This window comes from Phoca vitulina, unplaced genomic scaffold, assembly GCF_004348235.1.
Source record: "Phoca vitulina isolate PV1807 unplaced genomic scaffold, GSC_HSeal_1.0 scaffold26, whole genome shotgun sequence".
Taxonomy (NCBI): Eukaryota; Metazoa; Chordata; class Mammalia; order Carnivora; family Phocidae; genus Phoca; species Phoca vitulina.
This window is the reverse complement of record NW_022589729.1, coordinates 5,607,482-5,734,811: the sequence shown is the minus strand read 5'-3', so window position 1 is coordinate 5,734,811 and position 127,330 is coordinate 5,607,482. Positions and strand designations below refer to the sequence as shown.

The window sequence follows — 127,330 nt, the reverse complement described above, 5'->3', positions numbered from 1 at the left end:
CACAATATGTTTGCATAAATAAATACCACTTATATTCACTGGCTATGTGATATCAGGGTTTCCTTGGTTTTGTTTAAATATTATTTGACATAACATCCCTAAAATTCATTATTTTGTAGAGACGAGGATATAGTATTGAATTTGATAAATAAAAATTTGACAAATAATAAAATGAAGTATACTCAAGAATCTTGACCCAATAATATTGTCTAAGGTAGGATTTGATTTAAAACCTGAAAGACCTTGGGGCGCCCCGCTGGCTCAGTCGGTGGAGCATGTGACTCTTGATCTCAAGATCGTGAGTTTGAGCCCCACGTTGGGAGTAGAATTTACTTAAAAAAAAAAAAAAAAAGACCTTTTGTGAAGTGATTTTCACCAACAGAATCATTTCACAATGTGGGCAACAAAAATGACGTGATGAGTGAGACACCAATTTACTGTAAATAAGTGAGCCCAGTAGAATGCATACATTAACCACAGTGGTCTCTGCCTTCGTTTTTAAGTCTGTCACAGTACCCGCTGTGTCTTAAGACCTATGAAAGAATTGTAAAAGGTGGTTCCTACTTCTCCCGAGATTTTGGTGCATTTTGGAAAGACAAAATGTAAGACCCACAAAACCGTAAAAGGCACACCCGCAGAGGAACTATGAAAGTGCTCAAGCAAGCACAGACAGTAGCTGCCATAGGAATTCAAGGAAAGGTGAGTTTTGCGTAAATAGGAGAAAGAAAGACCTTTTGAGGATTTGGGGATGGATAAAATTAAGAGGCAGAATGGAAATGATCTTTTAGGAAGGAACGTGTGAGAAAAGGCTTGTAGCTAGTAGTGACTGTAAGACATATGTTAAGAAATGCACCACTTAGGGGGGCACCCAGCCGGCTCAGTTAGGGAGTGTGTGACTCTTGATCTCGGGGTCATGAGTTCAAGCCCCTCATTGGGGGTAGAATGGAGAGGTGAGTGGTATAAAATAGCACAACTCTGACATCTTGAAATGAAAACTACAATTTCTGAGAAGAAAAACGCACTGGATAGAATTAGATGAGACATTGCAGAAGGAAAGGATCGTGAGCTTGAAGACATAGTGATAGAAACTATCCAAAATGAAACAAAAAAACAGCTGAGAAAAGATGGACAGTGCATCAAATGAGCTAAAGGACAATGTCAAGCAGCCCAGTGTTTGCCCAGAGTGCCTGAGGAAGTTGAGGTGGGGAGAGACACTCAAAGATATGAGGGCTAGAATGTTTCTAAATTTGCTAGAAACCATAAATCAACAGACCCATAATGTTTAACAAATTCCAGGGTCAAGAGACATGAAGAAAAAGATATCAAGGCATATTAAATGTAATTGCTTTTAAATCAATGGTAAAAAATAAAATCAGTGATAAAACAGCAATTTAAAATAAGCCACAGAGGGGGGCCTGGGTGGCTCAGTCGTTAAGCATCTGCCTTCAGCTCAGGTCATGATCCCAGGGTCCTGGGATCGAGCCCCGCGTTGGCTCCCTGCTCCGCGGGAAGCCTGCTTCTCCCTCTCTCTCCCACTCCCCCTGCTTGTGTTCCCTCTCTCGCCATGTCTCTCTCTGTCAAATAAATAAATAAAATCTTTAAAAATAAATAAAAAATAAAATCAGCCACAGAAAAAAAGACCTATTATGGAAAGAGGAACAAAGAAGAGAAAGACAGCAGACTTCCTGTCAGACACAATGTGAAACAAAAAACCAGTACTGGAAAAAATAAAACTGTCAAACCAGAATACTCAGATACAATATTTTTCAAAAACAAACATGAAATAAAGACTTTCAGACACACAAAAGCTAAAAGAATTCATCACCAGCCGACCTGATACCGTAAGAAATGTTAAAGGAAGTCCTTCAAGCAGATGGAAAAGTATGCCAGATGGGAATCTGCATCTACACAAAGGAACAAAGAGCCAAATTAACAACTATGTTTAGACCAAAAATAGTAACAATGTTGTTATAAGATTTGTAACATGTAGAAGTAAAACTCACATGAAAATGTAGCACAAAGATCTGAAGATTTTTGCAAGGTTCTTTTTACCTTATGTATAATGGTAAAATAGCACTTCAGCATAGATTTTAATAAGTTGAAGATGTATACTATAAACCTTTTTTTAAAACCACTGAAAATATACAGTGGAGTTACAGCTAATGAAAAAAAAAGGAGATAAACTAGAATTAAAAAAACAAAAGACAGGGGCGCCTGGGTGGCTCAGTCAGTTAAGCGTCTGCCTTCGGCTCAGGTCATGATCCCAGGGTCCTGGGATCGACCCCCGCATCGGGCTCCCTGCTCAGTGGGGAGTCTGCTTCTCCCTCTCCCATTTCCCCTGCTTGTGTCCCCTCTCTCGCTGTGTCTCTCTCTGTCAAATAAATAAAATCTTAAAAAAAAAAAAGAAAAACAAATGGAACAAAAGAACAGATAAGAAAATAAAAAACAAACAACAAGTGGATGCTTTAAACCCAACCATATCAATAATTACATTAAATATAAATGACCTAGGGGCACCTGAGTGACGCAGTCAGTTGAGCATCCAATCCTGATTTTGGCTCAGGTCATGATCTCAGGGTTGTGTGGATCAAGCCCCATGTTGGGCTCCGTGCCAGGCATGGAGTCTGCTTGGGATTCTCTCTCTCCCTCTGCCCCCCCAACACTAAAAATAAATTACATATACATATATATATATATCCTAAAAGCCCCAACTAAAAGGCTGCAATTGTCAATTTTTTTTTTAAAGATTTTATTTATTAGAGAGCGAGAGAGCACAAGCAGGGGGAGCAGTGAGGGAGAGGGAGAAGCAGGCTCCCCCCCCACTGAGCAGGCTCAATCCCAGGACCCTGAGATCATGACCTGAGCCCAAGGCAGCTGCCGTACCGACTGACCACCCATGGGCCCCTGTCAAATTGTATTTTTTTAAAAAAGCTATGTTTATGAAAAACCCACTTTAAATATAAAGACACAAGTTAAAAGGATCAAAGAACGGTGAGCTACCTGGTTTAGAGGTAAAATAATGTTCGCTTTCAGGCTTAAAAATCCTAAAGTCATAGAATAAAAATCATCACGCTTAACCACTCTATTTCACAGATCAATAGATTGCACCTCAGTACAATAATTTAGATGCCCGCTGAGGTGGCAGGCTCGGAGTGGAGACGTTCTGTAGACAGGAGATATGAATTGTAACATGGGTAAGAAGCCGGTAAAGGCTTATTTGGGTGTTACCAGCAATATGTGATCAGGAAATGAAATAAAGAGTATGTAATCATAGTCTAACGATGGGTGCTTGGGGAAATAGTAAATTTGTAGATGTTTTCAAATGGGAAAATCATAAACCCTGTGTCTATGGGTTTGGAAACATGAAAAATGAATTCCTTATAGTAGATAATTCAATATTTTTCTTTCTCTAAATTAATATTCTGAATTGTTCTCAAAACTTAGATTATATAGGGGCGCCTGGGTGGCTCAGTTGGTTAAGCGACTGCCTTCGGCTCAGGTCATGATCCTGGAGTCCCGGGATCGAGTCCCGCATCGGGCTCCCTGCTCAGCAGGGAGTCTGCTTCTCCCTCTGACCCTCCCCACCTCATGCTCTCTCTATCTCATTCTGTCTCTCAAATAAATAAAATCTTAAAAAAAAAAAAAAGATTATATATTTTTATAGACACTAGTCTACATGACATAATTTTTTGTAAAGTCACCATGGATAAAAGTTAATTTTTTTTTTTAAAGATTTTATTTATTTATTTGACAGAGAGAGACACAGCGAGAGAGGGAACACAAGCAGGGCGAGTGGGAGAGGGAGAAGCAGGCTTCCCGCGGAGCAGGGAGCCCGATGTGGGGCTCGATCCCAGGACCCTGGGATCATGACCTGAGCCGAAGGCAGACGCTTAACGACTTGAGCCACCCAGGCGCCCCAAAAGTTAATTTTTTTTTAAATTCATCTCATGGGTCTCTAACATCATTTGCATTTTCTGTGTATGAAACTGAACACCACAGTACATTTTTTTTAAAGATTTATTTATAAGAGGGTAACCAGGTGATGTGTATTAAGGAGGGCACGTGTTGTGATGAGCACTGGTTGTTTTATCCTACTAATGAATCATTGAACATTACATCAAAAACTAATGATGGACTATGTGTTGGCTAACTGAACATAATAAAATTTTTAAAAAGATTTATTTATAAGAGAGAGAGCATAGGAGCAGGGGGAGGGGCAGAGGGAGAAACAGACTCCCTGCTGAGCATGGAGCCTGATGTGGGGCTTGATCCCAGGACCCTGAGATCATGACCTGAGCTAAAATCAAGAGTCAGACACTCAACTGACTGAGCCACCCAGGCTCCCCACCACAGTACATTTTTATGAGTATAAAGCAAGAGGTATGTGAAGGAGGAAGATAACATGATTAGGGTGAATTATCTGAGGAAAAAAAGTGAATTAAAAAAAATTACAGCTAGTACATCAACTTTTTCCAAGGCTCTTAGCCATACACACACACACACACACACACACACACACACCGTATAATATGATAATAAGCCCCCAAACGCATTTGTAGATATGGAATCCTATGTAAGGAACATTATCTTGTGTCTTTGTAAGAAAAATTTCTAGCTAGGTAACAAAAGCTCTACCATATGATCACGGCAAATAGACATGTTCTATAAAATTTCCTAAATAATTGCACCTCATTCGGCTTACACTCAGTAGTTGGGTGCTAACATATTTGAAATATAGACCAAATGTGGGCAAATGTCATTTCAATCTTGATATTTTTCTAAGAAAAAGTAATTTTGAAAGAAAGTTTAGCGATATTCACTTTGAAAATTGGAATATGGGGGCACCTGGATAGCTCAGTCAGTTAAGCATCTGCCTTTGGCTCAGGTCACGATGGCAGGGTCCCGGGATCGAGCCCCACCTCGGGCTCCCTGCTCAGCGGAAGCCTGCTTCTCCCTCTCCCTCTGCCCCTCCCCCTGCTTGTGCACTCTCACTCACTCTCTCGCTCTCTCTCTCTCAAATAAATAAAATCTTAAAAAAAAAAAGAAAATTGGAATATGAAGTTGAAAAAAATTGGCTTTTGAGAAACACTAGTTTCAGGTCATTTTTCGTTAAGTCATGTTTTAACTGAGATGGTGCCATGGAAATAGTAAAGCAAGTAAAACCATGGAAAATCCCACCTCTTTAATGTTTGTGAGAAATCAAATTTCCTGAAACATTTTATATAATGTCCAACTCATGGTCTTTTCATATATAAGCAAAGCCAAGTTCATTATAGGTTCTCAATGCTAATATTATTAAAGTGGAACCTGAGTTATGTTGAGTTGATTATTTTTTCTTTATGCCATCGGTAGTTAAATCATTCTTCATGAGGTATTCTGAAGTTTGATATCATTGTACCCACTTGGGACAAATTTTTCAGCTCTAATTGTAATTTGTACAATTATTGTTATCCATGCCTAGAGTAACTGATAATAAACTTAGTCCAAGAATCAAAATAGCATGGATTGAAAGGGCTCTCATGATGCTGGATCTCCTATGGGCTGGCTCCCAAAACTGGTCGTACCGCTGCTGCTTCAACAGCAACAGGGACAAGGCCAGCCCGCCCTAAATACTCACAGGGCCAGACACAAGAGCACAAAGAAGACCATTGTCCCAAAGCACTCTCTTCTCCCACCCTCACCCCCCAGCTCCAGCCTACAGCTGGAGATGCTCGAAGCACAAGTATGTGGACAGTTTATGAATCTGTCTGTATGTCCTTTAACCACTTATGAGTCTGATAAGTCTATTATCATGGAGCTCACTCTGCCATGTTTTGATTTTGCCAAATATTTAGCTTAAATCAAGTATACTTTCCATGATACTCATTAATAATAACATTAAGAAAGGAAGGAGGAGGAGGGAAGGCTTATCCACTATGTTTTTCTTAGTGAACCCATGCTTATTGTTCATAACTATCTTTCATTTTCAAACATTTTTCTAGAAATCAGTGTTTACCTGTTTTGTCTGTCTCTTGGTGCCTCCCCTATTTGGCTCAGTTTTGCAAAGGACACTTGCAGCAATTTAGAAAGTTTATCCTTTAAGCTGTTCCTGTGCCCTTGACTGTTATTTTTCCATCTGGGAGTCCTAAAATAATTCAGAGGGGCAATAAAAATAATCTTATACTTCTCTTGTTTAAAGGAATAATAAAATGTTTTCATCCTTTTCTTATAAAAGTGACCTGTTCAATGAAAATTTAGAAAATAAGGCTGGGTCTGATTCAAGATGGCAAGGTGGGAGGATGCTGAACTCACGCGCTCCCTTTGACACACTGAATCTAGAACTACACATTGAAAGTTGCCTCTGAAAGAAAACCAACAACCAGCTGAGCGACGCCTACACGTTGGGCAAAAAGCCCCGTACACCAAAAGGGATAGGAGACATTGAGACAGTCACCATAAACCCCACTCCCTGCTCTGCGTCCCACAATCAGAAGGAAACTCTACTTGTAGCTTCTCCCTAAGAGGCAAAGAGTTGGAAAACCACATCTGGCACCCCAACTTTTATGACCCGAAATCATAAAACTCATAGAAGAAAACAAGCAGTAAGCTCTTTGACATAGGTCTTGGTGAGGACTTTTTGGATTTGACAACGAAAGCAAAAATAAACAAGTGGGACCACATCAAACTAAAAAGCTTCTACTCAGCAAAGGAAACCATGCAGAGTGGGAGAAAACATTTGCAAATCATATCTAATAAGGGGCTAATATCCAAAATATATAAAGACAACTCAATAGCAAAAAAAAAAAAAAAAATCCAATTAAAAAATGGGCAAAATATCTGAATAGACATTTCTCCAAAGAAGACATACAAATGGGCAACAGGTACATGAAAAGGTGCTTAACATCACTAATCATCAGGGAAATGCAAAACCACAAGGAGATTTCACCTCACATGTGTCTGGAATGGTTATTATCAGGAAGACAACAAACGCTGGCTAGGATGTAGAGGAAAAGGAACTCTTGGGCATTGGTGGTGGGAATGCAAACTGTGCAGCCACTATGGAAAACAGTGGAGCTTCCTCAAAAAATTAAAAATAGAGCTACCATGTGATCCAGCAATTCTACTTCTGGGTATTTATCCAAAGGAAACAAAAACACTAACTCAAAAAGATATCTGCACCCCCATGTTCATTGTAGCTTTATTCACCATAGCCAAGACAAGGTGACAACTCAGTGTCCATCAGTGGATTAATGGATAAAGAAAATGTAGCATATATACTGTGAAGTAAGTCAGAAAGACAAATACCGTATGATTTCACATGTGGAATTGAAAGAAAGAAACGGAAAAAAAAATGAAACTCATAGATACAGAAAACAGATTGGTGGTTACCAGATTTGGGGGGGGGGTGCAAAATGGGTGAACGTAGTCATAGGTACAAAGTCCCAGTTATAAAATACAGAAGTAAAAAAAAATACCTCATGGAGATACAATGTACAGAATGGTGACCGTAGTTATGAATACTGTCTTGTGTATTTGAAAGTTCCTAAGGGAGCTGATCTTAAAGTTCTCATCACATGAAAACAAGTGTAACTCTGTGTGGTAATGCATGTTAACTAGATTTATTGTGGTGATCATTTCACAATATATATAAATATTGAATCATTGGGGCCCTGGGTGGCTCAGTCGGTTAAGCTTCTGCCTTGGGCTCAAGTCGTGACCTCAGGGTCCTGGGATGAAGCCCCACGTCGGGCTCCCTGCTCAGCGGAAAGTCGTCTTCTCCCTCTCCCTCTGCCCCTCCTCCCTGCTCCTTCTCTGCCCCCCCAAATAAAATCTTAAAAATATATATATTGAATCATTACGTTGTATATCTGAAAGTAATACTATGTCTATTATATCTCAATTTTTAAAAAAGAAACTATGGAGAAGCCAAAAGCAGGAAACAAACATCTCACCATCCAGAAACTACTGTTAATATTTTGCTCGATATCCTCCAGTCTCTTGCCGTGGGAACTTCTGTGTATGATTACCTTGAGCCTGACAACTGGGGACTGATCCAGGGAAGGGCATGGTTGCAAGATGGCAGTAGCCCACACCAAGCTTTACTTGGATTGTGCTTGGACCTGCAGCCTCAGAGGGGAAAGTCCAAAGCAGGAGACCTTCCAGAGACCACATCCTGGAGCCTCCACCCAGAAGGAGAAAAGGACAAGAAAACTCCCAGAGGAGAGATGACTCGGGAGGGAGGGTTTCCTGTGTAGGTGCTGTCTCTCGGCAGCATGGGGGGGAGTCTCTGAGTCAGAGAGCTCTGGAGGGTAGTGCAGCTTGGAGTCTTACAGCATGGCATCGCTGCCCTGTGAAACCTAAAAAAAAAAAGTCAAACTCAACAGCGAGTATACATATATCAAATCATCATATTGTACACTTTAAATACATTATAATTGGGGGAGCTTGGGTGGCTCAGTCAGTTAGGCTCTTTGTTTCAGCTCAGGTCATGATCTGGGGGTCCTGGGATCAAGCCCCCCCCTCGAGTCGTTTTGGGCTCCCCACTCAGCGGGGCGTCTCTTGTCCTTCTCCCTCTGCTCCTCCCCACTCTCTCTCTCTCTCTCTCTAATAAATAAAATCTTAAAAAATATATATGTTATAATTAAGTTTGTCAATTATACTTTAATAAAGCTGGTGGGGAAGAAAAAGAAGAAAAATAGAATTCCCATGTGATCCAGCAGTCCCACTCCTAGGTATGTACTTACTCAAAAGAACTGAAAGCAGGGACTAGAACAGATACTGTACACCCACGATCACAGAAGCATCATTCACAATAGCCAACAGGTGGATGTGCCCATTGGCAGGTGAATGGATAAACAAAATTTGGTGTAGACGTACGTTGGAATAGGAGCCTTAAAGAGGAAAACACTTGGATGAAGCTTGAAGGACATTATGCGAACTGAAATAAGCCAGTCACAAAAAGAAAAATACTAGAAGATTCCATTTCAGTGATGTAGCTAGGAGTCAATTTTATAGAGACAGAAAGTAGAACGAGTGGTGGCCAGGGGCTGGGGGAAGGGGAAAGTGAGAGTTGATGTTTAAATCGGTGCAGAGTGTCAGTTTTGTAAAATGAAAAGCATCTGGAGATTGGTTGCACAACAATGTGAATAGACAGATTCTTAAGAATTACTGTTGTTTTCTACAATCAGAATATGTAATTCAACACCTGCAGTTTCATTAGGTGGGCCTCTTCTGATGTTCTTCTTTCAAGATCGGTGACCCCAAATTTGTATACTTTTGGGTAGCATCTTAATGTCTCCTTTTGTCCTCGTTTAAAAGTATGATTTTTAAAAGGGATTTTACTTAACTATGGAAAGAAGTGAATCCATGAAATGAAACCATGTCTGGCACTTTGTAAGACCTTAATAAATGTTAGCTGTCTAACCACAATAGAAGTTTGCTGTTACTGTTTTTCTTATTTGTTGCCAATATTTCTCACTTGCGGGGTACCTGGGTGGCTCAGTCGGTTGGGCGTCTGCCTTCAGCTCAGGTCATGATCCCAGGGTCCTGGGATCGAGCCCAACGATGTTGTTGGGCTTCCTGCTCAGCGGGGAGTCTGCTTCTTCTTCCCCCTATGCCCCCACCCCCTGCTCGTACACACTCTCTCAAATAAATAAATAAAATCTTTAAAAAATATATTTCTCACTTGCTGTTTGTCTTTTATTGCTTTTAATGGTGGCTTCTGACTTACTGGTCTTTCCTTTATAATTTCTTCATCACTCTCAACCATAAAAAGTCTTCTTCAATCTTGAGATTTAATACATATTTTCTTGCAGTTAGAAAAAAAAAAAAGAAATGAATCCAGACTGAAAGACTGGTTCGGATTTTTAAATTCTTGTCCACTTTGTGTTCTTAACATATCAGGGACAGATGTGGCCTGAGAAATCATCTCACTTATACCCTCATTTCTCTGATGAGGGAGTCAGCTTCGAAGATGTTATAAGAGATTTGGTTCAAAGTCTGACCCTGCAAGGTTTCACACTTGGGGTTCTGGAATTCTAGCTTGCCAACATTCTCATCAACAGCAACGCCTCTCACATGTCTCCTTGTGGACACAATTTTAGAAAAGTGTGGTCTATAAAGCTGCATTTAAGTCATAATACATTTATCAATCAAAGACTCTGGTCTGTGTGAGTTAATCCCCGCTGCTGCGCTGAATGGATGTAATCCCAACCAAAAGCACAAAAATGCCATCCCATTTCTCTTAAAATTGTTGACACGTTGAAATTGTTGTTAGTTCCAGTTATTACCAGAGAGAACCACTAGAGGTCAGAGAAAACTCTGTCCAGGATGCAGTGCTCCTGTCCTACCCCCTGCCACAGGGGGGACCTCACGGATCTTTCCCTACAGCAGACATCCCTTTGCCCTGGAAAAGTGCTTTGCCTCATGGCTCACATTATCTAGATTTAACGAAGAGCAAGTCTTATTTCCTCTGCCTACTCACGGATTTGAGGCTAATGTTCGCTGCTTCAGTTGGATTTTGCACTTTTAAAAATTCTTAAGATTATTTAAATCTTTCCATCTGGCTACAAAGACACCTTAATTTCATGCCATTGGATCCTTCGTATCCAAATGCGATGCTTTCATAAATTTTCTGGAACTTTATGGAACTCTGCATCTTTAAAATATTGTCTGAATCTACCAGGGCCAAAAAAACCATAAAGATATTAAAATGACATCCAAAAATAACATAGTCTTTTATAACCAACTTTTTATGCCATATACTTTTTTGGATTAGAATACTGTGATGAACCGATGGCTTTTCACTGACTTCACTTGTTTCAATTATTGGTAGTCATTTTTGAAGTTATTTTTTGGTGATTGAAATGTCATAGGGTAGCCGAAGCAATTCTTAAACTGCCCATGTAGGCTTTGGACAAAACTGTGCGGATTTTTGTAAGTACCTTTGCTTTCTGGTAATAAGACAGGCCCATCTTACACCTGCCCTGTCCCAGAAATGCAATCAGTTAGTTTCCTAAGCCCCAAATGATATTAGAGACCAAACTGTGAAGACTTGGGGGTGTTGATCTGACATTGTGCCACTGGGATGGTGTGACTTGCTGGGTGGTTCAGGGACAGAGATGGAAATACACACACACACAAATAAGTTCATAGTCATTTGCGGGGGCACCTGGCTGGCTCAGTTGGTGGAGCATGCCACTCCTGATCTTGGGGTTGTGAGTTTAAGTCCCACATTGGATGTAGAGATTATTTTAAAAATAAAATCTTTTAAAAAATAAGTTCGGGGGCACCTGGGTGGCTCAGTCTGTTAAGCGTCTGCCTTCAGCTCAGGTCATGATCTCAGGGTCCTCGGATGGATCCCCGCATCTGGCTCCCTGCTCAGTGGGGAGTCGTCTTCTCCCTCTCCCTCTGCCCCTCCTCTCTGCTCATTCTCTCTCTCTTTCTCAAATAAATAAATAAATAAATAAAATCTTTTGAAAAAAATAAGTTCATAGCCATTTTCAATTTAGTTCTAATAGAACTTCCCAACCGTGATATTTAAATTCTGTTTTATACCCCACCTCCAGGCCCAATATTTAAATTCTTAATCCTATAGTCAACCTACAATTTTGCCTCGTTTTCTTTGGTCATAGATGACTCATGTCACCATGTCACATAATTGTCACTCTTAAGCTCTTGATATATAACAAAGCTAACAGAATGACTGATTTATTGACTTGCCAGTAAAAGAAACAGATCCAAAATAGTGATGGCAGTATTAACATTTATGATAAAACTGCTAAATAAAAATCAAATTTGTACCTGCCTTTGTTCTTAGAGTATCCCATGGGATATGGAGTGAAATTACTCTGGTCTAGAGGACTCTGAAATAATTCCTCACTCTGTGGGCTATGGAAGTTCTGTCCAAATGTTTCAGTGCATTTTTAGTTTGAAGGGGTCAGAGTTTGACAGTTCTGAGCTCTTACTATTTTAGCTTCTACTTTCTACTTGGAGCTATATTCAGCCACTGGCAAAAAGGTTCATTTTATTAATTCGCATCATGAAAATAAATAGAAATACGTCAGCAGTTCCATCTCCAATGTACTAAATGAGAATTTCACACTGTCTGGCTCCCCTACAATGACTCATTGCATAGTTAGATGTGCAAGATTTAAATATGCACATTCTGCACAAGGCTGGACAAACCTAGTCAGACTTCTGCTATTCAGTTTCTCTTAATATACGTAGAATCTACAGTTTCATGTCTCCAGTTAGATTCTCATCGTACTAAATTCTCCCCTAATATGAAAACTTTTTGGTTATCTGCCTCCTCCCACCACCCCAGCCAGCTTTTCTTCTCTCAGTCATATATGATAGCTTTCCCTTCTAATCAATATATCATGTGCACGAAGCATTGTCATATCAAGCTACAGGTCTAAATAATGCTTTATTTAGTTTTATAATATATATAAGCCAAGATGGTTTTCCATGTTGCTGTTTTCTAAATACAGTACCAGTTATTTAGATATCTTAATCTACCTCCAGGAAAACTACATACACACACACACACACACACACACACACACACACACAGAGGTATTGGAATATATGTATGTATTAGAATGGCATACTACTGGCAAGGGAGAATATATACTGATGCAGGTTTTTCAGGTTTTGTCAGAAATATTCTTTTGGGGTGCCTGGGTGGCTCAGTTGGTTAAGCATTCAACTCTTGATTTCGGCTTGGGTCAGGATCTCAGGGTGGTGGGATCGAGCCGTGCGTTGGGCTCCGTGCTCAGCATGGAGTCTGCTTGTCTCCCTTCCCCTCTGCTCCTCCCACTGCTCATTCTCTCATAAGTAAATAAATAAAATCCTTTAAAAAAAGAAATATTCTTTTAATTCATAAGGTCTTATTTTTCTACACATATATTTTTCTTTTTTTTAATTTTAATTCCAGCTAACATACAGTACGTATACATTTTTCTATTAATATTATGAAGTGCAAATAGCTCAGTAGTTCTCTAAATCTTCAGTGGCTTTTGGAGAAAAAACAACCAAGTTAGATATGATTCCATTAGTGCATTGAAGAATTATTTCACATGTTATATATGCCACTTTAAAGCTTTATCCACAGGAGACTTCTGACTCTGCTCCTATTGTAGAACGATTCAATAGACTCTCAATCCGGTGATCATACAGATATAAATCTGTGCACACACAAATAAAAATCATATTCTCTGGTGACATCAAGGAGTGGTGGGTGCAGGGCAGCCTTGATGAATGGCATTCCAGAGAGGGACAAGCCTCTTGTAGGTGGGCAGCCACCGAAGCTTCCATTCCTGGACTAGTCACTGAGCTGAGTGTGGGCTCGCCTGGCACAGAATGGTGACTCCCGGGGAGGGGGGGCGCGGAGGAGAGAAGAGCCAAGTTCTCAGTTATAGCATGAGTTGGCAGGCTGGATTGGAATCTGGACATGCCCCAAATAAAAATAAACCAATCACTCAGCCCTGTGATGGCCCCCTCTTCCCCAGAGTCGTGCACTAGACCGCAGAGAGCACTCGGGCTTTCTGGAGCATCCTGCACAGTGGTCCACACCAGAGCCGTGCTGGAGTTGAAGCCAAAGATGCACCCACGTGCTGATGCTGGGCTCCCAGCCCCTCCCAGTCCAGGTACTGACAAGATCAAAGCCTTCGGCCCCTTGACAGTTGTGACCCAGAAGTTGGAGTCTGGGACTAACCAAAGGCAAACTCACTGGAGCTGTGGTCCAGCCCAGCCCAGCCCAGCCGGGCTAACTCCTGGTGGGCTCCTGATGGTCAGCCTGGACAGGAAAAACTTGCTCTCTCTGGGAAAGAGAAAACAAAATTTTGGAAAAGACTTCAGAATTCAAGAGAAACAATTTTTGGGAGACCCTTGTTTTATGATTGTACCAAGTTTTAGCTGTAACATCCTCCAAGTGCAATCTCGTTGTTTACACTGTATTTGCCTGAAGTCTTTGCTCTTTATCATTGGTGCAGAAACCCAGCCCCTTAAGGGAAATAAAAGTGTCATATGCCTTAAAATTCCCAATTTAGCATTCAGTGGGATCTGCACAATAACCATGATATATATTTTAAAGAAAATATTTTAAAACATGAATGTAGGTGTTAAATTTCTCCTTTCTATGATGCCATCCATTTTATCACCTTTTGAACTACAAGATATTTAATATAGAAGACTTCAAATTAAAAAATAATCTTTAAAACATATTTTTTTAACCTGAGAAGAGGTGGGGGTTGAGCACCCTCCCTTTTTGGGCTGCACAAAAACTGAGACTTCGCTGAAATTCAGCACCACTCCCCTCTAACTTCAAGTTCAGTCCTTGGAAAGTTAAACTGGTTACATTTGTCCTATGGTTTCTAACTGGTTCTTATCAGCTCCAGAGATATATTTCTTTTCGAGCCTAAGCTTCTCCTGTAAAGATAAACCAAGAGTTTTCAACAACTCAAATTCGTAAAATTTCAGGTCTATACAGATCCCCCCCCTTCTTTTTTTCTATCTTTCTAAATTCACACATTTATTACAAAACAAAAGATTAAAACAAAGTTTTTATATGTTGACAAATGGAAACCTTGTTTTCAATTAAGTATCTGTAACTGTTTCTATGTAATTTATTCTATTCCAAATACGCAAGTATTTTTAAGACTGTAAGGTCTCGAAGCATTTTTTTCAACTCAAGAACTGATGATATATTTTCATGAACCTTCAATTCCAGTGTTTTTGCTTCTCCGGAGGTCAGTTTCCTAATTTTATCAGTAAGGAAAGATTCCCATGGATTGGCACTCAGCATCCATTCACCCCCTTTCCTGTGCAGAGGCTGGGAGCTGAGAACATGTTCCAGAGAGCTTTGAGTGTGAGAGGGAATTTGGCAAGTTATAATCAGGTGCATGCCGGGAAGCTTTGGAAGGTAGGGGGTGGTGAAAGCTGTTTCTGCTATTTTTGCTGTTCTGATAGTAAGCACAGTTCTGCAGGTGTCAGATTTTTCTGTGCCAGATACAGGTGTCTGGTCAAGAGGGGGCTGAGGGGCTGGGGGGCGGGGGGCGGTGTCCATGTTCTGTCGGCATAGACCCGGCAGGCGTGGTTGGAGCTGGGGCTAACCGCGAGGGTTGGGGTGTCTTTGCAGCCAACAGCTCTCAGGTGTCTTTCTGGTGCCGCAGCTTCTTGACTGCACAAGCGACAGCTCTTTCGTTCTAGTAACGCTGGAGGTGGCCTTCGGTCATTTGGAAGCTCTGAATTCCCTATACTAAATCCTGTCCCATGTGGCCATCCAGAAGGGCACACAGGCACAGAATAGGAAAGGCAGAGATGAACCACAGGACCTCTGGGGTCCTGAGGAGGGAGTAGGCAGTGGGGGATGAAAGGGCATTTGCTGGGCCACAACAAGTAGAAGAGAATGTTCCCAGCGGGGGCTCCTGAAGAACCAGAGGAAGAGCTTCAAACACCTGCCAGGTCCAGAGGGCAGAGACAACTGCTTGGGCAGGTACCAGTGAAGGACTGTTTCTGCTCTCTTCTATTTTGGCCTAGGAAGGGTCAGGAACTAGTCTGCAAGCCTGGGGAGCTCAGAAACATCAGGTGGGGGAAACAGAAGAGAAACTTATTGCTTCCTCACACCCTTTTATGTGCACGCAAACACACAAACACACTCACACAGAGCCTCTCTATCAGGTGCTGTCTGGGGGAGGAGAGAAGATTAACTTTAAATCAAGTTCAAGGTGGGGCGCCTGGTGGCTCAGTTGGTTAAGCATCTCACTCTTGATTTTGGTTCAGGTTCTGATCTCAGGGTGGGGGGGCTCCTAAGATCGAGCTCTGTGCTCAGCGGGGAGCCTGCTTGAGGTTCTCTCTCTTCCTCTGCCCCTCCCTCTCTCTCTCTAAATAAATGGATAAAATCTTAAAAAAAAAAAAAATCAAGTTCAAGGCTCTGAGTATTACATGGAGTTGAGCATTGTAAGATTTAAAATTATTTTAAATCAAGGGGCACCTGGCTGACTCAGTCTGTGAAGCATGCAATTCTTGATCTCAGGGTCATGAGTTCAAGCCCCATGCAGGGCATGAACCCTACTTAATAAATAAATAAAATTATATAAATCAAGACCATGTTTGCAACTTTGGAACTTTTTATTACCACTGTGTGATTAAAAAAATTATAAGGCTGCCTAAGTTTTCACCCAGCAGCAAGGGAAGCACTTTCCACACTGAATAACTTCTTTTTTCTTTTTTTTAAAGATTTTATTTATTTGAGAGAGAGAGAAAGAGCATGAGCAGGGGATAGGCAGAGGGAGAGGGAGAAGGAGACTCCCCACTGAGCAGGGAGGCCAACATGGGGCTCGATCTCAGGACCCCGAGACCGTGACCTGAGCCAAAATCAAGAGTCGGCTGTTTAACTGACTGAGCCACCCAGGAGCCCCCAAACCGTAAGAGACTCTTAAGGATAGAGAACAAACTGAGGGTTGATGGAGGGAGGTGGGTGGGGGATGGGCTAGATGAGTGATGACGATTAAGGAGGGCACTTGATGTGAGGAGCACTGGGTGTTGTATATAAGTGATGAACCACTGAATTCTCCTCCTGAAACGAATATTGCGCTGTATGTTAACTAACTAGAATTTATTTATTTTTTTTAAGATTTTATTTATTTATTTGACAGAGAGAGACACAGCGAGAGAGGGAACACAGCAGGGGAGTGGGAGAGGGAGAAGCAGGCTTCCGGCTGAGCAGAATCCTGGGATCATGACCTGAGCCGAAGGCAGATGCTTAACGACTGAGCCACCCAGGCACCCCTAACTAGAATTTAAATAAAAATTTGAAGAAAAAAAATGTGGTGATATTTGAATAGTATTTTATATGGACAAAAACCACATTTTTGGTCCCTTTGCACATTGTTTCTATTTGATATGCAGTCTGTGGGGGGAGGGGACTTTCTGAAGTTAGGTTTTTTTTTTTTTTAAGTAATCTCTAAACACCCGATGTGGGGCTAGAACTCACCACCCCAAGATCAAGAGCTGTGTGCTTCACCGACTGAGCCAGCCAGGCACCTCTGAAGCCAGTTTTATACACAGAAAAAGGACCGTTAAGACCTCTTTCATATATATATATAAATTAATACTTACTTTAGTTACAAATCCACAAATCTAGCTTCCCTTAACCTTTGTTTTATTTTATTTACAAACCTAATTACTTTTATTTACAAATCTAATAAAATTTAACTATTACTGTAAGGGGGAATTTCACCATTCACTTAATTTCATTATCTTAAACATTTTAGATGACTTTTACAAACTTAATATATTTAATTTTCTTTTCAGGTATTTCAACTATGTACAAGGCTATGTAATTCTTAATGTAGTAAATTAAGTTTATTTTTATATTCCTTTCAATCTAAACTTATAATTCTAAATCAGTTACTTGATCATACATTTTAAGTTGGAATCCTAAAACTAATATTTGTATATTCAAATAAGCTAAATTGTAAATATTTTATGTACTCATAGCAACATAGCCAAAGCATCTTAAATGTATCATGCACTTTAATAGTATTAAAATATTAATGAAATTAATAACCCATATTATTTTATACCTAACTCTTAGTTTCCAAGAATTAAAAGATATTTACTGGCATAGAGAGAGCCTCGGTGGCTTAGTCGGTTAAGCCTGGGATTCATGATCTCAGCTCAGGTCTTGATCTCAGGGTGGAGAGTTCAAGGCCCCTCTTGGGCTCCACGCTGTGCGTAGAACCTACCTAAAAAAAGAGAGAGATTTACCCGCATAAGACAATAAGGCATTCCCTAGAAGGTTAAGATTCACCATGAACCAAGAGATGCATGTCTACCAGTGATATTGCTGAAAACCTGACTGTAATGATCACATCACATGCGCTACGCTTGGGCCAGAACTTAGCTTGCCCAGCCCCGTTGGTTTGCTCCACTTTCTCACTGTGAGTCAGACTGAGATTAGCACCGCGGACTCAGTAAGCTTTGTGTTTTTCTTTAAGATTTTATTTACTTATTTTCTAGAGAAGGAGAGCACGCGCAAGCAGGGGGAGGAGCAGAGGCAGAGGGACAAGCCAACTCCGGGCTGAGCGCTGACTTGGGGCCGGATCTCAAGACCCTGAGATAGTGACCTCAGCCAAAACCAGGAGTCCTTCCCTCAACCGACTGAGCCACCCAAGCGCCCCAGAGCTTTGTGTCTCTGACTATATCCTTAGGATAGCTGTCTAGAAACGTATGGCCCTTTTTCAGGACTCTTGATGACTATTTTCTGACTGCCTTCCCAAAAGTGTGTCACTGGCGTGCATCCCATGAAGGTTGCATTATCACCACCGTCCCACCACATCCTCCGCGGCACCGAGTATAATCTTTACTGTTATTATCATCATCATCATCGCCTCTGCCAATTTGAGCGTGGCAAATGACGCCTCGTTATTTGGGGTTCATTTATTCCGTTGCAAGTGCGGTTGAACGCGTTTCGTACGTTCACTGGGCACCCAGCTTTCGGGGTGTCCCCCGCTTTGGCCGCCAGGTAGGATGCGGGCAGGTGGGGCTGAGCGCGCAATTCCGGGCCCCGCGGCCAGGGGGCGCTGCCACCCAAGTTCCCCACCCCCACCCCTCTACCCACGCCCCGTCCGGGCTGGGGCGGGCAGGGGGGCGGGCAGGCGGGGGCGCAGGCGCAGGCGCGGGCGGGGCGCTAAGGTTGGCGTCTTCTCGCCCCGACCTTCGCTAGCGGGGCCGTAGCATCATGACGGTGGGAGCCAGGCTCCGAAGCAAGGCGGCGAGTGGTTTCCTGCGCCGCGGGCCCCGGGCGCGAGCGCGAGCGCGGGCGGAGGGGGACGAGGAGGCGGCCGCCCTCCTGGAGCAGCCGGAGCGCGGGGACGAGGCGGCGAGCGGGGCGAGCGCGGGGCGCCCGGGGGCCCGCAGCGCGCGCAAGGTGCACCTGGCCGTCCTCCCCGAGCGCTACGAGCCGCTGGACGAGCCGGCCGCCGGCGAGAAGCCCAAGAGGAGGTACCGGCAGAAGCTGAAGAAGTACGGCAAGGTAGGGCCCCACGCCTGCCACCGCCCGCGGGCTCGGGGTGCGGGCGGCCCGACCCCCCGCTTCCTGCCCGATCGCCCGGAGGGTGGCGGTCGGGTCCCCACCGGCCGGCTGCGCGCGGCTTCTCTGGGCTGCCCCTGCGTCCCCTGGACAGCAGTCGTTAACAGACACGGAAGAGGGTTCCGTCTGTCGACTGGGAGGTGAAGGAAAACTAAATCGCAAGTAATGAGAGGAGCCAAACCGGAGCTTTGCGGGAGGGCGGGGGGGGGGGCACCAATCCACCCGCTCCTCCGGGGCTGGCCGCTTGGTCACATTCCCAGCAAGTCCCAACGTTCCCCGTGGTTCTCATCCTGGTGTGTCTTACACTCCCTTGCACAGTTGGTAGGACAGAAATCCGTGTCCCTGTTTTACAGATGGGAATACTGAGGCATTTGAGTGGTTAGGTGACTTACAGAAGGTGACCCAGTTGGAAAGTAGGGAGTTGCAGGCCAGTTCATCTGTTCTCTGGCAACATCCTCGCCAGGATATCCCACCAGCTGAGAATTGTTTGGGTTATTCTCCTCAAGTATTCCCAAGGTTATTTCCAGGGCCTGGGAGCTCAACAATACATAAATAGGCACTTGTTGAATCTGCTTTTCTCTTCCCCCAGCTGGCTATCCGTGTACTCTGGGACCTGCAGACATACGACTGCCTTTTGCCTTGGGGGCTGGGGGGCAGAGGAAGGAGGGGAGACAGAGAGGAGGAGAGAGAGAGAGAATATGAATATGGGATAAAATGACAGTGTCCTTCTCAGAGATCAAAGCCCAAGGCAGTGCCCACGTGCCTCTGCCTGGAATCACTTGAAGCTACTTCTGCCCCTGCCCCTTGGGGCTGGACAAGGCCACCCAGAAGATCATCGTAAAACTCATTGTGTCCTGGCCAAAGGCCCCATCTGATTCACGGTCTCATTATCTGTGTCCTCCAATGGCCTCTTAGCCTATCTAAAACCATCTGGTCTCTGCTCCTAGAAACTTCGGTGTATCATCCCCTGTAAAAGCCCGTCAGCAGCTTTGGGCCCAGTGTACGGGCAGGCAGTGAGTGGTACAGGATAGTACTAAAAACTCTGAGGTCGGGACTCTCAGGCTCAGAGTCCTGCTAGAACTGATCACCCGCTTCCTGGTCTCAGTTGAGCACGAAGAAACCACCAGTGGTCTTTCAGCAGGCGAACGGATACTGTACCTCTCAGGTCGGGCAGGCACCTGAAGATGGTTTTTGGGTGCTCATTTCGTGCAGGGATTGTGCTAACCACTAGAGATCAGAAACCAGATACAGTGCGGTCCTGCCCTAGTGAAGTCCGTGCCTCCCAGGGAAATCCTGGCAGAGTCGGGGCGCCACCATGGAGCCTCATGGTATGGAGTCCTCAGAGATGAGGCTGGAAAGTCAGGGACAGTTTGAAATCAATGGTGACCTGAGAACTTGGCAGAGAAGATTGAGGTCTCCCAGGTTAACGACGAGTTACTACCTCACACTCACTAGGATGGCTATTATTTAAAAAACAAAGAACCAAGAAAAAAAAAACCAAACAAAAAATAGCAAATGTTGGCAAGGATGTGGAGAAATTGGAATTCTGCAAATTGCTAATGGAAATGTAAAATGCTGCAACTGCTGTGGTACACAGTTTGGAGGTTCTTCCAAAAATTAAGCATAGAACTGCCATATGATTCAGCAATTCAGCTCCTAGGTATATACCCCAAATAATTGAAAATAAGTACTGAAATATACATATATATATATTTGAGCGAGAGAACATATTCACATGTTCGTTGCAGCATTATTCAAAATAGCCAAAAGGTGGAAACAACTGATAAATGATAAACAAAATGTGGTGTATACATATGGTGAAATATTAGTCAGTCATAAAAAGGAATGAAGTACCATTATGGGCCACAACGTGGATATGATGGAGGCTGGCTGGGTCCGAGGAGGGTCCTTGGCTCTGTGCAGGATGGCACTCAAAACTTGAGCCAAGAGGGAGTGAGAGCAGAGTTTATTGAAGACACAGAGAATATAGATACAGAGTGTCTTGGAGACTTGGAAAGAAAAGTGAGTCTCATCTGGGCATGGGGTTTTTACTGAGACTTGGTGTTTTTACTGAGGATAATGGGCTGGTGCAAGTGTCTTCTCGGGCATCTAGGAACAAAGACGAATGTTGAGGTGTCCGTAAGTCATTTAGGCCCAGGAGCCAAGGATCTTGATGAGTCCGTCAGCGGTCTTGGAACCACCCTGCCTGGTCACTCCTTAGATGTTACCTGTTGTGCTGGGAGACTCCAAAGCAATTATTAAATCCTTGACCTTTACATGGAGAACATACATTATCCGTTCTATAGGGTGTGTGAAGGGCGACAGTGTAGGTCCTGGCCAAAATAGAAGCAGGAAAAAGAAGGAAAAAAGCAGTTTTTCGTGAGGTCCCTTTAGTTTCCCTGTCTCAGATGAACCTCGAAAACATTATGCAAAGTGGAAAAAACCAGACACACAGGATCACATACTGTATGCGTGTATGATTCCGTTTCTATAGAATGTCCAAAATAGGTAAATGCAGAGAGAGGGAAGCAGATGGGTGGTTGCCAGGGACTGGGGAGAAGGAAAAATGGGGGGGGGCAAGTGTGTAACAGGTGCAGCTCTTCTTTTGGTGATGGTAAAGATGTTTTGGAAGTAGGTAGACGTGCTGGTCGCACGACACCACCAATGTACTAGATGCTACCAAATTTTTCACTTTAAAATGGTTAATTTTTATGGCAGCAGAAGCTCGGTCATGTCTCACCCTAGTTCAGTAGACACTGGAAGCCATATGAGAGGACACTGTCCAATTAGGGTTGGATGCACCCTCTCTGCCTTCAACTTCCCACCTCCTTGGAGGTGTCTGGGAAGGTAACCAGTTAGGTCCCAAGATGGAGGAAGAGAAGAGCCCACCCCTCTTTGCTGAAAATCCACGGCAACAGCCAAGCCTCCGCCAGAGGTGTGGGGAGGTAAGTCTCCAGGCTTTAGCCACCATGTGAGTCTTTCCCTTTCCCGGGCCCAGTGGAATAAGGAGGGACCTGCGGACACACCACATTGTTGTTGTTGTTGTTGTTTTTTAAAGATTTTAATTTTTTATTTATTTGACAGAGAGAGACACAGCAAGAGAGGGAACACAAGCAGGGGCAGAGGGAGAGGGAGAGGCAGGCCCCCCACCAAGCAGGGAGCCCGATGCGGGGCTCGATCCCAGGACCCTGGGATCATGACCTGAGCTGAAGGCAGACGCTTAATGACTGAGCCACCCGGGCGCCCCCGGACGCGCCACATTGTTAATGGATGGCTTTTCCTTCAAGGAAGGGGGCTTGGCAGTTCCTAATCATCTGTTCACCGCTCCAGCCCTGTGCCCGACTCCCTTCCTGCTTCTGTTTAAAGAGAAGCATTGGGCCTTTGTGACATGCGAAAGGGTTTCTTCTCTCCTGCTGCCCTGGGGTCCCAGCCAGGCGCGGACCCCAGTGTCCAGCTGGTCCAGCCTCTCAAAGGAGGCTCGGGGCTCAGGGGCTGCGTGCCTGGACTCTTGCCCAGCAGCGTTCCCTGGTCATTTGTAAGTAATGATGCTCGTGCTCACGTGGTGCTTTCATTGTTCGGAAAGGGCCATGTTCTGGGTCCAGGGGAGGGGAAGGAACAGACGTTTGTCGTTCTGCTGCAGCATGCCAAGGGCTCTGCTGCGCATTTCACGGGTGAGACCCCTGAGTCACGCCCAGAACCTTGGAAAGTGGGCCCCCCTGCCCCCCAGTTTGCAGCGATGGAAGCTGGAGTTTAAGGAAGGTGCGCTGTTCGAGGCCACACAGCTGGAGGGTAGCCAGGCTGGGAGGCAGGAGTCTCACCTGGCAGTTGGGTTGAGGGGACTAACCCCCAAAACTTAAGATGAGAGGTTGCCTTTCCCAGGCACCCCTGAGAGCCGCAGGAGGGGTGTGGATGAGGAACGTACGTACGTGTTGTCCATCAGGCAGCTGGGAGAGGGTCGGAGGGGGAAATACAATGTGTGGCGGAGCCTTTAGCTCAAGAGGGAGAAAAACTGTCCTCCTGCTGGAAGTGGCAGCAGGTAAGGACACGGGCACTGGAGCCCGGCTGCCAGGCTCAAGCCCCGCCCTGTGCCCTGTTGGTTTGGTGACCTTGGGCTGGGCCCACCGCTCCGCCTCAGTTTCCTTATGAGTGACAAGGGGTAAGTCGAGGGTTATGGGCAAGAGTAAATGCCCTCCCCGCAGAGCTCTCCGAGCTCACCTGGCAGGTGGCAAGGCTTTTGTGACTGTTGGCTGCTGGCTCGGGCTGAAGGAGAGACCCCGTAGGACTGTTGACTGTCTGATTCGTTTTTTTTTTTTTTTTTTAAGATTTTATTTATTTGACAGAGAGAGACACAGCGAGAGAGGGAACACAAGCAGGGGGAGTGGGAGAGGGAGAAGCAGGCCTCCCGCGGAGCAGGGAGCCCGATGCGGGGCTCGATGCGGGGCTCGATCCCAGGACCCTGGGATCACGACCCGAGCCGAAGGCAGACGCTTAACGACTGAGCCACCCAGGCGCCCCTGTCTGATTCGTTTTTAATCAGAACTCAGTAACCTCCTGTAGCTGATCGCCCGGCTCAGCGTTGTGCCTCGGTCCTCACCACATTTCAAAACTGAAGACTTGATCTTCACATTCAGGGGAAAGTGATCTTTGTTGGCAGCTGGGTTTTTGTTTTTGTTTTTGTTTGTTTGGGTTTTTTTTTTTTTTTTTTTTGAAACTGGAGGGGGCAGGGAATCCCTGACTTCCCTGGGGGTTGGTTGAATCCAGAGAACCCCCAGAAAGTGGCATCCTTGGACAGCTGTAATAGATCACCACCAACGTGGTGGTTTAGGACCAACACCAGCTGTACGGGTCTGGAGGCCAGAAATCCGAAATCTGAAATCAGTGTCACTGTGCTAAGGTCCGCAGGCTGGTTCCCCTGGAGGCCCCAGGGAAAAACCAGTTTCGATGCTCTTTTCAGCTTCCAGAGGTCCCCATCCTCCCGCATCCCAGCCAGCAGCACAGGTCCACAGATCTCTCTGTCATGACTTGCCTTCTGTATGACCCCTGTGTCCCTCTTAACAAGGACAGTTGTCCTCTTTTGGGTCCTTATACATAGATAGCGGCCCTTATAGTGATTGGCCCCACCTGGATAATCCAGGACCATCTCCCCCATCTTAAGACCCTTAATTTAAGCACATCTGCAAAATCCCTTTGACCCTATAAAGCCACGTATTTACAGGTTCTTGGGACTGGGGGGCATTCTGCAGCCTACCCGCTCCCCTGGGTCCCCCATGCCTCATTGCTTCTCTGAGAGATTATTTGGGTTGAAAACTTGACCCACATCAAAGAATACAAAACCTCCCTCAAATGACACCGAAATGGTCATCGATAGATATTTTACATTTCTTTGTATCGCTTCTCTCGAACCTGTGTTTTGACAGTATTCCAGCTAATGAGCTATTTTAGTAGCTTTCTTCTAAATGGCAAAGATGAAGCGACGAGCAGTTTTTGCAAATAGCACGCTGAGCAAAGTGGATGTCCAAGGGCCAGAAATGTCAAGTTTAATGCAGGCATCCGTGATTCTGGTTGGCATTACTTATAAAGGACCGTAAAGGACTGTTACACTTGCTCCCAGAGAACAGTCTTTTGTTACTGTTATTTCAGGGAGGGAAGTAAAATTCTCCCACTGAATCTTATTATACATTTAAGGAGATGTCTCTCTTAGCAACCTCATGCCACCCTCCACCCCACGCATGTACCCTAATGTCTCACGGAGAAGTCAATGGGCGCAATGCCAGGAGTCTGTGTCTAGGGAAGCCATAGATGTTACCTGGCTCTTTCCCGGGGCTCCTTATGGAGCTTTCGAGGTTCCAAAGGAAAGATCCGGGCCCTTTCTGGGTGCTGGGGGTACAGCAAGGAGCTCAAGAAAGCCCCTTCATCTGGGAGAGAGATATCCCAAGAACCTGTAAATATGTGGCTTTATAGGGTCAAAGGGATTTTGCAGATGTGATTAAATTCAGGGTCTTAAGTGGGGGAGATGGTCCTGGATTATCTGTCTGCTAGACAGACAGACCAGGTTTGCCAGGCAGCGCTGGCCCTGAGCTTTGTGATTGTGATCAGGGGTTTTGAGCGAAACCAGGAATTTTAGGTGCTTATTGGAGTTGGGAAGGTCAGGGGGCTGGGAGACAAGGTGGGTGGTAGGGTCCAAGTCACCCACATGGATGTTGACATCATTGAGAGTGATGACGAAAGTTGGGGGTGGGAAGCAGAAGGAGGGGTGGGGTGGGCAGCAGCACCATCGATATGAGTGGGGAGGGGGTCTCTCTGCTTCCTGTTGCCATTCCATTTGAATCCCTGGGATGTCCCCTGTCCAGCACCAGGCCCTGCGGAAAAGGAGTGGATAGCGAGAAAGCAGGGCGTAGTCGTTACCCTCAAGGAGTTAATCATTGTACTGGAGGATGCAGCAGTCTGAGAATAGCGGGAGACTCTGGAGACGGATGTGCGGGTTGGACAGGAATCTGCCCTGGAGATAAAGGGACGGCAGGGTGGGCTTTCAGATAAAGGTGAAGGAAGGAACCCTTGGCCCAGCTTCCAGATGATGCTGTGACTGGGCTGGAACAGAGAAGAGTAGGCTTTGGCTTAACAGTAAAACCAGGGGCGCCTGGCTGGTTCAGTCAGTAGAGCATGTACGGGACTCTTGATCTCAGGGCCGTGAGTTCAAGCCCCTGGTGGGCATGGAGCCTACTTTGACAACAAAACCAGTTTGGTTTCAGAGCTAGCAGCCTCACTACTGTTGGCTTTCACCTCCCTGGCCAGTGGCCCAGTGGCGGCCCCTGGGTCATGCTGGGGGAGCATCCAGCACGGGACCCATGGGGCGCTGAGCTCTGAATCAGGATGTCCGAGTTATCTGGAAATGTGCAGCGCTTGAAAGTACTTTGCAAGATGATTTGCCCTGAGAGAAGGCGGCAGAATGGTCCTTTACGTAGGTCACCGTGGCGTGTGAGGGACTACGGAGTTGCCTAACCCGCCCCTTTGCTTTTCTCTTCTCTCCTGAAAAACAGAATGTTGGGAAGGTGGTCACCAAGGGATGCCGCTACGTGGTCATTGGCCTGCAGGGCTTCGCTGCGGCCTACTCGGCCCCGTTCGGAGTAGCCACCAGCGTGGTCTCGTTCGTCCGCTAGCGGGAGCTGCGGGGCAGACGCACCAGCACGGATGGAAGCTCCGCTCTGGGACCATCTCAGACCTGAACCCACAGAATCCTTGGAGGAAGTCAATGTCTTTCCTTGTTGCATTGGATGAATGTTATGAATGGAACGTGCCTGCCCATCCGCTGAGCTTTTCAGGACTCTAGGACACCCGTGGCTCCGATGGACAATCCCGCAGGGAATCCGGGCCGTGTTAGGTTTGGGGTTTCAGTGTGCGAACGCCGAAGGCTTCCCGCGCAGGTGGCGGGGGGCTGGCCCGGAGGCAGACACCTGGCAGACGCTCTGGGTGGGTAGCGGAGGGGTGATTACGAGGCGGGACAGGGGTTTTGACGATTTGTTACATTCTGGAAGGGTCGCAGGCTGACACGGGGCTCGCAGCCCTTGGCTGCCTCGGTTCTGGGGCCAGCAGACGAGCTGTTTGTCATGCGCCCCAGCTCCTTCCTCCACCCATTAGTCACCATGGGTGGAATTACGGGCTTGAGAAGAAGGAAGGAAGGAAAATCTCTTTGAAGGTGGGATGCTTTGAAAACTGTTGATGACGTGTGTGACTGTTGAAAGCAGAAAAAGCTGGGGACCCCCCCCCCCGCCCCCCGCCCAGGGACAGGAATGTGTTGCTGGCCTGGTGGGAGGGAGGGGTGCAGAGGCAGGCCGGTGGGCTGGAGAGGTGCCGGAGGGAGCCGTGCCGTGGGGCCCGGGCCGGGCCTCCTGACTCAGCTGCCAGGCACCATCGCCCGACTGCGCCAGGCCACCCAGAGGCACTTTGTCTTGGGAGAGAGGGAAACACGGCGCCTGGCAAGGAAAGTGTGTGATTTAGAGAAGGAACCAGTAAGTAGGAGACAGGTGTGCTGGAAGTAGAACGATGGTGGACAGGAGGAGCGGAAGCTGGGGAGCCAGGGCTGGTTTATCAGCCCTGGGAAACCTTAGGTGGGCTGGGCTTGCAGCTCCGGGTAGGGACGAGGGATGCTGGGGGCTAGGGGTGCCATGGCTGGTGCTGAAAATCCCCCTGGGGCCCATGAGCTCTCACTGGCTGCCTTTGTAGCATGCTTTCCTCTTCAGGGCTGCCAAGCTGGTCCGCATCTCACCTGGATTCAGAGCTCAGCGCCGCATGGGTCCTGGGCTGGACACTCCGCCCAGGATGACCCAGGGACTGCCATTGGATCATTGGCCAGGGAGGTGAAAGAAAGAGGAGGCTCCTCTTAGCGTACCCCTCCGCCAGCCCCCAGATAGGCCACCGTTCCGACTGTTGCCAGAATATCCAGAAGCCCAAGTAGTTATTGCTGATCGGTCTGTAGGGTGGGTGGCAGCACCGGCGTGTGCCCTGAGCGGTTCCCCAGGCCCAGCACAGGAGGCCTCCGTGCTCGGGCCTCACCATCAAGCCAACCAGGTGGCACCAGAACGTGGAGAAGGTGGCTGGGGAAGACAGGGACAGACAGATGGACAGAAAAAGGAACCGGTGTAGGAGAAAGTTGTAGCTAGACATTCTGGAGGCTCATGTTGAAGATGAACTTAGATCCAGTTCTGCATCATTAATATTTGTGAGGAAAAGAGAAAACAAACGGTCTTGTTTTCACTCAAATGATGAAAGAGGTTGACAGCTTGCCTGGGCACACTGGGACTCCGGGAAAAGAGACCGAAGTGGAAGAAAAAGCCAAGCAGAGTTTAGTGGGAGAGCCAGGCCTCCGCGGCCCACAGGTGACGGGAGGAGGCAGCCTGTGATGGGCTTGGAGGATGCCGCTCCCCGGCGGGCCCAGGGATGCTGACCCGCCCCGGAGAAGTCGCTTGAGTCCCCTCGGAGGAATGGAAGCGTGACCCTGGAAGGGACCAGAGCTGCCCAGGCCTGTCCGATGAAGACCTTCCCCATCCCATCCCCAGATTGGAGATACTATCAGGCCAAGTATATTTGGCCCTGAAATTCGAATCGTCTGATTAAGAATCAGCCTAGAAATGTCATCAGTCAGAACCTCGCAGGGATTGTCCCGGGAGCCAGATTCCTGTGTACAGAAGATGACCTTGTCCAAACTGCCTGAGGGCACATTTTCCCCGGGGACAGGGCATCCGTGTTGCAGATTACCTTTTTGCCTGTTTCTCTGTCTTCAGGTTTTTTTTTTTTTTTTTTTTAAATATCCGGGTCCACACCCTACTGAGAATTGAGTTTTAGAGCTTTGGCTTTACACGCTTGACCAAGAGGCTTCTTTTGTATCCTTTTCCTGCCCTATAATGTAAATAAAACCCTCAATTTGTGTAAGGTGTCTGCGTGTGAAGTTTTTCTCCCCCTAACTTTCCAGCCTTGCTTCAGGTTCCTGCAGCGTCCAGCCAAGGCTGACTTCACATGGGGACCTCCCTGGGGCACCCAAGCCACTACGAGGAGCCCAGTGCCGCCCCAAGGCCCAAGGGGAGGGAAGGGTCCCCGATTCATCTGGAACTCTGCTTAGGTCTTAAGGAGGGGAAGGGGGGGCTGGTTCTCAGGAAACCCAGCAGAATAGGGTTCAGCTGAGACTCCTGTCTCAGCTCATGCATTTGTTGGAAGTGAACATTTCCAGAACCTCCAATAGTTGAAAACTGACCGCTGTGCCCCGTGCCGAAATAGGTAGCTTGAAGACAGAGTCTGGGTATAAGAAGGAAGATAGTTTATTACTTTGCCAGGCAAAGGAGATTGCAGCCGGCTAGTGCTTCGAAGACTGCAAGCCCACCCAGGGTAAAAAGGCTGAGGAGTCTTAGAGAAAAACGCAGGATCGGGGCAGATTTGATAGGAATCTGGTCCAAGCTGTGTTCACCCTGTCTTCAAGCTGGCTCTGGCCATCGGAGTGTTGTTACTACGTATCAGCTTCGATACCGAGCTCCTGGAATGAAGGATTTTACAGAAAAACAAGCGAAGGGGGGAGAGGGAGAGGCTTGTTTTAAAGTCACGCCTTGCTGAAGCATGAGTGTGTCCATCTTAATTTCCGTCCATCTTTACGTTTCTATAGGGGTTTCACGATTTTGATTGAGAGGCTCGGGTGGGACCAGGAAGCTGCGTTTTTCACTAGTGGCTTAGAAGATGGGGAAATGCTGGCCCCCGGGGGCTGCTGCAGGTTGCAACTGCCAGTGGACTCCCCAGGTGGGAGCCTGGGGTCTGACCTGAGCTGAGGTGGGGGGACCTGGCAGGTGCCAGCCCCAGGCAAGGCATATGTAACATGCCCTTTGACTGAGTCTCCACAGAAGCGGTGGAAAGGGCTTGGTGGGAGGGAAGTGTACCCAGTGCACCCAGTGGGGATGTGTGAGTTTTCCGACACCACCAAGCAGCTATCTGACACCAGTTGGGTGTTCTACAGTTTAATTCCATTCTAGCACTGTTCCCTGGAGAGAGCATCAGATCCCACAGATGGAAGGGCTTAGTCCTCCTACAAGACTGGTCCAAGTTGCCACCTGTGCTTTTGATGGACCAGCTAAAGATCGGAAGTTCCAACAACACCCTCCTTGGGTTCTGTTAATTTGCTAGAGCGGTGCACAGAACTGGGAGGAACATTTTACTCCCTGTTACCTGTTTATTATAAAAGGATCTAACTCAGGAGCAGCTGGATGGAAGAGATGCACAGGGCAAGGTCTGAGGAGAGGGTACAGAGCTTCCGTGCCTCTCCAAACACACCCGTCTCCCCAGATCTCCAGTGTGTTCACCAATCTGGAAGGTCCCCCGAAGCCTGTTTTTAGGGAGACATCATTATGTAGGGTGATTGATTAAACCAGTGGCAATTGGTAATAGAATTCAATGTCCATCCCCTCTCCTCTCGCGGGAGTTCTGGAGGGAGGTGGAAATTTCCAAATCTTTAATCACAGGGTTGGTTCTTTGGGCAACCTGGAGGCTTGTCTCATTAGCATAACAAAAGACACCTTGCCTGCTCTCCCGACTTAGAAATTCCAAAAGGGTTTTAGGAGCTTGTGCCAGGAACAAGGACTAAGACCAACTCTATTTCTTTCTTCCCTTTTTTCTTTTTTTAAATTTTACTTATTTGAGACAAAGCATAAACGGGGGGAAGGGACAGAGGGAGAGGGAGAAGCAGGCTCCCTGCTGAGCAGGGAGCCAGACGCGGGACTCGATCCCAGGACCCTGAGATCATGACCTGAGCCGAAGGCAGAAGCTTCACAGACTGAGCCACGCAGGCGTCCCACCAACTATGTATTTCTGATTATAAATCACAATAACACAAGCAGGTCAAGAGAAGCAGAGTGGTCCTGGGTAGCCTCAGATTATACTCCCTGGCAGGGCGGGGGTCACGTGTGTCCACCAGCTGTTAGGCTTAGAGCAAAGCAGGAAGGGGGGGACCTTGGTGTCTTCAGCCACTTTGGAATCGCCCCTGCTGTCCCTCTCTGCCCCGCATCTGCACTTTATCAGAAAACCCCCGACCGGCGTCTGTGACCAAGAAGCAGGACCTGAGCTCAGGCTTCCTGCACCTTCCAGTAGTCCTCCAGGGCATGGCGGCGCCCTCGCAGACAGTGGTCCTGGGGCTGGAAAACCCTCCCAGCAGGCTCAGATTCAGGGAGCTGCTGCTGTGGGGTTTGCCCCCACGATGTCCTCCCCCCACCCCCCGACTCTGCAGGAGGACCAATAAACTGAATTTAACTTTGTGATGCCATCATCCCCAAACTGTTTTTTTTTTTTTTAAGATTATTTATTTATTTGGCAGAGAGAGACACAGCGAGAGAGGGAACACAAGCATGGGGAGTGGGAGAGGGAGAAGCAGGCTTCCCGCCGAGCAGGGAGCCAGATGTGGGGCTCGATCCCAGGACCCTGGGACCATGACCCCAGCCAAAGGCAGACACCCAACCGACTGAGCCACCTGGGTGCCCCCCCAAACTGTTTTGAAAACTTTATAGCTCTCTCTGTAAATGTATTTTATAATACAAATTATATACAGAGTTAAAGGGGAAAAATAATGCCCTCAGCATCCTTGTAAAGGCCGTATTTGAGAGATTCTGTGGTTTGGCCAAAAGCCTGAGAAAAAACAAAATCTCAAGCTCCCTTGACCATTCACGGGGAAATGTGGGGAAAAATAATACGTGGGATCTTCTTTTTTTTTTTAAGAGGCAAGGGTTTTGAGCCAAACCACTCCACTGAACTTCACCAGGAAAAGGAGGTCTCTTCAGATTTTCTAGAAGGCTCAGTGCCAGAGCCTGGAGGGTGTGAAAGCCACAAAGGGGCAGGTCTGGGAGGGCTTGGGAGGGGGGCAGAACAAAAGTTTGGTTGCTGGATGGCCAGGCCTAATCTCCCCCCCAGGAGTGCTCAGCACCTCGCACCCTGCAGCTCCATCCAGGACACAAATTAGGGTCGGAATTCAACATCTCCAGCTGGCTTGGCTGTTTTGTTTTGTTTTGTTTTTTTAACAGGCGTTTCTCAGGTGATTCGCTTGCATAACCTGTTGACAAGGCTCTAAACAAGTGTGTCTGGTTCAAAGCTGATACAGAAATGAGGACCAAAGTACAGACGGAGCAAAGAGCGAGCCCTTCCTTTTACTGGGTCTTTAAATCCAGAGCAAACCCCTTCCAACCAGACCCGCTTTCTCCATTCAAAATGCGGGGGGGCTCTGACAGTTAAGCCTCTGCCTTCCGCTCAGGTCATTGTCCTGAGGTCCTGGGATGGAGCCCCACATCGCGTTGGGCTCCTTGCTCAGCAGGGAGTCTGCTTCTCCCTCTCCCTCTGCTGCTCCCCCTTGCTTGTGCTCTCTGGCTCTGTGTGTGTGTCAAATAAATACATAAAAATCTATAAAAACATTCAAATTGGGGGGAAATAATTCGTGTGTATTTCCCTTCCTAGGAGAGATGTTCAGAATCGCTGCAGAAGTAGAAAGTGGTGGCATAACACCTTTTGCGTTCATTTGCGAGGGACTTATCTGCTGGAAAAAACCCTTTACCTGTTTATCTTCTTTCATCGTGGAAAGAACCCCGAGTTAGGTGTTATTATCATGCCCCCACTCTGTTGTGGACTATGGTTTGTGTATTTTGAGATCTGTAGCGTTAAGGAGAAAAAGGCATATAACTTATTTACAAATGTCCTTTATTACCTTTACTTTTCCATGCAAAATTAAGCTTGGATTTGCGTTTTGGAGCTTCCGTTTCAGTAAGTCAGTGAGCCATGCCCGTGGTGCCACAGGCCTGAGATTCCACCTGCACCCCCCGCCCCCCGATTCCGCATGCCCCGCCCCCCCCGGGTCTCGCTGGGCATCAGAGAGGAGGACCAGGAGCACGCAGTCTCTTAGCTGGGAGGCGCTGTGCTGGCTGGGCTTAACCACATCCTTAGATGTGATTCTGTGGCCAGGAAGCCCTGAAACCGGGACTCAGCTACACACAACCCACCCCCCCCCCCCCGTTCCTCTCTGGCTCTGCTACCCCTAAGGGACCGCAAGGAAGAGGGAACTTTCATCCTAATCACATCCAATTTGCCTTCCTGGGCCCAACAACGTGATCCAGCTAGGTAGCTAGAAACCCTGCAGCCAAAGACTCGCGGCGCTTACCAGCCCCTCATACCATGAATTTCTGAGATGCTGAGATTCCTTAGCTGCTGCTTTACCTCAGGTGAGGCGCAGGATGTCCAGGCTGCTTTGAGGTAACGGGCTTGAGAAATGGAAGCTTGAGCGAGGCAGAAAGGGGCCACAGCGACCAGAGAGCTGAATGCAAATAGGTTCATTAAGCGACCCACCTTGCAGTAGCCATAGGCCCTAACTGACCAATTACATCCAAGCACAGTTCCCGAGATTACCCAAAAAGGGGAAATTCCCTACGTCCCCATACTCCCTCACTCCACCCTATACCTGTGACCCCTCACCCCCCGCGTTGCAGTCTCTCCTTTGCTCTTTTGCCCGAGGATCCCTTGTGCTGTATTCAATAAACTTCTCTTTGATTCTGCGATGGGTGAAGTATCTCACTACCTGGGCCAGTAGCCCCCACCCAATTGGGACGCCCCACATTTGGTGAACCCCCCATCTGATCGCCGCACCCCGCACGGAGGGCGGGACATGGGGGCTGGGCCAGGGAGGAGATCCGTGCCCCCAGGTCGGGGTGGTTGAAGTTACTGTATTTTGCCACACATCCTTGGTGTGATTTGGGCAACCACAGTTACTGTTCCCACTGCCTGGGGACTGTGTTCCCCTGGGGCCAGACCTCCCCATTTCCTCGCAGCGCCCTGGAGGGCCACGTGCCCGAGCCCCAGGCTAGCAGGAAGCTGCCCTGCACCCCAGGAACACCACTTGACATCAGACCACCTGGCTTCCCAGAACTGCCCACGACTATTTTCTGTATTTTGGAGGCAGTCTTTGAAATGCCAGTCCACTGTCCTCCCAGTGGTGGCCTCACTGAAATAAATTCCTTCCTTGTTTCACCACCTCTGGATTTGGTCAGCGGCAAGTGGCCGGACCTGGTCTGTTTGGATGCTCCCCTGTCCCAGCCCAGTGCTGTTTGTTGCACCCCAACCTGCTACAGGGGAGAGGGGGAGGGAGGGACCTGGGGGGGTGGGGAGACACACAGCCTGCTCCCCCTCCACTGTTAGTGTTTTTCTCTCTTCCCCCTAAACTCATCCTTTATCTACACGGGGAATGGCTTCCAGGTTCCTGTTGGGAGCAGAGCCCCACCTTTTCCTTTGCTTAAAGCAAACCCAGCTAGAGCTGCTGCAGAGCTGGTGTGGGGGCAGGGGCTCGAGAGCTGCTGATCGGAAGCAGGTGGCTGGAGGTTCCAGGAAAAGGTTTATTTGTAGCTTTCTGTCTTTTCCAGCCATTCCAGATGAGGAAGGACTCTGCACTTTCACCCTGAGCTGGGTTAGGCTTGCCGCTGGCCTTATTTGCCAACACCCAGGCTGGTCCTATTTGTGACATGGGGGTGCAGACAAAGTCCTGTCAACTCCTTTGGGCACAGTGTTCAAAGGACAAACAGGCTGCCTGAGGATCAGCAGGAAAGCTCGGGGCTCTCAGGAGGTCAGGGGGTGGGAGGTCACGGTCATGGCTCATGGCAGACACGCAGGGGCCCTACAAGCTCAGTCATAACAGCTATGAGGACCGGGAGAGCAAATACACACTTTTATTAATCACCGAAAGAGCCTCTTCATTTGTGTCCGCTCATGTATTCAGCAAAGAAGCCTCGTGCACCCGCTGTGTCCCCGCACCACGCTGGACGGCCGGGCGGCTCCACTGGGAGGCCACAGGCTGGGTGGTTGTGGGTGTGAGCCCCGCTGTCCCACCGCCCCGGGGTGCAGCGTCACGTGCAGGAGGTTGTTAGGGGGCTGTAGAGAGCAAGAGGGCGTCACTCATGTCAAGCAGGGGCCTGTGTCAAGCAAAGACGCAAGGAGTAGAGGGAAGGGTACTGGAGCCCAGCACCAGCTGTGGACGCCCCAGAACCGACGACGAGCACAAGCAGAGGGGTCTGCGGGGGCCCGAGCCTGCTTCAGTCCCCCCGAAAAGGGAGGACCCTTGCAGTAAACTGTCAGACTCTTCCGACCGGAGCCCTCTATCCGATCGCTTCAAAAAGCTAACTGCTGCCCAAGGCTCTGCATGAGGATGTCCGAGCAGAAGGGAGATCCTTCCCTGCTGAACACAACGGGCAGTCCGTGCCCAGAGCCGACCCGGACCAGGCGGAGGCCTTATCGCAACTTCGTGCCCACAGACTGACTTCGAGTTTGCTTCGTTAACTTCCGATAACCGCTCTGTTATCTGGTTTGTTCTGCTCAGTGGGCTGTCTACGAAGCCAAGTCAGTCACGTGGTGAAATGTCATTGAGTTTGGAATCCTGAACCCACTTTATAATTATGTTAACCTTGCTTTATGGCCGAATACAGCTGATGTTGTGGAAAGCCCCAGCTCGGGTGTGGCCTTCAGAACACGCTCATGACAGGGGAGCCGTGGGCTCAACCCCCAGTAGCAGGAAGCGGGACTGGGCAGAAGACACCCAGCCATGGCCTCGGGCCACCCCCCCGGGGAACGCTGAAGCCAGCATGGCCTGACAGGGTTGACCGACTTGCTCCGGGACGGCCAGGCGCTTCTACCCCATGCTGATCAGTCCGTGGATGTGGGCTGCCCTCTGGGCAAGGTGGCTCTCCAGAGCTGAGGCAGTCTGAAAAGTGCTCGTAGCTGAAAAGCTGTCTGCAGACATTCCCAGCAGCTGGGGCCGAGTCTTTTCTGGAAGGTGGATCTGGGTAGCACGTCTGGGTGTCCCCTGCGCTGGCTCTGAAATCTGACTCCACAGCTCACTCCCTGGGTGACCGTGGGCAAGAGGCTCAACCTCTCTGCATCACAGTTTGCCCATCTGACAAGAGGGGGTTTGATAACTGTATCCACTTTGTAGAATTATCAGGAGGCTATTCATTCTCGCAATAGTGAAACTCACAGAAAGAGCTCAGGATGTCCTTGTTTCTGGAAATAATAAAAAAGTAAGGTCTGGCCTTGAGAGAACTTTTATTCAGTCATATAGCTGCAGACAATGATAATCTAGTGTGAAGAGTGCGTGCATGAGGCGATCAAGGGGCCCCTTAGGGGTGGCCCAGACCCTATTTTGGGAAGGCTCCCCACAAGGCGAGGGATGTCAAAGCTGGGACCTGCGTGATGAGCAGGAGCTTTCCGGTGGGGGTGGGGTGGGCGAAGGGGTGGGGAAGAGGGTTTCAGGCAATGGGCGTAACATGTGCAAAGGTCCAAAGGGGAGAGAAAAGTGAGTGACGGTGTGCCTGGAGAGGGGCGTCCGGGGCGTGGTGGGGAGTGGGCTGCCTGAGTCATGAACACTGACCTTGGCGAAGGGAGACCTTTAACAGAGGAGGTGGCTTCCACCGTAAGCACGGCCTGCCCTGCTCTCCCGGTTGGCTGGGGCTGGAACCAGGCAGTGGGGGTGGTCTTGACCTCCAAGGCCAGGAGGCCCTGGGTCCTGAGGTCTTCCTGAGCACCTGGGCAGGGGACGTCCTGCCTGGTTGGGAACTGGGGACCATCCTCTGCTAACACCGAACTTTGGAGGGGGAAGGGATCTGGGTCTTCCTTTGCACTTGCTCTCAGCCGCAGAAGTAATCTGAGCACTGCACAGGGAGTCAGGAAAGCAATCGGCTGTGTGGCTTTGAACCAGTCCCTTTACTTCTCTGGACCCGGGTACGGTTGAAGCGGATGGCGCCTTATTAGGATCCCGTGGCCCTGGTGCCCTGAGTCGGAGGGATCTTCTTGCAGCTTCCCACTGACAAAAATCCCATCTCTTTGTACTTTGATCTTGCTTATCTTTTCTTTCTTCAAGGGGGCCATTTCCTATTCTTCCTCCCTCTTGACCTCTTAAGGAGCTCTCAAGGCCACTCTGACCATCGGCAGGCCTGCCGCCTCCTCTCCGCGGGCCCCTGAGAAGGAAACAGAAACAATAGGAATCACTTCCCCAGCAGCCTCGATCCCATGTCCAGAAGAGGGATCAGGTTGTTTTCTGGCTGCCGATGTTTTCCCCAGTCCCACCCCACCCTCCGGCCTGCCCTCCCTCGTGACCAGGGGTCCCCCTGGCAGGCCAGCAGAGGCCAAGCCCTGACCTTTGCCCCAGCCCTTCTGTCAGCGGCCTCCCAGCCCTGTACTTGGAACTCTGCTTCTCTCAGCAGGAAGGCTCAGCTTGAGGCCTCCTCCTCCGTGCAACCTTCCCTGATCTCAGCTGCTGGAATGAATCGGTTCTTCTGGACACGGCAGCCTCCTGCCTGTCCTGAGTCTTAGCCTCCGTTTTAATCTGCTCTGTATCTGCTCTATATTAGAATTAGTTGTTAACACGTGCGATTCCCCATGCTGCCCCCAGCCTGATGTTTGCATATAGTAGGTGCTGGGGAGGGGGACACAAAAAGGAGGAAAAGAAAGGAGACGGCACAAAAATTTATAGGAAGCTCTGTGGTGCCTTTAGAGCAAAACTGGTTCCTGTTTATTGCTTTGTGTCCAACAAAAATCACAAAACAAAAATCTTCGGAGCGTGCATGAGCCCAGACAATTCTACCAGACAGCCCTGCTCAGGAACAAGGAAGAAAGCTATTAACAAGGTCTCCGTGTGTTACTTGGTGACAGCACGAGAAAGCTCACTGGGAACGAACCTGCTGCAGCGCTCAGCTGCCCCTTGTCCTGAGTGTATAGAAAGTGTGTGTGGGCACAGGGAGGGTGGGACGCTGACCAGGCGGGTCAGGGGACTGGCCATGGGGCTACCCTAGGTCTGATCTCGAAGTGAATGGAGTTTGGCCCATGTGCTGCCTGGCCTGATGAGGAGCAGCCGGGGGGCCAGAGGGAGTTGGGGGCATGGAGCTGGGGACAGGCCATCCTGCAGGCCTTTGGGGCCGTGGGGATGACGTGGCCCTCCTTCAGAGTGAGGCGAGGACTACTGCAGCCTTTGAGCAGACAAGGGCAGGACCTGACTTCTGTGTTAACGGTGCCCTGCGGGGAGGGACTATCCTCAGCCCATTCCACAGACGAGGAGGCTGAGGCAGAGAAGGTGAGAAGCCCAACCCCCACTCACACCACTGGAGGATGTGACTCTCCATCCTAGTGCCCCGCTCCAGGCCATCCCACTCTGCAGGTACGTGTCCATCTACGGGCTGCTTGCTTGTGTGAGGTGTCACTCCCACCCCTGGACCGTAGGCTCCACGATGGCAGGGACCGTGCAGTTCCCTGCCGTATCCTTAGTGCCTGTACAACGCCTATGACCTAGCAGGAGTTCAGTGGACCTTTGCGGATGAGCGGACAAAGACAGACATCCCAGAGGGCGCGAGCCGGGGTGCTGGGTGCTCATCTCCGGAAGGCTCAGCACGCGAGGTTTCCTGGGCAATTCCTGGGACTCCAGGCCGGCCTGAGGTCACATACATGGATTTCTGCTCGGGACCTCTCCCTACCCCACCGTGGCACGTGTCTTAGAGAGTCAGAGAAGGGTGCTTGGCTATGTGGTGTCCTTCATTTATCAATTTCCTGGTTCTTTTACAGGCTCAGTCACTCACAGCTGTCCAACAGGTGTTCCCTGAGCATCACTCCGGGCCTGACACTGGGCTGGGATGGCCTGCTAGTGACCGACAGTGCGGTGCCTGTCCCCATGGACTTGGGCAGTGAGGGTGACAGAAGGGGACACTTTGGATGGGTTCTTCGTACAGGGTGAGGGAGTAGTGTTGGGGTCTGTTCCATGGTGAAAAGTCTCCCTGAGCTGCAGTGGGGACAGGGTGGGCCTGGGCTGGGCAAGGCTGAAGTGAGGAGGGGAGGCAGAGCCTGGGCCATGAGAGGGCTCCCTCCTGAGAAAGCAGAAGGGACTGGACTTGCCTAGGTGGGCATAGGGGTGAGGGAAAGCGAGAAATCAAAGAATTCTCTCGGATTCTGGCCTGAGCAACTGGGAAGGCACGGGGTGGGGTGAGGGGGAGCGAGAAGCATGAGAATGCCAAAAGTCTTTGGAGTTCAAGGCCAAGACTGCTGTTTATTTGTTTAATTGTTACAATGCCTCTTTGCTGAGCCAGAAAATACAATGTGCAAGGCCAGGCCCTAGGGTTTTCTGCTGTAGCCCGGGCATTTCCTGCAAAGTTGTTGTCATTTCTACCCTGGAGCCCGGGGAGTCACGTGACCGCCCCAGTCCCTGACCTTGGCCTCCTGGGGCCAGCGGGACTCATGTGCACACTCTCCCTGCTGGTGTCTCCTGGCACTGGGGTCTGCTGAAGGGCACGTCCCACAGGGGAAAGGGGGGTGCCTCACGTGCATGCATGTGAGGCAGGGCTGTGCAGAGAAAAGTTACGTGCATGCCTCAGTAAAATGCATGCCCTGCTAGGTGTTTATTTATTTTTATTATTATTATTTAAGATTTTTATTTATTTATTTCAGAGAGAGAGAGAGAGAGAATGAGCAGGGGGAGGGGCAGAGGGAGAAGAAGACTCCCCGCTAAGCAGGGAGCCCAACTCGAGGCTCCATCCTGCGACCCCAGGATCATGACCTGAGCCAAAGGCAGATAGATGCTTAACCAACTGAGCCACCCAGGCACCCTTAGAATTTTCTCATTAATAGTCCTAATGATGTGGGATTGTTGAGCACAAGGGTCAAGAAAGAATTCTTGAGACGTTTTATGGTGCAAAAAGGTGCTTTTATTATAGCACGGGGACAGAACCCTTGGGCAGAAAGAGATGCACTGTGATTGTGAGGTTGACTGATTACATACCTTTAAGTTGGGGGAGTAGAGAGAACAGAAATCTCTAAAGGGATTTCTGTATGTTAAAGAAGATTACAGGATCCTGGAGGTCTGGCTATTGTCAAGCTAAGGTTGCTTTTAGTTTCTAGCAAAGGATTAACATTAAGGCATCTCTGAGTTCCTTGAGGAATGTTAACACTGCAGGTCTCAGGTATTTATTTATCCACCGGCTGCAAGTTGTAAGAAATTTAATTTTATCTACATTTCTCTTGCCTTAGTTCTCCTTATCACTAATAATTGGCTAGAAAAGTCCCAGTCTCTAGACTTAGGGGCTCCCAGTAGGACACCTGAAATCCATAAGGCTTTCCCCACAGAATATTAAAATCCTGAGGTACATACATCACTATAAATGTGAATGGGGAAGGGGGTCCTTTTCTTATTGTTCTTAAACATTAAAACAAATTTCAAGAACTTTGAACTGGAATGAAATACCTAGAAGCAGTGTATTTAGATTAGGAGAAAAGCAGGATGTGAGAGAAAGTGTTTATCATCGTGATGGCTTTTAATTAGGGGAACTAACTGGTCAGAAGATGGGCTTTCAGGCCTTAAAAAATCATTATTCATCCACAAAGGAAGGTAACAAGATCTAGATGTGGCATAGGTAAAAACTCTCTCTTCCTCTAACTGGGTATCTAACATAGATCACTCCAAATCTGATGGGGCATTTCCTTCTTTTTTTTTTTTAAATGAAATCTTTTTTTTATTTGAGAGAGAGAGAGAGAAAGAGCACAAGCAGGGGGAGTGGCAGGTAGAGGGAGAGGGAGAAGCAGGCTCCCCTCAGAACAGGGGGAGCCCGATGTGGGACTCGATTCCAGGACCCCGGGATCATGACCTGAGCTGAAGGCAGTTGCTTAACCGACTGAGCCACCCAGGTGCCCAGGGGCATTTCCTTCTTACACTGCTCTCAATAGCTCTCCTGGTACCATGGGGAGCTCCCCATTCAGAAGTATGCTTTTGGGGGCCTTTCTCAACAAGGAAGGAATCTTTCTCTTGACTCCAGGCAAAAGTTATTTCTCCTTTTTTTGAATCTCCATATCACTAGACTACTCCAACTTCCCACAGGGTCTTATTCACTTTTCGCCTTATATTTATTTCCTTGTAGATTTATTTATACTATAATAAAAACCAAACAACTCCATAGGCCCAAGTCACTTATGCCAGGCCACATCACCAAACGGAGTCTTTGTACCTAATCTAATTTCAGTTTTAACCTCTTCCAGAAATGTAGTCTTTTAGTCAGTCATGAATTTTCTGGTCAGCACCCATCTGTTATCAGTCATGCGGATTCTCTCCATCCCCACCCCTACCCCAGGAAGATAAGGTAATCCACCTAATAAACCCCCTGCTCTTCCCCTAAGGGAAGGTGACTGCCTGAAACCATCCTTTCTTTTGCTAATTGTCCAGTCCCGCTTCTGCCTATAAAGTCCTTCCGTTTTGTACAGCTGCTAGATTGAGATGCTGCCCCATTCATGAATCACCTAATTAAGCCAATTAGATCTTCAAATTTACTAGGTTAAACTTTGGTTTTTAACCATATGTATATTCTACAAACCGGATTGTAAGTTTCTGTGTGCGGGGCGTGGGGGGGGGGGCAGGGAGTGCCTGCTGGTTTGTTTTGTCAACCCAGGAGTCTTGCAGGTAATAAATGCTCGATCGTAATTCTATACGTGTCAGGATTATGGTTTGTGGGGAGCAGACAACACTAGAAGAGCTAAGTGCAGGGAAGATCATGAGGCGTAGGGCAGGGCCGGGTGTTACTAAATCTGCTTGTTCCCCATTCTGGTTATTGAAGGAGAGACAGAGAAAGGAAAACGTTTTTCACACTGTCAAAGGCCCCAGTGGTTTATTCAAAACAAGAGGGTTTAGGGATGCCTGGGTGGCTCAGTCAGTTAGGCATCTGCCTTCAGCTCAGCTCATGATCCCATTGAGTCCTGGGATCAAGTCCGCGTGGGGCTCCTTGCTCAGCGGCGACCCTGCTTCTCCCTCTGCCTGCCGCTCCCCCCGCTTATGCTCTCTCTCTCTCTCAAATGAATAAATAACTAAATAACAAAACAAAGCGAGAGAGTATATTTGGTTTTCCATTTGTCGTGAAGAACTGTAAATGGTAGCAATTGTGGAGTTTGGCTGTAAAGAATGTTTTCCACCCAAGAGCATTCCTTCCCCAAAGCTTCTTTGTTAGAAGTCTTCATCTAAAATCAGCCAGGATTCCTTCTGTTTATGTCATCGTCCAGATGAATTTGCTTCCTGTTGTGTTTCGCGGGAAGATCAAGGATGGACCGAGAAGGTCTCGGGCTGACGCCGCCCTCAGGGCTCCTGCTCTGTGCGTGTAAAGGTCTGAGTCCCGTGTTCCTCCGCGGGGTCCGAGGAAGCAGCTCTGGCTGCATTTCCACAGACGACCTGTGCTGTGTGCGAGTTCTCTGTTACGTGGGTGGGATTTCTATAGCAGGGTGTAGTGACCCCATTTTTTTTTATATAAATTAGTTGATGTTATCAGTGTTGTGCTTCATTGTCTACTTTGACAGGAACATGAAATAAGGAAAGTTCTAGAGAAAGATGCCCCCACATTTCCTCATTCTCTCTGAGCAAACTGCCCCCAGGTTCCTCTGACTTGACCAGCCTCAACCTTGGCCCATAAAGACTCGAACAAGCACCAGCATAGTTTGCAACAGCTCAGAGCTACATCTCTAGGATGAACCTCGCTCCCCTTAAAGTGCTTGCCTGAGGAAACTCAAGGCTGCCAGAAGAACTTGCTGTTTGTTCCAGTCAACACCTAAAGACAGGGCCCCTGGCACGCTGCTACGTTTGTGGGCCCACGGGAGCCTAACTTGATAAGCTCCAGGTAGTGAACTCAGTGGGTTTCCTAGGGAGCAAGCCCCGTTCCCACTTTGTTGTGATTTTTCACTTCCCTGACCAGCACTCTAGCATTCTCCCCTTAAAATGCCCACTCACCTCTGTGCAAACTGAAGTTGAGGTCAGTCATGCCAGACTCCTTTCCTTGTTACAATAGTTGTTACTGATTAAAATCTGGCCTTAGCAGTGTCCTTCAGTGTCTGATTTTGTCTAACATCTTTAACAACGTAAGTTCAGCTAAGACCATCCAAACAATCCCTTGGTTGCTTGAGTTAAGAATGGAGGGGGGTCCAAGGGTAGAAACCTCCAGTTTGAAGGTAAGTATGTTGTGGGGATGTCGTGGACAGCACGGCCACCATAGTTAACAATACTGATGGTGTATTTGAAAGTTGCTAAGAGAGTGTATCTTAAAGTGTTCGTCACAAGAAAGAAAAAAATTCTGTGTGAGGTGATTTTTTTTTTATCTGAGGTGATTGATGTTAACTTATTGTGATCTTTTCACAATACATACATAAGTCATTATGTTGTCTACCTTAAATGAGTACAATGTTGTATGTCAGCTGTATCTTAATAGAACTGGGGACAAATGGGAGGGAGCGTACACATTGCTGGTGGGAAATGTAAAACGGGGCAGCCATTGTGGGAGACACCTTGGTGGTTCCTCAGAACAGTTAAATGTAGAGGGACCATAGGATCCACCAAATTCCACTCCAGCATATACGCAAGAGAATCGAAAACATATGTTTTCACACAACTTATACACAAATGTTTATGGCAAATGACTTATAGCAGCATGATTTATAATGCCCCAAAGTGGAAACTGATGAACGGACAGACAAAATGTGGTCTATCCTTACAATGGAATATTATTGCTCCACAGGAAGGAATGAAGTACTAATACACACGACAATGGACATGGACCCTGAAAACCTGCTAAACAAAGAAAACCAAACATAGAAGCCACGTGTTGTATGATTCCATTAATATGGATGTCAAAAAAAAAAAACAAACCCAAAAAACAAAAAAACCCAGAATGTCCAGAATAGCCAAATCCATGAAGACAGAAAGCAGACTAGGGGTTGCCAGGGACTGGGGCGGGGGAGAGGGGTGCGGGGAGGAGTATGGGGCTTCTTTTTGTGGTGATGGAAATGTTCTGGAATGAGCTAGAGGTAATGATTGCACAATACAGTGAAGATACTAAAACCCACTGGATTGCACACTTCGAGATGGCAAACTTTATGTTATGTGAATTGCATCTTAATTAAAAAAAGAACACGACTGTGCTTGCAACCCAAGTGTTGCAGAGTAGATCACACTGTGCCACTATTTTCTGGTCATATTTACCAAAGATGTTCAAGATTTTTGCAGTCTTGCAATAATAAATACACAGAATGAAAGGCAGCCTGGGAAAGAGGTTATTTTGAGGCTAGCCATGGGTGATGAGGCACTTTGCTTAATCTTTTCCTGGGGCAGTGAGTGGAGAGAGGGATGCTGGAAGGCAATGTCTTTCTAGGGGCTGGGACTGCTTTTGGAAAGGAAGCCCAAGCAAGGAGATTCTCTTCCCTTCCCAGATGGCTATATCCTGTTGGAGGCTTCATCCTTCGCTCTGACCAGGGAACATGCTGCTCAGATGAAAAGCAAATCTTCCTACAGCAGCCAAAGAAAACAAACACAGAGAAAAAGCAACCAAAAGCAGAGGGGAAGTAGGATTCTGCATCCTGGCTGATAACATCCACAAAATCCAAGCCCCAAAGACACGCGGCCGTGGCCTGGCCACTGGGGGACCTGGGGGTGTTGGGGGGACACTCAAGACCAGACTGGCCAGATGTGAGGAGGGCCCTGGTCCTCAGTGTCATCGGCCCGACACCACAGCTTTGCTCTTGACATCAAAGGGACATCAGTGTCCTTCCTGTATACAGGTAAAGGCCAATGAACTCCTTGGGTCATCTCTCTGTGTATAAAATATACACTGAGATTCCACTGGGTCCAAGATACACAGGGGGACACACAAGTCGCAGCTAGGTGGAAGGCCACCCTACTAGGAGTGATGTGGGAAACAAAGGCAGAAGGAAATGTAGATACAATTAAGTGTCCATATAACCTGCAGTCCATTGACAAATACTGGAGGCCGCAGAGTATGATGTTCCCCCAGGAAGCTCCTGTCTTTTTTTTTTTTTTTTTTTAATTTTTTTTATTGTTATGTTAATCCCCATACATTACATCATTAGTTTTAGATATAGTGTTCCATGATTCATTGTTTGTGCATAACACCCAGTGCTCCATGCAGAACGTGCCCTCCTCAATACCCATCACCAGGCTAACCCATCCTCCCACCCCCCTCCCCTCTAGAACCCTCAGTTTGTTTTTCAGAGTCCATCGTCTCTCATGGTTAGGAAGCTCCTGTCTTAATGCTGATGCCTTGCCAGAGGGAAAAGCAACCTTATTTTGATAATAGCAAGGCCTCCCGTATCAGTGAGTCTTCTTTAGCAGATGAAACTCCTTTTGGAACGTCCCTTATCTTTACTTCCCTCCACCCCAAAGTGTATAGTCAGTTGCCCCCCACAATCCTGGGGCTGCAGGGGGCAGCAGGCAGCCGTGGCTCTTTCTGCCCACAGGTCCTGTCCCTGTGCCTTCATAAAACCACCATCTTGCACCGAAGACGTCTCAAGAATTCTTTCTTGGCCGTGGGCTCCGGACCCCCCCACCAAACCTCAGCTATGTTCCAAAACTGCATCAGGAGGACGTTTGCTGTGACAGACACATCTCAGCTTCTTTCCTGTGGCCCCACCAGTCCTTGCTCCCTTTTTCTAGCCACGTGTTCTTGGCACCCCATCCTCACGCGGGGCTTTTGTCTCTCATCCTCTTCCTCTCCATGAAGGAAAGCGAGAGGAAACCAGCACCGTGGGGACCTGCCTCTTTTGCTGGGCGGGTGCTCTTAGGGGAAGGAGACAAGGGACTCTGAGTGTCTTGGCTAACGCAGGAATAGACACCTTGTCCTACTTTTGACCCACGATCGCTGTGAGGACCAGATACCATTCTGTCTCTGACAAAGGTTTATTGCTGCAAAGCATTATTCCAATGTCAGGGGTAATACAGAGTGTGCGTTTCCTTCTCCCCTTCTATTTCAAAATACTTGGCTTGCAACTGGCTCTTAGTCCCGACCCTTCACTGTGTTGGGCCAAGGGAAGTTGTGCCTCCAGACTTACTCTCCAGGAAGCAAAAGAGGGCCTCCTTCCACTGCCTGGAGAAACAGCCCCAAGCACTTCCTCCCGGCCCTGCTCTCCAAAACGCTGATCACAGCGCCCCCTGGTGGAACCTCGGGCAGACCCAGGGCAACCCCAAAGACCCAGAGGGGTCAGGATGGAGGCGGGAGGGCAGGGACCTGGGGGTTGGTGCCTAAATGGACAGGCTCCAGTCAGGTGCCGCTGACTGCTGTCATGCAGAACGTAGACTTCGCATTACCTGACATTTTGATATTTCAGGACAAGCTAGAAACTGCCCTATTGAAAAACCAAAACCAAAACTGAAAACCAACTGTATAAGCCAAAGAAAACAAGCAGTGGGAGAGCTTGGGCTGTGTTAAACCAACAGGAAAACTTGATTTTTCTGGAAGCGACCAACATTGATAACAGTTAATTCCTACACATAAACGAAGAACAATCTTGGTGATGGAAATATTTTCAATAAAATATAAAAATCACCACTATGAGCATATTTGACAAGGAGAAAAAAAAACAAGCTTATTCACTTGCTTCTGATTTTTCTCATATATTTGCTCATTACACCGATTTTCTTTTTTTACTTCTTATGTTAACCAGCAGGAACTAGGAGGTTTCAGTAAAAATTATGGGAGGAAAAATACAAAATAGAAAAAATTATTTTCATAAGTTATTTTTTTCCTGCTATTTGGAGGGAAAAACCAATTCATCCTAAAGGTACATATTCACCAGCTTCCAGAAGACCAAGGTCCATGTGGGTTTCTTTGAACTTTTTAGGAAAGAAATTCATACAACGTGCAAAGCCTGCACAATTTGGCCTCATCCCACCTGATAGCTTCATCTCCTACTGTTTCCCATGCTGCCCTGATCATCATACCAAACTATTTTCCTCCAAAACCATTTCAGGGCTTTTGGGGAAGTTCTATTTCTCTTTGAGCTCTTCCTCTCTTTTCTATTTTTTAAAGCTCCTATGCATTCTATAAAACCCAGTTTACATGTTGCCTCCCACCAAAACCCAGATTACAGGATGTCTCTGCAAGTCTTCAGATGCAGAGATGGATAAACACATCCTACATCTTTTGACATTGGGAATCTACCCAAAGGTGGGCTGAGTCTCTGATGAGGCTTAAAGCTTTGAAAATACCTCGTAGGTTAGAAGCTGGTAGGGTAGGTTTGCGTTCTGTTTTGCTCCCCTACAGCTTGGTACACAGCCAGACTCATGTAAGTAGGACAACTTAAAAATATACCATCAAAATACTTTTATTTTTGAATTTTTGGAATTTTTTTGAATAAGTATTGATTTTCATGGTTCAGAATGTGAAAGGTATAAATGTACATACACGTGAAGTTTCCATCTCTCCCTTGTTTCCAGCCACTCAGTTTCTCTTCTTATCAGTAAATACTCATTTTTAAATATCCTCTGGTTGAAGTTCACGTCCTTTTACACAGTGAAATTCTTTCTGCCACCTGGACTTGTTTATCTTTCCAGCCCTCTCCCCACACTTAGCCTTTGCCCTTTACTTTCCAGCCTATACTAAATTTAGCTCCTCAGAATGCCGTGTTCTCTGTGACCCTCTCTCGCTACCCTTTGATCAGGTTGCAGAATGTTTCTGGTCAGCCCGGCCTCAGCTTCTCTGTCGCAGGACCCGCTGTCCGGAGGCTCCAGGAGCCCCCATCCCTCCCCACCCCCGGTTCTCCTGATTGCCCCGTTGCTGATGTGTATTCCTAGCAGGCCGCTGGCTCCCGGAGATCTGAGGCTCCTTAGTCATTATCAGAGACTAAAGACCAGAGGCTAACACACAGCAGGGCTGGAATGAAAGTTGCTGTCTCTTGGACAACAATCGGCCATTGTCCTTGTTCTCGAAACCTCCTGAGCTCTCAGCCTTGGGAAGTTCTGGGACTGGTGTTTGGCAATTGAGGCATCACCTCCCTGGTGTCTGTCCCCAACCCCACCTCTAACAATCTGGACGTGTCTCCTCCTGGCAGCCTGAGGAGGTGCCCGGCTCACACACAAGTTACCCCGGGAGCAGGTTCTCCCTGTTCCGCCCTCCCTGGGCACTACTGGTCCGACTGGTGTGCACGCTTGTGGGTGTGAGGCGATATTTCTTACTATGAATGAGTAAAACAGCATGGATGTTTTCAGTATCAGTCTCCTGTGAATCTTAATAGTGGAGGTTAGTGTCCTTGAGTCCAGTCAACCCGCGGACACTGAAAAGCTAGACTTTCTACTTTAAAAGGCTAAAAGGCAGATTCTGAACCATGGTGAATTTGCCTTGATCGATCCTCTCAGCAGGGGCTTTATAGATGGACACCCCACTATGTCTAGCGTCTTCGTCACTCCCCCAGACTTGCCAGGGCAACGTGCAGCTTTCTCTCAAACTTCAGCCCCTACCTCACTGATTGCCAAATCATTCTGTAAATTGTGAAGTCCTATGAAATGCAAGGTATTATGAACATTACCATTATTATTATTATTATTATTATTACTCAGATTCTTACTGACACAAAATTCACATAGAGTAACTCTAGGGTGTCACAAAAGACCACTATGTATATATTTTGAACAAAAACCCAAAGGCCCTAAAAAGAGGCTACTTTTTTTTTTAAAGATTTTATTTATTTGACACAGAGGGAGAGTCCAAGTAGGGGGGAGGGGCAGAGAGAGAGGGAGAAGCAGGCTCCCCGCTGAGCAGGGAACCCGATGCAGGGTTCAATCTCAGTTTTCCGCCTGTTACCACCTCTTGCTAAGTGTCTCCCCACTATCTCTCCTGTCCGCATCCCCATCTCATCCCCACTGGTTATTTCCCCTGATTTCGGCCCAAACTACAGTGTCTGCTTCTCATCGACCCACCTTTGGGGTTACCCCTTCTCGGAGTGGTCAGTGTAGCCTTCCAACACCCAAGTCTGACCATGTCTCCTGCTGTTTAGAATTCTGATGTGTCTCCACATGAAGTTGAGACAAGGAGCATCTTGATTTGGCCCCCGCCCAGCTGTCCTGCCTCAACTCCTTCCACCTGCTGCATTGGCAGGTACCTGCTCGTAAAGCTCAACAGCTGCTGGTCACCACATCCTCAGGTCCCTTCCATTTCTCCGAGCGTTGTGTGTGCCCTCCTCTGGCCCAGCATCCCCTCTTCTGCACCCTCGCCCAACCCTCCATGTGTTCCAGGCTCAGCTCAAAAGCTCCCTCCTCTGAGGACACCACTGTCCTGAGATACAGCTGCTCTTCCATCTCTATTTCCACTGCATCTTGTCCATGCCTCCGCTCCGATGTCATTCTCCCGATCTCCCTAAGCTCCTGGATGGCGGGGCAGCTTCTTCGAAACTTTAAATGCCCCGAGCCAGTCTAGGGCAAAGCCTGGTGAATGATCAATAAATGTGTGTTGAAGGAACAAATATTTTAATAAGGAACATTTTCCCTGTCTGGCAGCTCCCATCTACGGAGGAGGATGGACTTACAGACAACCTCCATCTGACAGCTGGCTCTTGCGGAGGGAGGGCTCTGACCCTCTTCAAGAGTCTGGGGAGGAAAAGGAGTCAGGTGCACTCCTCATTCACAACACCATGCTAGGAAAAGAAATTGAAGTCTTGGCGGCTGAGCATGATGAGAATGTGTGGTTACTGAAGAGGCGAATTCCACTGGTCTGGGCTTTCAAGCAGGGGCACTTTGGGGTAAGGGGGGTTTCAGGTGGGTTTTGACTTTCACTTTTCACAGGAGCTACTGGAAGGGAGCTTGCCTCTCTGGCTCTTTCCTCCAGCCTCTTCCCACCCTGAATGGTGGCCCTCCAGAGGGTGACTGATTCCGATTTGGGAGGAGGCCCACTGGTTGCCTTCTTAAACGTTCCCAGAACAGTGCCCCAATTTAAGGAACGGTTTTTTGGGAAATAAACAAACTCAAACCTGAACTTGTCTAAGAAAATCCCCTGCTCACCCAAGAACCGGCGGGAATGGAGCTGGTAAAGATCAACAAAGCCGCACATTAGTTAAAGCAGTGAAAACAAATTTTATTCAGCAATTAGTGAATTAGGGGAAAGAGCTGAGCTCCAGTCCCATTTGTGCAGAGGTGACCGGGCCCTTTAAAGGGACAATGGCGGGCGGGTGGGGACCAAAACCTTGGTCGGTAGGAACGTGATCAGGCCCGCTGCGCCTGCTAGCTGGCCCCGACTGAAGCTAGGATTCCGCCCTCCCGCAGAGAGGGGAGACAAGCCCTGTCCCTCTTCGAAGGAATGGCTCTCAGGTCCTTGAGAAAGACAATTCTGAGTTGCAGAAGATACATACACATCTCAGAGGGCCAGAGGAAGGATTTGTAATTGTGAGCCCTTCTGAGAGAGCATGCTCTAGGCGGAGGTCAGGGCTCCCTCCCCAGATGTTGGCCCGAGCAAGCCGTGCAGTGTCCGGCAGCAGCGAGCTCTCCCAGGCAGGTGTTTTACTGGAGGTGTGTGTGGGGTGGGGATGGGGGGGGGGATAGGGGACGGGGCTGGGGTCATCCCGGGCACCTGGCCAGAAGCCACGCTGGCCTCGGCTCTTCTCTCAGTGCAGACGTTTCCACCGAGCGGCTTATGGGCCCCAAATGCTGCAAGTCTCAGAGGGATCGGCCAGGGCAAGTAGTTCCTAAACGTTACAACGCCTCCCGTCCTGCCGCCCAGGAGCCGCTTCCCGGTTCGGCTCGGAGCGTGCGATCCGGCAGCGGAGGGGCCGCGTCGGGGACCGTGGCGGCGCAGGAGGAGGGCGCTAGCGCGGGGCCGACGACCAACCCGGAGAAAGCGGGCGGCGAGCGGGCGGCGAGGGTGCGGCGGGCCCGGGCCCTCTCCGCCCCACATCCGGTTACGGCGCGGCCGTGGGCCAGCCGCGCTCGGGCCGCAGGGAGGGCAGGACCCGCCCCGAGCCGCCGCGCCTCCTCCAGCGCGCCGCCAGGCTTAAGCGCCCCCGCGCCCCCCGCGCCCCCGCCGCGCCGGAGCTGCCCCCGCCCGCTCGGCCATGGGCGCCGCCGGCTCGTCGGCTCTGGGCAGCCTCGGCCTCCCCGCGCCGCGCCTCCCCGCGCCGTCCCGGCCCGTCTGGCTCGGGGCGGCCGCGCTGGGACTGGCCGCCGTGGCGCTGGGGACGGTGGCCTGGCGCCGCGCGCGCTCCAGGCGGCGCCGGCGGCTGCAGCAGGTGGGCACCGTGGCGCAGCTCTGGATCTACCCGGTCAAGTCGTGCAAGGGGGTGCCGGTGAGCGCGGCGGAGTGCACGGCCTTGGGGCTGCGCTGCGACCACCTGCGGGACAGGTAGGGCCGGGCCGGGGCTGCGCGGGACCTGCCCGGGACGGGGTGGGGCGGGGGCCGCTCGCGGGAAGGGGTCTAGAGGTTTGCCTCTTGCGTTTCCTGGGTTGTTGGTTGGACGCTTTGCCTTTGATCCTTTAGCTGGGGAGGTCAGTTCATGTCTGGTTCAGGTTTGGAAAGTTAGGTAGGGGTAGACCCTTGCCCCTCCCTAGATGAGAGGTTCCTCCTCTGTAGAAGGACGGGGTCTGACCTGGTTATCTTCAAGTCTCCTGCTAGTTCTAAACTTTCTGATTCTATCTTAGTCTGCGGCACAATAGTAGAAAATAAAATGCTGTGAGCACACGTGGGCAGACAGCGGCAACGCGGAAAGCAAGTCTCGTTCAAGGACACTGGCTTTGGTCTTGCTGGAGTTTGCTCCTCCCACGTCTGTCTCCAGTCCTGGAGCAGGTGCCTAGGAGACCCGGGGTGGTGGGGGCGGGGGGGAGACTTGATCCACTTCCATAAGTAGTGAGCGGGGTGAAGTCTTGTGTTGGGAAGAGGGGATACCTGGGGCACTGCAAATGTAATATTTGCCATTAAGAGAATAGTGTGTCCCCTCTCCCCAGAAGCAGAGTGGCCCTTAATGAAGAACTCTGGGGAAAGTCTCTACCCACGTAAGGCCCGGCATATGGAAATAACATTCACCTCCCTCAGAAAAGAAAAGGTGTCCTGTCCTTTAACTCATCCCAAAGGTCAGGCTACAGATACATACTCACTGACAGAATTATGCAGCTGGATATCTGGAAGGCTCACTTGATGGTGAAGAATGCAACATTCTAGAAAGAGTGAACAAGGAAGAACAGAATCCCCTTCTTTGGTTCATTAGGGTTAAGATGCCTTCCTATCTGGCTGGGGTGGTTTTGTTGTGGTTCTCTGTATACAGAGGGAGGGGACGTTTGCCAGGTGGTCATTCAGAGAATCTTCTAGCAGAGACTGCTGCCTTGAGTTCACCCCAGGACACATGTATTCACTCTTCTCAGCTGTCTTCTTTAGAAAATGTGGACTCTCACAGCTTTGAAAAACTTCAACTTGTTTTAGAGAAATGTTGTGTATGCAGACCATGTAACTCTTGGGGATTTTCCATCCTCCTCCGCTCCAGATATCTAATCCTGGACGGATTTTTGTGTTTTGTTTTTGCTTTTAGTAATCTCTACCCCCAACGTGGGGCTAGACCTCAGGACCCTGACATCAAGGTCACATGCTCTACCAGTTGAGCCAGCCAGGCGCCCCTAATCCCGGAGAGGTTTTTATTTTTATTTTATTTTATTTTTTTTATTTATTTATTTATTTATTTATTTATTTAAATCTATACTTTATTCAGATTTTCTTGGTTTTCCCCTGATGTCCTTCTTTTTTTTTTTTTTTTTTTTAAGATTTTATTTATTTATTTGACAGAGAGAGACACAGCGAGAGAGGGAACACAAGCAGGGGGAGTGGGAGAGAGAGAGAAGCAGGCTTCCCGCGGAGCAGGGAGCCCGATGCGGGGCTCGATCCCAGGACCCTGGGATCATGACCTGAGCCGAAGGCAGACGCTTAACGACTGAGCCACCCAGGCGCCCCTGTCCTTCTTTTTCTATCCTAAGATCCCAACCAGGATACATTTATAATTATATTTGGATGTTGTGACCCCTTGGGCTTCTCTAGACTATAATAGTTTCTCAAGCTTTTATTGTTTTTTGATGATCTTGAGAGTGTTGAGGAATCCTGAGTGGACATTTTGTAGAGTGTCCTTCAGTTTGGGTTTGTCTGATGTCTTCCTTATGGTTGACAGGCATTATGGATTTTTAGGAAGAAGAGCACAGAAGTAAAGTTCCATTCTTCTTATATCATATCAGGAATACACAACTTACCAACTAAAAAAAAAACTTTTTTAAGTTTTTATTTAAATTCCAGTTAGTAACATACAGTGCAATATTAGTTTCAGGCATACAATATAGTGATTCAACACTGCCATACAACACCCGGTGCTCATCATGACAAGTGCCCTCCTTAATCCCCATCACCTATTTAACCCATCCCCTCACACCCTCCCCCTGGTGACTGTCAGGTCTCTGTAGTTAAGAGTCATTGTTTCTGAGAAACAAACTGAGGGTTCTAGAGGGGAGGGGGGTGGGGGGATGGGTTAGCCTGGTGATGGGTATTAAAGAGGGCACGTACTGCATGGAGCACTGGGTGTTATACACAAACAATGAATCATGGAACACTACATCAAAAAATAAATAGGAAAAAAATAAAATATTAGGATTTTTAGGGAAAAAAAGAATTTAGAAAACAGATACTATGTATATAGAAAATTAAGATGTCATTTCAAATTAGATGTCATTAAAAAAAAGGGGGTATAGTGATATGTTACCCATTTCTTAAAATATCAAGTTAGATCTCTATTTCAAAACTTCAGATGGATTAAAAGCCTAAATGTAAAAATAAAGCTATAAAATTAAAAAAAAAAAGAGCCATTGTTTCTTGGGACGCCCGGGTGGCTCAGTCGGTTAGGTGTCTGCCTTCGGCTCAGGTCATGATCCCAGGGTCCTGGGATTGAGCCCCACATCGGGGTCCCTGCTCTGTGGGGAGCCTGCTTCTCCCTCTCCCTCTGCCTGCCACTCCCCCTTCCTTTGCTCTCTCTCTCTGTGTCAAATGAATAAATAAATTCTTAAAAAAAAAGTCTGTTTCTTGATTTGTCTCTTTTTCCCTTTGCTATTTGTTTTGTTTCTTAAATCCCACCTATGAGTGAAATCATGTGGAATGTGTCTTTCTCTGAATGACTTATTTCAGGAGAGAAGTGAGTGACCAGGAGGAACCGTAACATTTAATGAGCCACTGGAGAGATTTTTAAAACTTTAATTTCCTGAGAGTCCTATCCCAGACCTGTGGAATCAGAATCACCCAGAGTGAAGCCACCCTGTGTAGTGTTAAAATCTCCCCAGGTGAATCTGCTGCTCTAATTAAAGGGTGGTATCTGGGGCCATTAACGAGAAGAGCATGTTTAGAGCTTATTCAAGTATGAAGGATTAGAAAAGCCTTCCTACTGCTGGGAAAACTTTAGGCACAGGGGTACTGCTTGGGATGGGGTGGTGGGGCATGGAGATTGGGAGGAGGCAGGGCAAGGCAGTGGGATGAACACGGATTCAGTGCCTCATGTGCCTCGGACACTGAGCTGAATCCTGTCACATGCATGACCTTACACAAGCCTCAGCACCGTCCTGTGGGCTAGATGTTATCTCCACTCTGCAAGTAAAAAACAGCAGGATCAGAAAGGGTGAGTGTCTCACCCAAAGCAGTTATGTGCTGGAGGGGTGTGAACTCAGATCTCTGTGGGTACAGCAGTCATGCACTTTTTATGAAGCCAGGGTGATTTAGAAGAGCGAGGATTGCACGGAGGATCAGGAGACCCGAGCACAGTCATCTAAACTTTCTGAGCCTCATTTTTTATCATTTACAAAAGAAAGGGCTTGGACTTGATGGTCTCAAAGACCCTATTTCATCTAGGTTTTATTTATTAAAGGATAATTGAAACTCGGAAGCAAGCTAGAAAGAACTCTGCTAAATGACTGCTATTCTCTCAACTTAATAATAATGAAACTACAAACAGCCTGGAATGCAGGAAAAGGCCCCTTGGATTTAATTCCATGTTGAACCATTCTTTGGAACCATTCTAAGAAGCTGGGCTCTTCCTCCATAAGGGCTCTGTCCTCAGATTTCTAGAACTATTTTGTTCAAAGCTCTTAACAAATTTGTGAATGTTTGACTTGGGCACCCTGGACTTTGAGCTGGTTCAGAGTCCGCCTAGCAGAACACTGCATGGCCTGATTGGCCAGAAGGTGGGAGGGTTGGCTGCCCTCCTTGACCTTGTAAATCCTGCTCTCCTTAACCTTGTAAATCCTGCTCTCCTTAGTGGGTATATATTTGACTCCTAAATCTGCCCTAGCCCTTCCAGAGGCAGCCCTTGATGTTTTCCGCACAGACTATGACCTCCTGGAGAAATGAGTTCTCTAAGTTTATCATCCTGAGCACATTACCCTCTGGCTGGCTGTGGCGGGGTCCCTGCTCCCCTCTCCCCTTTTCAGGCTCAGGCACTTCTGCTTCCCAGACCAATTTCTAAGTTTAAACATGAGGTTTTCCAGCTGTCCTGGGCTCTGCTCCCCCACCCCCGTGATCACTCGGGGCACTGTTGTTCTTTTGGAGGATCTGAGCCCTGGCCTCTGTACTGATTCTCACACCGCACACTCCTGCTTTAGGAGTGAGAGAAGGTGTTAGTTTGGGGACAACTTGGTCGCGAAAAATCCACGCTCCAGACTTACTTTCTTTCAGATCTGGCAGAACAGAGATAATTATTCATTCACTGGGCATCATTTGTATGCAAGAGATGACATATGCCATGACCCCATTGGGCAGGGTAATGAGAGTGGTCGGGGTCTGTTATAGGCAGCAACTTTTTACCTTTTATTGGTGTCTCTGTCCTATCCCGGTGTTAGACCGCCTGCAAGCTGCCACTTGACTTTCCACTTGCAGCAGCGAGCACACAACGTCCAGCCCGCCCCCCCCCTCCGCCCTTCTCACCGTTAAGGCCCAGGGGTTAACCCCTACGCTATTAAACAGCAGACTGGAGCCCAGGGCGGGGTGCGTGAGCCCCAGCGAAGCGCTGAGGTGGAGGTGGATGGGGACGAGGAGACTCAGCCCAGAGAGGGACTCACGGTCAGAAATAACATGCAGATTCCTCTTGGGACATGTGTCTGGCTGGGTGCAGATCTCCGAGGGAGTCCCGTTGGGTGCTAGGGCATGTTGGAAGTTTAGGGGGCAGGCTTTGGGAGGATGAAGCAGAGCAGGGTCATCCGGAACTCTGTACCCAGGGATGAGGCTGAAAATAGGAACAGGGCCCAGCCCCGAGGGAATGGGGCGGGAACAAAGTTACAGGAATGCCCTTGGTCACAGAACCCCGTAGGCGAGCAGGCCAGACAACCCTGGGAGCCAAAGGTGGCTTTTCAGAGAGATGGGGGCCTGCCACTGCCCAGCATCACCGGCTCTGGGGTGGGAAAAACCAAGACGATTCCCGAGACGCCTTTGTACTGCCATGCCTCCGCCCCATACCCTGACACCAACACACCTGCTGGTTAGCGGGCCCGGGTGCCAGCCAGAGTGCCGCTGGGTGGCAGGGACGGGACACCTCCCAGGGTCCGGTGAGGGCCGAGACGGAGCTGCCTGTCCTCTGGAATCAGACAGCCTCATCAGCTTAGGACAGGCGTTCCCACTTGGTTCCAGTCGTAGTTGGCAACGTCTCCCCTAGAGGAGGTGCCCCTCCTTCTGGAAGGGTCTGCGGTCCATCCCTTCCATCCGCTCCCGTTTGGGAAGCCCGGGCTTTCGGCAGCTTCTCATAAGCCAATGCCTGCAGCCTTTGCATGCGCTGCTCTTGTGTCCTGTCTCCGATGGTGGCATCGAAACTTACTTTCTCCAGGGGGAGCAGCGCTTTTTAAATATCTTTTAGTCGTCAAATCATCAAAAGCTACGCTCCGCTGTAGATAAAAGCGTAACCGACCTACCCCGGCCAGGCTCCTTCCCCTTCCCGGGAAAGCTCAGCCCTTCTCCCCCGAGATACGATGCAGCGTGACAGCTGAGCCTGGAACGGCGGGCTCTCTAGAAGTAAGCGGAGTTCTGATCTAACTCACGGTGTGTGGGCATCTTCGTTCTCTGAGTCAGAGCATGCGCACGAAGAGGGGAGGCTGTGTGGGGGTCTCCTGATGTCAGACCTGCGAGCCCCAGCAGGTTAGACGGAGCGGAGGCCTGTTCGTATCCTCCGGCCTCCTGAACATCACAAGACCCTGTCCAGGGTTCTAGTGCACTTGGGCCGGGAGTTCGGGCCCCATCTTGTTCCACAGCAAAAAGACCTGGACGACGTTTTGCTATGAGTTTAACAGGGGCGGGGAAATTTCTGACCACAACAAAGCCCCAGACTAAGCATCAGGATTCCCTAAGCAGCGAGGGAAGGTCCTTTAAACCAGCCTCATTTTCTGCATTTTCGGAACTGGGGATTTTCATACATTGGCCAGATGTTTTCTCCGAGGGCTGTTTCTTCCAAAGAAGCTGCTTTTAGGGGCACCAACTTTTGGATCCAAAGAATTTGACCAGATCTGGGTAATTGTCTAGAAAAATATTGTTGGATCCCGAGTCTGGGCAGGGGAGAGGGTTTGATGAAATAGGAAGAAGCTAGAGGGAAGCCTTTGAGAGGGTGGAAGAGGATTTTCTGAGCATGTTCGTGTTTGTTCCTCGGCAGGTTTTGGCTGGTGATTAAGGAAGATGGACACATGGTCACTGCCCGGCAGGAGCCTCGCCTGGTGCTGGTGTCCATCACCTGTGAGGGAGACCGCCTGATCCTCAGGGCTCCGGGCATGGACCAGCTGGCTTTGCCAAGCAAGCTGCCTTTCTCAAACAAGCTCTGTGATTGCAGGTGCTCTGCTTGGGGCCCCTGGGGACCTGACGTGATTTTCCTGTAGGCTCCTCCCTGCACCTGTCTTGCTCCAGTGTGTATAGTAGGTGATGCATTTGGTAAAGGAAATATTTCAGAGAAGTCTGGCCAGGGCTGGGATCGATCCAGTGCTCGGGGGTGAGTGGGTGAGGCAGAGTACTGTTTTAAGGGTCCCTGGGATTTGTTTTACTCAGGTATGGTAAGGCATGCGGAGGGGCAAATGACTGTGATGAAGAAAGACGGACGTTTTCCATATGCATGGGTCCCTGGGAGTGGGAGGCTTGGCGTGTCATGCGGGACCACACAGAGGAGCAGCAGGGGTGGGCTGGGGTAGGGTGCGGGGTTGGGGAGACGTGGAGGGGGGGAGCGAAAGCCTTTTTTTTTTTTTTTTTAAGATTTTATTTGTTTGAGAGAGAGAGAGAGCACATGAGCAGTGGGGAGGGGCAGAGGGAAAGGGAGAAGCAGACTCCCTGCTGAGCCAAGCAGGGAGCCCATGGAGGCTCAATCCCAGGACCCCAAGATGATGACCTGAGCCGAAGGCAAATGCTTAACTGACTGAACCACCCAGGTGCCCCTACAAGAGCCTTTATTGTGGTTTCCACAGGAAGTCCCAGGCAGGGCGGGGTAAACAGCTTCAGGGTTGGCTAGTTTGAGTAATTTCAGTGGGCTCTGGGGCGTAGAGGCTGTCTCTGGGTGCCTGGTACCTGGCCCTGGGCGATTAGGCCTGGCGTGACAGAGCCCAGAGAGGAGGTGGTGGGGGGTGGGGGCTCTGGATGGGTGGTCGTGCTGTCGAAAGGTGAGTGGTTTCCTACCTGTAGGAATTGATTAGCCCTGGGCGGGGCAGTTCCTTCCACATCAGCAAGGCCCCAGGATGCCAAAGCATCAAGAATACAGGAAACGCAAAAGCATGATTAATACCTACAGAGAGAGGGGATGCCAAGGGCCAATCTTTAGAGTTTGTCTCTGTTTATTCAGGTTGGATGGACTTCTATTCAGCATTGGCAGCCCCCGAGCCAGGCAGACAAGGCAGTTAGTGGAGACTACCAGCCATATCTCAGGGTTGGGTGAGAAGGCCCTAGAACTTTTCAAGGTGACTGCAGCCTCTCAGGTCTCTGGCCCGAGGCAGATGTAGGAGATTCCCACCCCTGGCCTGGATATGCCTCAGTCCTGGGCTTCCTTTCAGTCTGTAGGACCCCTGCAGGGCCGTCAAATTCCGTGGCTCCCCGGGGGTCTTGTCCTGTGCTACGGGGAAGTCCTAGAGGCCTGGGTACCTGTCTTCGGGTGGTCTGGGTCCCTCTGTAACACGTGAGTGTTTTCAGCGTGTGGAGATTGGAGTTGTCCACCGGTCCCAAGGCTCAGAGGAAGGCCACAGAGTGCTCCCTGTGCCATGATTGTATGCTTTTTCAAGCAGAGTGTCTGAGCTGAAAACCGTCATTCAAGGTTCTGAAATTTCAAAAGCCTGAAATAATAATTCATCGAATATAATATTTTAGCTAATTATCTCCCCAAGCTCATGAGGTGGATATCATTAATTCTACTTCACACGAGGAAAACAGGACTCGTATCATGTCACGCAAGGCAGAGCTGGGATTTGAACCCTCCCGCCTCCCAGTGTTCGCTCTTAATGCCTATGCGCAGGGAGAGGAAGAGCTTTGCTGTATATAATATTTATTCTTTGAGAACTTTCCAGCAAAACTGGATTTTCGTTGTAAAAATCCATTCAAAGGGGCGCCTGGGGGGCTCAGTCGGTTAAGTGTGGGACTCTTGGTTGCAGCTTGGGTCGTGGTCTCAGGGTGGCGTTGGGCTCTGCGCTCAGCGGGAGTTTGCTTCTCTCCCTCTCCCTCTGCCCCCCTCTCTCTCTCAAAATAAATCAATAGGTCTTTAAAAAAAAAATCCATTCAAGGCTTTATGTCTTAAGTATTTTAAATTTTAAACAAAATTTTACTTTTTATGCTTAGTAATTATCGAAATTTATAACTCATTTTGTGGTGACCCGTTGTACACAAATAAAAATTGTCATGATAACTCAGTCCTGAGAAAATTTCTTCTCCTTTAGAGCCTTAAGAAACAGAAAATTTAATTGGTTAAAAAGTGATCAATAACCATAAAATTATGTAAGAGAAATAACGTGTACATCTGTATTCGAGAATAAAAAGAGGAATGATATAAAAATGTGGGCTATTAAAGTAGACCTTAACCATATGTTTTATTTATTTTTATTTTTTTATTTTCTAAAGATTTTATTTATTTATTTGAGTGAGAGAGAGACCATGAGTAGGGGGAAGAGCAGAGGGAGAAGGAGAAGCAGACGCCCTGATGAGCAGGGAGCCTGATGTGGGGCTTGATCCCAGGACCCTGAGATCGTGACCTGAGCTGAAGTCAGATGCTTAACCCACTGAGTCATCCAGGCACCTCTTAACCATATACTTTATTTTATTTTTATTTATTTTTTTAAAGATTTTATTTATTTGAGAGAGTGAGTGAGAGAGAGAGCATGAGCATGGGGAGGAACAGAGGGAGAGGGAGAAGCAGACTCCCTGCGGGCAGGGAGCCCGATGTGGGGCTCGATCCCAGGACCCCGGGATCATGACCTGAGCCGAAGGCAGACGCTTAACCGACTGAGCCACCCAGGCGCCCCTCAACCATATATTTTAAGAAATGAAGAGGAGTGGGTGTCAAACCACCATGGCATTTAGATTCCATTGCATACTTTAAAAAGTATAATTTTATATATTTGTATATTAACATACATAATATGCTTTATAATTATATTTTAAATGTTAATATTTATAATTCAATGGAAATTATATCTTTTACAATAAATTAAACTTATGATAAAAATAGTTTACATGTCAACTTGCCATTCTGTGAGGGGTACATAGCTTTTAAACATTTTTTTAGCGGTATTCCAGCAGAAAGACTGCTGTGTTATCTAACTGAGTCTGTGCCCACCTTGTGGGTAGCTACCGTGTTACACTGTCCAGTTTCAACTGGAGACACAAGGTCAGGGGAGTTCGGTGGTTTGTATAAGGTCACAGTCTTTATAGAGAATGGTGGAGTTCCACTTTGAACCAGTTCTGCCAGACTCCAAGCTTAGGCTGCATCGACCACACCACAGTCCCTGTCCCCTTTGAAAAGTATCGTGAATCCTTGCTACTCTAAGTGTGGTCTGCAGACCAGCAGCTTAGGCATCCTGAAGCTTGTCAGGCAGGCAGAATCTCAGGCTCCAAGCAGACCTTCTGAAGCAGAGTCTGCATTCGCAGGCATGTTCGGGTTTGAGAGGCTCTTCCCTGGAACGTTCTACTGCCTCCCCTTCTGTTTCTGTCCAGCTTTGGCCCTTGGCCCAAAGACCACTTCCTGGCGCTCTGGGATAGTCAGGTGCCAGCGGTCTAGTTGTCCCATCTTTGTCCCGTCTCTCAGCGTGTTGAGGCAGGACAGTAACTTGGCGCTCTCTTGTGACCCTTCCAGGCTCTTTGGTATGGACATCAAGGGCAGGGACTGTGGCGACCAGGCAGCTCAGTGGTTCACCAGCTTCTTGAAAACAGACGCTTTCAGGCTGGTTCAGTTTGAGAAGCACATGAAGGGAAGACCATCGAGGGAAATTTTCTCTACTTCAGTACCGAATTACCAGGTGCGCTTCCAGAGAGCTGCCCTTCGCTTCTGCCAATCACCCCTCTGTGTCCAGCTTCCTTCTTGACCCACAAAGGGGGTCCCCAGTTAGGAGAGTGTAGGAACGGCCCAGGTGAGGGGGTCTGAGGGCGCGTCCTGGGCAGGTGTCGGGGCTGGAGAGGGAAGTGGCTCCGAGCAGAGCAGGCTCTCCAGCATGCGTGGAGGATAGATCATGTCTGGACTGTGGAGGGAGAGGCCGGGGGTGACCCCCAGTGAGATGGGGACTCAGGAGACACTCATGTTGGGAAGTGAGAAGTTCATTTGGGACTGAACCAAGGGTCTTAAAATTACGGAAGCCGACTTTCTCCTGGGGCTCCCTTGGCCATCAGTCTGATTTGGCTGTCAGGTACCTTCTCAGGAAGACCGCCCCATGGGGCAGCTGCAGCCCAAAGCCCAAAGCCCTCGATTCTGCAGCGAGCTGGGGTTTAAAATGCCAGCACGTCCTTGAACCACAAGCTGTTTGAATGCAGGGATTTTTACACTGCTGTTTGCCCACCTAGAATGGTGCCTGGTACAGAGTAGGTGCTTCATACATAGAGTGAATGGGTGCCACGTGGGGAAATTGGGACCAGAGCATAGCTGATCAGCCGCAGGTCCTTCCCCTGTGTGACGATGATGTGGTGGGAAGGGGGTCAGGGCTGGGCGCTGGAGTGAGGACCAGGGAGAGTCCTGGAAGGTGATGTTGGCCCTCAGCCCTTGCCGCTCGCTGTCTTTTCCGAGTGGCGGGGGAGCCCCTGCGAGGCCCAGCGGCAGGAACTGGTCCGGCCCTGACTCGGCCGGATGCAAGACCACCGTGTCCCCTCCCCTCCCCGAACACCACTGGCCCTCCCTGCACAACCCCTCTGGCCTTCGCTTCGCTTTCAGCTGGGCTAGGGCATTTCACGGGGCAGGGAGGCCTGAGGGTGCCATGTCCCTGCACAGGTGGCCTACCCAGACTGCTGCCCGATCATGATCCTCTCGGAAGCCTCCCTGGCGGATCTGAATACCAGGCTGGAGAAGAAAGTGAAAATGGACCAGTTCAGACCCAATATCGTGGTGACAGGCTGCGATGCTTTCGAGGAGGTAAGAGGCTCACTGCTTTTGTGCATGAAGCTCAGATATGCTGTTCAAGACGCCCACAGGATGGTTGTCCCTTTACCCAGCCCCAGCTCAGACCCTCCACGGTCAGCTGTGAGGGAGACTGTCCTCCCCCAAGAGTCACCTGAACCTGGGAGAGCCGGCCACTTACTGCTGCCCCTGTCACCCTGGCCTCAGGAGGGCGCCGCTCACCCATTCATGCGTGGGCCCCAAAGCAAGCAGTTAGAACTCCAAACTAGATCGAGTCAGGAACTAGGTGAGAATGTATCCTTATGGCTCAGAGGTAACTAAAGGGAAATGAAGATGAAGAGGACAGCCAGGAGTGCTCAAGGATTTGAGGCTCCTGGAAGGTCCAGACCCTAAAGTGGAGGCCAAGAGGATACAGGAGATCTGCCTGTGAACAGGGCCCTGGAGAGGGTCCACGCTGTGGCCGAGTTCGGTCCCAGAGGACCCACATGCTGTCCTGTGTGGCTGATGGGAGGAATTTCTACCCTCTCCAGCCACAGCCCCTCGTAGCCCTAACAGGACCCCCACATCAAAACCCAGTTGTCCTGAGATCTGTACAGAAATACGTAACTGGGTGTTGCTTTGTGCTAAGAAACATCGAGAATCCTGTTAAACATTGGGGGTGGGCTAAACTTTATGAGCCTGGAAGTGACCAAGGCAAATCCATTCACTGTGTGTTTACTGGGCACCAGACACATAACTAATGTATTACTTCATACAAATTAATTCTATTTGATCCCGATGACAACCCTATGAAGTCTGTATTACTGTCTCCTTTTGATAAGGAAATTGAAGCTGGGGGGCCTTACGCACTTGTTGGACATGTGATTGGCAGTTCTGGGATTAGAACCTCAGACTTGCACCTCTGGCTCCTGAGGGAGTGAGGGCATGCTTCCAATTAAGAAATCCCAAGTAGCTAACTCTGAGGGGAGAGGCTCTCCATTCTTTGCTCCCTTGGGTGGCCACCTTTCCTTTTGTGTGAGTAAAATGTGCCCTTATTTGCTGATAAGTGCCATCCTTTAGAATAAACCTTTGCAGGGGCACCTGGGTGGCTCAGTCAGTTAAGCATCAGACTCTTGGTTTCAGCTCAGGTCGTGACCTTGGGGTCGTGGAATTGAGCCCAGAGTGCCGGTGTCTATGGAGGAGGCCGCACAGGAAGGGGCCCCGACGTTCTCGGGCAGTCAGCACCTTGGGGGAAGAGACTTGATTTTTCTCCCCAGGAATAAATCCCAGGTTTGGTGGGACTCAAAGTTAATACAGTGTGGGGGGGGCCTCCTTCAGAAAAGACAATAACACAGGTGCAGGGCCTAGAAGGGGTCAGGTGCCAGAGAGGGGACTAGCCTGCCCGTCCCCCCTGCCCCCCCCACCCCTGTGGTCTACTGGTGTGCATAAGCGTGGAATCCTTAGACGCTTGCTAAACACAAATAAAATCGGTGCTCGATGTTGTTGATGCAAGTGGCTGAGATTTGGATTAGAAATTAGTCCATAAAGCAAAAACACCTTCACAGGAATCCTGTAATTGCTCCACTATTTTCTGAGAAATTTTCTTTTAGGGAATACATTTTTTCTTGATTTGTCTCCACTGAAGGTCCTAATTTTAGTAAGATTTTGAGCCAAGAGGAATAAGAAGAAAAGCTACTCCTTAGCCAGATTCCTATCGAAAGAATTTTTGCTTTCCTGGAATTTGCCAACTAAGAGTTTTTGCTCTCCTGTAACTTGTCAAAGTAAACCTAAGGCTAATGTGAGCCTAATCATGTTCTCTTAGGCAATTTGAGTGGGTGGAGTCTTTTTTTGTTTTGTTTTGTTTTTTAATTAAAAAAATGTTCAGTCACCTTGAGCTCTCTGTTTTAATTCCGGCATCATGATGGGCTTACTGAAATAGTAACGTAAGTAAGGCAGAATACTCTTATTTTTCCTCTGGTTGTATACATTTAAAAAATGTATGTATAAGTCCTCTTAAGTATGTATGTATGTATAAGTCCTATAAAATGTATGTATAAGTCCTATAAAAAGTGTGTAAGTCCTCTGGTTGTATACATTTAAAAAAAAATCCTTCGTATAAAATGATGCTCATGTTGCCGATTTATCTTCCTTGCTATTAGGAAGGCCAATAGTTAGGGGCCTGATGCCTTAACCTGTCTACCCAGGCACTGTTGTACAACTATAACCTTTCAATTAGTGGGACTCTATTAAATATTGATGTAAAATGCTAATGTACGTAAATATTTAATAGACCAACTAATAATAAAAAAATAGCGAATCTAAGCATGGTGCAAAGAGTCCGGCCATTTTTTTTATTGCAAAAATATAGAGCAATAGTAGAATGCATTGTGCAACATTTGCTCTTCATGACCCAGTACTTGGTACTTTTTCCATGTAACTCAGAATGTTAAGCAAGTTTTAAAAGGTGGCTTCCCTTGGGCCAGTGTAGTGTGTGTGAGTTCGGGGAATGCAGAGCAGTGGAGTTTAAAAATAATACAGTTGACCAATGCTTCTTGTCTGTGTCCTTGGCCATTGCAGGAGTCAGGGATCAGGTGTTTCCCAAACTTTGCTCACTTTCCTGGTACGCAGGACTTAACTTTTTTGGGGGGGGAATATCTTGTTTGTATCATTTCTCACTCTGCAGTATGAAAGAACTGTGGAGAAGCTTGCAGAAAACCTTGGGTGTGTTATCTGTCACTCAGGAAGTGATTCTTCAAGAAGCTTCTAAAGAGGGTAGATCTTGAAGCCAGGCAGCTGTGGTTGGACTCCCAGGCCCCTCACTGGCTGTGTGCACTGGGTCCTCTCAGTCCTATCCTTTGCAGCTGTTGAGAAAGAAAGTTTTTGCAAACCATTATGACCAAACTTGCAGTCCCCCAAATCGGAGTGGGGTCGAGTTCGGATTTTACTTGGGTGCATACATGCGTGCATTGGAAGTCTCTGTCCTGGAATAAGAACATCATCTCTGCCCGGGCTTCAGGGATTTCTGAAGAAGCAATGCCAACGACAGCATATAAAACAATAACAAAGTAACAGTAACAGCCAAAGCTCCCCATTGTCAAATGTGCATTATGTCCCAGGCGCTGTGCCAGGCATTTTGGTGCAGGATCTGACTTCATCCTTCTCCTTACCCTTTCCAAACTGCAGGTCATAACCCATTATTGGATTAGAATTTCAGTTCTATGGGTCCTGACCAGCACTACAAAAACAAAAAACAAAAAAAGCAAACTAGAATAAAAGGTATCAGAGTTATATACATAAAAGGTATGTAGTAAGATGAAGACTTGTTCTGTGGGCTCCTGGGGCTACAGCAGTCCTCGGCATCCTCCGTGCTCAGTGAAGTCACCATCTGTCACCATGTGGCATTATGACCATCTTTTTTTTTTTTTTTAACAATTTTATTTATTTGAGAGAGAGAGAGAAAGAGTATGAGTAGGGGGAGAGGCAGAGGCAGAGGGAGAAGCAGACTCCCCACTGAGCAGGGAGCCTGATGTGGGGCTCGATCCCAGGACCCTGGGGTCTTGACCTGAGCAGAAGACAGATGCTTAACCAACTGAACCACCCAGGCGTCCCTAAAAGTAATTTTTTAAAGTACCACTTCCTTTCTGTAAAGAAAAACTTGAAGGAATAAAAATCCTTCCCCATCCTACCGTCAAAAAGTAGCCTATGATAACATTTTATTGTGTTTCCAATATTATTTATGTGATATTGTACGAGTAGTATTGAATTCCCCCATTTTCACTTAATGGTAGATGGCACACAGCTCTGTCTTTACAAATTCTTCATTAGCATAGTTTTTGTGGTTCCATATTAGTCCATCTTTGAACTCTGCCGTAACTTACTTAGCCATTCCCTTAGAACTGAGCATGTAGGCTGTTTTCCATTTTCCCTTACATAAATAATGAACAGCTTTGTAAAACAGTCTTTATCTACATTTCTCAACTTATTCTTAAGAAATGCAAAGTCAGAATTTTACGGGCTTTTCATATATATTGCCAAATGGATTTGCAGAAACCTCGTACCAATTTATGTTCCCACATGTTGAGCAGAAACGCGCCTTTTGTCTTGTACCCCGGCCAGCACTGATGCCTATAATCTTTACTAAATCCGGTAAGTGAAAAGTCCTGTCTCCTGTAAATTGGTAATTCTTAGTGTAAGGAATCTTGTGTTAGTCAGTCTGTGAAAGAAGTTTGGCCTTGAGGCAGAGTTTTACTTCAGCTAAGGAAACTTAATTCCAATGTATAAACTGCAAGTTTATACACTGGCCAAGGTTCTAGAACACTCATGCTTACAACAGACGTTTATTGAGAGTTTGCTGGGTCCTAATCTCTGAGATAGTTGCTAAACTTACAGAAATGAATTCACTGTGTCTGCCTGCAAGGGTCTGAGGATGAAGCAGGATTGAGGGCTCAGTAGCTGGAGGGTTGAGGGACGTAACCTCACTCGTGGGAGCCCAGAGAAAGGAACGCTTAGCACAGGGTATGTGTGTGTTTGTGGGAAGAATGCCACAGGGTTTCTTGAAACGGAGAGCATTTAAATTTTGGAATAGGGATTAAAGAATATTGTTTTGCCTGTGTATCTTAAAAACAGAAAAACAATTTTTGGCTTTGAGATAGTTGAACTGTGTGGTGTAATGGGAAATACATATTTGGCACTTGTCCCCTATTACAGCCCCTAAAACCCTTGGAATTTCCTGACTGATGGGATGGAAGTACTTTCTATTATTAACAGAATCCTATCAATCATACCTGAGTTATGCTAATGAGGTGAGTGGTAGGGTTGGGGGCTAGGTAGCTTCAGGTTGGAAGTAGGTCACCAGCAAAACCAAGCCTTGACTGGAAATTTGGAACTTTCAGGCACACACACCCCCGCCCCCCCCAGGCCTCCAGGGAGGGGAGAGGGGCTGGCGGTTGAATTCAATTGCAAATAGACAGTGATGTGATCATCGTGCCTAAGTAATAAAACCTCCATAAAAACCCTTAAAAGACTGGTTTTGGAGTGCTCCCTGGTTGGTGAAGACGTCGAGGTGCTGGGAGGTGGGACCATGGCTTGGAAGCTCTGTGCTCCTTCCCTCATACCTTGTCCCCTGAATCTCTTCCATCTGACTGCTCCTGAGTTGTATCCTTTATAATGAACTGGTCATAGTGAAGCACTTTCCCGAGTTCTGTGAGCTCTCCTGGCAGAATATCCAACCTGAGGAGGGGGTCCTGGGAATCCTCGATTTATAGCTAGTTGACCAGAAGTACGGGAGAGCTGTACACTTGGCATCTGAAGTGAGGGGTGGGGGGAAGTCTGTGGGACCGAGCCCTTAACCCAGCGTAGGGTGTGTGTAACTCCAGGTGGTTAGTGTCAGAAAGGGGTGAAATCACAGGACCTCTCTTGGTGTCAGGGAATTGCAGAATTGGTGTTGGAAACACACCACGTGTTTGGTGTTGGAAAGAATCTGAGAAACTTCCTAGATCAAAATGATTTTAAAAATGTGTTGTCGGGATGATGATGCTTCTGATAAAAAAAAAAAAAAAAAAAAAACACAGAAAAGGAAAACAAAAAAATAAAACAAACTTTATAAAAATACTGTTTAAACTTGAGGAGCCTTCCAAATATATTGCTATAAATATATACGCATAGCTGTATGTACAGGTTGGTTTTTTTTTTATATAAACAGACTTATTCTCCATATAGTGTGTATATATATGTGTGTGTGTGTGTGTGTTTTCTTCACTCAGCAACATCTTGAACATTATTCAGTTGATAAATAAAGACTCACATCCTCCTTTCTGCTGCCCAAACAGTAATCACTCTCCAAATGGGCCACATGTAGTTAGCCAGCCCATAGTTCATGGCTTCCCAAGCTCACGGTAATCTTGTGGCCTCATTGATACCAAGGATTTCTAAACAACAAACTTGTTTATTTACTTATTCGTCCTCTCAGTTTATCCCAACATGGCTTAAATAATCATTGAACGTGTGACATAATCTATTAAACTTAGGAGTAGCAATTAGAGAATCCAGAGCAGGGTACGGGGAGGCACGGATCTTGGGGCTGAGGTTCAGGACGTCGAAGGGCTCCAAGGATGGCAGGAGACCCTGGCCCAAGGTGCAGGTACCCAGAAGCTCTGTAGCTGTTGGTAGGGTAGGACTGCTGATCCAGTCTGTGTTCTTCAGGATAATTCCTTTGATAGCCCATGGCAACAGCAGAGAGCTCCGGGTTTTGCCTTCTGTCTTACCCTCAGATGTCTTCTTGTCCATCTGTGGTGCATGGGTGTTCAGGAGTGCACCTTGGCCTCCCTTCTCACCTGGTGCCCCCCCCCCCCACGTTCGTGTATATATTATTATATGTATATAATATATATAATATGAAATACATGTATGCACACATATACAACATATATAGAATATATATACAAAGATGGAATAGATGTATTCTATTCTCTCTCTTTAAATATATGTGTACAGCCTATATTTGTGTGGTGTGTGTGTGTGTGTGTACAGAGAGAGAGGGAAAGGGAGGGGGAGAGAGAGAGACTTGAGAGGGGAGAATCTCCTATCATACATTTAATTCATTGCTTGGTAGGTGCCTCTCTGGACTCTAGTGAAGGTCTCAAAGAAGCAAACACCCTCATCTGCACTGTTCTGTGTGCTCCACAATAATTGCCCCAGACTCTTAATTAATTAATTAATTAATTAATTTTTCCCCAGACCCTTAATTTATGTCTTTCTTTGGATGCTACGTGTCATGGGAAACCATGTAATCTTAATTTAGTGTTTGCCAATGTAAATGGCAAATTCATAGTAATTTCCTAGGCTGATTCCACAGAGCTGAGCCCATTGTGTACCGTGATCTCTCCTTTCTCACTGCCTTTCTTTCTTCCTTTCCTTTCTTCTTGCACCTTAAAAACTCCCTGGTTTTACCCCTTCACCGTAAATAGATGTCTTAGGGGCCTGGATTTTGCCAGACTGCAGAGAGGCTGCTCGCCAGCAGGGGGAGCAGTGAGCTCTCCTAGCTGTTTTCTGTGTTTAGGGAAGGCGCTGGAACCTTGCGTGTGTCTGGTAGAACCTAATGGAAAATTGAATTTCATGCATTTTTAATTAAAATGAACTTTTAATAACTTAAGGTATTTTATTATCTTCCTCTAATAACTGAATTAATAATTACATTTAAACTTAATTCGCGTAGTGTTTTTTACTGCAAATAACGCTCTGCGCCAAAATGCCAACCGTGATCAGATTAGGGTGAGTGACGTTATTATATAAAGTGATTAATATTTTTGGAGGTCGTTAGAGCTGCAATTTGGGGAGCTTCAGACAGTTTCTATGAATGCAGACACTTTGTTACTCTAAACTGGGTACTGCCGTTCTCTAAGGGCGGAAGAGCAGATTACCTCTGTTTTATTAAACTAGGACACCTAATCGAACTTTTCAGACTTTCCTGCTTCATGCCACAGTCACAAGGCAGAGTTTCCACAGATCTGTGGCTTTGAAATGTGACATTGATGAGCATTTGTGCAAAGCCATTGAAAGGCAGGTAGTTGGAGAGCTCTGGGGCGCGGATGGGCTCGCATTCCTGTGGCCGCAGCGCCCTCGTGTGGCAAAATGCATCCAGCCTTTGCCACGGCCCCCAGGCCAAGGCTGCCCGTGACCCATCACTTCCCCCTGCGGGATCCCTATTACTGGTCACACTCGGGGGAGGTCCCATTCCGCCGGCTGAGCCACCTGCTCTGGTTGTGTTGCATATTTTTGCCGTTTGCACAGGGCTTGTAGTAAGTCCTGGCTGGGATATAGAAATTCCGTTACATGGGGGTCCTTGCCTTTTACAAGGGCAACATAGTCCGTCCAACAACCAGTTTGGAACACAGATTTTTCCACACAGCAGCAGTTTCATAAATGGTGGTTGGGAACCCAGCGCGTCCACAGAGACCTTTACCGCGGCTGTGCTCCTATTCCGAAGGAGATTTGTGAGCTGGGAAGACCCAGTTAGGGACTGGAGTATCTTTCCTGTGTTGGCTAAATCACCCCTGTAGGCCCTGGGGGTTCGTGTACCCCTGGGAGAGAAGCAGGTCATCAGAGGTGGAAGGAGAAACATTATGTGTTAGCCCCGCCCCCGCTCTGTCCTGCCTCTCCTGTCCCCGGGGGTGGGGGTGGGGGTGGGGGTGTCAATAGATGCCTCATTTCCTCCCTTACGGACTGACTTCTCCCCAAAACCCTTAGACCCGCTCCAAACCTCATTTGGGTTGAGATCAGGAAACAATTTTTCAAGGGACACTTTTATTGCATCTGATTATAGGTACTTTGTCGGTTTCTGGAGCCTGGAGTGAGGCCCCTTCCCTACTACCTCTCACCTCCCCCTGAGGCCTGGACGGGGGTTGTCCTGGGAAATGCAGATCCCACAGAGGGCTTCCCTATTAGCAAGAGAGTCCTGTAACATACCCTCCTTATATATGTGTGTGCGTGTCTGTGTGCATAGGTGTATGAATATGTATATCTAGGCATATGTAATGTAATCTATATGATCTCCATATGTGTGTGTATGTGTATATATATGTGTGTGTGTAGACAGATAAATAGAGACAGAGATAGATTTAAAAGCTGGGTGGTTAGAAGTCCTGCCTTCAGAATCTGAAGTTTTCAAACCTAGCTACTATGACCCTGAGAAAATTTTGTAGTCTCTCCAGGTCTTGGTTTCTTTGTGCAAAATGGGGATCGTAATAGTACCTTCTTCAGAGTTGTGAGGATTTATTGAAGCCCCAAGGTGGGTGTTGGCAGGGCCGCCGTTTGAGGGTGGGAACCCAAAGCACCGCCAAGAGCGGTGGAATGCCAGCCCCCACCCCAGCCCAGGGCAGGCTGCCAATCTGTGGAGGTGGGAGTGTTGAATGTGTATCTCCTACGTGACTTCCCGTGGGTGATGCCCCATTCATCAAAGAATTGTCAGATTTTAACTTGGTTTCCGTTGTAGCTTAGCTATAAGAACGCAGTGGGCTTGTCTTGCAAGCTATACATTTTTCATTATATATCAGTAAATTGGCCGTAAGTTTGCCATAAGAATCATACATTAACTACGACAAACTGCCCGGCAGAGAAGGTCTGTTCTTGCTTTGCTGACAGAGTCGGGTTTCTGAGACAGTGAGTCAAGAGGTGGGTGGATCCTGGACTCACCCATGTGCCGTCTCCCTTTGTGTCCCTTTGGGAGATACTTCTTGGGTCTGGCTGTCCTTTCTTCTGCTGGCCTCATAGTTAGGACCAGCCAAAGAGTAACCTGCTTTCAAGACTAATGAAGCCTTGATTCAAAAGATAACTTTTCCTTTCCTCCTAGGATACTTGGGATGAACTCCTAATTGGCAACGTAGAAATGAAAAAGGTTTTGTCTTGCTCCAGGTAAGGATTCTCTGAGAGTCAACCTCTGGGGGGTGGTGGTGTGTTCATTGGTCCCTAACCACCACCTGATCATTGGTTCTTGAATGGCAGGTGCATTTTGACCACTGTAGACCCAGATACTGGAGTGATAGACAGGAAGGAGCCACTGGAAACCCTGAAGAGGTAAACAGCAATGTGTCCACTGTGTTTTTAATACTATCCCCATCCCAGAGCTACCTGTGGGGGTAGGTGCCCCGTCCGAGCACCTTTCACTCTGCCTTCTGGTTGGCATGTGTCTGTGGGTAAGTTGCTTCCTCTTTTTTTAAGGATGGATCTTCGAGTGCTTTTGACAGATTTTTCATTGCCTAATACTGTGTTTTGAAGTTTTCATATCTCTCACATCAATTTTAATAACATTCACGTGTGTATGTCCAAATTAAGACCTCAAATACTGTAATTATTTTTACTACACCTCAGATTTCTTTATTAGACTCAACATCAAGGATTATGAGACTAATTGAAGTTGCATAATGAAATATTAGAAAAATGGAAATGTAACCAGTTGTCAAGAGTTTAATTATTTGGGAGCTTCCTTTGGGCCCAGGTGTTTTGTTTTGTTGCTAGCCGACTTTAGTTATCAATAGAGAATGTGTTTTTAAAACTTAAGTCAACATTTTTGGGAGATATATTCTATTTTCTTTTCTTTTTCTCTGTTTTGTTATTTGTTTCCAATGGTTTTGAGTTTTAGAGAAGAGGTGATTTCTTGAAGCCTTCGGATATGCAAATCTGTTTTGTTTTTTGATTTTTGAGATGCAGTGAAGTTAATTTTTTTCTCTTTAGACAGGCCTTTTGAAAAACATTAACTTCATCAGTAGGCCAGCCCCATGCCAGTTCTATCTGTATCTTCATTTTTGTTCACCAAGAGCCTCAGCTTTGGGCTTGTAAACCTGGGGGGAGGGGGGAAGCGTATTACTTACATGCATTGGGCAGAAGGTTTGGAGGGGTGCCTGGGTGGCTTAATGGGTGAAGCAAATGACTCGATTTCAGCTCAGGTCACGATCTCAGCGTCCTGGGATTGAGTCCTGCATCGGGCTCTGCGCTCAGTCTGTCTCTCAAATAAATAAATGAATTGACTAAAAAAAAAGAACTTGGCGAGTTCAGGCAGTTCCGTTTTGAGATTGTGTGAGCATTTGTTTCAGGGGGTTGTGAAGTTAGGGGTATACGTGCAAACATATACCACTTACTATTTTTTTTTAAACATACCACTTATTTTTATTATTTTTTTAAGTTTTTATTTATTTTTATTTTTTGAGTAACACAGTTTTTTCAAACTGAAGCCATAGAAAATTGTTCAGACTCTCAGGATGCTCCTAGAAAAACCGGGATTATGTGTCGTTTGCCTACTTGCGCACACACTCCTCCGTCCACGTTGTAGAAGAGGCTTCCTATTTATGATAGGTCATCTGAGAATGAAAACTTGAATTCTCTTGAGAGCCCTTAAATTCTTATTTCCCTTTTGTGCCTGATTATGAATTTTTGCTTCTTTCAGCTACCGCCTGTGTGATCCTTCCGAGGAGGCAATATACAAGTCGTCCCCACTTTTTGGGATCTATTATTCAGTGGAGAAGATGGGCAGCCTGAAAGTTGGTGACCCAGTGTATCGGCTGGTTCAGTGATGTGGTACGTGGTTCGGCGAAGGGCCGGCTTTGCTGCTGGAATGCATTGCTTCAAGACCACTGCCGCGTCTTCTTGCGTTGAGATGTTTTTACGTTTTGCTGCTTTAACTCTTCGGAGGATGAGCAGTTTGTGTTCTGCTCTTTGGAGTTGGAAAATGCCTTTTATTTTTCTTCCCTCCACAATCTGATTTATTTCACCTAGGCTTCCTCTCCCACTTCCCATTCAGTTATAAAAGGCTGCTGCAGGAGCCCCAGCAAAAGACAGGTAGATGTTCTCAGTTCATTAAGAAATAAGGAACTGAAGGTGAGCAGGTCCCAAGAGTTCTATATTGATTTTTTCTGTCTGTGATAGAAAAGTGAGGGGAAATGTTTAAATTATTCAAAATCAACTTGAGAAAAACATTAAATACTTTTTATAAAATTTATTTTTAAAATATGATTTAAAGTTTAAGAAATATTAGTGTATCAAGGTGCCTGGATTCTGAATCATAAGGTAGAAAATAATGCTCTCACCTTGATTTCATCAGGCCAGAGACAACCCTGACGCCTGGAACATAATGCCCAACCCCCAAATTATAGAAATAAAATCATTTGGAAGACTTCGAATTGAGGTTTATTAAACAACTCTTTTCATAAAATCTATAACCCCAGTTCTGAAAGTCACCTTATGTCCGTAACTCTTGACCGTTGTTCTTTCTGATCCTGGCCTGACCTTCTCACCTTTCCGCTTGACCAGCTTTGAGGACAACATGGAATACTGGTCCAGACTGTCTAGATCCAGCATCAGATAGACTTGGGTTCATAATCTAGCAGCTCCTTTTCCTAACTTGGTTGAATTATTTAACCTCTTAGCCTTACTACCCTTATCTGCAAAGTGTTGGAATACGGCAGTACTCAACCAAACAATCATCACAGTTATTTTGAGGATTAATTTATATAAAGTTGCAGCATTGCAACAGAAATGTGAGGAGTCCAGATTGGGTGGGGGTGGGAACCATGGGCAGTGAAAGAATTCACCCAGGGCGGAGCAAAGGAGGGAGTTTATTGAATACACCGCAGGGGAGCTGTAAGGCAGGACAGAAAAGAGAGACAGAAGGCTAGGAGGCGGTGGCGAGGGACTATAGTTATAGGGCAGAGTGAGGAGGTATGGGGACATTGGGAATTTTCCCATTTTTGGTAATATTAGGAACTGTGCCTGGTTGTAAGTAGCCCATTGGTTAGGTGGGGCCTGTGGGTTAATGAGCCTGTCTGCATTCAGTTTTCTGGTCACTGGGACCCTTTTGTCATGCTCAAGCTTCCATAGCTCAAGCCTGCTGCCTAAGAACAGCCTCTACAACGAACACAGAAAATGCTCAATAAATATTAGCTGTGATTTTTATTGTTGTCATTGTAGAGGGGCTCCTAGGAAAACTACACGGAAGCCAGCAAAGGGTAAACATTCTTACGAGAATCAGCTCTTGTGAATCTCTGCCCGTAGTGCCCAGTTGAGAGAGAAAACTAAAAGTTCAGGTTGTCCCTTCCTTTCCAAATCCAAACGCATTGTTTATGGATCTTTCCTCTCCCGAGCTATTGCCTCTCTGCTTGTCTCGTTTTGCGTAACTGGGCTTGGCTTTCTGCCTGTTTGGGACTTGTAGGTTGTTGGTTCTTTCTTTTGTCTGTCTTTGGGAGTGACTCCAGCTTTGGGGAACTTAATAGCTTTTGCACCCTCTTTGAGGACCTGTTTTATACCCAAGCGGAGGTTATTCAATACTGCCAAAAACATTTACAATCTGGGGCGCCTGGGTGGCTCAGTTGGTTGAGTGTCCAACTGTTGATTTTGGCTCAGGTCATGATCTCAGGGTCCTGGGATCAGGCTCTGCGGTGAACGCGGAGTCGGCTTGAGATTCTGTCTCCCTCTGCTTCTCCACACCACCCTCCCGCCCCCGCTCATGCTTTCTCTCTCTAAAATAAAATAAATAAATAAAATCTTAAAAAAAAAAAAAAAGAAATATTTAAAATTTGAACTATATACCAGGAGGGAAAGAAGCAAATTGAGGATAATGCAGTTGGATGGGTGGATCAACCCATAATGTCATTTAAGTTACAATCCAAATTCTTTAAAGAATTAGGAACAACTGTCCTTATCTGACAGATCTTTTGCAAAACAAAAGTCAGCTCTAGAGGCAATTAAAAATTCACCCCATTCCTTTTCCAATCCCCAAACTTCCCTTATCTGTCTCAAAAGGCTTGAAAATTATTTGCCTTAGGAAATAAAAGTCCTTCTTGGAGGAACTTCCATTCCTTCTGTGTCCCTTAGTTATACATCTTATCATTTGTCTTTGAAATTTAAATATAGTTCACAATCAGATATCTGAGACTAAGGGAAAAGAAGAAAAAGGAAAAGAGGCCTTTTTGAAAAAAGAACTACTTGTAAGGGTGCTCCAGCAAGACTCCTTAATTCCAGAGACAGATTCAAGTCTTAAAAATCTTCCCCAGCAATATTGTAAGGTTTTTATATCTGTGTGTTTATGTGTTTGTTATAAATGTGAGGCATTTTTCTACCTCTGGATGGTATTGCTAAAAGTAATTTGTGAAAGAGCTCTATTTATTTTATTTTATTTTTTACTATTACTATGTTATGTTAATCACCATACATTACATCATTAGTTTTTGGTGTAGTGTTCCATGATTCATTGTTTGCGTATAACACCCAGTGCTCCATGCAGAACGTGCCCTCTTTAATACCCATCACCAGGCTAACCCATCCTCCCACCCCCCTCCCCTCTAAAACCCTCAGTTTGTTTTTCAGAGTCCATCATCTCTCATGGTTCATCTCCCCCTCCGATTTCCCCCCTTCATTCTTCCCCTCCTGCTATCTTCTTCTCCTTCTTCTTCTTCTTCTTCTTCTTTTTAGCATATAATGTATTTGTTTCAGAGGTACAGATCTGTGATTCAACAGTCTTACACAATTCACAGCAAAAGAGCTCTATTTAGTTGGTTGGAAGACAAGCATTTGTAAAGCTTGGACATTCTAGAACTCTGAAAAAGATAGAAACTAACCGAAATGTTTTCCAGCTTCATGAAATCTGAGAAAATGTTCGGTATTAAAACTAATTTAAGTTTGTTGGTTTAGGGCACCCTGGTGGCTCGGTGGGTTAAGCGTCTGCATTCTGCTCAGGTCATGATGCCGGGGTTCTGGGATTGAGCCCCACATCGGGCTCCCTGCTCAGTGGGGAGTCTGATTCTCTCTCTCCATCTGTACCTCCTCCCCGCTTGTGCTCTCTCTTTTGCTTGCTCTCTCTCTCAAGTAAGAAATAAAATCTTTAAAAAAATAAAATAAAATTGTAGAAGGTTTGTAGAAAAGGAATCCTTGAAAAGGAATTTTTTTTTTTTTTTTTTAGAAAAGGAATTTTAATATGTGGTCAAGCTGGCTAAGATTAAGATGAATAGATTTTAAAATAAGGTTTTTTTTTTAAAGATTTTATTTATTTGAGAGAGTAAGAGCTAGAGAGAGAGAGCACAAGCAGGGAGGGGGGGGAGAAGCAGACTCCCCTCTGAGCAGGAGCCCTATGCAGGGCTTGAATCCCAGACCCCGGGATCACGACCCGAGCCGAAGGCAGACACTCAACTGACCGAGCCACCCAGGTGCCCCTAAAAATAAGTTTTAATATCAAAAGTAAGCTGGTGCAAAATTAGAATTTGGGCTTTTGGTCTGCTTAAAAGTCTTTTTGACCTGGAACATTCTAAAAGATTTGCTCAACTCATTAGGCTTATTTGATATATCAAATTACATGAGAAGCATTGTCAAATAAGAGGTAATACTAAGGGGCGCCTGGTTGGCTCAGTCGTTAAGCTTCTGCCTTTGGCTCAGGTCATGATCCCAGGGTCCTGGGATGGAGCCCTGTGTCAGGCTCCCTGCTCGGCGAGAGGCCTGCTTCTCCCTCTCCCACTCCCCCTGCTTGTGTTCCCTCTCCTGCTGTGTCTCTCTCTGTCAAATAAATAAATAAAATCTTTAAAAAAAGAAAAAAAGAGGTAATACTAAACCTTCTTCATGTTGCATTGTAAAATTGTGGCAAGTGGATTAAGTCCATTCTTCTTCTGAGGAAAAAAAAGGAAGGCTGCTCATTGCCAGGCTTTTGCCACACGGATATCCTTACAACGTGGCCACAGTCTGCTCCTTACTTACAAAAATGCAGGTGGGCAAACAATGCCTGTAAATGAAGTGAACAGTCGGGGTTATAGGAACCCCAAGAAGGCCACTTGGTTCTCCCTGGCTCCCTGGCAAACCCCATTTTTCAGGTTTTGCATTCTTTCACCCACCACAGTACATTTAAGATGACTCACTCAAGTTACGAACAGACATTGGTGGAGAGACATTTATAAAATTGCAAAACAGTCTACCAGGGATGCCTGACCTGTCAGGTCCATAATCCTGAAACAAAATGAAATAAAATAGAACTTTTTATTCCCAGAGGCCTTAGACCTCCCTCTCTCTAGACCCTTCGAATGCCTGCACCTGGACTTCATTCAACGGCCAGTTAGTAGGGGTTATTAACATGTTCTTGTTATTGTTTGCCTATTTTCTGGATGGACTGAAGCCTTTCCCTACTGCAAAGCTGATGTCCCCATAGTAGCAAAGAAACTGTTAAAAAGTGTGTTTCCCACTTGGGGTCTACTTTCCATTATTTCCAGGGATCGAAGCACCCGTGTCACTAGACAGATTATAGGAGCCTTAACAATAACCTTGCAAAATTTTTAGAATTCTAGCAGCATAGGATGAAGCAACCTTCTTCTGATCATCATGAGGTTGAAGAAGATTCCTAGATGCCAGTTCAAAGGATCCTGTCAGTCATACTTTAGAGCCTGGTGACTAGGTATTCTGGAAGTCATCAGAGGAAGACAGCCCTTCTAGCTCCATTAAAAAGAGACATTTCCTGGTGCGTCTGACCGCAGACCCTGCTGCAAATCTAGAAGGTGTTAAGTCCTGGGTACACATCACAAAGCAGAAGAAGGCTCTACGTGACACCTGGTCCTATATAGACCCTGAAGACCTAGAAATTAAATTGAGGAGGAAGAGAAATCGCTGACATTGCAGTAGACTGCTTCCACCCACGACCAAGATCAAGACTTCATACTTGAACATAAAACCCTTCTTCTTTTCCTTTCCTTTATTCTGGCCTTAGCTTGGAAAGATAATACACTCATTCTGTCTCCCAGGCCGTTGCTAAGGCTACATTTACATTGTTGAGTTAAAAGGGACCTACCAGTGGGGTTTCAGTTCAGGATTCACTCCTTTTGACAGGTCCCTGTTTCCCTAGTTAGGAATAAATGTAAATGAGGCTAATTTTCGGGGTTCCTGGGTGGCTCAGTCAGTTAAGCATCCGACTCTTGATTTCAGCTCGGGTCATGATCTCAGGGTTGTAAGATTGAGCCCTACATCCAGCTCCGCGTTGAGGATGGAACTTGCTTAAGATTCTCTCCCTCTTCCCCTCCCCCCCCCCCCCCCCCCCGGTTCACACACCATGTGAACACACTTTCTCTCTCTCTCAAAAAAATGGGACTGATTTCTTAATTCTTAAAATTATTACAGAATCTGCTGCTAAAGCAATGGCTACCCAACAAAGATCCTTAGACTCTCTGCCAAAGTAGTTTTGATAATAATGGGACAGCTCTTGATTATCTTTGAGCTGAGCAAGGAGGTATCTTGCTGTGGCCAACACCACCTGCTGTACCTGGATTGACACTTCTGGGGAAACTAAAACTCACTTACCTGAGATCATTGAGCAAGCCACTTGGCTTAAAGGATGACCCCTTCAGTGGGGTCTGTCTTTGATCTGATTTTGATTGGTTTGGGTCTTGGGCACCAAGGCTTCTAAGTGAACTCTAAACATCAGGGATTATCCTGCTTATAGTGATTATAATAATCTTCCTGGTACATTGTATCCTCTCAAAACCTTTTTCTTTTTCTTTTTTTTTAGATTTTTATTTGAGAGACAGTGGGAGTGAGAGAGAGTGCATGCACGAGTGGGGGGAGGAGCAGGGGGAGAGGGAGAAGCAGACTCCCCACTGAGCAGGGATCCTGATGCGGGGCTCCATCCCTGGGACCCTGGCATCATGACTGAGCCAAAGGCAGACGCTTAACTGACTGAGCCACCCAGGTGCCCCTGTATCCTTTCAAAAATTTTAAATGTCTGATCACAACCACTAACCACCAAGCACATGATCTCCTTAAGACTACAATGGCAGAAAAGGAACAGAGAACAACAGACTTAAGGAATGCAGACCTTGTCGTAACCCATGAATTTCACAGAGATAAAGCAAAAACACCATGATCTGTGAATGCCACACAGAGGATCAACAGGAGCTTCAAGCACCACAGAGCCAAGCTGAGCGTGACGCTAATGCCTTAAATTTTGAGCACAACTCTCAGTTCAGCTGAGAGTCTGATCAAAAGGGGGGAATTGTTAACCAGAAAACTACAGCCCTAAAATGGCCTCACTAAGTTAAGTAAGTTAAGGCTTCAAGTGAGTAAACCAAGACTTAATATCTAACCTAACTGCAGTTTCAATTCCCCAGGGATGTAAGCTTTAACCAGGCAACATGGAACTTCCTGGTCAAAACTAGGAAATTGACTGGTAGACCGTTCTCTCCAGAGGAGGGCAACCTTGCCTAAACAGTGCATTCCTTGCTAACAAAGTCCATTCTTCTTTTTATGTCTTTTCTCTGCCTTTAAAAACCTTTCTTTTGTTTAGGTCAGTGGAGCTCCCCTCTCCTTGCTAGATGGGATGCTGTGCAATTCATGAATCGTTTAATAAAGTCAATTAGATCTTTCAACTTACTCAGTTAAATTTTGCTCTTTAACACATGCGTGGGATGGACTGGAGCTGGGAGGGGACGTGAAAGGCCAGGCGGGGGTGGCAACATGTGTCTTAAGCAAGGTGCAAGCTGTGGGCATGGCGAGGGATGTGGGAGTGCCCAGATCGTGCACATGGCCGAGATGATGTTGGCTACTGGGCCCTGAGCAACTTTTCAGCCTTATTATCCAGCGGTCCCCCACACAACCCAGGGCGCTTGTCCTGCTGTCCACGCCCTAGAAGCATGGAGAACTTTCCTCTCTGGTGGGCGTTGCTGCTGGGCTTTAAAAATCACGGTAATGTTACTCATCTACTTGGTGAGCCTAGTCTGGTTTCTGCGTTCTGGATTCTTTATATGACAGGTTGGTTAAAGCAAAGGTAGCGGTTAATATTTGCATGGGGTTACTTATTCATTTAAAGTTCAATTATGTAAAAGTTCATCTGTTCCATTGTAGAAGCAATACATGTTCCTCACGGTGAATTTAGAAAATACCAGCCACGTTGGGGAAAGAAATCACCCATTGTCACTGTTTAAAAATTTTATTCTGCTTGGGTTTTTTGTTTGCTTAATGTAGCCATGATCTGTATGATATAGATAACATAGACATATATATAATCATATATACTATTTACAGATATATGTTGTACATCATATGATATGTATAGATACATATCATCCATGTATCATATGGTAAATATATGCAGAAGTATGTATCATATATACTTTCGTAGACCTCCAGTCTTTTCAAAGGTCATTTCTGATGGCTTCATAACATTACATGTAGAAATATACACCGTGTTCTAAACACCATTTTATAGTATTTGACACTTGGAATATATCCAATTTTGTTGTAAATAATAATACAGTGAGGGGCGCCTGGGTGGCTCAGTTGGTTAAGCGACTGCCTTCGGCTCAGGTCATGATCCTGGAGTCCCTGGATCGAGTCCCGCATCGGGCTGCCTGCTCGGCAGGGAGTCTGCTTCGCCCTCTGACCCTATCCCCTCTCATGTGTTCTTTCTCTCTCATTCTCTCTCTCTCAAATGAATAAATAAAATCTTAAAAAAAATAATACAGTGTATATCTTTGTGTGCAGAATCATTTTATTTTATTATTTTTTAAAAAGATTTTATTTATTCATTTGAGAGAGAGTGCACAAGCGGGGGGAGGGGCAGAGGGAAAGGAACAAGCTGACTCCCTGCCAAGTGGGGAGCATTTTGTGGGGCTCGATCCCGGGACCCCAAGATCACAACCCCAGCTGAAGTTAGACGTTTAACCAACTGAGCCACCCAGGTGCCCCCAGGGCCATTTTACAATTGAGTGATTTTCTGAAACTAGATTGCTAAAGTGGAATTATTGACTCGCAGGATACAGGCATATATTATAGCATCCTGACCAGTGGTTTTCAAAAGCGCTCCTCCCCTGTGCACCCTCTCGTGCCACGTGGGGGAGATCCTGGCTCTGGGCTCTTGCCCAGACCTGGGTGGGCCTCTCAGTCTTAACAGGCTGCTTTTTCCCATGGAGGTAATTTGGCACAGGACATAGTTTATGTTTCCTGCATTTTAACCTCATCGAGGGACTGTTTTGTGAGTGTTTGAGCTATTTATGACCTGTAGGAGAAATAACCAGATAATCAGAGGTCCTTGTCATTTATTCAGGTTCCAGCATCCAGGAGGCTTTCTTTAGGATTTTTCCCACAGCAGCAACGCCACCACCTCAGCGCATCCTTGCTAACCAGCCTGTGGCCATCTTCACCCTGGAAATGAATCTCCAGTTTTAACTTTTTGAAGTTACGCATGCTCCGCAGTTAATGCAGGAAAAGTATTAGAGGCAATTCAGAAATAAGAAGATAAATAGATTTTAGGTATTGAGGACTTTTGAAATAAGTAAAACTGTCTATGAAATTGTTCTGAATGTTACTATAGCAATTACACTTCTCAATCCCTGATGTTAATATTGATGAGTAAAGAAAGCTTAAAGAATGAGTTAAAAAGCTATAAAACTTTTTCTAAGTGTTGACATTTTATTACCTATCATTCGTCTTTTGGGAGGAATAGGAAATGAGATCACTGTTTTTTGATGTGCCTTTTACATGTTAACACAAATTCCTGTTCTTGGTCTTTACATGGCTGTTGAATCCTGTCAACTTTTTGCTCATGGGTTTTGGAATCAGGTTGTACGTGAGTATGGAAGTTATTTTATAGATCTTGTTTTTATATTCGATTAAGCCTCCCTGAAGCCATATGGAAGTAATCTGTGTGTAACTGCCAGATACATCGCCTGGAATTCCAAGTATGATGAAGAAAAGATGGGATTTTAAAAAGAATGGAATTTTGAGAGCAGGAGGGAGGGGGAGGAAAGAATGAGCACGTTTTTTTTAGGTGCAAATAATTTTTTTTGTAACGAAGGGAAATGAACTATTTTGGTATGACTAAACAAATCCTTGCTGAAGAAATATGTGGATGAATTAACCCACTTATAATTTTGTGGTTTCTTTCATATTAATAAATGTGAATCTCAGTTGTACTTTTTCTTTGGTATTTATGAGTCTGCGTCAGGGCTTCTCTCATTTTATATTAGAACTTTGGTCGCTGGTATTCATTTTTCTTTACTCTTTTCTAGTAATCTAGCGGAGGGTTTCCCTCCAGAGATAGGAGTGGACTCCGCAAACATTACCTCCCGTGGTGGGTGGGGGATGGGGGGCATCAGGAACTACACAGAAGGCCCACTGAGGCAGGATGGCCAGTGACCGTGAGGAGATTGTCAAGGAGACTTTAAAGTCAGCCATTGAAATAGAGAAGCAGATTTTTTCCTTTTAAAATTTCTGAAGACAGCAGCACCTGGCTGGCTCAGTCAGAAGAGCATGCGACTCTTGATCTTGGGATCTCGAGTTCAAGTCCCACTTTGGGTGTTGAGATGACTTAAATGAATAAATAAAAAGTAAACTAAATTTCTGAAGAGAAATTAGAGAAGGAGATAATCAGAAATACACAAAATTGAGTGCCCATGAGCTGGTTTTCTGTGGAGAACATGGAGAATATGGAGCTCGAGTCCTGTGTCCTGCTCAGGTGTGTGCTCTCCGCTCTATTCTCGTGGCGCACATCACCATCCATCAACATTTCTCTGTGGAAAGCTAGATTTACCCAAGCCCCTTCTCCCTCCAGCTCATTCCTGGAAGAGGCAGTCACTGGTGTACCATAATAGTGGAAGTAACTTTGACCCCTGTACTCTGAACACAGTTCCGGGCTTTCACAGGAGTAGGGCAGGGAAAGGGGGACCTGGGGTTGAACGAGAGAATAGGACAGATATAATCCGTGTAGGCCTAAATATCTATGGTGAAGAACAATGTTCAGACAGATCTTCCCTGAGCACTAAGGGGCCCCGATGTGCGTTTCAGCTGGCGAAAAAAGAATTGCTCTGCTTTGGAGACTTTCCCTTTACTGATTTAAGACATTCTCCAATTGTGTGGACAGTTCTGGTGGGGTCTTGAATTGTACTGTTCTAGGCTGTCTCTCTCCTTGACCAAACTAGTTGGCTCCTCTGAAGCTTCCTCTCCGCCAGGCCGCAACCATGACTCTGGCCTTGCTAGGCTTGCCTAGCTCAGTTTAGCAAGAACCCTGCTAAATCAGTTTGAGAGCGTCCTCACCTTGGCTATCTGATCACTCGTATTATAGAATTGAGTTCCTCATCGCCACCTTCGACGTGTAAGACCTCGGCCTCCCTTCAGCAAGAATCCTGTTAAGTCAGTTTAACAAGAGTCCTCCTACCCTTGATGTTTTCCCTGAAGTAATCTTCCATCCACTGACCCTGTCTCTCTGCATCTTGGCTACAAATGCCCACTTACCTTTGCTGTGTTCAGAGTTGAGCCCTATTGTAATATCTCTATTGCAAATGTCTTATTTTTTTTATTGACCTATAACATTGTATTCATTTAAGGTATATAATGTAATGATTTGGTGTATGTGTATATTATGAAATGATCACAGTAAGTCTAGTTAATGTCCATTACCTTACACAGTTGTAATTTTTTTCTTGGGATGAGAACTTTTAAGATGAAATCTCTTAGCAACTTTTATTTTATTTTATTTTATTTTATTTTTTTTAAAGATTTTATTTATTTATTTGAGAGAGAGAATGAGATACAGAGAGCATGAGAGGGGGGAGGGTCAGAGGGAGAAGCAGACCCCCCGCTGAGCAGGGAGCCCGATGTGGGACTTGATCCCGGGACTCCAGGATCATGACCTGAGCCGAAGGCAGTTGCTTAACCAACTGAGCCACCCAGGCGCCCTCTTAGCAACTTTTAAATTCACAACACAGCATTGTTTTGTTTTTTTAAGATTTTATTTATTGATTTGTCAGAGAGAGAGAGAGATAGAGAGCGCACAAGCAGGGGGAATGGCAGGCAGAGGGAGAAGCAGGCTCCCCACCAAGCAAGGAGCCCAATGTGGGACTTGATCCCAGGACCCTGGATCTTGACCTGAGCTGAAGGCAGAGGCTGAGCCACCCAGGCGTCCCCACAAACACAGCATTGTTAACTATAATCAACATGCTGTACATTACGTCCCCAGAACCTATTTCTCTTACAACTGGAAATTTGGGCCTTTTGACCACCTTCATTTATTTTGCCCACCGCCTACCCCCTGCCCTTGGCAACCACCAGTCTCTTCTCTGTATCTATGAGTTGTTTTTATTTTTGTTTTTGTTTTAGATTCCACATATAAATGAGATCATATGGTATTTGTCTTTCTCTATCTGATTTATTTCACTTAGCATAATGCCCTCAAGGTCTATCCACTTTGTCCTGAAGGGCAGGATTTCATTTTTTTTAAATAAGACTGAATAATATTCCATTATAGGTACACACCACATTTTCTTTATCTGTTCATCTGTCCAGTGGACACTTAGGTTGTTTCCATGTCTTGGCTATTGGAAATAATGCTGCAATGAACATGGGGGTGCATAAATCTTTTCAAATGAGTGTTTTCTCTTTCTTTGGATAAATACCCAGAAGTGGAATTGCTAGATCCTATGGCAGTTCTGTTTTTAAATTTTTGAGGAAACTTCATACTGTTTTCCATTAGTGGCTGCACCAATTTATATTCCTACCAACAGTGCACAAGGGTTCCCTTTTCTGCACATCCTCCCCAACACTTGTTATCTCTTCTTGATAATAGCCATTCTAACACATGTAAGGTGGTAGCATTTCCCTGATGATTGATGGTGAGCACCTTTTCACATACCTCTTGTCTTCTATGGAAAAATGTTGGCTTAGTTCTGCTGCTCATTTTTATTTTTATTGTTATTTATTTTTAAAGATTTTATTTATTTGTCAGAGAGAGAGAGAGCACGCACAAGCAGGGGGGGCAGCAGGCAAAGGGAGAAGCAGGCTCCTCTCCGAGCAGGGAGCCTGATGCGGGAATCGATTCCAGGACCCTGGGATCATAACCTGAGCTGAAGGCAGACGCTTAACTGCCTGAGCCACCCAGGCACCCTGAGCTGACTTTTCTGTATGGTGTAAGATAGAGGTCCAGTTTCATTCTTTTTCATGTAACAGTTTGGCCCCTGCCGTTTATTGAAGAGACCATCCTTTCCCCTTTGTATATTCTTGGCTCCTTTGTCATAAATTAATTGACCATATATGCATGGGTTTATTTCTTCTCTCTATTCTGTTCCATTGATCCATGTGTCTGTTTTTATGCTGATACTATATTGTTTTGATCACTATAGCTTTTGTAATATAGTTTGAAAACAGGAAATATGATGCCTTCAGCTTTGTTCTTTTTTCTCAAGATTACTTTGGCTACAAATTTTAGGATTTTTTTTTCTTTTTCTTTTTTTTAAAGATTTTATTTGTTTATTTGACAGAAAGACAGCATGCACAAGCGGGGGGAGCAGGAGAGGGAGAAGGAGGCTCCCCACTGAGCAGGGAGCCCGACAAGGGGCCCGATCCCAGTACCCTGGGATCATGACCCCAGCTGAAGGCAGACGCCTAACCCACTGAGCCACCCAGGCACCCCTCTTTTTTTTTTTTAAAGATTTCGTTTTTAAGTGATCTCCACACCCAACATGGGCTTGAACTCACAACCCCAAGATCAAGAGTCACTCGTTCCACCGACTGAGCCGGCCAGCACCCTAAGATTGTTTTTTTTTCCTATTTCTTTGAAAAATGCCATTGGAATTTTGATAGAAATTTCATTGGCTCTGTAGCTTGCTTTGTGTTTTATGGATATTTTAACAAAATTAATTCTTCCAATCCATGAGCACTGAACAATTTTGCTTTTATTTCTGTCTTCTTTAATTCCTTTGATTAATGTTTTATAATTTTCAGTGTACTGATCCTTCACCTCCTTGGTTAAACTTATTCCTAGATATTTTATTCTTTTTGATATAAATGGTATTACTTTTATTAATTTCTCTTTCTGATGGCTTGTTGTTATGTATAGAAATGCAACTGATTTTTGTATATTGTTTTTTACTGAATTCAGTTGTTCTAATAGTTTTTGGTGGTGTCTTTTAGGTTTTCTATATATAGGATCATGTTATCTGCAACACAGATTTCCTTCTTCCTTTCTGATTTGGATGCCTTTTATTTCTTTCCTAATTGCTCTGCTAGGACTTCCAGTACTCTGTTGAATAAAGTGAGAAAAGTGGACATCCTTGTCTTGTTCCTGATCTTAGATGAGCAATAGTCTCAAAAGAAGTCTTCCTTAGGTTTTAACAAGTGTCAGAATAATTTTTTCTTTAACAGTCTGGTACATCAAACAGGAGCCTAAGACTCTTTTTTTTTTTTTAAAGATTTTATTTATTTGAGAGAAAGAGAATGAGAGACAGAGAGCATGAGAGGGAGGAGGGTCAGAGGGAGAAGCAGACCCCCAGCTGAGCAGGGAGCCGGATGCGGAACTCGATCCCGGTACTCCAGGATCATGACCTGCGCCGAAGGCAGTCGCTTAACCAACTGAGCCACCCAGGCGCCCAGGAGCCTAAGACTCTTAAAGCACCCTGATCCTGATGGCTGACCTTGTTGTTTGAAACATGACCTGATTTGAAAGTGCCTGCGGCGTTGGTGGACATTCCCTTCTGCCCTGAAAAAACCTCAGGATCTTAGGCCAGTACCAACCTTCCAAACTACGACCCCGGGAATGCTGCCAGGGGCGCACCGTCCCCTAAGCCCTGTAGAGGGCGCTTTCCGCCGCCCGGTGCTGCTGTGACCTGCGCTGGGAGAGCCCCGGGCAACCGCCAGCTCCTCGCCAGCCTCGGTTCGCGGGCCCTGGGCGCCCGGCGGCATCCGTCCGCGCTGATTCGCACTCCCGCGAGCTCCCTCGTTCCCGCGTGGCCGGCGGGGAGGGTGGCAGAGGGCAGCGGGACGCTCCGTGCCGGCCGCGTTGTGCCCACCGGCGCCCCGTTATCCCCAAGGCAGGGATCTCCCGGCCGCCGGATTTCGAATTTAGAAATCACGCTTTAGTCCTGCAAGTTTGGTATCTGTGACCACTTTAGGTTTAATAAACCCCCACAAATTCGTAAAGAAAGTGGTCGCCTGTAGCGCTCGTGACGGAGGGCGCACGGCCTTGCAGCCGCAGGCCGCGGAAGGCGGAGGAGGCTGTGCGGCGAGGACCCGGCCGAAGCGGAGCCACCACCTCCCACCGCCGGCGCCCGGGGGCCACCGCTCAGGAAGGGGCCGCGGTACTGGGAGCGGCCTGCCCTTTGGGCTCCCGGCCAAGGGCCGCACCTCCCCCGCAGCCCCAGCGGCCGCCGCGCTCCCGCCCGGGGACGGCCGGGCGTCAGTGGAAGGCCCCGCGGGAGCTGCCGCCGGCGCCGCCCCCCCCCCGCCCGCTCGGCCATGGGCGCCGCCGGCTCGTCGGCTCTGGGCAGCCTCGGCCTCCCCGCGCCGCGCCTCCCCGCGCCGTCCCGGCCCGCCTGGCTCGGGGCGGCCGCGCTGGGACTGGCCGCCGTAGCGCTGGGGACGGTGGCCTGGCGCCGCGCGCGCTCCAGGCGGCGCCGGCGGCTGCAGCAGGTGGGCACCGTGGCGCAGCTCTGGATCTACCCGGTCAAGTCGTGCAAAGGGGTGCCGGTGAGCGCGGCGGAGTGCACGGCCTTGGGGCTGCGCTGCGGCCACCTGCGGGACAGGTAGGGCCGGGCCGGGGCTGCGCGGGGTGGGCTCCGGCCGCGGGCGGGAGCGGGGTGGTCTGCGGAGCCCGCCACCAGGTCCTTCCTTCCCTTACAGTGGGGCAAGGACAAAGAGAACGAGGGGCCATTACTTCCCGACAGCGGACCCCAGGGCCCGGGACCCTGGGGCTCTGTGTCCCGACCCAATTCCCGGAGACAGCTGTATTCCCACCTCGCATGGGCGCTTTCACCTCTGCGCTCCTGCCCGGGAGTGGTTTTGGCGTCCAGGTGTCTGCCAGTGTGCAAACGGACTTCAACTCCAGCTAGCGGAGGCGACGAGCGCCCAGGGATTGGTCCCCGCCACATTAGTTTTATTAATTGTCTCTGGAGAACTTGGGGAAACTTGGGGTCGCGGAGCCCAGCCCTCAAGGAGCGCACCAAGGTGGAGCGCATAATCATAATGACAGCTATTGAAGCTTCAACTTCTTGCCGCTGAGGAAGTTCTATTGCACGTGCTCTTTCCCCTAATTCTCACAAGCCCTCTTGCATGGATAAAGAAACCGAGGTCCCGCGCCACCCAGCGGGGGGACCAGGACTCTCGTTTTCTTCAGCACGCGGGTGCTTTGTGAAGTCCTGTTATTAAGGCCCTATCTGGGTAGTCACGATCTGCGTGAACGCTTGGGGTTCAGGGAAGGCACAAGAGGCCCGAGCGAGCAGGCGAGCGAGCGGCTTTGTTCTCCTCTGGGTCTGGCGTCAGGCCAGCCCGGAGCCTCATCGTAAGGCTGCACTTTAAGCTCTTTCCTCCCAGACCAGCCCTCACAGCTCCTGCAGGGAACCCAGAACTCGGGGGGGTGGGGGGGGGCAGGGGGGGGGGGGGGGGCTGTAGCTTTTCCTTCTTGCAGCTCTCGGGACAGAGGGCAACTCACAGCATTAGTGAAGAGTGAGCTATGCATCTTTGCTTCAGGAAGGAAGCCAAGAGTCCTAGATACTTCATGGTTTGTATGGAGTTTGCTGACTCTGCAAGATGGTAGAATTTATTGAATTCATTTTGTAGGCCCCAGAGGCAAGGGGCGTTGTCATTTTACTGTATGGACTGGGAATATTTCCTGAGCTCATATATTAGTAAATAACAATCAGAGCAGACACTATTTTTGTCCACCCACTACCACGAAGTGTGATCAGGAGAAGCAAACAAAAGCTTACTGGACTCAGTGTGACAAGTACCAGGGAGCGCAGAGAAGGAGCACCAGAAACTGCCTGGGGTGGGCAGGAATAACATCATAGCTTGAACTGAATATTCAAAATTATGAACTTTCCAGGCAAGTAAATTGGGAGAGGAACATTCTAGAGAGAGAGAGACATGGAGTAAGCTGGGTAAAGACCCTGGACTTGGAGGGGAGGTATGCTGGGGAAAAGGTGAGTGTACTCTTAGGGAATTGCCGGAAGGAATTGAAACCAGGCAGATACGTCTACACCAGTGATCGCTGCAGCATTACTCACGGTGGCCAAAAGATGGAATCAACCCAAATATCCACCCGCAGGTGAATGGATAAACAACATCTATACACAATGGAATATTGTTTGGCCACAAAAAGGAACAGAGTTCTGATACACACTACAGCATAGATAAATCTTGAAAGCATTATGTTAAGTGAAATAAGTCAGGCACAAAAGGACAAATATATGATCCTAATTATATGAAATAGCTGCATTGGCAAATTCATGGAGACAGGAAGTGGATTAGAGTTTACCAGGGGCTCAGGGGGAGAGGGGAAATGGGGAGTTATTGCTTAATGGGTTCAAAGTTTCTATTTGGGATGATAAAGTTTTGGAAATTGATAGGGGTGATGGTTGCATAACATTGTGAAGGTACTTAATGCCACTTAATTGTGCACCTAAAATGATTAAAAAACACATTGAAAAAATATCTGTTCTCTGTTGATGTTGTTTCCATGTTTTGGTGTTGTGAATAATGCTGCTATGAACATCAGTGTGCAAGTGTCTGTGTGAGGCCCTGGTTTCAATCCTTTTGGATATACTTAAGAGCATGCCAGGCGCTTTATGTTGTATATATTTTACCACAATAAAAAAACTAAAAAAGAAAAAGGCTGGCCTGCGTGAGGGCACAGGGAGTTGTGAATGGCTGGGAGGGCAGCTGGGTTATGAAGGGCCTTGCCTGCCTTGTCGAAGAGTTAGGGTTTTATCCTGAAAGCAGGAGCCATGAAGGGATTTTTCATGAGGGAGGTGACATGACTAGATTGGTGGTTTAGAAAGGTCAGACTGCCAGGATGCCCAGCTGGCTCAGTGGGAGGAGCCTGAGACTCTTGATCTTGGGGTCATGAGTTTGAGCCCCCTGTTGGGCATAGAGATTACTTTAAAATATTAAAAAGAAAGGAAAGATCAGGCTTCCATCATTACCTGGAAGAATTATTACATGAAGAAGAATATTCGTGTGCTGGTACAAAAGATTTGGAGCAGGGCAGGGCTCTGTCTGGGTCCAGGATGAGGACTGATAAACGGGCAGTTGAGGAAAGGGCTCCCACTAACCTTGTTTTTCCAGTGTAGCTGAAACATCTCAGCCATGATGACCTGCTGGAGGTGATGCAAGGAAGCTCTTTAACAACCTCACGTCTTCACTGGCATGTTATGTTTATGGACCCCAAAAGCACAGCTCACTTCTATACCTGTAATCACTTGGCCCGGTGTGAATTGAAATTACCAACATGTCAATATGTTCTCCTTCCTCAGTAGCTGAGAAATAACCTATACAAATGACTCCCCACCTCCCACCCCTGAAACCGTTTTCGACTGCTCTTATTTCTCCATTTATCTTTTTTTTTTTTTTTTTTCTGGGAAGTGCCTCTAGATCAGGAGTGTTGTGCCAGAAAAATTTTTGGCCATAGTAACAATAGACCTTTGAGCAAATTGCAGAATTCACCGCCCTGAATATCGAAACATGAATTTTTTAAAAAGGTAGGGGTGGATTTGGTAAGGTGTGAGTGGCATCCTGTGCTGTCCCACTGAGCTCCGTGCTCTGAGAACAACAGAGCAACAGTCTTGTTATTTCACTGCAGGAGCCCAGGGCCTACTGTGTGCGGGCACGGTGCTTCCTTGTGCTCTTGACGTCTTTCCAGGAAATAGTTTCTTGTCATCTTTTTGGGGCATGTTTAATGAAAGTGGTCAGAATTTCTGGCAGCTGAGATGAAAATATAATAACATCTTTGATTTCTGTGCCATCCAGGAGCTCAGAATGTTCCGAAGCTATTATATGTATTGGATGCTTGACCGGTTCCTAAACCCTTTGAAATTAACAGACAGACTCAGTCTTGCTGTGCTGCTGAGTTGGTGTTTAAGGATAGACAGGCAGACACACACACACACACACACACACAAACTCACACACACCAAGCTGACAGGGAGGAAATCAAAGAGGACATTTATATGCCTGAAGCTCCCACAGAGACTGACCGCCCGTCATGGTGGGCCATGCGTATCTTGTGTTTTGAACATGGCAGGTTTTGGCTGGTGATCAATGAGAAGGGGAACATGGTTACAGCTCGACAGGAGCCTCGTCTGGTCCTGATTTCCCTGACTTGTGAGGGTGATGCCCTGACTCTCAGTGCAGCCTACACGAAGGACCTGCAGTTGCCCCTCAAGACACCGGCCACGAATGCGGTGTGCAAGTGCAGGTAAGGCAGGGGTGGAGAAAATACCACCACCAGAGGAGGAAGGACAGAGATGAGGTGGGAGTGACGGTGGACAGTGTCCGGGAAGGCGTGAGATGAGATCTAGGTATTACCATCGGACTTGCCCTGTTACGCTTGGAGAGACTGGGAACCTTCCATATCTGAGTTAGGAAGGGAGTCACAAATGTTTTTGTGAACTGTGATATTTAGTACTAATGAAAGGACGTTCTAAGATAGAAAAGACCGCTGCAACCAGGAGAGTGATCCGACTTGCATGTGCGCAGGGTTCTGTCTGCGTGATAGCGAGGGTGGAGATTTCAGCCGTGAAGGGGCTTTGTAGAGAGGCTCTTTCCCCGACATTAGAAGGGCTGTAAGGAAACAGTCTAAGAAAACTAGCTTTGCTTCTGAGACCTGATGTCTCGAGGTGATTTTTTATCCCATCATGGGGAAATTAGAATTTGGTCTAATTTTACTCTTGTCATCGTTTCTGCATCTTGAATTAAAATGCATTGTGAACGCTGAATGGAGTCCATAACCTATCATAGAAAATAACATCACATCAAAAAATGTAGACCTGAGTTAGCTGAAAAATATCTAAAGATTCCCAGAAGTTTATAAGATGCAATACCCATCTAATTTCTGTAATATTTTAGAGTTTCAGACATAATGTGTTCTTATTTTAATTTGATGGGTTTTTTTAAATTATAAATGTAATACATATTCGTAGTTGAAAAACTGGAAAATACTAAAAAAAGGAGTAAAGAAAAACCTGTGAGGTAACTATAATATATAACTGTATTCTGATGTTTTCTGTCTTTGTAGTTAATACTTTAAAAGAAATAATATAAAAATCAGAGTCTTGAATACTGCCATATACTTGATATGTTGAGTACCTTTTCATATTGTTTTTTTTTTTTTAAAGATTTTATTTATTTATTTGAGAGAGAGAGACACAGTGAGAGAGGGAACACAAGCAGGGGGAGTGGGAGAGGGAGAAGCAGGCTTCCCGCTGAGCAGGGAGCCCGATGTAGGGCTTGATCCCAGGACGCTGGGATCGTGACCTGAGCTAAAGGCAGACGCTTAACGACTGAGCCACCCAGGTGCCCCACCTTTTCATATTGTTCAAAATCTTCAAAAATAACAGTTTGGCCTACTATTTCATTCTGAGGGTGTGTCTTATAATGCATTTTAACATGTTCCCACAATTAAATATTTGGATTGTTTTCCATTATTTCCAGGTGTGAAGAAGAATGTGAAAAAACCTTGGTGTAAATCTTTGTTCAAAATGCTTATTATTTCCTTAGGAAAAAATTTTTAGCAGTGGTTTTGCTAGAAACAAGAAACTATAGACTTTTGATATATGTTGCTAAATAGTTTTGCAGAATGGTTATACCAATTAGTATAGCTACCAGTATTTTTATGGGCATCTCTGTCTAATTGCATTCTGACCACTATGTTCAAAAATATTTGGCCATTTTTATAGGAAAAAGATGGCAGTTTCTTGTTGCTATGATTTGCATTTAATTTATTGTCCAAGGCAAACTTCTTATTTTTACTTTTTTTTTTAAGTAGGCTCTATACCCAACCTGGGGCTTGAATGCACAACCCCAAGATCAAAGAGTTGCATCCTCCACGGATCGAGCCAGCCAGCTGTCCCTGAGGCAAACTTTTTAACATGTCTGTTGCAATTTGTATTATATATTTGTTCACATCCTGGTTCCCGTTTCTTTGTCATGACTAGGTATCTACCCATACTTTCTTGTGGTTATTTTTTTCCACTTAATTATTCTTTTGGAATTATGTGGAAACTTTTTTCATGGCCCCATACAGGCTCTTTGGTCCACACTCAAAGACTAAACAAGAGCATGTTTGGAAATTGCAAAATGAGAAGGTTTAAACATGTTACAATAGTTTACAGACTCTTAGGGTGAAGATGTCAAGGACCTTTCGGACCTGGGTTTCTTTGGCAGCACAGGCCATTCTCTTGTGAAGGAGTTGTAACTTCAGCCCACAGTCTCTTAAAGATTTCTCATGAGTCTTGGGGTGCTGGGGTCACTTTCAAAAGGTCATGATCATAGCCAGTACACCTGTTTTTACTGTTGAGGTTGTTGCTTGATTTTCTTACAAGCCATGCCAGCCACTAATGGGATACAGAGAATTAGGGCCATTATATGGATTATTCAGGCAAATAGCCTCAAACCATGCCTACATTATCTTTGTCGAAAGTTTTAGGAACATTTGGATTTTTTTTTTTTTTTTTTGGCTTGGATTTTTTGGGACAGTGTGTCAGTGGAATGTTGGACCCAATGACACAGCTGAGGCTGCGCAGAACATTGGAGAAATGTGGGAAGAGAAAGGAAAAAGGCAGAGAACAAGTTGTGCTAATATAAGGGCCTCATATTGTGGGTATTTATGAATCTTCTCTACGGAAGGCAGTTGGTAAAGACTGGAGGAGGTAACTCCCACTCACATATGAAAACGGCAATACAAAACCCCAAGGAACATGAAAAGTCAATGAAACATGACATCACCAAGAGAGCATAGGAACCTAGTAACCTATTTCAAAGACATGGAGGTATATTATTTACCCAATAAAGCACTCAGATAGCTGTTTTAAGGAAACCCCATCCATGAGATGCAAGAAAACATGGAGAGACAATTCAGTGAAAACAGGAAAATAATAAATGGGCAAAGTGAGAAGTGAGACAAAGAGATAGAAATGATTAAAAAAAAAAAAAAAGAGCCACAGAGAAATTCTGGAGCTGAAGAATAAAATGAATGAAATGAAAAATGCACTAGAGTGTTATAACAGCAACATGGGTCAAGGAAACAGAGGAATCTTTGGGACTGAAGACCAGATCTTTCAATTATCCAGTCAGAGGAGAATTAAAGAGAATTAAATTAAAGAGAATGAAAAAGAGTGAAAAAAGCCAATGTGCTCTATGGATTACCATTAAAAGAATTGGTGAATTATTGGAGTTCCCGAAGAAGAAAAAAGGAGAAGTGGCAGAAAATTTACTTAAAGAAGTAGTGGCTGAGAACTTCCTAAATCTGGGGAGACCTTTGCATCGCCAAGTTCGTAAATCAAAGAAAAAGAATCTTAAAAGCAGCAAGAGACAAGAAGCTTGTAACTTACAAGGGAACCCTCATAAGGCTATCAGCCAGCTTCTCAGCAGAAACCTTACAGGCTAGTTGAGAGTGGGATGATCAAGAATATTGCCAATCAAGAATATTCTCTCCAGCAAAGCTAGCCTCTAGAAGTGAAGGACAGATAAGGACTTTCCAAGACAAACACACGCTGAGGGAGTTCATCACCACTGCATCTGCCTCACAAGAAATGCTGAAAGAAGTTCTTCAAGCTGAAAGGAAAAGATGCTAATATGAGAGCATATGAAAATATACAACACACTGATGAAGGTAAACACAGAATTGGGGCACCTGGCTGGCTCAGTTGGTAGAGTATGTGACTCTTGATCTTGGGGTCATGAATTTGAGCTCCGTGTTGGGTGTAGAGATTACCAGAAGAAGTAAATAAAAAATAAACACAAAATCAAATTCAGAATACTCGAATGCTGTAATATGTGGTGTGTTAATCACTTAAGTCTAGCATAATGGTTAAATGACAAGAGTATTACGACTGTAGCTACAATAATTTGTTAATAAATATGTGATATAAAAACAGGTAAATTGTGACATCAGAATCATTAAAGGGAGTGGGAAGTAAAAGAGTAGAGTTTTTGTATGAGATCAAAATTAAATTATCAGCATAAAATAGACTGCTGTATCTATAAGATGTTTTAATTAAACCTTATGACAATCACAGAGCAAAAAATCCGCTGTGGAATCATAAAAGATAAAGGGAAGGGAATCAAAGCATTTCACTATGGAAAACCATCAATTTACAAGGGAAGATAGAAAAAGAGGAAGAAGGGAACAAGGGAATTACAAGTCAGCTAGAAAATAATAAGATGGCATTAATTGGTCCTTATTTATCAATAATTTTTTTTTTTTAGAGACAGTGCACAAGTGTGCTCAACAGCTGGTGGGGGGAGGGGCAGAAGGAGAAGGCAAGAGAGAATCTTAAGCAGTCTCCACACCAAGCGTGAAGTCCGACGTGGTGGTTTAATCTCACGGCCCTGAGATCACGACCTGAGCTGAAATCAAGAGTTGGATGCTTAACTGACTGCACCACCCAGGAGCCCCTAGTTATTAATAATTTATGGAAATGGATTAAATTCTCCAATCAAAGGCACAGAGGCTGGATGGATAAACAAGACCCATATATATGCTGCCTCATAGAGACTCACTTCAACTTTAGGGACACACATAGGCTCTGAGTGAAGGGTTAAGAAAAGATATTCTACACACATGGAAACCAAAAACCAAAAGAGAGCAAGGGTTTCTGTATTTAATCAAACAAAATAGACTTTCAGGCAAAGATTGTAATAAGAGACAAAAAAGGACATTATATTATGAAAAGGGATAAATTTTTTTTTAAGATTTTATTTATTTGAGAGAGAGCGAGCACAAGCTGGGGGGGGGGGGGGGTGGGATAGGGAAGGGGGGGAGGGAGAAGCAGACTCCCCGCTGAGCAGAAAATCAGACACAGGGCTTGATCCCAGGACCCTGACATCATGACCTGAGCCGAAGGCAGATGCTCAACTGACTGAGCCACCCAGGTGCCCCGAAAAGGTATAAATTCATCAAAAATATGTACAAGTCATAAATATATATGCCGCCCCCCCTCACCTCGGAGTTCCTAAATATATTAAGCAAATACTAACAGAAGTGGACAAGACAGCAATAGTCCGGACTTCGGTATCCCACTTTCAACGATGGATAGATCATGTGGAGAGAAAATCACTAATGAAATGTTGGCCTTGAGCCATACTTGACACTAAGTGGACCTAACAGACATTTACAGAACATTCTCTCCAACAGCAACAGGATACATGTTCTGCTCAAGCACACAAGAAGCCTTCTCCAGCGTAGATCCTGTGACAAGTCGCGAAACAAAGTCAGCAAACCTAAGAAGACTGAGATCATATCATATATTTTCTTACAGCCACAATGGTATGAAATTGGAAATGAAAATAGGAGGAAAGCTGAAAAGTTTACAAACGTACAGAAGTTGAACAGTACGCTTCTAAACAACCAGTGAGTCAAAGAAGAAATCGAAAGGGAAATGTAAGAAAACGTCTTGAAACAATCGAAAATGGAAACACAACTTACCAAAACCTCTGGGATGCAGCAAAAGCAGTTTTCAGGGAGAAGTTTATAGTGATATATGCTGGCATTAGAAAAAAAGAAAGATCTCAAATAAACAGCTGAATTTTATACCTCAAAGAGTTAGAGAAAGAACACACTAAGCCCGAAGTTAACGTAAGGAAGGAAATAACAAAGATCAGAGCAGGTCTTTGGTAAGATAAATGAAACAGAGGCCAGAACAATAATAGAAAAGGTGAACAAAATAGAGAGCTGGTCTATTTTTATTTAAAAAAAAATTTTTTTTTACTTTTTTTAAAAAATATTTTATTTATTTATTCAAGAGAGAGAGACACAGTGAGAGAGGGAATGAAAGCAGGGGGAGTGAGAGAGGGAGAAGCAGGCTTCCCGCTGAGCAGGGAGCCCTATGCGGGGCTCGATCCCAGGACCCTGGGATCATGACCTGAGCCGAAGGCAGGCGCTCAACGACTGAGCCACCCAGGCGCCCCTATTTTTTAAAAATTTGAGGACAGTTGGCACACATAAGAGCTGGTTTTCTGAAAAGATAAAATTGACAAACTTTTAGCTAGATTAAGAGAAATGAGAGCAGACTCAGATAAAATCAGAAACGAAAGAGGAAGCATTAGAACTGATACCACAGAAATACAAAGAATTCATAAGAGACTGCTATGAAGAAAGCTCACTTGAAATAACTGGGAAAAAAACCCCAAAACTAGAATAATCACTACCATCTACTGAGCACATCCGAAACCTCAGAATTGTTTGGGGGACTTTGTATAGATGATCCCTGCTCCTCATAAGAAGGTTGTGATTTTATCCCCATTATATAGATGAAGAAACTAAGGCACAAAGTAAGAGATAAAACCAAGGTCCTGGAGCTAGTCATTTGTGGGAACAGGATGCACCCCCAAGTAGGTCTACCTGATTCTCTCCTCTTTCCCAAACTTCAGGCATTGGTACCACCCAGCCATGCTTTATGCTGGGTCTCGGGCATCCAACTGAGCCTTGAGCAACACAGGTTTGAACTCTGTGGATTTGAACATGCAGATTTTTTTCAATAAATACAGTGCAGTCCTATAAATTTATTTCCTCTTCTTTATGATTCTCAATAATATTTTCTTTTCTTTATTGTAAGAATACAATAAATAATACATATAGCATACAAAATATGTGTTCATCACTGGTTTATATGTTACCCATAAGGCTTCTGGTCAACAGTAGGCTATTAGTAGTTAAATTTGGGGGGGGTCAACAGTTATATGTGGATTTTCCACTGCATGGAGGGTTGATGCTCCTAACCTCCACGTGGTTCAAGAGTCAACTGTATTTATTTAATGTTTTCCTTCAAATTGATTCAGCTTTTAAAAAAGACCTTAAAGGCATTTATTTATTTAATTAATTTTTTTTTTCTTATTCTTAGTATTTTCTTATTGTACAGGATGTGTAGTGAGTTCATTTACATACATCTTCAGTAATAAAATATCAAAGTATTTTAATTCCATAAGAAACGTGTCTCTCAGGACACTTGGGTGGCTCAGTCAGTTAAGCATCTGCCTTTGGCTCAGGTCATAATCCCAGGGTCCTGGGGTCGAGTCCCACATGGGGCTCCCTGCTCAGCACGAAGTCTGCTTCTCCCTCTGCTCTTCCCCTGCTTGTGCGTGCGCGCTCTCTCTCTCAAATGGATAGGTAAAATCTTTAAAAAATATATGCTATAAGTGGAATGTTACCTAATTCTAGCTAGAAATATTGCCTGCAGAAGTCTCTGGACCTGAGGTCCGTTCTTTCTTTTTAAAAAGAGATGATTATCACGTGTTGCTAGAAGTTAAAGCCTTACTATCGTGAAACTGAACAGAATCACGTTCTCTCTGTGCAACTCACCATTCTTTCCTGTTGTACCCAAGTACAAGTCTTATCTTGAATACCCACAGTAGTAATGGTCCTACACATGGGAAACACCAGCCTATACTGTTTCTTTCCTCTCTGAGCTGTGAGACACATAACAGCTGCCATGCAGTTCTGCATCCTGTATGTGTGCGGCAGGGGAGACTTCAAATCCCACGCTTACTGCTAGCAATCAAATCAAATCAGATTATTATTGTTGTCTATAATGTTTTAGATTTTATAGAACATTTTCACATACATTGCTGCGTCTAGTTTCATTATCATCATACTGGTAACGTTTAGCTAGGCCTATTAGTGAAGATTCGTGGTTGCTATCTAGCTGGGTGAACCAGATTTTGCAGTAATTGTTAGTTTACTTTATATTGATGTATTCGTTTTCTTCTGGAGAACTCTGTTATCTTTTCAAACCTGTGATCTTATTTTATTCTCCCATGCATCCAGATAGGGAGGTGCAGGTATGCATCACTCTGTTATAAAACTGGGGAAAGCAAGGCTTGAAACTGACTTCATTGAGCCTTACACAGGGGTTGGGAGGCAGGGCCAGGCTAAAATGATGTTTCCTGATAATTCAAGAATCGCAGTGACATCCCAGCCTTTCGGATATGTGTAGGACATGCTAGGGTGTCCAGATTTTCAAAGCCACGGCCGTTCTTTGCTCCCGCCGCCCCCTGCAGAGTGCACGGCCTGGAGATCGAGGGCAGGGACTGTGGGGAGGCGGCGGCCCAGTGGATAACTAGCTTCCTGAAGACGCAGCCGTATCGCCTGGTGCACTTTGAGCCTCACCTGCGACCGAGAAATTCTCACCAAATATTGGACGTGTTCCGGCCCACCGACCAGGTCAGAGGAGCATCCCTGGGCTTTGGCCTTTGGTGTGTCCTGTGGAAGACCGGCTTCCTCAGGGGTGCAGAGCTCATCAGGTGGGGCAGCCTGTCTGCTGAGCTCCGCTCTGTCATTTTTGCCAGGAAGCTTGGCCTGAGCAGCGGCTGGGGATTATAAACAATAGGCAAAAAGAAAGCCCTTCCTTTGGAAGCTTCATCTGTGTTTCTTGATTTGGGGGACTCTTGCATTTTTCCCATGGGCATCTACCTTCCTACTTACGTAAGGCTTCCAGTGCCGACAGGGTTTCAAAACTGTTCTACATCCGGATCTTTTCCATTCTATTCTGTAGTTGTGTGTGGAGTCCAACCTTTTTACAGTGTGATTGCAATTGGCAGATCACAATTAGGCAAATGAGTGTGGGAGTATGGAGATCCACAGACTTCAAGTGACCAGGTTGGCCCTTTCAGGAATAAGGCTGTAAGGATTCATCATAAAAGGAGGGTTGGTAGCACAATTATTATGGCCGTTAAAAAAAAAACTATATAAATGGTCAGTAAACGGATTTGATGTTGATTTGCATGTTGCATTAAAAAATAGGTATCCAGGGAAGCAGTGAGTATTTTTATCACCCGTATTGAGGTCATCAAGCCCATCAACATTGGGGAAGTTGAGGCTTGGAAAGGTGGAGTGACTTCCTTACGGGCACTTGGCCAGTGGCAGCTCTTGATCCCAAGGCCATGTTCTCTTCATTCCATCATGTAAATCCTGTTATCTGCAAGGCTAATTAAGACTTTTGAACCACTATGACTTTTCTATATAAAGAACTAAAAGAAATATTTAGAAACAGCGTGTGTGTGTGTTTGTGTGTGCGTGTTTGTGCGTGCGTGTGCACACAGGGGTGGGGCCAGGGAAGAGAGGGTTCCAGGAACTAGACACACGTGACCTCTGTGTGCCTCGTTCTAACCATTTCTATTTCCTTACCAGATTGCGTACTCAGATGCCAGCCCATACTTGATCCTTTCTGAGGCTTCGTTGGCAGATCTCAATTCCAGGCTGGAGAAGAAAGTTAAAGTGACTAACTTCAGGCCCAATATTGTAATTTCAGGGTGTGGTGTTTATGCAGAGGTAATGTGATGCCTTCCTTGTCCCTTTTCTTGGAATTAACTTTTTTTTTTTTTTTTAAGGTATAAGATCTCTGATGTTGCATTAGATTATTCTGAAGAATTCACTAATTATTGGTTGTATGCTAGACAATTCAGAGTTTTGATTTCTTGGGCATCGAATCAATGCAGACTTCTGCACGGAGGGCGCAAATATAAATGACATGCTGGTGTTGGGGCAGTTCTGGGTCTGAGACTTCTAAGGACAGTTCTCAGTAGGTAGAGTAGTTTTTGAGCCAAATTTATGTAGCATAAAATACATGATGTGTGTGGGCCACGGATCAAATGCAGGGTGCGCTCATGTCTTGTTGAAGTTGGCTTTCCTATTTAACCGATGGCCCCAGGAGAAGACAGGCATTTACAGTATGGCTGTTGGGGTGTGGGAGCGGAGTCCCCAAGCTAGATGGAACTACCCTAAAATTCTTCCAGTGTCACCTTCGATCTGCACTCAGATGTCTGCGCTGCGGCTTAGCACGAGGGCCACATGATTCTGGCGGCAGATTTACCTTTGTCATTGTCTTTGGATGTTTCGTTTGGTTCTCTCCCTTGTCAACCATGAAGGCAGAGATTGGTGGCCTGGGGGTTTGGTGAAGCAGTCTAGGGGGCCTGGGTGGCTCAGTTGTTAAGCGTCTGCCTTCGGCTCAGGTCATGATCCCAGGGTCCTGGGATCGAGCCCTGCATTGGGCTCCCTGCTCAGTGGGGAACCTGCTTCTCCCTCTCCCACTCCCCCTGCTTGTGTTCCCTCTCCTGCTGTGTCTCTCTCTGTCAAATAAATAAATAAAATCTTAAAAAAGAAAAAAAAAAGAAGCAGTCCAGAGGTTTGAAGCCCACACTCAAACCCGAGGCTCTGAGGTCGGCTGTCAGCTTCCTCGCTGGCCCCTGTAGGACTCTGTGCGCTCCCTCTGAGGCTCCTTTACCCCCCTGGAGAATGGGGTGGTCCTTTCTGCCTAGGATTGCCTTACAGGCTTGTTAAAGGATCAGTTTGGCTGAGGTAACTTATGAAAAGTATAAATGCAGTGTCAGTCAGTAGGGCAACAGAAGTAACTCCAAATCCACCTCTGACATTTTATGTGAAACGCTCCGAGTGTATCATGTCTCCCAAAGATGGCAGGTCAGCTCCTAGTGTGAGGTGGGAAACGTGCTCTCTCCCTGACAGCCTGGACTGGGCTCCCTCCGTGTTCCACAGTGACAGGGGAGCTCGTCTGCCCTTGCTCACATCCTGCCCAGTTCAGTCGGACTCAGACAAGAGGGAAAAATCAGTGTGAGTTGCCTTTGACCATCTCATTGATATTCGTCTCGCACCAGCTGTGGCCAGGAAAGCAGTTTCTCTGGAGGGTTTTCCTTCTCAGGGAAAGAGAAAGGAGGGGGAGGGCTTCCATTTAATGCTCACATTGTGCTTTGCAGCCCAGGGAGATGAAAGTCATCATTCCCCTTTTATAAGGGGGAGAGGAGAGGCCGGGGGGGGGGGGGGGTGACCTGGCTCGCCCCAGGCTACCCCATGGCAAGAAGTGGAGGACCTGGGTCTTGAACCCAGACTGTCCCAGGGCCCAAAGGAACTCTGAGCATTGGAGGGGGCGTGCATGAGGTTGGGGCACCGGATTTGAATCCACCTGCTTCACTAAGTGGCTGTGTGACCCTGGACAGGTCCTTACCCCCCTCGAGGCCCCTGCTTCCTGCACCCGTTAAATGCAAATGATTTCAGCTGGCCCCTCCCCTGACGGCAGCTGTCAGAATCAAGGTGGATAATCTGCGGAAAAGCTCCTAGAGGTAGAAAGTGTCAGAGAGAGGTGGGGGAGGGTTTCTGTCCTACAATCAGAGTGAAGGTGCATGGCTCAGGCATTCCCCCAGCTATGACCTACTTAAGCTTCCTTCCCCCTGCGATCCTTGAGCCCTGGGTCTTGTTGATGACGTTTGCTACCCCAGAGTTTGGAGGTGGTCAGATGTAGATGAAATTGAGTGCAGAGGAGACAGCCCAGAGTAGGACCTCAGATTTCGATTTGTTTGAACGGAATCTTGTTCTGGAAGCCTTCATTTCCATCTAACTCTGAGCGCTCCCTAACTGGGAACATTTTACATTTTAAGTCGGATGTTAATGCAACATTTTGGCTGAGCTCATTTTGTCATAGTGTGTCACTCATCCCACTGTGAGTTGGTGCCCCTGTGTCCCCTGCACTGTGGGTGACCCATGGAAAAACAGGATTGAAGAAGAATGGCTGCTTCTTCCAAGGAGATCACAGTCCCAGGTTATCAGACTGTGAACAGGCCAGCGAGATATGCCAGGAAGGGGGTGAGCGCAGGCTGTTAGGTGACCCCAGGGGTGTTATCGACCCAGACTGGACGGGAGCTGACGGCCCCCAAGGGTCTGCTCAGGCTCAGAGTATCCCAAGGCTCAGGCCTTAGACCCGTTTACATCTCTGGCTTTCCTTATGGTGGAATTTTTTACCTTATTTATCTGTGACTCAATCCCTAACCTAAAAGGGGCTCTGGAAATACTTCTTTAGTGAATAATAAATTAATTTCCTAACCAGAACCACCCACATTTCTCCTTTTGGATCTTTTATGTTTTTTATGACCACAGTGCCCCCTGGTGGGCAGACGCACACAGAACACGCTGGGGCTGCTCTAGTCCGGGTGCCCAAACTTTTTGGGATCCTTGTGACATCTGCAGCTAAGAGACCCATTTTATAATTAAAAACTACAGTACGTATTAGCAAGAATGATACACACTCTCAGAGTTCTGAGTCTGCAGGTCTCTTTCTGGCTTGTGACCAACAAAGTTCTGGGCAGGTTGGTTTTAAGTCAAGAATTTTTGTCTTCAGCCCTCAGGTAGTGGCACTTGTCTCCCAGGGTGGGAAGATCAGGACTATGATCGCATGTCCTTTGTCTCCTCAGTGTCTTCCTTCTAGTCATTCCCTGAGCCTCCTCACCCTTCTTCTGTGCCTTCCAGAGTCTCTGTTCTGGAAGGTTCCATTCAAATCCTATCTTTTCCATAAAACCTCCCCTGAGCAGAGCAATCCGAGGCTTTGTTCCTCTCAACCTCCAGATCAGTTCTTGCCTGTGCAGTTAGACCCACGCACAGTGTACGACCTCACAGTGCTTTTGCTCAAAGTTTTTGGAACTTTAAAAAATAAATCGATCGTTAACTTTTCCTATCTCCCCTGCTGGATTTGAGGGGGCACCACGTCCATTGATTTGATTTGTCCTGAAAAGGAGGCACCAGTGACCCAGGCTGTGGGCCAATGCCTGAGGAGCCTGCCGGGCTGGAGCGCTTTGTTCACATGCCAGGGGAGATGCAGAGATAAGGACGTTGGGCCCCGCCTCGATCTGTTCTGTTCGGATCCGCCAGGGGAGATGCGAGGTAAACCCACCAACCTCAGGGTCTAAATCCACCAGAGGCTGCACAATTTAGAGTGATGCCCCCTCCACACCCTCTCTGTCCCCCATGCCCTCTGGGGACCCCAAGCCTTCCATTCCCCACTCCTCGAGCCCAGTGGCATCTGTCCGAGGGGAGTTCCAATCACAGAGAGCAGAGGGAGCCTTTCACTTCGGGAAGATGAACAGACATGTCACAGGCAGAGAGGGGACAGGAGGGTGTGTGGCTTCTCAGGGCTGACGTAGACGTCTGCCATCTTGGGCGTAAGTGGCTTCACTAGGCGGCACCTCATGTGAAGTCCCTACACAGGTGTGTCCGGGCAAGGGCTCAGAAGGGCTCATAGGAATTTTGTGCTTTGTCCCCTAGGATTCGTGGGATGAGCTGCTTATTGGCGACGTGATAATGAAAAGAATAACGGCTTGTTCCAGGTAAGGCTCCTCCACCCCTGGCAGGGAGAAGGAGGGGAGGGCCAAGGCCATTCTGCTTTGTCCCTTGTATGATGCTATGTGTGTGTCCAGGTGCATTTTAACCACGGTGGACCCAGACACCGGCGTCATGAGCAGGAAGGAGCCGCTGGAGACCCTGAAGAGGTAGGACTAGGCAGCTTGATCTCTCTAGAAGTGGTGAAAATACCATGAACATACAGTCTTAACACTGCAGGGGGTCCCAGTGACTGGGTAACTTGGGCAGCATTCCTGGGGGCCGTGGTTCCTAGAATGCCTGCTTGCATAAATAATTTTATTTCTCATTTAGAGTTCATGATTCAAACAAACCAACTTAAGAAATGCATTGTTTAGATATTTAGGCAAATTATATTATGAAGTGAGTATTAGATGACACCAAAAATGTATTAGGTGTGATAATGGCATTGTGATGTAAGAACTTCTCCATGTATTTTGGGGAAGGGTGCTGAAGTAAGTAGGGGAATTGACACGATGTCTGGGAAGTGCTGTATATTATTTTAGCAAAAAAAAAAAGGTCACATGGAAAAATGTGTCAAAGCCTTGATTAATAGAATATGAGTGATAATTACATGGGGATTCATTGCAGCATTTCTACTTTTATCTTTACTCTAAAATATTCATAATAAAAAAATAAAAAAATTTTAAGTGAAAGATACAGAGAATAAGTTAAATTGCATAGAAAGATAGTTAAAATAACATGGATTTTTAAAAGTTAATTACAGAATAGCATATAGAGTATTTATTTTTTTATTTGATTTTACCTTTTATTTTTTTATTTTATTAAAGATTGATTTATTTATTTGAGAGAGAGAGAGAAAGAGCAGAGGGCAAGGCAGAGGGAGAGGGAGAGAGAATCTCAAGCAGTCTCCACGCCCAGCACGAGGCCGGACTCGGGACTCCATCCCAGGACCCTGAGATCATGACCTGAACCTAAACCAAGAGTCAGACGCTCAACTGACTGAGCCACCCAGACACCCCGATTTTACTTTTTAAATATATAAATGCACATGAGTGATAAAGGGCTGAAAGTTTATAAACCAAAATGTTAATGGAGGTGCTCTTGTGGTAATGGTATTATGCGCAGATAGATATATTCTTATATGTAGTCTTTAAACTTTCTGTGATCAACCTGCGTTACTTTTGCTAAAACGACAGTTGAAGACCTGAGCAACTTCAGTGGTGGTATCTGCCCAGTGTAGGGTTGGAGGGGGGCTCTCAGGTCTCATCTCTGCAGCTCCCGAGCCCTTCAGCTTTGACCCTGACTTGTGTCCCCGGGTGGCTCTGATAGAGGGGGAGGGGAAGGCATGGAGCGCCACCGTGGCAGCTTCTTGGGGCAAAGCCCCAGAAGACTTGGGGCAGGAACGCAATTGGTGCTATCTGGCTCCAAAACCATCGTGGGAGAGCACAGGGAGGGGTTTGTGTGACCAGACTCACTGCCCTGGAATGTGACTCCTGCTGCCTGCCCTCCTTCCCTCTCTCACAAACCTTGTGGCCTTCTTTGGGCCAACCAGTTAGTTTCCTTTGATCAACACCAATCTTACTCTGCTGATCTTGCTGTTCCAGAAGCTACTCTCTGGCCGTTGCTGGGCCCGCTGAAGCCCTGGGGTAGAGGGCTGTTGTCCCAGCTGGCAAATCACCCCCAGGCATGAGGCTCTGGGCCTGCCCTCGGCGGCCAGCACCTGTAGTCCGAGAAGACAGGTGTCCTTCACGAGGGCCAGGCCACAAGGCAGAGACGGGTCAGGAGTGAAAGCAGACAAGCTGGGTTGAGGGGGATTAAGGAGAGGCATTCTTGAACTGAAGAGCAAACTGCTTTCCATCTGGGTCCCCACCACTGAGCGTGGATTTGCGGGAACATTCCATGAGAGGGTACAGACCAGCCTAAGGCAAATCTCATCATTTTGAGGGGGCACTGTGTATTTCTCAATGCTCAAAACAAAGATAATTCACTTTCTCATTTTAACTTAATATTTATTACTTAATATGAAGAACTTAATACAATAAAACACTTGAGATTTACGTATTTCACACCTTGTACATCCCCCTCCCCCCAAAAAAAGTAAAGAAAGTTTTAACTCTAGGGCATGATGTGCCAGCTGAACTGTTTAGAGGTGAAGTCCACTGATGTCTGTGAGTTATTTGGAAATGCTAAAAATTATAATGCATTGATGGATGGATAAAAATGTGATCAAGGAAGTTGTCTGTAGGGGCGCCTGGGTGGCTCAGTCATTAAGCGGCTGCCTTCGGCTCAGGTCATGATCCCAGGGTCCTGGGATCGAGCCCCGCATCCGGCTCCCTGCTTGGCGGGAAGCCTGCTTCTCCCTCTCCCACTCCCCCTGCTTGTGTTCCCTCTCTCGCTGTCTCTCTCTCTGTCAAGTAAATAAATAAAATCTTAAAAAAAAAAAAAAAGGAAGTGTCTGTAAAGTGTTATGGGTAGAGTCCAGGGGGTTGGTAAATGGGTATTTGCTATAAAATTCTTCTAACTTGTTTGCATGTCTGGGGATTGTAATAATACTATGTGTGTTGGAACATTAGTAAGGAGAGCGGGGTTTTGAGAAGCAGCGACGACAGACTAGCTGTTCTTCAGAATGGATTCACTCACGGTCAGAACAAAGCAGAATCTGGTCTTCCTACCTCCTGTGGCCACAGAGTCGCTGCAGGGAGAAGGACAGGTGGCGGGGGTGGGGGGTGGGTGTGGGTGTGGTGGGGGGTGCGGGGGAGAGCCCCATCCTGGGAGTCAGGAACCCTGTGCTCATCAGCCGCTCCCCCTCCCGCGCAGGCCGGCGTGTTCTTCCCTCCGAAATAAGCCGGGTAGGACAGATCTGGATGAGTCTATGTGCAAACCCGCTTAGTGATTTTGGGAACCCATCGTCACCCTTTTTTATACATCTTGTCTCTCCCCCCACCATGTTACTTGGTTACCCTGGACTTAGTGTCTCTGCAGCACTGAAAGCACTCAGGTGTTTAGGCCCATCCTCTGAATCTTTCGTGCTCGCCTCCATTGGGAAGCTGTGTTTACAGAACGAGGATCATTGACCCAGACACAGAGCGAGGGCAAGCAGGCGGGGGTCACAGGATCCAGCACGGCCCCCTGATCCTCCACAGGCTTTCTGCTGTCCAGCAGTCACGCCCTAATGGCTCCTAATACCCCGGGAGACAAAGCAGCAGCCTAGGTGTCTCCCAGCTCTTACGGAGATTGAAATGGCCATAGATGTAGTAATTTATGCGCTCCCTGGCACAGGTAGTCATAAATCCGGAGAAAGAGAAAGGCCGGGCTTCGTGACATAAATCATGGGAAGCAGAGCAAATAGCGGTGTCCAGAACAGCTTCTCCGCTCTCGGGCAGGTGGCTCGGAGCCAGGCTGCTTTCCATTTTCCTGTGTCCTCGGCTGCCCAGGGGCTGTGTTGCTTCGAGGACACAGGGGAGACCTCTGCCAGCCTTACCCACTGAAGCCTGTCGCCCACAGGCAGAGTGCGGGATGGCAGAGCAATGAGAGAAAGAGAAATATGTCTGGCACTGCTGAACGTCTGTAAGATCCTCGTAGTGGGTGGTGCAGAGGAGGCTGCTGGCTAGTGGGAAAATAGGAAGATGGACTTCCTTCCTTCCTTCTTTCTTTCTTTCTTCCTTTCCTTTCTTTCCTTCCTTCCTTCCTTCCTTCCTTCCTTCCTTCCTTCCTTCCTTCCTTCCTTCCTTCCTTCCTTCCTTCCTTCCAGATTTTATTGAGGGGGAGACAGAGGGACAGGGAGAGAGAGTCCCAAGCAGATTCCAAGCTGAGTGCGGAGCCCGATGCGGGACTTGATCCCATGACCCAGAGATCATGACCTGAGCTGACACTTAACGGACTGAGCCACCCAGGCACCTCCTACTCTTTTCTTTCTTAAGGGAGAGTGACGTCCGCACTGATCCCTAGGGCTTAAGGTGTGGTGGGAGTCTGTCATTGCTGCTTCCAGAACATCTGGCTCCTAATTAATAGAAAGAGGAAAGCACGTTTGCTTCGTAGATGCAAAAGTTTTGTTGGACACATGAATACTTTGACATTAAGGACATTTGCCACTTGTGTTAGGCTGTGTTGAGCTAAAGACAGAAGGATATAGTGGTAATACTGTGGGACGAGACAGACACCCCCAGCCCCATCTGGCTCTATCACCGGCTGATTGTGTGACTTCGGCAAGTCACTTAGCTTCTTGATGCCTGTTTCCTTATTGGTAAACACTGGACTAATAATACCCGTCCTGGTTGATCAGAATAAGGCAATACATATGATTTTAAAAAATGGATGATAAAATATTGTACACAGTGACCGGGTAGGCTCTGGTTGTTGATAGTCTCAGTCTATGAACTTGACACCTTCTGGGAGAAGGAGAAGTCTGAAGACACTTCTCTCTGTTCTCTGAAGCTGCATTAAATAAAACTCAACCCAGATCTGCTCAGCCTCTAGGGCTCCCCTCCTCCAAGCTGCCTTCACAGTGCTGTTTCATTCTTTTTTTGAAGATTTTATTTATTTATTTGACAGAGAGAGACACAGCGAGAGAGGGAACACAAGCAGGGGGAGTGGGAGAGGGAGAAGCAGGCTCCCCGCTGAGCAGGGAGTCCCATGAGGGGCTTGATCCCAGGACCCCGGGATCATGACCTGAGCTGAAGGCAGACGCTTAACGCCTGAGCCACCCAGGCGCCCCTGTGCTGTTTCATTCTTAACCTGGCCATCGGGTTAGTGGGTTGTGAGGCCTCAGAAGTGGCCTGTGCCCCAAGGTGGGGACCCAGTGGTGACCAGAGAGAGACCCTGCTTGTCATCACGGCCTGGGCACTGACCAGTAAACGAGCAGACCAGGCAGAGTAAACGATGAGCGGCCCTCACCGTGCACAGGACTTTACAGGTTTCCACTCACACCGCACCCTTCCAGTGTGGTGACCTCTGTTGAAGTTAAACAAAGTGTCTTGAACCTCCTGCTCCTTAGAGTAGTTGTATGTTTCCTATTCACTGAAAAAGAAAATGCATTAACAAAGGAACTTTTAAATGAGTTTGTAGTTTATTAACCCCAACAACAACAAAAATATATCTCTGAACAAAATCATAGATGGTCCCGGGAAGATACGGTACTGTTTGCAGTCTGTTGAACAAAGGTTGGTGTGCACGTGCATTCGCAGACTGCTCGCAGTACCCGCTCATCCCCACAAGGGGTCGCCGATGATCTCGTTAATGGGGCTTCCTGCGTCCCTGCAGGGGCCTGCGGTGTTAGGGGGAGCTGCAGGTGGGCTGAGAGCTGGGGACGGTTGTAGGGAAGGCAGGCCGGCACACAGCCAGCTCTCCACTGCCACAGCGCTCCCGGTTTCTATTCCTAGGCGACGAAATGGACGGCCACCTGCGAACCAGGTGACCAAACCTGTGCTGGCACGAACCAACATTCTTGCCCCACTTTGCGCTGTTTAAGGGGGCTGGGCTGGAAGGGGCCCTCCCCTCTCAGTTACCTGGTCGGGGAGTCTATGTGAGTGGTTGATGGGAACAGACAGGTGGAACCCACGAGCGGCCAGTCCTCTGTGTACAAGAATTAGTATTAACCCGCTCAGTTTTTCTCAGGTCTGTGCGTGTACCCAGATGGTGTATAGATGACCAGGGGTCAATCACGTTCTGGGTAGGAAGCGTGGTGACTGTGGGTGGAGTGGTTAGACCCCGCGTGACCACTGAGATCTGCGCCCTGGGGCATGTTGGTTACTCCTGAGACTTAGCTGTGGAGTGGAGAGAACTCACATTCTCCCCTAGGCTTGTTGTAAGGATTAAGAGAGATTGCTGTGTGAGGTGTTCTTTAGAACTTTCAGTGCCACCCCCCCCAACCCTCCCGAAATAATCCGAGTTGAGGACCCAGGCTACAGAACTCCGATCTTGAAGAGCCACTCTCTGATAGAAACAGATCCTAAAATGTCGCTGGTATTGCATGCTGATGGGAGAGGTAGGTGAGGAGAGGGTCCAAGCTCATTGTGGGGACCTGACTGCTGAGCTGGGGAGTACTGGGGGCGAGGCAGGGCCGCCTGGGGCAGCAGCTCATGGCCTTCATCCACCCGCTGATTCCTCATTTGTTTGCCCCAGCCAGCCTTGTTGGAGAGGCCCCAGTGTGCCAGGCTCTGCAGCAGGCTCAGGGATGCAGCAGGGACTGGGACAGGCAGGGCGCCTGCAGTCTGGCGAGGAGCCGAGGGTCCCGGAAGGAGCCTCTGGATTTGATCTGCTCCAGTTGCTCATCCGCCGTTTCTGAAGTGAAGGACAACATAAGGACCAGCTTGCCACAAAAGCCCCCCCCCCCCCCCCCCCCCCCCCCCCCCCCCCCCCCCCCCCGCCGCCTTTTAAAGCACTATAGAATGAAATGAAGACATTCTATAAAAATGTTTGAAATAGGGTGCCTGGATGGCTCAGTCAGTAAGCGTCTGCCTTAGGCTCAGGTCATGATCCCAGGGTCCTGGGATCAAGCCCCGCATTGGGCTCCCTGCTCAGCGGGAAGCCTGCTTCTCCCTCTCCCCCTCCCCCTGCTTGTGGTCCCTCTCTTGCTGTGTCTCTCTCTGTTGAAAAATAAATAAAATCTTAAAAAAAAAAAAAAGTTTGAAATATAAAGATGATATAAAATTGGAGCTAGCTTCAGTGAGAAACTGAAGGAAAACTTTCTCCCGGTGGAGGGGAGAGGGGGGTAGAATGTCGCATGTTGTTCCCACATACTCTACCTGGAGCTGCTTGTGTTTTCTGCTGGACAAAGATGTTCATGCTGATTCTAATAGAGGCTTTTCATTCATCCATTCAACGAATGATTGTGGGTCACTGGGAACGGGTGGGGCCCAGCACTGGGTGTGAGCAGTACGAGGGATTTCGTCACAGCTGCTCTTCTCCAGGGACCCTCTGTCTTGCAGACAGACAGACATGTGCCCTGACTACAGAACAAGGCTTGGGAGTGTTCCAGGGGCAGGCAGGGAAACACTGAGGATGGGAAAATTACTCCTGGCTGGGGGCTCCTGGGCTTCCTTCCTAGGAGATGGAGCATTTGAGTTGGGCCTTGAGGGGAAGGTAGAATTTTAACGCATGGGGAAGCAGAAGAGGGGCATCCCACAGGAGTCTCGGAGCTGGTGAAGTACAAAGCAAGATAAAAGGACATTGAGGGATCCAGTAGAGAGTGACACAGGTGCAGGTAAGAGGCAGAGGGTGATAGGTTTGAAAAAGCTGCTGGGCCCAGGTGGAGAGCCTCCCATGCCCCGCTGAAGAGTTGGAATGTTAATCTGTAGTCACATTGAGAGTGTCTGAGCCTGGCATGATTAAGACCAGAGCAGAATTAAGAAAGTAATACAGTGTAGCACCAACAATGAATTGGAAGCCGGGGAGCGGAGAATGAGGAAAAGAGGTCGGTTATGAAGTTGTCACAATGGTCTGAGCATGCTGGAAGCAAGGTGGTGGCCATGGGAGAAGCTGCGAGCAAATCCTGTGATGTGGGGCAGGAAGAACCTCAGGACTTGGCAACTATGGAGAAGCGGGGGAGAGTGAGGGGAGGTGGGTACTGGAGGCCCCCAGGGCTCCAAGCCTGAGGCACGGGTAGGATGGTGGTTCTAGTGAGGAGAGATACCTAGAGAAAAGGAAGGTGGGAACGTATGTCTAAACATCTCAAGTACGTCATCGCTTAATGCTGCAAATGGGAACGTTCCATGGAGGGAAGATGTGGGGGTCTGGCCACTGGGGGCTCTTCTGTAGTTTATGCCCCGGGCAGGCCGCTCATTGCACAACTCCAGGAGGTGCTCTTCTGTTAGACTTTGGTGGGAATGGTGGCCCCTGGTGGCCCTGTGGGGGGTGGACATTTACTTTAGCCGAGAAGGAAGCATATGCTCTTTGAGCTCTTGCTTCTGTTCGGCGGTGACTCATCGTGATCTTTCTCCTATTGCAGTTATCGTCTGTGTGACGCTTCTGAGCAGAAGCTGTATGGAAAATCACCTCTCTTCGGGCAGTATTTTGTTCTGGAAAGCACAGGGACCATCAAAGTGGGAGACCCTGTGTACCTGCTGGGCCAGTAGTAGGAGTCATGTCCTAGAATGTCAGGTACCTTTGAAGAAATGTCCTCAAAAATGCCAACACTGGAAGCAAAGTTCTGGAACTGATACCTCAGCATTTCCTTTAGGTCTGTGACTTCCAAGCATTTCGTCTTTTGGACTTCCTGGTGCCTCAGTGCCCCCTAGTGCCTTTGTACAAGGCAAAGAAATACAGTCGTGGTAACTTAAGAGGACTTCAGTAAGTCACTTAAATGACAAGATAGAATTCTGAAAACCCCCTGTGGAACTGTGACTGTGGGATTCCTGCTCCTTCTTTTCCACTTACCTATCCAGAGGGCAAACCTCCATAATCTCATTACCACCCTGTAGGGAAAGAGAAGAGCAAGAGGAAGAGTGGGCAAGTGAGGAGAATGTTCTGGAAGAATGCGATGGAAACGAACTAGCTCCCCAGATAAGGCTGGAGGGTCACATCACTTTTCTCCTCAAGCCCCAGACTAGCTTTTGAGAGGCAGAAAGAGCCTGACCTTCGGGAAATGCTTGAGATGTTAATTTTCCATAGGTCATCTTGGATCTGGCACTGTTGCTCCTCCGGCAACGTCCATGAGGGTTTGATGGATCCTTCGAAGCATGCGGTGTCTCTGGGCTGGAGAACAACATACATGCCAGGGTAGAAAATCAACTCATGAGAGCAGCCTTTCTGTCAGACTCTGATGTGGAACATGTGAAAAGCAAGACAAAAACTTCCTCGCCTTGAAACAAAACACCAAATACATCTCATTAGTAATCCCAAAGTTTTCCCCACATAGGAGAGTGGGCAGTAGGACTAGGGAGGGGAAGACCCCTAGTTTGATGTTGTCTGAGAGGCTGTTTAATGTTGCCCAGGGAAATGATGGTGTCCCTCTTGGCAGAAGAGCAAAAAGAAGGGGAAAGGCGAGGATGCCACCTAGTGGTAGTGAATGGTAGCTCAGCCCATGCTGTGGAAAAGATTGAAGAAAATACCTGTGGATGGGTTTTAATTTTCCATCCCTGAACTTTTTTTTTTTTTTAAAGGAAGTGGGGGTACCCTCCAGGTGCTCTCTGCTTCTCGGTTTTAAGTATTTGATTCTCTAAAAGCTCTCAGGAGGGTGGCCGTGCTGTCACAAAGCCCTCCGGGATCCTTGCTGGTCTCATCAACTCATGACCGGGTCCACCTCCTCAAATTCAGGGTGAGAAAGTTCTGGAGTCCATGGATGAGAAGAAATGTGATTTTGTGATTTGAAATAAAACACTGAAAACCTTTCAAAGGAGAAAAAGAAAGCATGTTCTAATTCATTAAAAACCAAGACCTAATCTTTCTACTGATCCAATGATTTAACTCTAAGTTGATGAACCATTTCTTTCACTGGCATTTTGTCCCTAGGAAGCTGACCAAATCATGAAAAAATGTTCCCAAACTGTAAGTAAATGGGAGCTACTTTGACTAGTTTCAGATCTTACTAACTTCTTGGCACAGAAATCAGACTCTGAAGCTGACTGATGTGAATGGGCAAAGCCAATAATTCTGCCGCCTGACCAGACCTGGGTCTCTTACAAATGGACCTGCTCACACACGGCTTCCCCAGGCAAACACCCATCTTTGACAGGCTGTCAAGTGAACATGCTTTTTACCAAAAGCTGTGCATTTTCCACGTCGGTTTTATAAAAGAGGTTAGTAATCATTGGAATCTAGCCTAGCTCTGAGGTAACATTAGAAGTGAACAGGTGCATATGTATATGTTTTCTGGTTGGCGAATTCTTGCAATTTGTGTTCTGTACACTCGGCGTGAAGTGCAGAATGAAAACAATCCATCAGGTAATCTGGCCCATCACCTTCCCCGATAAATCCACTGTATGCTAAAACTACAGATAGAGGCAAAAATAAGAGTTCAGCAAGTCATGTTCCTAATGGGACCTTGGGGCCCCACGGCAGAATGCACACAGGATGTAAGAAACCAGGTGAATATGGACTCTGAGGAGAGCCAAGAGCTAGGCACTGGTGAGAAACTCAAGGCTGGTTTGGTGGCTGTTCCTAGAATTTGTAATCAGTGGCAAGCTGAATGCCTTCGACCTGAATTTCTAACCCTTTGTAAATAGTGACATCCAATGCCTCAGTGACCCATTCTGTGTCAGAGGCCACCCTTCCTGCTGACCCTGTCATTGTCTGCAGTGCAGAGCAATCCTCAAATGGGGGGGGTACCCGGACACCATAATTTGTCGGGAGTCCCCTTCTGCCCCTCAGAGTGTGAGGAAGATTCCTGTCTGGAGAGAGAAGTTCCAATGACCTCTAGAATCTCAGAGTAGTTGCCAAGCTTTCTGTCAGTGAGATTTAAAAGCCATTTACTTGTGTTTATTTTATATTTAATGAGTTAGTTCATGCCAAAGGCCGGGCTGATGTCTCGTTTATTTTGGATACTGAACATTTGCACACAATTCCACTTGAAATCTAGGATCGGGAATATAGACGATCACAGACCCTCAGAAAGGTCTTACAGCTGTGGGTGATGGACATTTGAGGTCAGGCCAAAATATCCACTCTTGGTGGGTGTTGTGTTTCATTCTGGGTGGCGACTTTGTGCTGTAATCACAGAGAGAGTTACCAACCAAGAGCTGGAGATCCTGAAGAGAAGAGTGTGGGAAACGCTCTACTGGGCAGACTGCTCGAAGACTCACTTCTGTGGCTGTTCAGAGAAAAAGTTGGAGCTTCACAACCAGGAGACAGAGCAGTGACTTAAACACACAGGGCAGAAAAAAATCAGGTTAGGCCTGATGGAAATCAGGCAGTTGTCTGGCAATGAGAGATCCTCCTCCTGTCTTTCTGCCCTTGAGGATGTGGGGGGCAGGGTGAGGAGGTGTGCTTGTTGGGGACTGCCCATTTGGTAGTACCGTGTGGAGGCCAGGCCAGCTTGTGACTTTGGGAAACTATCTGTGAGTCTGTCACCAACAGCGATGGCAGGCTGGAGCTCCTGGCATGTGTCCCCAGAACTCTGATAGTGTGACAAATTGGAGCGGTCCATGATGGCAGAGAGCAGATGGTCAAGAGTCACTCAAGCATGCTGGAGGGGCTCTCACACCAGGCTTCGACTGTAGGTCTAACCAGGCCGTTGGGGCCTTACCCTAACACTATACTTCCCTAGGTTTTTTTGGTCCATGAAATTCTGGAACTTTACCTGGAGAGGTGCTCCTAAAAAAGAATTCCATGGACCTGTAACTCTGGCAAGTCCTGTGTGCCTCCCTTTAGATTCCTTCAAAGGCCTAGCAGCTCACTGGAGGCTTGGGACCTGCATCGAGGAATTCTGTTTAACGTTGCCCTCCTCCAAACTCCTACCTGACCCCGTCCTGAGAAACCTGTTCTGACCTCCAGATCTCTCAAGGGGGCACCAGCCAGGGGCAGGGAATCCTGATTAGCAAGGATGCTGCACTCATGAGAAGGTTGAGGAAGTTAAAAGAGCCCCCAACCACATGAAGGAGGCCTCTCTTGGGTTGCTTCCTCTTGTCTTCTCCCTCGTCCCTGGACTGAGGCTTAAAAGGATAAAGGAGGTGTGGAGAGAGTGTCTTAGACCAGCTTTCCTAATATGGGCCTTGGGGAGATGCATTCCTTTTCTTTGGACTCATTTTCCAAACCTGCCTTCATGGATGGATAGGGTGGACCAGGGTTGAGGGGGTGGACACAGAATCTAGTCTTGGCCTTACAACAATACCGCACCAGTTCTCCAGGATGCGTTATGCACCAGGGAGGGGCACTATCTTCCCATCTGTTAGCTTTACCTTTCCCACGCAACTTGTCAACTAGAGTTGCCTCCCACTACATTAAGCAGAACTACCCCAGGGGTCCTATTGCCTCCGACCATACATATATACTCACTTTATCCCATGCTCTTATATTTGCAAGAACATTGTTTGCTTCTACCACTTTCTTAGAAATGGACAAGTGAGTTATGGTAGTGTCTGAAGTTGACCAATTTTAAGCAAGGGGAAGAATCTGGTTGAAGGATTCAACAAAGGCTCTTGGAATTGGGGTAATAGAAGTGTACCTGAGGTATCCCTTTGTTTGCTCTGACTGCACTGTCTTCGGAGGAAGAGGCCCAGCCAACAGTTTTGACTATGATCCTGTTTTCCCTCAAAACACAGCTGATAGGGGACTGGTGGGGCCATCTGGTCCCATCCTCTTCGGCCTAGCTCCGAAAGAGGAGTTGCCCTAATCACATTATTAGTCTTCCTGGACAGGCTGTAGTAACAAAAGGGGCTGAAAAGTGTCTTCTCATCTAACTTCTTCCAAGGCTGATTTTGATGGCTGGGTCAAGTTCACTCACGTTTGGCTATTGACCAACCTAATCTATTCATTCTTGGTGGTCCTCAGTCATGCTCCCTTACCGTCACAGAACATTCTAGACTGCTCTTCCTCCTACCTCCCTCCTGAAGCCCACAGCCTCTGATTCTTTCCCTTCATTTCCTGCTCTCTGCCCTCTACCAATCCCTGACCTGTATCTTCAGTAGTCCAGACTCCAGTCCTGGAGGAGCCCTGTGGGATGTAAGTCAAGGCTAACTTCTCTCTCTCTCTTTGGGATTTGCTGGGAGTATTGTAAATAAAGTGTTGTCATAATTATTTCTGATTAATATTTTTACACCTAATAAAGTTTCAAAGGGATGGTGTTTACTTGGTCTAGGGGAGGGGCACCTTCCAGATGACTTGCCCAGCAATTAAAGCGGCTCGTTAGTCGGAGGCCCGGGATGGCCGAGGACAGCTGGAGAGCTCTTCTTTGCAAGCAGCTCTGGTTAACATCAACCAGGAAAGCTCTTTGTAAACACATGAATAATTGATCGTCCAGCGCTCACATAGCTACTGAGGATCTGAGCCTGTATGACTCATTTGCAAGCCATCCCTGTCGTCTGGATGCCATAACATTGGAGGAATGATGATTGTTTCTTGGAGATTCTTCTGTGGCCTGAGTTGCCAAGACCAAGGCTGTAATGGTTTGTTATGATGACCTTTGTTATTCCATTAGGCTCAATTGCTTTAAAAAATGATGTGTGCATACTTTAGGAACGTTTTTACCCTTTACGTTGACCTGACATCATAGTTTATATTACAAAATGTATTAATGACAGAGGAGTGTTTTCATGTCCCAAGGACAAATTTTAACAACCATAATCTGCCCTTAGTCATCATAAATATAAATGTATTGGTCAAACAGATCTCGTTAATGTGGCCAAGATAAATGCAAGTCTATATTTTAAGGCAGTTGAAGTTCTAGAGAATATTTGGAGCTTTTTGTAGGGCTAAGAGATCTTGTATACGTGCTATCAAAGGGCTGAGAAAATTAACATGTTTCCCCCTCTGGTTTTTTGTTGGACAGATATAAACGTCTTGGGGTTGTCAAGTAAGATTGTTCACATAGTTTCTGGACTCCGTTATGCCTGGTGGGGTGAAGCTTAGTTCTTAAAGCTGTATTCTTTTCATTATGCTCACAGTGCTTCTGAAAAGAAACAAAATAAAGATTTCAAGACTTAGTGATGTGTTGCTCAACCCCATTTTCCTGTATTACACTGTGCCTTGAAGTTTTAATTTTATGAGTGCCCCCTGACCCACCATCTTGCTTCCTGTGGGAGGAGCCCCTTTTCCACAGACGTACAGCTGACATTTTGCAGTCTATATGCTGGGCACGGGCTGGGTCGAACACTTCGTCTTCCTCTCCGTTATGCCGCACTCAGAAGTGTTGGCCGTTGCTGGTTGTGTCCACATTTCAAGCTTCTCAGGCAGAAAATCTTACTTAGAATCCTTTTTAATCGTGTTCTTAGTCTGAACCATGAAAATGTGTTTAAGGCAGGGATGTCTCAAATGCCAGTCACTGAGAGAGCAGACTGTTTACAGGGGGAGTTCGTCTCCCCTGAATATGGCAAACATGCGCCATGATTAAACTCTGTGTGGATTATGGTCACCTGGCAATGACTGATGAGCACTTCAAATAAAACCGTTTACCCTTTGTCCCTTAGAAGAATCTTCTAAGAGGAATCTTCCCTTCTGCATCAGCTGTTGTCTTTGGTAGCACCACCTATTGGGTTTTGGAGTCATGATTTTGCCTGGATACCCTCTCTGGGGTTGGGGATTGACTTATTTTCTAAATTTGATGATGTGGCGATAGTTCTGTGATAATTTCCTGTGTGGTGTAAACCTTTTGATCCATTTAGAAAGTGAGGCTCATACACCCAGGTTCATAGCAACACTATTCACTCTAGCCAGCAGGTGGGAGCAGCCCAAGTGTCTGACGAGAGATGAACGGAATGAAGACAATGTAGTAGGGGCGCCTGGGTGGCTCAGTCATTAAGTGTCTGCCTTCGGCTCAGGTCACGATCCCAGGGTCCTGGGATCGAGCCCCGCATCGGGCTCCCTGCTCAGTGGGGAGTCTGCTTCTCCCTCTCCCACTCCCCCTGCTTGTGTTCCTGCTCTCGCTGTGTCTCTCTCTGTCAAATAAATAAAAAACCTTTAAAAAAAAGAAAATGTAGTATATGTATAGAATGGAATGTTATTCAGCCTTAAAAAGGAAGGGAATTCTGGCACATGCTACAACACGGATGAAGCTGGAAGACATGATGCTGAGTGAAATATGTCAGCCGCAAAGGGACAAATACTGTGTGATTCCAGTCATAAGAGATATGTAGCGTAGTCAGACTCAGAAGCAGACAGTAGAATGATGACTGCTGGGAACTGGGAGAGGACAAATGGGAGTTAGTTACTGTTTACCGGGGACAGAGTTTTAGTTTTGTAGGATGCAAACAGTTCTGGAGATGGATGGTGGTGATGGTTGCACAGCAGTGTGAATATATTTAATACCACTGAACTGTAGGGGCGCCTGGGTGGCTCAGTCAGTTAAGCGTCTGCCTTCAGCTCAGGCGATGATCCCAGGGTCCTGGGATTGAGCCCTGTGTCGGGCTCCCTGCTCAGCAGGGGAGTCTGCTTCTCCCTCTGCCTGCCGCTCTGCCTACTAATGCTCTCTCTCCCACTCTCTCTCTGGCAAATAAATAAATAAAATCTTTAAAAAAATACCAGTGAACTGTATACTTCAAAGTGGCTAAGAGTAAATTTTAAGTGATGTGTATTTTGCCACAATTAAAAAATAGTAATAAAAAAGAAAAAAAAGTGGGGCACATCAGAGACTTGGAATTGACTTAATCCAAACTCCAAGGCCCCCTTTCTGGAAACAGCCTGACTCTAGCCCCTGAGAGAACCCCACCCCCATCCCAAACACCAAGAACACCTCTTGCTGAGACTAAAGAGAATAAGAAATTGAAATGTAATGACTTTAAACTTAACCTTGATCACAGATGAGATAACTTTAGACTTTAATTTTTTGTTTTAACTTCTTTGGACCTTAACTTGTTTGTTTGTTTGTTTTTTTAAAGATTTTATTTACTTATTTTAGAGAGAGCGCAAGTGGGGAGAGGCGCAGAGGGAGAGGGATAGAAAGAATCTCAAGCAGACTCCAATGAGCACAAAGCATGGAGCGGGGCTCAATCTCATGACCCTGAGATCATGACCTGAGCTGAAATCAAGAGTTGGATGCTCAACCGACTGAGCCACCCGGGCGCCCCTGGACCTTAACTTGTAAGGGGATTTTGAGCTTTGGAGTCCCTGGTAATTTGATATTTTGAGAGGAGTTAAGTTCAAATGTAGAACATCTTACTGTTGGCCTTTTTTGTTGGGGTGCCTCTAAGATATCATTGGGTCTCACTGCCTAATTTCTAATAGGTTATGTTGGTCGATGAGGCTGGAAATAGATTGAGATGGGAGAATCTACATTTTCTGTCTTGACTATGGAAAGGCCTTGAAGAACATAATGTACTGTATGGGCCCATCTCCAGAAACTTCTGGGGCAAAAATCTACACTGCCTGCCCAGGAAGATCCCTAATGGAAGATCCCTAATGGTGTTAAGGATGACAAAGATACTGTCCCACTTCTGGTTGACCACAGGCATAATGGGTAAACACAGTGGGTCCAAAGAACAAAAAAAAAATTGGCAGAGGCAGAGATGGTAACTTCCCTGCAATAAACTGCTTCAGGATTAAGATGGCACGTATCCCTAATGTACCCACATGAAGGGATGTTAATTAGTCTTGAGCCTTCTCTGCCTCCTCACACTCTCCTGCTCAGGGGAGACCTGATTGGTAAATTTGGGGGCAGCAACTGAGCTCTGCCCCACCTTTCTTCCTGGGCTCTGCTCATCTTCGAGCTGCAGGATCCCAGGTCTCTTTGAGCCAGGTGGTGAGCTTGGCAGAAAAACCCTGCCCTTGTTGGGAGAAGCCTGCGGTTTTGTGTCATGCTGCCCGAGGCTGGGTGGATAAATTCAGCGCTGGGATTCAGCATGAGAAATTCCATTGCTTCTCTATTTCTAAACCACATCCTCCAAGCTAATCTTTATCAGTAATAGAATAGGTATTTTGATCTAAAACAAGAGGATTTTTCTTTGATCTAAAACCACATCCACATTCTCATTATGCCTTCACATTTGTAGCATGTCATGAAGTCTGCAGAGCACTGTTGCCCGCACACGCTGTTTGATCTTCTGGCAATCCAGTGAGCTCAGATGGATCGGAAAGCTTTTTGTAGCTGCTGCGGTGTTATAACTACACTTATCCCTGATTGCCTAAGTCCCGTTGGTGAGGTTTGAAGAGATTACCTAACTTGCCTATGTTGTAGGTGATGGGCTAGAATGAGAACTCGAGACTTCTGGCTTTGGGTCAGATTCTCCTCAAGAATCAGTTAGCAAGAGTTATCTCAAAGAGTGGTAGTATCTTCAACTGGCAACTGGTTTAATCCTACAGTTTTGTTTTGAAACATCTGCTTATGACTGCAGGAAGGGACCTTTAAGATCGGTGTCCGTAAGCTCTAGTGTGTATGTGACTCACGTGGGAACCTTGAGTAGAGTGGATATTCTGGTATCTGACGCCCAGCTATGCCAGTGGGGGACTGAGGTGGAGTTAGGAATTCTCATTTTTATAAAAACCCAACTGTTCTAAACTCTTACCTGATTTTCTGTAGACCAAGTTCTCACAATGCTCACCCCGCTGTAATGTGGGCATGCTCCTTCATGTGGGTAAAGAGTGACAAATCCTGGCTTTCTTTGAAAAAGGGAACTCAGAAATACATCATGGTTAACCACGGAGGCACACATTTTAGATGATGGGTTTACACTGATGCAAACACACACAGAGGCCCCTACAGCCCTCAGGGGACCACAGTACCCCCTTCTGGAGGCAGGGGTTCTGAAAGACAGCAGAGTTCTGAAGGCACCAAACCTACCACCTGAGCCTCCATGCAACTGAGTTAACGGCCACATCATTAACTAATCCTGAATTAATTCGCCAGGAAGGGGCAATGCCTGGGGCTTAAGCATTGCCCGTGTGTGCACGTTTGTGTGGAGAATAAATGAGAAAGTGTTTTGTAAAAATATTTGCTTCTTTTTTAATCAATTAGTGCCTTTCAATAAATCAACAAATAAGAAGGAAGCCCCAAACGCAGTGTTAACAACATAAAGAGTATAGGAGCCGATGGTATGGTTTAAAAAAATATTTAAAGACAAGGTAAGGATTAGGAATGCTGATGAGTAATTGCTACATTCTCTTAGGGCTCAGGGAGATGCTGTGAGCCTACTGGTTTTTCTCTCTTTCTACCTCCCAGCCAAGCTTAAGAGGAAACTCCTTCCACATGAACTGGAAAAGATGAATTTCAAGCTTCATTGAGAGCTCTAAAACCTTAAATCCTTCTTGAAAATAACCTGCCTCTCAGGAATTTTTGGTCCCCCCAAATTATAAAGCTTTTCCTCGGGCTGTGGAATGGCTGCGTTATTAACTGTGATTACTTAAGTCTCTGAATAGAAGGATGCAATAAATCTGAAAGTACTTGTTCTGGTTTGTGACTAAGCAAAACTGTATAATATTAAATCAGATGTTGTTATAAACATATGAAATAGCACATTTTTTTCCCAACTTGGGGCGTTGTGGCATGAAGCTTCTGGGAATCTAAAAAAAAAAATATTTTTACATTCTTGGATCCTGAGACTGGTTTCTGCTAGGTTTTCTTCTTTCTGAGCATGGATGCTAAACAAAAGTGCTTCTGTTTAGATCTCTGTGTTTTCCCAGTGAGTTAGCGAGGGTGAGTAGAGGTGTTCTTACTCCTTTGCAGGCTGTTCTCTGGGGTGGAACTGGTGACCCAGGCCATGTGTGTGTATGTGTGTGTGTGTGTGTCCGTGTGTGCCTGTCGAGTGGGGAAGATGAATGGCATCTGAGTACCCTGGAATGTTTGGGTTGGAAGGGCTCTTAGACACAAACTAGTTCACCAACCTCCTCATTGCCCAGGTCATGTTTTCAAACTTAGGTTCGAATGTGTGGGAGAGAGAAAGCCACACAAATCTGGAGGTGGGGAGGAATTTTGAAATTCAAGTCCAAGTTTCTAGGTTAGACCTCTGTGGCCTCTGGCTTGGTTAAAGGAACAGGAGGGTTGTCAGCCATGTGACAAACCTGCCGCTGTCCTTGGGGGTCACACCCCCAGGCCTGGGTAACGACAGATAATCATGACCCTGGGAAAAGCTTCATGTCTGCCTCTGGTCAGTGGGCAGGTTGGCTTCATTTTCCTCCTCAAAGGAGTGGTAATGCCTATGCATGGGGTATGCATTCCCGAGCAAAGAGCCACAAAGAAGTCAACAGAGGGAGTGTTAAAAAGTGATTACAGTTTTTCTTGTGTTGGCACTTATGAGCAATTTTTCTTTCTATAGTCTCCCAATATTATTTTTTTTATCATTAAGGTAATCTATTTATGTTAAAAATAAAACTATAGCCTCAGAATACTTGTGTATTTAATAATCGCCTTTTACAAAGATTATTTAGGATATTAATAGCATTCCACAAGTTATTTAGAGCTGCGCTGTCCAAGATGGTAGCCGTTCAGGGTTATTGACACGCGGCTGGTCCAAATGGAGATACGCTGTACGTGTGAACTACATAACGAAATCTCAAAGATTTAGTAAAAATGAAAGAGTGTAAGGTATTTCTGTAGTCATTCTTATGATTATGTGTTGAAATGATAATTTGGATAAACAGGGTTAAGTGATCAGAATTAATTTCATCTCTTTTTAATCGGCTACTAGAAAATTTATTTATTTATTTATTTATTTATTTATTTATTTATATTTCCTTAAGTTATATCTATGCCCAACTTGGGGCTTGAACTCACAACCCCGAGATCAAGAGTTGAATGCTCTGCTGACTGAGCCAGCCAGGCGCCCTGCTACTAGGAAACTTAACATTACATATGTAGATGCTGTATGAAGGAGAGAAGGTTGGCCTTCCCCTTGACAAGGACAGGGGAGGCCCTCGGGCCTGTAGAGCCTTGTCACCTACTTGGTGGCATCTAAACGTTGTTATGAGGATGAAGAGTGACTGCTGAATGGGTACAAGGTATCCCCTTGGGGTAATGAGCATGTTCTGGGTAGACAGTGGTGATGGTGGCAGAATATTGTGAATATACTAAATGTCAGTAATGATAAATTTTATGTTATGTATATCTTACCACTATAAAGAAATTGTGGGGGCACCTAGGTGGCTCAGTCAGTTGAGCATCCTATTCTTGATCTTGATTTCAGGTCACGATCTCAGGGTTGTGGGATGGAGCCCCGTATTGGGCTCCATGCTCAGTGTGGAGTCTGCTTGAGATTCTCTCTCTCCCTCTCCTTCTGCCCCTCCCCTGGCTCATGCTCTCTCTCTCTCTGTTTCTCAAATAATAAATAAATAAATCTTTAAAAAATTGCATATGTGGCTCACGTTATACTTCTGTTTTCAATGCTTGTTTCAAGTAAAGAGGTGGGGGGTGTGGCTTTGCTGAAAACGGTGTCTCTAGAAACAGAGAAAAAAGTTGGAAGAGGCAAAGATAGGCTGAAGTCTGGCGGGAGAGGTCAGAACACTTTTCTCCCGGGGCCCCTATCTCTTCATAATGCCTTCCTCTTATCTCATTCCACTGTCTGCCCCGCTTGGCCTTCTGTCCGCCGCTTAGGTTGCTCATGAAGATTACTTTTTCCCTAAAATTCCTCCCAGTTTATGTGGTGTTAAGGAGTTAGGAATCTTGAGGGTTCGAAATAAAATACGGCACCCAGATCAGGTTCGACAAGCTCCTCCACCTCCCAGGTAGTGTTATTAAGAAAAAATAAAATCTTTTCTGCACATCTCTGGAATCCAGCTTCTTTAAAGTAAACTCCGTGAGGCAAACTGATGTGTGGTTTTGGAAGTCAGGTCAGCGGTTGGGGGGCTTGAGGTCGGGAGGAGGCGGGGGGGTGGCTGGGTTGGGGCCTCAGAAAGGGCTGTGGGGGATACTCTGGTATAGATCTGGTGGCTGATGATCTCAGTGTATCCATTTGGTGATACTCTATTGAGTTTGTGACTTGTGTACTTTTCTGAATGCCCTTTACACATCAATAAAAAGTTAAAAAAAAAAAAATCCCAAACCATCCTGGGAGGTGCATACTGTTTTGAGTGGAAAGCTAACAATTCTGGAGTGAGTGAATGCAGAGGGGCGGGCACATGTTCCGTGAACATGGATACAAGCGGATGCTGTATCCCCTTCCTTATGGGACCTGGACTGGCCTAGCAGGTCACGGAGGCCCAGACGGGGTGGCCTTTGGAGGTCGTTCCCCAGACTAGTGATCTGCGAGTGACCCACCTCGGAAAATTTGCCTTGTACCTCATCTCATGTCTCTCCATCTGGGGCATCCACACACTCAGAGACCAGGGAGGAAGGGGTGTCAAGAGTGACCTGTTGCTTACCACGAGGCTGGCTCAACTGTTGCTGTAGGTGAGTTAGCTAAGGACAGTCACATCCTGCGGGAGACTAGAGTTTCTTCCCGGCTTACTCAGCCAACCAAAAGGATGAAATCTTGCCATTTGCAACAACGTGGATGGAACTAGAGGGTATTCTGCTGAGCGAAATAAGTCAGTCAGAGAAAGACAAATGCCATATGATTTCACTCATATGTGGAATTTAAGAAACAAAATAGATGAACATAGGGGAAGGGAAGAAAAAATAAAATAAGTTGAAAATTGAGAGGGAAGCAAACCACAAAAGACTCTTAACTCTAGGAGACAAACTGAGGGTCACTGGAGGTGGGGGCTGGGGTAACTGGGGGATGGGCATTAAGGAGGCATGTGACGTGATGAGCACTGGGTGTTGTATGCAATGGATGAATCACTAAATTCTACCTCTGAAACTAATAATACAGTACATGTGAATTAAATTGAATTTATTTTTTTATTTTATTTTATTTTTTTAATTTTTTTTTTTTTTAATTGAATTTAAATAAAAAAAAAAAATTCTTCCTCCGCTGTGAACAGCCGCCTGCAACAATAGGGACCCCCATGGAGTGAGCAGGCCCCTGGCTGCCGTTATCACCTAAGGAAATCCTGTGTGCTGGTAAGCTCCCCCCTCAGCGAAGCCTGGAGAAGGGATGACAGGGAGCAGAGGGGCCAGGAATGCTCCTGGAGGAGCTTGTTAGCCAGATAGCGGCTGGGGAGAAGCATGGGGGACATGGGTGGGAGGAGCATAAGCGGAAACAGGGAAGGGAAAATAAATAAATGAGATAAGCAACTTCATTTGCTTCCTCTCTTATGACTCCTTTAATTTTGTGCTGGGGACTGTGGTCTCCCCTGGATCTCCTTTTCTGGGAACAACAGCCTGGCGACTGATTTTGAAAACCAGGCCCGGCCCCTCCCTCCTTGCCCCGTGCCTACCCCACCGCAGTAAACGTCAACACCACTGGCTGGATGGGCTTCCCAGAACCACCCTCCCCACACAGCCCCTGCCCAGAGCAGGGTGTCCACCACAAGCCCAGACCCCGGCCCGCACCTCTCAAGTGCAAAGAACACAAGGCTACACGGTCAGCCGGGCCCCCTCAGCACTCCCCCAGAGAGACCGAATGCTGGGGTCACTATGAGGTAGCCAGGTCAAGAGAGCTTAACAACAATGTTGTTGGCCTGTGGAGAGGTTTCTCTTTTGTTGGAGCACAACTGGAAATGGCCGGATTGGCCCCATGCTAAAGCCCTAAGGTCCAGGTCCGCCCGCCTGCTGGAAGGCAATGCTCCAGGTTCCAACAGCAACATCGACTGGTTCCCTCAGAAAAACTGTGGACCTCATGTGATGGGCAAAAGGGAACAAGCAAGGGGCTGGGAGAGCAGCCTGTCCACCGCTCTGATTCCACTGACCGGATGACCTGGGCTTTGCCAACCTCTGTCTGGACATCCATAGCATAGGTATGACACCTCACATGTACATAAGGATCTGATAACATGTATGTAAAAAGCATGTTGCAAACTGCAGAGTGCCTAAATGTTGGCTCTCTGGCAGGGGCTGTCAGGCAGCGTGCTATGAGGCGTGTGGAGAGTGAGTTGTTGCCAAGAACTCAAAGAACTCCCGTTTGCAAATGGTTAACTTTTACTTTACAGAATCATGATTCCAATTAAATCAGTTAAGCCCTACTCACCAAGGGCTCAGGCTGTCTAGTGACCAAAGGGAGAAACAGTTCAACGGAAGAGCAAGTCATGTAATTCTGAGGAACTGTCCTTGGGATGGCACTTTGGGGCTCACATCTGAAATCACTGTTTTCTCAGTCCGCCTCCGGCCGTTTCTGTCCTGCTCACCTCACCTCCACTCCAGGGAGGGGGATCCCTGCCCCAGACTCACTTCTACAGCAGCTGACACCTTTAGAAGTTTTTCTACA

The 127,330-nt window shown here is 46.8% G+C and overlaps 3 protein-coding genes and 1 pseudogene across 3 annotated transcripts; all 4 read left to right on the top strand.

Moving 5' to 3' along the window:
- The first annotated feature begins 18,446 nt into the window (after positions 1 to 18,446).
- CUNH1orf115 (chromosome unknown C1orf115 homolog) lies at positions 18,447 to 28,501 on the top strand. Its single transcript, XM_032422428.1, has 3 exons — positions 18,447 to 18,508; positions 18,710 to 19,018; positions 26,113 to 28,501. The coding sequence occupies exons 2-3, from the start codon at positions 18,725 to 18,727 to the stop codon at positions 26,230 to 26,232; spliced, it is 414 nt and encodes a 137-aa protein (XP_032278319.1). The 5' UTR covers positions 18,447 to 18,508; positions 18,710 to 18,724; the 3' UTR covers positions 26,233 to 28,501.
- Positions 28,502 to 50,452: 21,951 nt separating this feature from the next.
- Positions 50,453 to 82,333, top strand: MTARC2 (mitochondrial amidoxime reducing component 2). The gene is made up of 8 exons (XM_032422427.1): positions 50,453 to 50,739; positions 57,038 to 57,211; positions 60,698 to 60,860; positions 61,820 to 61,960; positions 71,271 to 71,332; positions 71,423 to 71,494; positions 72,861 to 72,991; positions 81,477 to 82,333. The coding sequence occupies exons 1-7, from the start codon at positions 50,453 to 50,455 to the stop codon at positions 72,985 to 72,987; spliced, it is 1,026 nt and encodes a 341-aa protein (XP_032278318.1). The 3' UTR covers positions 72,988 to 72,991; positions 81,477 to 82,333.
- A 5,322-nt stretch (positions 82,334 to 87,655) lies between these two features.
- Positions 87,656 to 118,084, top strand: MTARC1 (mitochondrial amidoxime reducing component 1). The gene is made up of 7 exons (XM_032422235.1): positions 87,656 to 87,942; positions 91,437 to 91,610; positions 99,410 to 99,572; positions 100,539 to 100,679; positions 104,454 to 104,515; positions 104,606 to 104,677; positions 112,456 to 118,084. Exons 1-7 carry the CDS (start codon positions 87,656 to 87,658, stop codon positions 112,580 to 112,582), a joined length of 1,026 nt encoding a protein of 341 aa, XP_032278126.1. The 3' UTR covers positions 112,583 to 118,084.
- A 5,801-nt stretch (positions 118,085 to 123,885) lies between these two features.
- Positions 123,886 to 123,992, top strand: LOC116643628 (annotated as a pseudogene).
- The last annotated feature ends 3,338 nt before the right edge of the window (positions 123,993 to 127,330 follow it).

What these genes read in the sequence shown, in the direction of transcription:
- CUNH1orf115 (XM_032422428.1), top strand. Translation starts at nt 18,725, where the DNA reads ATGACGGTGGGAGCCAGGCTCCGAAGCAAGGCGGCGAGTGGTTTCCTG. An exon ending in AGCTGAAGAAGTACGGCAAG is followed by an intron (nt 19,019 to 26,112) that starts GTAGGGCCCCAC and finishes CCTGAAAAACAG; the next exon opens with AATGTTGGGAAGGTGGTCAC.
- MTARC1 (XM_032422235.1), top strand. Translation starts at nt 87,656, where the DNA reads ATGGGCGCCGCCGGCTCGTCGGCTCTGGGCAGCCTCGGCCTCCCCGCG. An exon ending in TGCGGCCACCTGCGGGACAG is followed by an intron (nt 87,943 to 91,436) that starts GTAGGGCCGGGC and finishes TGAACATGGCAG; the next exon opens with GTTTTGGCTGGTGATCAATG. An exon ending in CCGCTGGAGACCCTGAAGAG is followed by an intron (nt 104,678 to 112,455) that starts GTAGGACTAGGC and finishes CTCCTATTGCAG; the next exon opens with TTATCGTCTGTGTGACGCTT.
- MTARC2 (XM_032422427.1), top strand. Translation starts at nt 50,453, where the DNA reads ATGGGCGCCGCCGGCTCGTCGGCTCTGGGCAGCCTCGGCCTCCCCGCG. An exon ending in TGCGACCACCTGCGGGACAG is followed by an intron (nt 50,740 to 57,037) that starts GTAGGGCCGGGC and finishes GTTCCTCGGCAG; the next exon opens with GTTTTGGCTGGTGATTAAGG. An exon ending in AACAAGCTCTGTGATTGCAG is followed by an intron (nt 57,212 to 60,697) that starts GTGCTCTGCTTG and finishes TGACCCTTCCAG; the next exon opens with GCTCTTTGGTATGGACATCA.